This window comes from Hypanus sabinus, chromosome 14 (genome assembly GCF_030144855.1).
Source record: "Hypanus sabinus isolate sHypSab1 chromosome 14, sHypSab1.hap1, whole genome shotgun sequence".
In the NCBI taxonomy this organism is placed as follows: domain Eukaryota; kingdom Metazoa; phylum Chordata; class Chondrichthyes; order Myliobatiformes; family Dasyatidae; genus Hypanus; species Hypanus sabinus.
In genome coordinates this window covers 18725304-18869482 of record NC_082719.1, presented here as the reverse complement: position 1 = coordinate 18869482, position 144179 = coordinate 18725304, and the positions used below count along the sequence as shown (strand labels likewise).

General features: G+C 42.2%; 1 protein-coding gene across 1 annotated transcript; it reads right to left on the bottom strand.

The window, feature by feature from the left end:
* Positions 1 to 46714: 46714 nt before the first annotated feature.
* On the bottom strand, positions 46715 to 84436 carry LOC132404575 (N-acylethanolamine-hydrolyzing acid amidase-like). The gene is made up of 11 exons (XM_059988814.1): positions 84152 to 84436; positions 80902 to 81066; positions 79426 to 79552; positions 71915 to 72005; positions 69644 to 69720; positions 68102 to 68274; positions 67244 to 67306; positions 67087 to 67153; positions 60856 to 60884; positions 49646 to 49739; positions 46715 to 49563 (listed from the first exon to the last, which is right to left on the bottom strand). The coding sequence occupies exons 1-11, from the start codon at positions 84328 to 84330 to the stop codon at positions 49516 to 49518; spliced, it is 1113 nt and encodes a 370-aa protein (XP_059844797.1). The 5' UTR covers positions 84331 to 84436; the 3' UTR covers positions 46715 to 49515.
* Positions 84437 to 144179: the final 59743 nt, after the last annotated feature.

Genomic DNA, 144179 nt, shown 5'->3' with positions numbered 1-144179 from the left:
CAGGACATAATTACTGACAGAAGTAGTTACACCCAAGGAGCAGGACACAGGCAACTGGGTGTGAGTCAGGAAGGAGAAAGGGGTTAAGGAGCCAGTGCAGAGTACCCCTGTGTCCATCCCCTCAACATCACTTTGGATACTGTTGGGGGGGGGGAAATAACCTAACAGAGAAAAGTCACTATGGTCAGGTCTCTGACACTGACTCTAGCTCTGCAGCTCAGAAAGGAAGGGAGAGGGAAAAGAGGTAAGCTGTGGTGATAGGGGATTTGTTAGGTAGGGAAACAGAAAGGAGGTTCTGTGGATGAGAACGAGATTCCCAGATTGTATGTTGACTCCTGGTGCCAGGGTCTGGGACATCTCGGACCAAGTCCTCAGCACTCTTAACTGGGAGGGTGAGCAGCCAGAAGTCGTGGCCCATACAAGCACCAATTGTGCTCCAGACTTGCTGCGCCACCAGCCAAACTATTCCAGTACAGCTACAACACCGGCATCTACCCGGCAGTGTGGAAAATTGCCCAGCTATGTCCTGTACACAAGAAACAACCCAACCCAGCCAACTACCATCCTATCAGCCTGTTCTCAATCATCAGGAGAGTAATGGAAAGGGTCATCAACAGTCCTATCATGCAGCACTTACTCAGCAATAACCTGCTTACAGATGCCCAGTTTGAGTTTCATCAAAGCAACTCAGCTCCTGACCTCATCACCTCCTTGGTCCAGACGTGGACCAAAGAGCGAAATATCAGAGGCGAGGTGAGAGTGATAGCCCTCGACACCAAGGCAGCATTTGACCTACTATGGCATCAAGAAGGCCTAGCTAAAATGGAGTCAATGGGAATTAGGGGGAAACCCTCTGCTGGTTGGAATCATACATGACGCAAAGGAAGATGGTTGTGGTGCTTAGAAACATAGAAAATCTACAGCACAATACAGGCCCTTTGGCCCACAATGCTGTGCCAAACATGTCCTTACATTAGAAATTACCTAGATTACCCTTAGCCCTCTATTTTTCTAAGCTCCATGTACTTATCCAAGATTCTCTTAAAAGACCCTATTGAATCCACCTCCACCATCATTGCCAGCAGCCCATTCCACGCACTCACAGCTCTGAGCAAAAAAAAACTTACCCCTGTCATTTGGGTAGGTATATGGACAGGAAAGGAATGGAGGGTTATGGGCTGAGTGCAGGTAGGTGGGACTAGGTGGGAGTAAGCGTTTGGCATGGACTAGAAGGGCCAAGATGGCCTGTTTCCATGCTGTAATTGTTATATGGTTATATGGACATCTCCTCTGTACCTACTTCCAAGCACCTTAACACTCTGGCCTCTCATATTAGCTATTTCAGCCCTGTGAAAAAGCCTTTGACTATCCACATGATCAATGCCTCTCATCATCTTGTACATCTCTATCAGGTCACTTCTTATAGTCCATCACTCCAAGGACAAAAGGCCAAGTTCACATACCTATTCTCATAAGGTATGCTCCCCAATCCAGGTAAATCTCTTCTGTACCCTTTCTATAGTTTCCACATCCTTCCTGCAGTGAGATGACCAAAACTGAGTACAGTACTCCAGATGGGGTCTGATCAGGGTCCTAGATAGCTGCAACATTACCTCTTGGCTCTTAAGCTCATTCCCATGGTTAATGAAGGCCAATACACCGTATGCGTTCTTAATCACACATTCACCTGCACAGCAGCTTTGAGTGTCCTATGAACTCAGACCACAAGATCCCTCTGATCCTCCACACTGCCAAGAGTCTTACCATTAATACTATATCCTGCCATCATATTTGACCGACCAAAATGAACTACGATTGTGCAACCACCGACTGTGACTCCAGCCTTGAACTCCAGGCTGAATCTTCACATGCTGCGATTGTGTCTCCTGTCTCCCCTTCCCCCATCACCACTCTGCAATCCCCTCTCCCTCAGATCCCATCGTCAATTCCTGAGCCCTCAGAGGCTCCATTTTCCTCTCACTCCAACCCTTCCCTCTCCAGTGACACTACCAGCCTTCCTCCCCCCTCTGATCCCATCTCTCATTCGTACCAGGTCTTTACCATTCCCTCCGACCTTCAACTCTCTGAGGCAGAGCGCTCTGTCCTCAGTAAGGGCCTCAGCTTTGTCCCCCTTCGCCCACACCTCAGTGAGTTCTGTGTACGCCATGATGCTGAACTCTTCTTCCACCGACTTAATCTCTGAGCTTACTTCTTTGACAAGGACTCTCCTACCCCCACTGATGATCCCTTCTCCCCTCTTCAACCCTCCTCCTCTTCATGGACACCCCGCTCTGGTCTTCTGCCTGCTCTGGATCTCTTTATTGCTAATTGCCGATGGTGTGGTTACTGTCTTGACTTCACCACACCCTTTTCCAATTCCAACCTAACTCCTTTGAACACTCTGCTCTCTGCTCTCTCTGCACTACTCCCAACCTCACTATAAATCCTGCTGATAAGGGGGGAGCTGTTGTTGTCTGGCGTACTGACCTCTATCTAGCGGAGGCACAGCGACATCTCTCTGATACCTCCCTTGATCATGACCCCACTAAGGAGCACCAGGCCACTGTCTCCTATACCATCACCGACCTTATCAGCTCTGGGGATCTCCCATCCACTGCCACCAACCTCATAGTTCCCACACCCCGTACTTCCCATTTCTACCTCCTACCCAAGATCCAGAAACCTGCCTGTCCAGGTAGACCTATTGTCTCAGCTTGCTCCTGCCCCACCGAACTCATTTCTCCATACCTTAACACTGTCTTATCCCCCCCTTGTTCAATCTCTTCCCACCTATGTTCGTGACACTTCTCATGCTTTGAATTTTTTCAATGATTTTAAGTTCCCTGGCCCCCACCGCCTTATTTTCACCATGGACGTCCAGTCCCTATATACCACCATCCCTCACCTGGACGGTCTCAAAGCTCTTCACTTCTTTCTGGATTCCAGACCTAACCAATTCCCCTCTACCACCACTCTCCTCCTTCTAGCGGAATTAGTTCTTACTCTCAATAATTTCTCTTTTGGCTCCTCCCACTTCCTCCAAACCAAGGGTGTAGCAATGGGTCCCAATTATGTCTGCTTTTTTGTTGGCTTTGTGGAACAGTCCACGTTCCAAGTCTATACGGGTATCTGTCCCCCTCTTTTCCTTTGCTACATCAACGACTGCATTGGTGCTGCCTCCTGCATGGATGCTGAGCTCGTTGACTTCATTAACTTTGCCTCCAACTTTCACCCTGCCCTCAAATTTACCTAGTCCATTTCCAACACCTCCCTCCACTTTCTTGATCTTTCTGTCTCTATCTCTGGAGTCGCCTTATCTACTGATATCTACTATAAACCTACAGACTCTCACAGCTACCTGGACTATTCCTCTTCCCACCGTGTCTCTTGCAAAAATGCTATCCACTTCTCACAATTCCTCCATCTCCACCACATCTGCTCTCAGGATGAGGCTTTTCATTCCAGGACAAAGGAGATGTCTTCTTTTTTTAGACAAAGGGGCTTCTCTTCTTCCACCATCAACTCTGCTCTCAAACGCATCTCTCCCATTTCCTGCAAATCTGCCTTCACCCCATCTGCCCGCCACCCCATTTGGGATAGGGTTCCCCTTGTCCTCACCTACCACCCCACCAGCCTCCATGTCCAAAATATAATTCTCCGTAACTTCCACCGCCTCCAATGGGATCCCACTACCAAGCACATCATTCCCTCCCCCCCTTTCTGCTTTCCACAGGGTTCACTCCCAACGTGACTCCCTTGTCCACTCGTCCCCCCCATCCCTTCCCACCCATCTCCCTCCTGGTACTTATCCTTGTAAGCGGAACAAGTGCTACACCTGCCCTTACACTTCCTCCCTCACCACCATTCAGGGCCCCAGACAGTCCTTCCAGGTGAGGCAACACTTCACCTGTGAGTCGGCTGGTGTGGTGTACTGCGTACGGTGCTCCCGGTGTGGCCCTTTATATATTGGTGAGACCCGACGCAGACTGGGAGACCGTTTTGCTGAACACATACGCTCTGTCCGCCAGAGAAATCAGGATCTCCCAGTGGCCACACATTTTAATTCCATGTCCCATTCCCATTCTGATATGTCTATCCATGGGCTCCTCTACTGTCAAGATGAAGCCGCACTCAGGTTGGAGGAACAAAACCTTATATACCGGCTGGGTAGCCTCCACCCTGATGGCATGAACATTGACTTCTCTAACTTCTGTTAATGTCCCTTCTCCCCTTCTTACCCCATCCCTGACATATTTAGTTGTTTGTTTTTTTTCTCTCTCTCTGCCCATCACTCTGCCTGTTCTCCATCTTCCTCTGGTGCTTCCCCCCCTCCCCCTTTCTTTCTCCCAAGGCCTCCCGTCCCATGATCCTTTCCCTTCTCCACCTCTGTATCACTTTCGCCAATCACCTTTCCAGCTCTTATCTTCATCCCAACCCCTCCGGTCTTCTCCTATCATTTCGCATTTCACCCTCCCCCCATTACTTTCAAATCTCTTACTATCTTTCCTTTCAGTTAGTTCGGATGAAGGGTCTCGGCCCGAAACGTCGACAGTGCTTATAGATGCTGCCTGGCCTGCTGTGTTCTACCAGCATTTTGTGTGTGTTGTTACCTCACACTTATCTGGGTTGAACTCCATCTGTCACTTCTCAGCCCAGTTTTGCATCCTTTCAATGTCCCACTGTAACCTCTGACAGCCTCCACACTATCCACAACATCACCAACCTTTGTGTCGTCAGCAAATTTACTAACCCATCCCTCCACTTCCTCATCCAAGTCACTTATAAAAATCACGAAGAGAAGGGGGTCCCAGAACAGATCTCTGAGGCACACCACTGGCCTCCATGCAGAATATGACTCGTCCACAACCACTCTTTGCCTTCTGTGGGCAAGCCAGTTCTGGATCATGCCTCCTTTTTTTTTGTCAAAAAGCCTTGCATGGGGTACCTTATCAAATGCCTTGCTGAAATCCATATACATTATATCTACTGCTCTTCCTTTATCAATGTGTTCAGTCACATCCTCAAAAAATTACATCAGGCTCATAAGGCACGACCTGCTCTTTACAAAGCCATGCTGACTACTCCTAATCATATTATACCTCTCCAAATGCTCATAAATACTGCCTCTAGGGATCTCCTCCATCAACTCACCAACCACTGAAGTAAGACTCACTGGTCTATAATTTCCTGTGTTATCTTACTCCCTTTCTTGAATAAAGGAACAACATCCACAACCCTCCAATCCTCCGGAACCTCTCCCGTCCCCATTGATAATGTAAAGATCATTGCCAGAGGCTCAGTAATCTCCTTCCTTGCCTCCCACAGTAGCCTGGGGTACATTTTGTCCGGTCCCGGTGACCTATCCAACTTGATGCTTTCCAAAAGCTCCAGCACATCCTCTTTCTTAATATCTACATGCTCAAGCTTTTCAGTCTGCTGCAAGTCATCATTACAATCACTAAGATCCTTTTCCATAGTGAATACTGAAGTAAAGTATTCATTAATTACCTCTGCTATTTCCTCCTTATGTGATTAAATAAATCACTCATGTGATTTATTTATTTATTCATTTATGGGATGTGAGCATTGCCAGCATTTATTGCCCATCCCTAGTTGCCCTTGAGAAGGTGGTGATGAGCTGCCTTCTTGAATCACTACGGTCCCTAAGGTGTAAGTACACCCACAGAGCTATTAGGGAGGGAATTCCATGACTTTGACCCACCGACAATGAAGGACAGCGATATGTTCCCAAGTCAGGATGGTGAGAGACTTGGAGGGGGATTTCCATTGATTGTGTTCCTGGGTATCTGTTGTTCTTGTCCTTCTAGATGGTAGTGGCTGTGTGCCTGGAAGGTGCTGCCTTGGGAACTTTGGTGTGTTGTTGCAGTGCATCTTGTAGAAAGTACATACTGCTACAACTGCTCATCGATGGTGAAGGGATTGGATGCTTATGGAAGGGGTACCAATCAAGTAGGCTTCCTCGTACTGGATGGTGTCGAGCTTCTTGAGAGTTGCCACAAGAGGACAAAGGTTTAAGGTGCTGGAGAGTAGGTGCAGAGGAGATGTCAGGGGTAAGTTTTTTTACTCAGAGAGTGGTGAGTGCGTGGAATGGACTGCTGGCAACAGTGGTGGAGGTGGATATGATAGGGTCTTTTAAGAAGCTGTTAGAAAGGTACATGGAGCTTAGAAAAATAGAGGGCTATGGGTAAGCCTAGTAATTTCTAAGGTAGGGATGTGTTCGGCACAACTTTGTAGGCCAAAGGGCTTGTATTGTGCTGTAGGTTTTCTATGTTTCTAAGTAGGAAGAGGGATGAGATTCTGCAACGTGAGTTCAGGGAGTTAGTGTCAAGACTCTGGAGCAGGGATCCAATCACAGACCCAGTACTGTGCACACAGTGATATTAATTAAGTAACAAGTCCCGAGGTGAAAGCAAAGTCAGTGTCAAAGTTCAGGCAGAGATCAAAACATCCAGAGAAATTCAAAAACCAGAATCGGGAAACAGGCAGAGTCAATATTCAGATGGACAGAAAGCAGAAAGGCTCAGGAAAACTCACTGACACAATCTCTCTCCGTCTTGTTTTACGGCGGTTGGCACCCAGCTTAATGGTGCATTACCACCTCCTTCTGCTCCGGAGTATGCGATGGACTCACATTCTAAATCCCTTCATCCAATCGCACACATACACATACCCTAACCTACACTTTATCCTCCCCATCCTAGTATCCTATTTCTGTTTATCCATCATATCCTATAAAAAAAACCTTGTACTTCTTAAGAATGCTAAAAATACCCTGACCTGTGTTCTCTCACCCATGCCCAGCAACCTTTTTAATGTGAATTCCTGCACCCCCAATTCCCTTAGATTAATTCTCATCATCTCTCTCTGTATCCCGTACTTCCTGCAACATGTTCTCCTGGCTCCTCTTCCTGACATTCCGCACACAATCCTGTCTGGTGTTTCCCTATCAATTTCAATGTTTGGTTTAGTGCACAATGCCCCAGCCTTAACCTAGTCCACACAATTTCCTCTCTTCTGTATCTACTTCCTACCCTAGTACCTGCAACACTTTTTTGTATTTGATATAAATGCCTCCCTTTTCCCTCCCTGTCCCATCTTTCTTGCCACATTTGGTTAATTTGTTCCCAGATTACACACTTAACCTCTGCTTTACTGATACTAATGTGCATTTCTATATTTTCTTTCTTTATTAACCTCTTTGCCACCTCATCCACTCTTTCATTGCTCTTCACCCCTACATGAGCTGGAACCCATAGAAATTTAACCTGACCTCCCTGATTTGCAACTCTTGTGACTGACTGAAGGACTTCATGATGTACATCTTGCTGGCTGTTTGAGTGAGAAGACCTTAAACTTGCTAGTACTGAAGATGAATCTGAGCATATCAACGCTTTGACTAGTTTAGTTTTCTCCACCCAACGCAACGCAACCAACACTGCCATCATCTCCACTGTATAAACCGCTAACTTATCAGCTGTTCTTCTGCTGATTGCAATTGCTTTTGCTGGTATAGCCACCCCAAACCCTGTCACTCCTGTCTCAGGTTCCTTAGCACCATCTGCATAGACCTGAGTATAATCACTATACTTTTCCATCACATGACAGTTAAATGCACTTACCAAATCAGTTTTATACTTCCCTTTCCTTTTTACCTCTAACAAATGCCAGTCTACGTCAGGCCATACCAGCTTCCATGGAGCTACAACCGGATAAACTACTGAAGGACTTATCCTTAGATCAAACACTCCACATGATCTAGCAATATCATTCCCTACCCGACTAAAGTTTTCCCTCTGAAACCTCCCATTTTCCCAGGACTCCTGCAACACTCCTTTAGCAGAGTGAGAATCATTGTGTCCCTGCAAATTAACCCAGTAGTTTGCCATCAATTGCATCCTTCTTAATTCCAAAGGCATTATTCCCAGGGCTGATACTGGTGATGTTTTAAAAGCCCCACTGCACACTCTCAAAACCTGAGCCTGAATCACATCCAGTTTCCTTATAAGAGACCTAGCTGCTGATCCATATGCTACACTTCCATAGTCCAACACAGATCTTACTAAAGCCACATACATTCTCTTTAATGCTGAACAACTTGTTCCCCATTCCCTACCAGTCAAACATCTCATCACGTTTGTTACTTTTTTACATTTCTCCTCAACCTTCCTGATATGGTCTGCCCATGTTAATCGTGAATCAAATATAACTCCCAGAAATTTAAATAATCCAACCCTTTCTAATTCAATCCCATACATCCTTAACTTCTTCCCTACTTCAATTCTTTTCCTAGTGAAAACTACAGTTTGAGTTTTTTCCACTGAAAATCTACATCCCCAATCATAACCCCACTCTACCACTTCATCAATTGCTCCTTGTAGTTTCCTGATTATATGCTCCGTGTTCCTGCCTCTTTTCCACAAGGCCCCATCATCTGCAAACAGTGACCTACCTATATCCACTGGTACCTTTCTGAAGTCATCATTGATCATAATGATGAAAAGTAACGGGCTAATCACATGACCCTGAGGTGTGCCATTTTCCACTATGTACTGTTTTGATAATTCTGATCCAATCCGAACTTGAATTTTTCTACCAAACAAAAAATCTTTAATCCAATTAAAAATTCTCCCCCAACCCCCATCTTGTGCAGTTTAATTAATAATCCTTCCTTCCACATCATATCATAGGCTTTTTCAATGTCAAAAAACACTGCAGCTACTGATTCTTTATTTGCCTGGGCCTTTCTTATTTCAGTCTCTAACCTTATCACTGAGTCCATGGAATTCCTTCCCTTCCTAAAACCACTCTGATAACTTGCCAGCATTCCACTCTTCTCAAGATCATGTGATAACCTTTCAGTTATCATCCTTTCCATTACCTTACATATATTTGATGTTAGTGCTATTGGCCTGTAGCTAGTGGGTTTTGATGGATCCTTGCCAGGTTTCTTATTGGAATTACTACTGCTTCTTTCCATGCACTTAGTAATCTTCCCTCCTCCCACACTCTGTTATAAAAATGCAGTAACTTCAAGAGCGCTCCTTCTTCTAGATTTTTTAGCATAACATAGCATATTAGATCTTTCCCTGGGGAGGTTGGTCTCAATCTCTTTATTGCTCTCACCTTTTATGCCAAAGTAAATGGATCATCAATTATATCATTTGTTCCTTTCCTCCTGTTTAACACACCTGGGTATTGACTCATTGTTCTTTCTCTTCTCCTTCTCTCTTCTTCAGACAAATTTTCTGAACTTGGCCATGATCTCAGCCTTATCCCTGCTGGAGACTGCTGTTTCCTCCTCGTATATCATTACTGGATACTCCCAATCCCTTCTATCTCCCCCCATTCTCTTAATCATTCCCCATACCTCTCCCACAGGTGTTGTTCTTCCTATTTTGTTGCAAAAGCTCCTCCAACTTGCCCTTTTATCTTGACGTATAGTTCTTCTCACCACTGCCTGTGCCTTCTTATACTGAATCAAATGCTGCGTATTATGGGTTCTTTTAACTAGCCTGAATGCTCTATTTCTGTTTTTTACAGCCTGACAACATTCCTCTGTCCACCATGGCACTAGTTTTCTATTTATCCTAATTTTACTCCTGGGTATAGATCCTTCTGCTGCCATAATAATTGTTGACGTCACCTGACTGTTTAATTCATCTATATCTCCAGAAATGTCAATCTTTGTCAATGCTTCTTCACTTAACTCCTGGAACTTACCCCAATTTGCTTTTCCAAACACCCACTTTGGGACTCCCCCACCTAGTCTTATTTCAACTCTTTCACCCACTGAACATAAAACTGGGTAGTGATCACTGCCTACTGTTGAAGCAGTCCAAACTCCCCAGTTACTAATGCCAGCCAAGACATTAGACACTAACGTAATATCTAATACCGACTCAGTTCCTGTTGTTATGTTTATCCTTGTTCCTCTACCATCATTCATACATACCAAATCCCTTTCTTCCATCAAATCTTCAATTACAGTTCCATTTGAATCTGTAATCGGATCCCCCATATTGTGCTGTGAGCATTGAAATCTGCACACCACACTACTTTATGTCTATTTTGTCCTTGTATCCTTAGTAGGCTGTCCAAATCCAACCTTTTACATGGATTGTAGTAGTTAATTATGACCACTCCCTCCCCTCTCTCCCATATTTCCACCACTATGTATTCCTGATCATCTCCTTTTTCCAGTACCCTATACGGTATACCTTGCTTGATTAACATAGCACAACCTCCTCCTCCCCCTAGATATCTATCTTTCCTTATCATTGTATACCCATGTACCACAAAGTCTAAAGCTGGTTTCAACCAAGTTTCCTGAATACACACTACATCCGGTTTCACAACATTTCCTTAAAAAAGTCCTTAAATTCCTGTCCATTGGCCAGTAAACTCCTTGCATTCCATTGCAAAAGAATCACCATAATGAGTACTAACCAACCTATGACACTTCCTGGCTTGACTGATTAGTGAGGTTCTCCCTTACTTCTTCCCATGTCAGTCCTACTAACCCTAAATGGTTTACTGCTGCTTTGACCACCAGCTGAATTTTGTCACTTTTTGACTTTATCTCTGCCGTACTATTAAAGACTCCTGCAATGAATGTTACTAGAGCTTTTTTTTTTCCACATAAATCCTGTCATTTACTCTTCACTGCATCTCTTGCATCCCTATTGCTCTCTGGTCATTAGGAGCATTATTCTGTTCTCTTGACATTCTTACAGCTTCTGCATCAGTGATCTTTCTTTTCACTCTTATTTCTTGAATTTTATTCTCCCATCTCATAACCTCACACCCACTATACACCACATTATGAGCTCCTCCACAATTACAGCATTTTGGTTGCACTCCTGTTCCGCACTTTCCATATTTATGATCATCCCCACATCTAGCACATCTCCTCTGCCTTTTACAGTTTTTAGCTATGTGTCCAAACCTTTGACAATTTGACAACACCTCAATGGCTTTGGCACATATACCCTTACTGGGTAACTCATGAAACCCAGGAACACTTTCCTTGGAACTCTTTTCTTCTTCAGATTCAATCAATACTGTTTCACTTTCCTTTTTCATTCCCTCTTTTGTTGTTTTCAGTCTTAGAACATTAATTACTTTCCCCCTTTTGATATTCCTCTTCAACTCCTCCATGGTTATACTCATTGGTACACCCGTGATCACTCCTTTACAACCACCATTTCGTGCTCCCACCCTCCCTGTATATTCCACCTTGCATTTTCCTATCTCTTTTAGCTTGAGTGCTTTCTCAAGTTGTTCCTCATTCGCACATCTTACCAATAGATTGCCATCATTAAGGACTTTTTCAAATACTATTTCCCCTTTCTTATTTGCCAGAGTTGTTGTTAGCACAAACGGGTTAATTTTCTTCATGTGTCCTTGCGCCTTCTCATTAAACCTAATTATGACAACACCTCCTCTCTGAACTTGTTCATCTTCCTCACTTTCAGAACTCTCTCCATTGTCATTTCTTATTATTTTATTCCCTTTGTCTTGGTTTTCATTCATCCATCCTCTCACTATCTCCTCATTCCCTTTATTTCTCCCTTCACAATAATCCATTTCTTCCCAACTGCCTACCCCTGATCCCAAATCCCTATTCTGCTCCTTCTCCACTCTCTTTCCCTCAGCCCCTCCTCTCACCTTGTCTGCCATTACCAGACACAGGCAACCCCCTCCCAGCAATTCCCACTCTTTTTCCCTCAACAAGTTCCAAACCACTTTCACACAAGCACCAACTCCCTTGCTGGTCAGCAATCAATCTGGCAACAAATGGGTGAAATACACTGAGCAATAAACAGAGAGGCAGGTGATCGGTGGAGCACAATGAGATACAGGTGGCAGCAACATGGGTAATAATGGGAAACAGGTGAGCAGTGGAGTAATCAGTGATACAGGGGCCGGAGTAGAGCAGGAGTGGGGACAGGAGCACATCGGGCATGAAAACAAACAAGACCACATGACATTGCAAAGCCACAGACTGACGGCTAGGGAGAAAAGACACAAAAACACAAAGTTTAACTGGAGGTACCAACAGTAACCCCTTCCCCCTCTACAGACGACTCCTGGCATCACAACAGGTAGAGTTGGGTGCTGGCGATGAAAGTCCCTGATGAGAGAGGGGTCCAGGATGTTATGGGCTGGGACCCAGCACCTCTCCTCAGAACCGTAGCCCTCTCAGTCTACAAGGTACTGGAGGCCATGGCCCTGGTGACAAATGTCCTACAGTTGGCGCACCATGAAGGCCTCTGACCCATCGATGAGCTGTGGCAGAGGGGGGGTTTGGGGACAGGACATGGGGTGGCTCATGAAGGGCTTGATATGGGACACATGGAAGGTGGGATGAATGCGGTGGTGAGTGGAGGGGAGCTTGAGATGGATGGCAGCAGAGCTGGGAAAGGGGCCGATGAAGTGGGGGGCGAGCTTGTGGGAATCCACCTTGAAGGGTAGGTCTCAGGTTGAAAGCCACACACGCTGTCCCTGGCAGTAATGTGGGGTCTTGGAGCGATGGCAGTCAGCTTGACGCTTGATCCTAGCAGAGGCACGGAGAAGGGCAGACCGAGTGTGCCTCCATGTCTGCTGACAACTCCATGTCCTCCTCCTCCTGGGCAGGAAACAGTGGAGGTTGGTAGTGTTACGAAAGATGAACAACTCTGATGGGCAGAAGGGTGCAGAGTTGCCCATGCCCCCCACCCTTGGAGAATTGCAAGCTGTTACTATTTCGATGCTGCTAATGAGAGAGTAAGAGAGACAAAAGAAAACAGGCGGGGGACGTCACGTGATGACGTAGGATCGAGACGCTGGAACCCAGCCCTCCCGTAAAAAAGTTAATAAATTAATGTTTAAGTGAAGAAAAGTTAATTAATACTTTTTTAAGGTTACTTATAAATTACTCTGGATTGTTTTAAGCTATGCCTCATAAACAGAGGACGAAGAAAATTACTACCGCGAAGACCGCTCAAGTTGGAACAGAATCAAGGCCTACTTCTACTGAAGAACCATGGACTCAGGTACAACACACCACCGGTGAAACAGAAAAGGAGACCGTGGCAGCATCGGCCATTTCTAAAGGGAAAGATCAACGAGAACTGCGCAAGCGTAAAGGAACGAGCATGCGCAAAAGAGAGCAACTAGAACTACAAAACCCAGCAATGACTGAAACCGACAGTGAAAGTGAGTCTGAGAGAGAGCCGGACTCTCTGGAAAAATCAGACGAAGATGGAGAAGAAAATGAAAGTTCCTCTGAAATTACAAAAAAGACTTTGAGGCAAATAATGCATAAATTAGAAAAATTAAATGCATTAAAAGTAACCAAAAAGTAATTAAAGAAAAAATAACAAATATGGAGGCTATGTTTGATAAAATGACAAAGAAACAGGAAAAAATGGAAAAGAAAATTACAGATTTGGACGTCAAAATGGAAGAAATGGATGGAAGAATGAAGAAGATGGAAGATGATAATGATGCCTGGACATCAGAAAGAAAACAACTCGTGGGAAAAATTGATAAGCTTGAAAATTTTAGTAGACGCAACAATATTAAAATTGTTGGACTTAAAGAAGGTACCGAAGGAGAAGACCCAATAAATTTTTTTCAAAAATGGATTCCTGAAAAATTGGAAATGGGAGAAGAAACTTTAATTGAGATTGAAAGGGTGCACAGAGCCTTAAGACCAAGATCTCAAGATGATCAAAATCCGCGATCAATTTTGATAAGATGTTTAAGATACCAGGATAAAGAAAAGATTTTGAGGGCGGCTGCCCAGGGTGCTAAAAGAAGAAAAGGTCCGTTGATGATAGCAGAGAAACCAGTTCTTTTTTATCCTGATATAAGTTATAACCTTTTGAAGAGAAAGAAAGAATTTAATCTAGCTAAAAATGTTTTATGGGAAAAAGGTTATAAGTTTTTAATGCGTCACCCAGCAACATTGATAATTTTTTTGGAGGAGGGAAAAAGATTTTTTTCTGATTATCAAGATGTGGAGGTGTCCACACAAAAACTTCCATCTCTTCGCTAATTAAACGTAGAGATTTCTAAATGTAATGGTTAAAGACGAAGATAGAGAAAGCAAATGGAACTGATGGACATTTAAGGATGATATAAGGGAGAAAAGTAAAATTTTAGAAATATTAATTGAGAATAGTATGTTTTTTATATATATATACTTTTTAAGTTGTGGGGGGGCTGGGGAGCTTTGAATCGGTTACTACGGGATTCACGTGTGTAATCATGGCGATTGCCATGACCCGTACAATAGAGGGGGGTAATGTTGTGTTTTTTTTCTTTCACAACATTAGTAGGGGGGTATTTTGTTTTTTTCTTTATTTTCTATTTTTCTTCTATTCTTTTGCCTGGATGCTTGGTGGGGACACACATAGCAACATGGAGACTTCTAAAAAGATTTCCCAGGATACAATGAAAGTTGAAAGATTAGGTATTATTATAGATTGGAGTAACATAAATAAAAATAATGACTAATTTATTGAATTTTTTAGGTTTAATGTTAATGGGCTTAATGGACCAATAAAAAGAAAAAGAATTTTAACATATATTAAAAAAATGAAAATAGATATAGCTTTCTTACAAGAAACTCATTTAACGGATATAGAACATCAGAAATTAAAAAGAGACTGGGTTGGAAATGTTATTGCAGCTTCATTTAACTCAAAGGCAAGAGGAGTTGCAATTTTGGTTAATAAAAATTTACCAATTAAAATACAAAATGTATTAATTGATTTGGCAGGAAGATATTTAATTATACATTGTCAAATTTTTTCAGAACTATGGACTTATGAATATTTATGCACCAAATGAAAATGATGTAAAATTTATACAGGAGGTCTTTTTGAATTTGGCTAATGCACATGATAAAATATTAATAGGTGGAGATTTTAATTTTTGTTTAGATCCTGTTTTAGATAGATCAACAAAGGCTATTACAAAATCAAAAGTAGCAAAATTAACTCTATCATTGATGAAAGATTTAAATTTGATTGATATATGGAGAAGAATCAATCCAAAAGAAAGGGATTATTCATTTTATTCAAATAGACATAAAACATACTCAAGGATAGATTTTTTCCTATTATCAACAAATACTCAAGATAGAGTGAAAAATGTGGAATATAAAGCAAGAATATTGTCTGATCACTCTCCTTTAATAATGACAATGATAATGATAGATAAAGAGGAATCAATTTATAGATGGAGATTTAATTCAATTCTACTAAAACGTCAAGATTTTTGTGATTTTATGAAAAAGCAGATTCAGTTCTTTTTAGATACAAATTTACATTCAGTTGATGATAAATTTATATTGTGGGAAGCAATGAAAGCATATTTGAGAGGCCAGATAATAAGTTATACTTCTAAAATTAAGAAGGAATATATGATAGAAATAGATCAATTGGAAAAAGAGATCATAAAATTAGAAAAAGAATCTCAAAGAAATATGACAGAAGAAAAACAAAGACAACTTATTAATAAGAAGTTAAAATATAATACACTCCAGACATATCGAACAGAAAAAGCAATTATGAGAACTAAACAGAGATATTATGAACTAGGTGAAAGATCACATAAAGTTCTTGCATGGCAGTTAAAAACAGATCAGATTTCTAAAATAATAAATGCAATTCGAACAAAAGTGAATGAAATTACTTATAAGCCTCTAGAAATTAATGAGGCTTTTAAGAATTTTTATTCTGAGTTGTATAAATCAGAATCAAAGAATGATGTTCCTCTGGAAAGGTAAGATGTCAAGAATATCGTTGGAAAAATTGACATGGAAATTTGATCTGGGATGATTACAACTTCCAAATTTTAAGAATTATTATAAAGCAAATCAACTTAGATTTATTGCATCTTTTTTCGAGAAAGATAAACCGGCATGGATTAGAATAGAATTAGATAAAATAGGAGAAAACGTACCAGAAGATTTTATATACAAATGGGAATCTAAATGGATACGGGAAAAGAAAGAATCTCCTATATTAAAACATTTGATTGACTTATGGAATACGATAAATGTTGATGATGAGACAAAAAAATCTTTATTAGCAAAGAGATCTTTAATTCAAAATAGACTTATTCCTTTCACAATGGACAATCAACTTTTATATAATTGGATTCAAAAAGGGATTAGATATATAGGGAATTGTTTTGAAGGAGGTATATTAATGTCATTTGATCAATTAAAGAATAAATATAAAATATCAAATAACTCTTTATTTTGTTACTTTCAATTAAGGGCTTATTTAAGAGAAAAATTAGGTCAAACAATGTTATTGCCGAAATCTAATGAAATAGAAATTTTAATTCAAAAAGGAAATAATAAAAAATTTATATCTTGTATGTATAATTTGATTCAAAGACAGGCAATTAAACAAGGAGTCCATAAGTCAAGACAAAAATGGGAAAGTGATTTGAATATTAAAATTGAAGAAACAAATTGGTCAAGACTATGTCTTGATAGTATGACAAATACAATAAATGTTCGGTTAAGATTAGTGCAGTATAATTTTCTACATCAATTATATATTACACCACAAAAAATAAAAAAAATTAAATCCAAATTTATCGGATCAGTGTTTCCGATGTAACCAGGAAACTGGCACTTTTTTACATTCGACATGGTCTTGCTCTAAAATTCAACCTTTTTGGACAAATTTAAGACTTTTACTGGAACAAATTACAGGAACACAATTTCCTCATAATCCAATATTACTTTTACTAGGTGATATTGAAGGGATAAAACCAAAACGCAAACTAAATAAATATCAGAAAGAATTTATAAAAATTGCACTGGCAGTAGCCAAAAAAGCTATTGCAGTTACGTGGAAGTCGGATACATATTTAAGTATAGACTCTTGGAAGAAAGAAATCTATGGCTGTATTCCATTAGAAAAAATTACTTATAATTTGAGATAAATATGAAACATTTCTGAAAATTTGGAGCCCTTATTTACAAAAGACAGGTTTAAATATATAGATGCTCTGAAGATGAAACAATTGGTTATTAGGGGAAAGAAATAAATATACATATTAAAGTTATTACGAATTCCATGGAGCATGTGGAGTTCTTCCAACAACCAGGCATTCTTTCTTTCTTTCTTTTTTTTTCTTTCTTTCTCTTTTTTTTTCTATAGGGCAGTTGGGGGGAGGGGTTAAGGGGAGAGGGTAAGGGTTATATACATTTTTTTTCATACTTTACTTCGTAACTATTTAAAAATGCAATAAAAAAAGTTTTCAAAAAAAAAAAAAAGAAAACAGGCCAGGACATCTGTTACTGATAACAGCCTGAGAGAGAGTTATTATTCACCATGTTATGACTCCCGAAAGACTTATGGCTGCAGAGAGGGCTGTTTATGTGGTACCATCCTCCTCATTAAAATTCCTCAGTGGACAGCCAGAGTGGGCTGGTTTGATGGGTTAAGTTATTCAAACCTGATTGACACCTGAGACCCTGTGAGTGGGGATAAAAGTGAGGTCTGGGATGACACCCCTCAGACGCACCAGGAGACACACTAGTGAGCATCAAAAACCCACAAGAAAGTGTGGGGCATCGAGGACCGAACGGATTGGTCAATTTCACTCACAGTGGTTAAAGCAAGGCCGGTGGGGGCTTGTGTGTGTGTCCACCCTTGCCTGGGTGACGAGTCCACCATAGAAGAACGGTCTAGCTAAAGGACAGAGGGGTCATGCTTGAATGGCCACAACAACGACACATCGACGGATCAAGATCGTAAAGGAAGGTTTGCAAGACAATAGCTGTCACTGTTTGTTCGCCCTCTCTCTCTCTCCAACAATTACAACACATCGACCAACAACTACCTCAGCCTGTATGAACTGAACTGAACTTTATACTTTCCCATAATAATTCATTATCCCCTAGACAATGATAGAGCTTGTTTATCATTGATTATTATTATACCCACACTTTTAGGTTTAGTATTGATAACATGTATTATCTGTATATTTGCATTGTTGATATTGATTTGTATATTTTTACTAATAAACACTGTTTTGAAAATAGTACCAGACTCCAACAGATACTTCTATCTTTGCTGGTAAGACACCCAGTTATAGGGTATGTAACAGTAGCCAAGGCAGCACTTGAAGGGGACAGACCGGTGGATGAGGACAGATGAGAGTTTGTGGTGTACTCGACCCAGGGTGGCGGCTGACTCCACACGGAGAGGTTCTGGGTAACCAGACACTGCAATACTGTCTCTAGCGGTTAGTTGGCCTGCTCAGTCTGGCCATTGGTCTGTGGGTGGAATCCTGAAAACAGGCTCACAGAGGCACCCAGAAGATTACAGAATGCCCTCCAGAAGTTAGATGTGAATTGAGAGCCCCTATCTGACACATCTACTGGTAAACCAAGTAATTTAAAAACTTGCAGTAGTAGTAGTTTGGCTGATTCTTTGGCAGAGGGGAGTTTAAGTAAAGGAATGAAGTGTACAGACTTAGAGAAATGATCAACTATTGTGAGAATGGTGTTACCACCTGATGGGGGAAGACCGGGGACAAAATCCAGGGCAATGTGGGACCAGGGTCTCTTGGGGATAGACAGGGGTTGTAACAGACTAGTGTGTGACTGGTTGTGGCTCTTGCCTTGAGTGCAGATCGAGCAGGCTGAGAGGAGGTTGTGATGTCATCTCCCATGGAGGGCCACCAGAACCGCTTACTGAGTACGCTTGGTTCCAGGGTGACGGGATAACTGGGGAGAATAACCCCACTGCAATACCTGTGAGTGTACAGAGCTGGGAACATAAACACAGTTAGTGGGGCATTGACTAGGGGCTGCCCAGCTCTGTTTGAGCAGCTTGCACAATGGATTCAATGTCCTGTTGTGTTGCTCCCACGAGACAGTGAGCAGGGAGGATGACGTTGGAGACCTCGGATCTCAGAGGAGGGAAATCTTCGGGAGAAGGCATCAGGATTTCCATTCTTGGAATCGGGATGGAAGGACAGAGTAAAATTGAATCTTGAGAAAAACAGACCAACGAGCTTGATGGGAGTTGAGGCGCTTGGCTGTATGGATATATTCCAGATTCTCGTGATCAGTCCAGACTAAGAATGGTACCTTTGCTTCCTCTAGCTGATGCCTCCACCCCTCCAGACTTAGCTTCACAGCCAGCAGCTCCCGGTTTCAGATATCGTAATTCTGCTCCGTGGGAGTGAGGCAGTGAGAGAAAGCGCTGGAGTGTACCTTCTCATCCTTGGCCAAGCGCTGAGAGAGAACAACTCCTACACCAATGTCAGACGCATCCACCTCCACAATGAACTGTCGGGTTGGGCTGAATCAGGATGGGAGCAGAGGTGAAATGTTCCTTCAGGTCAGAGAATGCTTTTTCAGCAACAGGGGACCAGGAGAATCTGACAGCCAATGAGGTAAGAGCAGTGAGTGATGCAGCCAGTTTACTGTAATTTCTGATGAAGCAGCGACAGAAGTTAGCGAAGCCCAAGAAGTATTGCAACTCCTGACGAGTCGAAGGTTGGGGCCATTTGACCACTGCCTGGACCTTCTTCTGTTCAGATCGTACTGCCTGAAATTATATACCCCAGGAAGGAGACAGTATTGAGATGAAACTCATGTCTCAGAGAGTGGTTCTCTGGAAGGTGCTGGAGAACTCTGTGGACCTGTGTGTTCAGCAAGGGACTTAGAAATAAAATCAAAATGTTGTTGAAATACAAAAAAAAAATTGGTTCAGCATGTCCCTGACAGTGTCATTTACCAGGGCTTGGAAGACGGCAGGGGCATTTGTGAGACCGAATGGCATGACCAGATACTCGTAATGGCCTGAGGTGGTGTTGAAGGCCGTCTTCCACTCTTGGACGTACGTATTCACTGTTTCTCTTTCAGGTATGGACAGGGAATGCAGGCGGCCCCTTGGGGGAGATGTGCCAGGCAAGAGATCAATGGTACTATCATATGGATGATGAGGCAGCAGGGAAGTGGTCCGGGACTTGCTGAACATAGCCTTGAGGTCCATGTATTCAGGAGGGATGGCACTAAGTTCCAGAAATTCCTCAGGGGGATCTGGGCATTGAGACAAGGGGATCTGAGCATGGTGGAGACAGTGGGAGTGACAGACTGGGCTTCAGCCTACAATCTTGTGACTGAGCCAGTCAATGTGGGTGTTGTGTTTAACTAACCAGGGATGGCCCAGGACAATGGGAGCTTGAGGAGAGCCAATAATGTAAAGGGTTAACTGTTCATAATGGTTGCTGGATAAACTGAGACTCACGGGGGCTGTGACATGGGTGATACTATCCAGTGTCTGACCGTTCAAGCAGACGTGGGTAACCCCCACTGGGCAGCCAAGCTGGAATCAATAAGTCACTCCTCCGCACCAGAATCGACCAAGACGGAGACTGCTCGCTGTTGGACACCCCACTCCAGAGAAGCAGGTATGAGAGTGAGTGGTGTCGAAGAAGGCCAGACAGGGGTCATACTCACCAGTACTCCTTGTCCTACTGGCTTTTACTGGACAGATGCTGTTGAAGTGGCTTGGTTGGCCACAGTACAGACAGCAATGGGTGCCGATTCTCCTTTGTCTTTCAGTCGGGATCATGCGGGTACAGTGAACCTTCAAAGCTTCGGGCTTTGGAACAGGAATTGTAGATGGGGGCAAATGGCAGGGCAATGTAGACTGATGAGGAGCTTGGAACTCACCCAGTGTCCCCAAGGTTGCTGAAGGCAAACATCAATACAATGGCCAATTCCACACGGCTTCGAAGGTGGCAGGAAGATCCTGGGTGATCAGCTCATCTCTGATGTCTTTGGAGAGGCCATTCAGGAAGGTGTTGTACTGTGCCTTGGAGTTCCAGTAGTTACACATGCACCAGGCATCCTCTCTCCCATGTTTGGGGCGATAAAAAACTCTTCCCGTCTCCTCAGAAAATAACTGAAAACTGATGCAGAAAGGTGAGCCTGCCTCCCAGATGGCCGTTCCCCATTCTGTCGCCCGACTGGTCAGTTGGGTGATGACGTAGGCCACCTTGGCTCGATCAGTTGGAAATGCTATTGGTTGCAATTCAAAAATGCACTGGGAAAGAAAAGAATGGCAGGTACCAGGCTCACCCAAGTACTTTTCTGGAGGAGGCTCTTGGACGGGAAGTTACTAGTCAGGGAAAATGTCACGGCAGTGCTCTGTCAGAACAGACTGGAGAACCCATCCAGTGAGGCTTTATAGATGGACCAGCTGAGGAGTAGATTTGAAAAGTTGGGGGAGGAGAGAGTGAAACACCAGGTGATAGGTGAAACTTGCTGCATCCCTCCCCCTCCAAGTTTTGCCTATCGCCTGTCATTTCTCTCTCTCCTCCCCCCCACTTTTCAAATCTACTCCTTAGCATTTTTTCTCCAGTCCTGCTGAAGGGTTTTGGCCCAAAAAGTTGACTATGCTTTTTTCCATAGATGCTGCCTGAGTTCCACTAGCATTTTGTGTGTGTTGCTTGGATTTCCAGCATCTGCAGATTTTCTCTAGTTTATGATAGTAGGTGATTTTTAACTTTCCATGTATTGACTGGTACTCCCACACTGTATACGGACTAGATGAGATAAAGTTTATCAAATGTGTGCAGGAAAGTTTCCTTAATCAGTCGACAGAAGTCCCAATGAGAGAATGATCTCCTATTAGGGAATGAAACAGGGCCGGTGACAGAAGTTTGTGTGGGAGAACTTTCACGCCTAGTGATTGTAATGTCATTAGTTTTAAGGTAATTATGGAAAAGAATTTGTCTGGTTCTTGGGTTGAGGTTCTTAATTAGGGAAAGGCCAATTTTGATGGTATCAGAAAGGATCTGGTAAAATTGGATTGGGACAGGCTGTTTTCTAGCAAATTTGCACTTGGTGAGTGAGAAACCTTTAAAAGTGATATGCTGAGAGTACAAAGCTTGAGTGGTTGTCAGAATAAAAGTAAAAGATAACAGGTTTAGAGAACCTTGGCTTTTGAGAGATATTGAAGCCCTGGTTAAGAAAAAAAGAAGATGCATAGCAGTTTAAGGCAGGCAGGAACAAATGAGGTACTTGAGGAGTATAAGAAGTGCAAGAGATCACTTCAGAAAGAAATCAGGACTGCTCAAAGAAGGCATCAGGAAGCCCTAGCAGACATGGTGAAGGAGAATCCTAAAGGCTTCTACAGATAAGTTAAGAGCAAACAGAATGCAAGGTACAAAATTGGTCCTCTGGAAGAGCCGAATGGTAATCTGCGTGTGGAGCCAAAAGAGATGGGGGAGATCTTAAAAGAATTTTTTGCATCTGTATTTACTCAGGACATGGTCACAGAGACAATAGAAGAGAGGCAAAGCAGCAGTGAGGTTATGAACCCTATACAGAGTACAAAGGAGGAGGTGTTTGCTGTCTTAAGGCAAATTAAAGTGGAGGAATTCCCAGAGCCTGACAAGGTATTCACTTGGACCCTGTGGGAGGCAAGTGCAGAAATTGCAAGAGCCCTAGCAAAGATATTTAACTCATCCTTAGCAACAGGAAGATAGTTAGTGTTGTTCCGCTGATTAGTGAATTTCTAAGAATAAACAAGGAAATCATAAGCCAGTGACCCTGCCATCAGTAGTGGGAAAGTTATTGGAAAATATTCTAAGGGACCGGACTTATGAGTATTTGGATAGAGAGTGATTGATTAGGGATAATCAACATGGCTTTGAGTATAGTAGGTCATGTCTAACCAAACTCATAGTACTTTTCCAGGAAGTTACAGGAAAAGTTAATGAAGTCAAGGCAGGGAATGTTGTCTACATGGTCTTCAGCAAAGCATTTGACAAGATCCCAAATGGGACATTGGTCAAGAAGCTTCAGTCACTTGGCATTCAAGATGAGATAGTAAATTGGATTTGACATCTGCTTTGCAGATGAAGCCAAAGAGTGGCAGTAGATCATTGCCTCTCTGACTTGTGATCTGTCACTAATGGAATGCTGCAGGGATCGATGCTGAGTCCTATGTTGTTTGTAATCTATATCAACAATCTGGATGATAAGTGCTTAACTGATCAGCATATTAGCAGATGACACCAAGATTGAAGATGTAGTGGATAGTGAGGAAGACTATCAAAGCTTGCAGTGGTATCTGGTCCAGCTGGAAAAATGGGCTAAAGAAAGGCCAGTGGAATTTAATGCAGGTAAGAGTGAGGTGTTGCACTTTGGGAAGACCTAGCAGGACAGGTCTTACAAAGTGAGCAGTATAGTGCTGAAGACTGTGGTGTAACAAAAGGATCTTGGAATACGTGTCCATAATTCTTTGAAAGTGGCATCACAAGTCAATAGGGCCATAAAGAAAGCTTTTCGCACATTGACCTTCATAGATTGAAGTATTGAATAGAGGAGTTGGGATGTTATGTTGAAATTGTTAAAGACATTGGTGAAGCCTAATTTGGAGTATTGTATGCAGTTTTGGTCACCTATCTACAGGAAAGATGAAAATAAGATTGAAATAGTAGAGAGAAAATTTATAAAGATATTGTGGGACTGGAGGACCTGAGTTATAAGGAAAGATTGAATAGGTTAGGACTTATTAGAACATAGAAGATTAAAGATTTTATAGAGGCATACAAAATTATTTGAGGTATAGATAGGATAAATGAAATTTTTCCACTGAGTTTGGCTAAGATTCTAACTAGAGGTCATGGGTTAAGAGTGAAAGGTGAAATGTTTCAGGGGAACATGAGGAGGTACTTCTTCACTCAGAGGGTAGTGAGAATGTGGTATGAGCTGCCAGCATATGGTGATGATTGCAATTTTGATTTAAATATTTAAGAGCAGTTTGGATAGGTACATGATTGGGAAGGGTATGCAGGGCTATAGTCCAGGTGTAGGTCGATGGGACTAGACAGTTTAAATGTTTCAACATGGACTAGATGGGCTGAATGGCCTCTTTCTCTGCTGCAGTTTTCTATGACTGTATGACTAAGAAGTTCAATTGTTGTTCAGACTAAATATCAGAATGTGAAATAAATTGATCTGTGTGACGTTCACCGTGGAGTGATTGTTGATACCAGATGGGCTGGTTTCAGAACCTCAGAAACTGTTGACCTGGGATTTTCATGCACAAAAGTCTCTAGACTCTAGAATTTACAGAGAATGGTACAAAAGACATCCAGTTTAGCATTTCCCTTTTGGTATCATGTTCTATCTTCTGTTGCAATTTTTAGGCCACATCCTTACTACTGTTTGGAGGAGGGTATAGAAATTCTATCAGGGTCTTCTGACCCTTGCAGTTCCTTAGCTGTTTCCACAATGATTCAACACCTCCCATCTCTCCATCTCCTCTTTCTAATAATTTGATTTCATTTTTTACCAACAGAGCATCACCAGTCCCTCTGCCTTCCTGACTGTCCTTTTGCTACAATGAACATCCTTGGACATTAATCTCCCAGCTATAATCTTTCAGCCATGATTCCATGTTGCTTATAACATCATATCTGCCAATCTGCAACTGGGCCACAAGTTCATCTACCTTATTCCGTACAGTGTGCACATTCAGATACAACATCTTCAGTCCTGTATTCACCCTTTTTGATTCTGTCCATCTTTTACATTGCCACTCATTTTGTTGACTGCAATTTTGCCCTATCAACAGCTTCTCCTCACCACACATTGCCTCTATTTCAACACTATCATCCACCTTTTCTATAATACTTTTTGCACTGAAATATATAACCATATAACAATTACAGCACGGAAACAGGCCATCTCGGCCCTTTTAGTCCGTGCCGAACTATACGACACACCTAGACAACATCTGCCTGTACAACCTCTCCACTAACTGTTCTGGCTTGAGTTTTCTGAGTGAAGTCTCTCTTTAACATTTTTGAAAATTTGGCGCCCTTATTTACAAAAGACAGGATTAAATATATAGGTGCTGCGAAGATGAAATAATTGGTTATTTGGGGAAAGAAATAAATATATATACTAAAGTTATTACGAACTCCATGGAGCATGTGGGGATCTTCCGATATCCAGGCACTCTTTCTTTCTTTCTTTTTTTTCCTTTCTTTCTTTTTTATATAGGGATGTTAGGGGGGAGGGGTTAAGGGGAGGGGGGGTAGGGTATATATATTTTTTTTCATGTATTTTCTTTTATTTCTGTAATTATTTGAAAACTCAATAAAAAAAGTTTATTAAAAAAAAAGAGCTAAAGCCTTAAGATCACCACTCTGACAATGTCCACTTATACAACGGCTGCTGCACTTACCCCTTCCTTTAGTTTGTTCTTTCTAATGAATCTCAAGTGCTGAATGGTTGCTGATCAAAGCTCTAATACACTGCCACAACCTGCTGGTAAATGGAACTATTTGGGGCCTTTTATCCTCAGACAATGGATCTGATTGAAGCCCCCTCCTCTTCAAACTTCCGAGGTCAGGATTAACCGCTGGTCAAAACTCTGTTATGCTGCAGTGACCTGCTCCTGCCTTTTTCCCTCAGGCAGTGGACCTGATTAAAGTCCTCTCCTCTCCAAACTTCCAATGTCCGGATTGGCTGCTGATTAAAGCTCTACTGTAATTACCACAATGTATCACTATTAAACCACCATCAAGAATGCTTCTCCTACCATCCTGAATCCACTCTTTGGAATGTCCAGTTACCTGGCTGTAATTTCACACCTGGCATATGGGCAGAGACTGAGTGAGGACTGCAGCACTAGTGGTGATGACACTAAAATTATGGTCAAACACAAGAAAATCTGCACATTCTGGGAATCCAAGCAACACACTCAAAATGCTGGAGGAACTCAACATCAATGGAGAAGACTAACCGGTTGACATTTGGGGCCGAAATCCTTCATAAGGAGTGGGGAGAAAAAGGGCAAGAAATCAGGAAAAGAAGTTGGGGGAGGAGAGGAGGAAATGCAGGTGGTAGGTGATAGGTGAAACTGGGGGGGGGGTTGAAGTAAAAAATTGGGAAGTAGATTGGTGAAAGAGATAAAGAGATAAAGGGGGAATCTGATAGGAGAGGGTACAAAAACATGAAAGAAAGGGAAGGGGGAGGAGCACCAGAGGGAGGTGATTGGCAGGTAAGGGGATAAGGTCAAAGCGGGAAACGGGGATGGGGGGGCAATTACCAGAATTTCAACAAACCCCATGTTCATGCCATCAGGTTTGAAGCTACCTGGATAGAATATGATATGTTGCTCTTACAATCTGAGTGTGCCATCATCACAACAGAAGTGGAGGCCATGGACTGACATGTGGGAATGGGAATGGGAAGTAGAATTGAAATGGGTAGCCACTGGGAAATCCCACGTTTTCTGACAGATTAAGTGTAGGTGTTTGGTGAAGCAGTCTTCCAATCTATATCAGTTCTCATAGATATAAAGGAGGCCACACTGGGAGCACTGGATACACTCACAGGTGAAGTGTCGTCTTACCAGGAAACTATTTGGGGCCCTGAATTGTGGTGAGGGAGGAAGTGCAGGGGCAGGTGTATCACTTGTTCCATTTACAAGGATAAGTATCCAGGAGGGCGAACAGAGGGGAGGGGTGAATGGACAAGGGAGTCACATAGATCCCTGCAGAAAGTGGAGGGGAGGGAAGGGAAAAATATGCTTGGTGGTGGGATCCCATTTGAGATGGAGGAAGTTGCAGAGGACAATGTGCTGGACACGGATGCCATTAGGGTGGTACGTGAGGATAAGAGGAATCCTATCCCTGGCGGGGTTGTGTAAGGATGGAATAAGGGCAGACGTGTGCGAAATGGAAGAGATGCAGGTGAGGGCAGCGTTGATGGAAGCCCCTTTCTTTGAAAAAGAAGGACACCTTATTAATTCTGGAATGAAAAGCCTCATCCTGAGAGCAGATGAGGTGGAGATGGAGGAACTGAGAGAAGGGGATGGTATTTTTACATGACAGGGTGGAGTCTAAGTAAATGTAAGATTCAGTGGGTTTGTAAAAGATATCAATAGAAAAACTTGAGAGAGAGAGAGAGAGAGAGAGAGAGAGAGAGAGAGAGAGAGAGAGAGAGAGAGAGAGAGAGACGGGATGTATCGGAAATGGACCAGGTAAATTTGAGGGCAAGGTTGGAGGCAAAGTTGATGAAGTCAATGAGTTCTGCATGGGTGCAGGAAGCAGCACCAGTGCAGTTATTGATGTAGTATATGAAAAGTTGCAGAGCGATGTTGGTGTAGGCTTGGAACATAGACTGTTCCACGTAGTCTGGTATAGTCAAGTGAGGTGGAAGAATGTTTACAGGATTGCTTTGAATCAGTGGACTGGATTGTTTTTAGAGTTTCATCTTTGAATCTGAATATGCCATGACCATCACAGACTTCAGCAAAACCTATCTTCAAGCACATGGCAAGTCTTCCCAAACTGGAAGAATTGGATGAACAAGGAGGTTTAATATCTGCTGTGGCTAAATTTCTTGCATTCAATACCAATAAACCATAATCCTACAAGAAGTCCAGATATGGAAGGCCATTCTGAGAGTAAAAAGGAAATCCCATTTGTTAGAGACACAAATGGATGCATGACAGCTATGGCAGAGTTTGCATGCTCTAAAACTTGAAACCTTACAGAATAAATGGCAGTGACAATCTAGTCCTCAGTGAGCTGAATGCCTTTTATGCATGCATTGAAAGAGAGAAGAAAACTATACCTGTGCACATCCCCCCAGCATCCAGCAACCCTGTGACTTCTGTCTTGGAGGTCAACATCGGATCAAGAGATTGAGGACTCACAAGGCATCAAGCTCAGTGGTGTACCTGGCAGGGCACAGAAAATCTGTGCTGACCAAATGGCTCGAGATGTTCAACCGCTCACTACTGCAGAGGTTCCTACCTACTTCAAAAAGGCATTAATCATACCTGTGCCCAGGAAGAGAAGGGTGAGGTGCCTTAATGACTATCACCCAGTAGCCCTCTGATCCATCATGATGAAGTGCCTCTAGAGGTTGGTAATTGCTAGAATTAACTCCTATTCACTACAGTTTGCCTACTGCTGCAACAGTGGACATTATATCATTGGCTCTCCCCTTGGCTTGGGAGCATTGGACAACAGGAAAGCATATGTCAAGCTGTTTTTATTGATGGCAGGTTGGTGTTCAACATCATCATCTCCTCAGTACTAACCAGCAAGCTTCAAAACCTGGACCTCAGTACCTTCCTCTGAAACTGGGCCCTTGACTTCCTTATTTGGAGATCACAGTCGATTGCAGATCAATAATAACATCCCCTCGTTGACAATCAACACAGGCACACCTCAAGGATGTGTGTTTACTGCTCTGCTGTACTCTCTTTATATTCATGACCGTATGGAAAAGCACAACTCATACGCCATCCATATATTCTCAGATGACAACACTGTCATTGGCAGAATTCGGATGGTGATGCGGAAATGTACAAGAGTGAGATAGGTTGGCTGGGTGAGTGATATCACAACCACAATGCACACTCAACAACAGCAAGTCCAGTGGATTTCAAGAAGGGGAAGATAGGAGAACACACACCCATTGAAGGGTTATTGTATACTAAGTGAATTGAGTAGTATTCTGAAGCAAATGGAATGACCAGTGAAAAGTGAGTGCCAGTTTTGCTGAGAGCATTGGGTGGAAAGGCATACAGTTTGCTTAAAAGTTTGACTTCTCCAACCAAACCAACCAAAACCAGTTTGCTGGTACTGTGAAAGTAATGTAGGATCATTTAAAACTGAAACCATTGTTGATTGCATAGTGCTTTAGATTTCATAAGTGGAATCAAAAAGAAGGAAAGTCCATTCCAGCATACATTGCTGAATTGAAGAAGATGTCAGAGAATTGTCAGTTCAGTGATGGGCTTAATGTTGCACTAAGAGCTCGTTCAGTGACTTTACTTTACTTGCTTACTTTATTACTTTATTGTCACCAAATAATTGATACTAGTGCTCCCTGGAGTACAAATCAATAGTAAATATAATAAAAATTTAAATTATAAGTCATAAATTAAAAAAATAGAAAAGAGAAAGTAAGGTAGTGCAAAAAAAAATCCGAGAGACAGTTCTGGATATTTGGAAGGTATGGCCCAGATCCGGGTCAGGATCCGTTCAGCAGTCTTATCACAGTTGGAAAGAAGCTGTTCCCAAATCTGGCCGTACAAGTCTTCTAACTCCAGAGGGAAGAAGGACAAAAAGTGTTTGGCTGGGTGGGTCACGTCCTTGATTATCCTGGCAGCATGGCATGCAGTGTAAAGTAAGTTTGTGGAATTGTACAAGAAAGCATTTGTAAACAGCTCCTAACTGAAACATAACCGACATTTAAAAGAGCAGTTGAAATTGCTGTGTCAATAGAAACAGCAGACAGTGACATGATTGAGTTGTAGTCAGGAATAAAATTACAACATCTAAGCAGAAGCTTGCCTTGTCAAACAAATTGTGTTACCATACACATACACCACATACACCAGACCAATGCACATTTAAAGGTGAAACTTGCAGAAAACTTGTAGGGCACATGTGAAGAGCATGTCAGGCAGACAAAAATAAATGGACTGCACAGGAAAGAGGAAAAGCTAAAAAGTTATGTTGTAGTTCCAAAAAGAATACTAATCTGCATGCTGTTGATGAAAATCTGATTAGTAAGAGTGACACAGGACTGAGTAGCCTTGAGATTTACAATGTGAAAACCAATGAGAGACAAACAATATGGCTTACACCAGCAGCAAATGAACAATTAATTAAAATAGAATTGGACACTGGCTTGCCTGTTTAGTCATTCCACAAAATGAGCTTGAATGGCATTTCAAAGATACTGACCTGAAGCAGGCAGATATCGAACTAAGAACTGATACTAAAGAAAAGATGACTCCCGTGGGAATGATATTTGTAACAGTAAAACACAACAACCAGCAAGCAACATTGGGCTTGTATGTGGTGAAAACAGGAGGGCCAACATTGTGATGCTGTGATTGGCTGTGACAACCGCAACTTAATTGGAGATTCATCCACCATTCATCCATCATTTGCATGCCACATCCCCTGCAGGAGAGCCAACTGAAAGTGAATTAAGAAAGGTACTGGATGATGCAACAGCAGTGTTTGAGGATGGCATTGAAAAACTCAAACACATCAAGGGTAAAATAGTGATTCTTTATACAATCCGTGCTAAAGTAGTCAGTAAGATAGGTCAAATGGAGACTGAAGGAATTCTCTCCAAGTTTGTGAGAAGCCCATGGGCAATGCTAGTGGCCCCAGTAACCAAGAAGGATGGGTCAGGAGCTGTGGTGATTTTAAGGTCATTATCAACCTAGTACTGAAAGCAGATCAGTACTCATTGCCCAGAATAGAGGATATCTTTTCAAACCTTTCTGGAGGAAAACACTCCAACAGATGGAGCTGGGAGAAGAGTCCAAAGAGTTTCTCACCATAAACACTCACAAAGGGCTTTATTTCTATAATAGGCTTATGTTTCAAGTAGCATCTGCACCTGTACACCAGAAGAAGGCTATGCACCAGGTGCTGCAAAGCTGCCCAGGTACTCAGTGTTACCTGGATGACATCATTGTTACCAGTAACAATGACAAGGATCATCTCCAAAGTCTCAAAACAGTGTTAAAAAGATTAGAATATTATGGGTTCAGAGTGTGACACATGTGTGATTTCTTTAAGCTTACTGTGGTCACACCATTGATACACAAACATTACCCAAGCATGCTGAGAATATTCAAGCAGTGGTGGATGCCCCAAGTCTGAAGGATGTGTCACTGTTGTAGTCCTTTTTAGAATTTGTCAACAGCCTCCTGCTAAACTTAGCTACTGTGCTTGACCCCTTGAACTCATTACTACAAATTGAGAAGAAATGGCAATGGGCAAAGCAGTGTGAGGTGACTTTTCAAAAGGTAAAGGAAATTAAGTCAGGAACTGTACTCGCACATTATGACCCATGTCGTCTAGTGGAGCTTTACTGTGATGCCTGGCCTTATGGGAAAGGAGCAGTCATGTCACGTGTTATGAGTGATGGATGTGAATGCCCCATAGCCTTTGCATCATGTTCCACTGCAGAGAAAAATTATGCACGGATTGACAGAGAGCCCTTGACTCTGGCTTGGGGTGCAAAATGTTAAAATGTGTGGGAAAGAGTTTATTCTTATTGATGTTTATCAACCACTAGTGCCCATTTTCAGTCCACAGAAGAATGTTTCATTAACAGCAGCAGCACAAATGCAGAGGTGGGCTCTGCTTCTTGAAGGACACAATTACAAGATCAAATTCAAGAGGGCAGCTAATCATGGAAATGCTGATGAATTGTCCCACTTATCCTGGAAAAGGAAATGCCTGTAATGAGGACACATTGCATTCTCCCTAATGCTTATCAAAAGTCTCCTTATTTTATCAGAGATGATCCAAAGGGAAACCAGAAAAGTCCCCACAGTGTCACAAGTCTACATGCCAATCTGAAATGTTTATAATGTTCAGCAGAGATTCCAGTTTCCCCTTTTATCAGCACTGGGACGAAGTGGCCCTTGACAGGGGTGTTTCCTTATGTGCAAATTGAAAGCTGCTGTACCATCCGAGCTGAGAGTGAAAGTGTGGAGGAGCTACATGACAGTCATCTAAGTGTGGTCAAAATGAAGGCGCTGGCTTGAAGTTTTTTTCTGGTAGCCTGGGATAGAAGAGCAGATTGAGCAGCTTCTATGCACTGTTTGAGATGCCAACATGTCCAGAAGATGCCAGGAGCAGCACCTCTTCATCTCTGGGAATGGCCTGCATTGCCCTGGCAGAGGATTCATATAGACTTTGCTGGACCATTCATAGACACAAATTTCTTGATAATAGTGAATGGTTGAGAAGCCTCTTCTCAAGGACTGGTGTTCCAGGACACTTACATCAGTGACAATGAACCACAGTTTATTGTGGAACAGTTTCAGTCATTCTTGAAAATGAACGAAATAAGACATATTGCATCTGCACCACACCATCAGCTACAAACGTCTTGACAGAAACATTTGTCTGGTCTTAAGATCACACTGCAAGTAATGTCAGCAAAGCACACTATACTGACACTGAATCAGAAGTTCATCAATTTCACAATGCAGCACACTCCACAAACAATAACTCACCAGTTCTGCTGTTCCTGGCTTGTCCTTTGCACTCACACTTGAACCTCCTGAAACTCAATCTCAGAAGGAGCATGCAGGAGAAAAGCTCCTCAAACAAGGAGGTTCGATGTTTCACTCCTGGGCAAGCAGTCCTGGTGAGGGACTGCAAAGGTGCTCAAAAGAGGGTACTCGGAAATATTAAAGACAGAACTGAACCATTCTCCAGCACAGTTGAGATTGAGTACGAAGCCATCAGGAGATGACACATCAATCAGTTGCAGGGAGCAGAGACAATTGTTAGAGAAAGAAGTTGTCTAAAACCACTTCCTGCATTGCTAGTGTCAACTCCGACACCCACCACGGAGGAGGCCCCAGAACCTGAGATTGTTTCACAGCCACAAGTCTCACCTGCCAAGTAGTGACACCCCCTTGTCAGGAAAGACATTGACCTAAAGAATAAGACATCCTCCATAGACATTAATTCTTTAGGCCTGAATAGGACAATTTGACAATTTACTATGCTGTGCATGTCTATATGGTAGTTGTATTATACTGTGTAAAAGTCTTAGAGTGCTCAACCTAGCTAGCTCAGGTGCCTAAGACTTTGACACAGTACTGCATTTGTCAACGTGGAGTGGAGAGCAAGTTTGTAAATCTGGTGAGAGTAAAGGATGTTGGGATAGGCGTGGGTGGAGTGCCATGGGAGGCATGTGGGTTAAGTGGAAGGGAAGGAGTGCCAGAGTGGGGGGGGGGGGGGTGGTGGTGGCGCAGGTGTAGACAAACTGAGCTCTGAGACACCAGGCAAGGTCATTTGATTCTCAATAATCGATTTGTCATTACAGAATGTCTCTCTGGTGCATCCTCCCCTTTTCCCAACCATGATTCCCCTGTCTGTAACCCCATCCCACTCTCAATCCTTAATAGGGAGCTGCACTGAAGTAAAAATGAAGTAGACATGCAATATTTCTTTTGATTAATTTCTGGAGTTATTAAACATTAACAGTTGCAATCTTGAATGAGGTGCCTCATAAAGTTGTGGAGGTGAATACACTCATAACTTTTAAGAAGTATTTGGACTAGTACTTGAATCATTAGTACATAAGGACCAAAAGTTCAAGCGCAGGTAAGTCTTTCTTTTTACAATATTTTTATTCAGAAGAAAAAAAAAACAAGATTTACAGAGTGCAACACATAGATACATCTCAACATAACGTGTACATTCATATATTATAATAAAATTGATCAAAATGTTATGTTACACATAAAGGTATACCACTCTGTAATCAAAAATTTAAAGATAAGTCATACATCATAAAAGAAATTTTTTTATATATATAAAAAAGTCAACCCCCTACCAACTACCAAAGAAAAAAGCTGATGGATGACAATGGATAATTAGAAAAAAAAACATATTCACTTAAGAAGAGAAGATAAAAATATACATAAAAGTCTGTGCACTGTTAAACATTATAAATTGAAAAAGTAATTTAGGAAAGGTCCCCAAATATCATAAAAAGATTGTTTCGAATTTAAGACTGAGCAGTGGATCTTTTCTAAATTTAAATAAGACATAATATCACGTAGCCATTGAAGATGTGTAGGGGGGTAGACTCCTTCCATTTAAGCAAGATTGCTCTTCTTGCTAAAAGAGAGGTAAAAACTAAAACCTGTAAGTTAGGAGTATTTAAATTTATTTCTTCATTTGTAATAATACCAAACAAGGTAGTAAGGGGATTTGGGTCAAATTGGACCTTAAAAAGTTGAGAGAAGGTATGAAATACTTCCCACCAAAACTTTTCAATTGTAGGGAAAAACCAAAACATATGAATTAAAGAGGCATCAGCAGAGTTGCATTTATTACAAAGTTGAGAAACATTCGGGTAAAAAACTGGTGAGCTTCTGTTTAGAAATGTAAGCTCTATGAACCACTTTAAATTGTAGAAGAGAATGACGAGCACAGAAAAATGATTTATTAACCTGTTTAAGAATTTTATTCCATCATCAGAAATCTGACAATTTAGGTCATCCTCCCAGGCTTTTCTTATTTTATGTAAAAAGTCTTGTCTAGAATCAATCAACAAGTTATAGATACCGGTAATAGAACCATTAACAAAAGGTCTTAAATTTAAAAGATCATCCAGTAAGTTTTTATCAGGACCTATAGGAAAAGTAGCTAATTGGAAACGTAGAAAATCTCTAATTTGAAGGTATCTGTAAAAATGTGTTTTTGGGAGAAGCGCAGGTAAGTCAAATGAGTATAGGTAAGACTTCATGATGGGCATGGACATGTGAGCCGAAGGGCCTGTCTTTGTGCAGTATGGGACTCAATGATTCTACCTCTTGAATGCAAATCCCTTTCTAACCAAGGCCAACAAACCATTTGCCTGCTTTCCAACTTGCCTGTTTGATTTCTAAGACTAGTGCACTGAACATCGCTGGGTTACGAAGAAGTTCTTTTACTGCAGAAGTCAATTTTGTTCATAGACTTCAGTTCAGCATTCAACACAATCATCCCTCAGAAACTGATTGGAAATCTGAGCCTACTGGGCCTGAACCTCCTTCTGCAACTGGATCCTGGACTTCCTGACTAGGAGACCTCAGTCAGTCAGGATCGGGAGCAGCATCTCCAACACCGTCACACTGAGCACGGGGGTCCCCCAGGGCTGTGTGCTCAGTCCACTGCTGTTCATTCTGCTGACCCACAACTGTGCTGCAACACACAGCTCGAACCACATCATCAAGTTCGCCAATGACACGACTGTGGTGGGTCTCATCAGCAAGAATGATGAGTCAGCTTACAGAGAGGAGGTGCAGCGGCTAATGGACTGGTGCAGAGCCAACAAACTGTCTCTGAATGTGAACAAAACAAAAGAGATGGTTGTTGACTTCAGGAGGGCATGGAGCGAACTCTCCCTGCTGAACATCGATAGCTCCTTGGTAGAGATCGTTAAGAGCACCAAATTTCTTGGTGTTCACCTGGCGGAGAATCTCACCTGGTCCCTCAACACCAGCTCCATAGCAAAGAAAGCCCTATTGTCCTGTTATTATTTACTGTAATGCTTGCACTGTTTTGTGTACTTTATGCAGTCCTGGGCAGGTCTGTAGTCTAGTGTAGTTGTTGTGTGTTTTTTTTCTTTTTCTCTGTGTTGTTTTTTATGTAGTTCAGTCTGGTTTTTGTTCTGTGTCATATAACATCATGATCCTGAAAAATGTTGTCTCATTTTTATTATGTACTGTACAAGCAGTTATGGTCGAAATTGCAATAAAAGTGACTTGACTTGACTTGACTTGTAAGTCAGAAAATCCACAAAATCAAGATTACTATACATCCATACTATTATAAAGAGTGGGGTTAATGAGGGCCAATTAATTTATAAGCTTATTTATTGCCTTCCCCTGCTTAGTTATAGTAGTAGAGAATCAGGATGCCCCCACTCAGCAGTTGGTTTGACGTATCTGTGGCTCTTACTTTGTTTAATAGGGTGTCAGGAGTAATTGCTTGTCAATTTCCAAAGGAACTCTCTTAAGTGGCACCCAGAAAAGCTGTTCTTAACAGACTATATTACCTGATTACTGTGGGTAAAATATACATTTTTATCAAATCTCAAATTAATGATGACTGATTTTTTTCGAGGCTGATTTTTGATTGAATATAATAATATTTCTGGGAGCTAATTCATAACCCTGGGAAGACTTGTACCAAGCTGGGCCCCTTGGAAGATCAATATTACATAATCTTTCATATTCCTGGTTTGTGCAGCAAAATGGCAAGTGGGAGAAAGAATTGGTAGGAGAAAATAAATTAACCAGCTGGTATAAGAGTGGGAATGGAGAAGGGTTTCAATACAAGGATAAAGAAGAACATGGGATGGACACAGGCAGGAGTGAAAAGTACCATTTTGCATTGGCCAGGAATTGGACGCGTGCCTTCTACATTCTACCACTGAACCACGAATGCAACAGGCTGAAGATTTTTCGCAACCTCTCTTTTTCAATAGTTTTATTCAAGACCAACGCCATTTCTTTGCAACATGTTTTTCTAACAGAACCAATGGGAACAGCTAACTGTCATTCACTCTTTCTTTCCATACTGATCTGCTGTTCAATACCATGGCTTATCTTTAGTCACATTCAATGAACTATCCAATGAACACAGTGTTATATCAAACTTTGGTTGGACCACACTTAGAATATTGTATGAAGTCTGATCACCACACTAAAGGAAGAATGTTATTAATGTGGAGAGGGTGCAGAAAAGATTCATAAAGATGTTACCAGGACTGGATGGCTTGAGTGAAAAGATTTTTTTTCCCTTGAATGAAGGAGGTTAATGGGTGACTTTATGGAGCTTTGTAATCGTGCGGGGCATAGATAGGGTACATATTCATAATCTTTCTCCTCAAGTAGAGGTGTCTAAAGCTAGAGGGCATATACACCAGGAAAGCACTAGATTCTAGAGGGCATAGGTTTAAGGTGAGAGGAATAAGATTGAAAGGAGACCAAAGGGACAAATTCCACAAAACATGGGAAGTCCTTTATTAACATGACAGATTGGATAATGTTGCTTTTTAAAGGGACCCTGCTGCCTTTGTACACTAGTCCCGGAAAATCAACAGGCAAGTGCAGCAAATAGGAAAAGAGGTGAATTATGTGTTGGCCTTTATTAAGCGAGAATTTGAGTTCAGTTGCAGAGAGACAGAGTGGTAGAGTTATAAAGCCATACAGCTTAGAGACAAGCCCTTCAATATGTCATGTTCAAAGTCCTCTCTAGACTAATTTCATTTACTTTCACTTGTTCTGTAATCCTTGATTCTTGGTGCTCAGACAGACATCTTTTAAATGTTGTGAGGATTTCTGTATCCATCACGTTCTCAAGTGTTCCAGATTGCAACAACTTCTGGGTGAAAAAAAAAATCCTCAACTTCCCTCTAAACACCTTACTCCTCACTTTTAACCCAGGCCAAGTTGCAATCTTGAAAGTGGTGCCTGATAAAGTTGTGGAGGTGAATACTATCATAACATTTTAAGAAGTATTTGGACTAGTACTTGAATCATTAGTACATAAGGACAAAAAGTTCAAGTGCAGGTAAAACAAATGAGTCTAGGTAAGACTTCATGATGGGCATGGACGTGCGGGCCAAAGGGTATGGGACTCAAGGGTATGCAGTATGGGGCCCAATGATTCTACCTCTTGAATCCAAAACCCTTTCTAACAAAGGCCAACAAACCACTTGCCTGCTTTCCAACTTGCGATGCCTGCCTGTTTGATTTCTAAGACTAGTGCACAGACCATATCTGGGTTACGAGCGGGTTCTTTTACTACAGAAGTCAATTTTGTTCTTTAAGTCAGAAAATCCACAAAATCAAGATAACTATACATTCATACTATTATAAAGAGTGGGGTTAATGAGGGCCAATTAATTGATAAACTTACTTATTGCCTTCCCCTGCTTAGTTATAGTAGTAGAGAATCAGGATGTCCAACACTCAACAGTTGGTTTGATGTATCTGTGGCTCTTACTTTGTTTAATAGGGTGTCAGGAGTAATTGCTTGTCAATTTCCAAAGGAACTCTCTTAAGTGGCAACCAGCAAAGCTGTTCTTAACAGACTATAGTACCTGATCACTGCAGGTAAAATATACATTTTTGTCAAATCTCAAATTAATGATCTTTTTCAAGGCTGATTTTTGATTGAATATAATAATATTTATGAGAGCTCATTCATGTGTACCCAATCATCATAAGTCAGATGTTTGTAACCATGGGAGGACCTGTACAAAGCTGGATCCCTTGAAATATCAACATTATGCAATCTTTCATGTTCCTGGTTTGTTCAGCAAAATGGTAAGTGGGAGAAAGAATTTGTAGGAGAAAAATAAGTTGACCAGCTAGTATAAGAGTAGGAATGGAGAAGGTTTTCAATACAAGGACAAGGAAGAACATGGGATGGACACAGGCAGGAGTGAAAAGTATCATTTTGCATTGGCCAGGAATTGGACCCGTGCCTTACACATTCTACCACTGAACCATGAATGCAACAGGCTGAAAAGTTTTTGCAACCCCTCTTTTTCTATAGTTTTATTCAAGACCAATGCCATTTCTTTGCAACATGTTTTTCTAACAGAAGCAATGGGAACAGTTATCTGTCATTCACTCTTTCCATACTGATCTGCCGTTCAATATCATGGCTTATCTTCAGTCATGCAGCATGTTAACATCCTCTCTAGAAAGATGTTGAGTAGAAATGTGTATAGTCCAGCTCTCAACAGCCTCCTCGGAAAATACAGACATTAGTGAGTTTTCCTGATTGTGTGGGATGTATTCTGGGATCATGAGGGATTGTGAGAGATGTGCATTCCCAGGAGTTTGATTGCAGTTTTCTCTGCTGCTGATGTAAAGAGGGATGTGAGTGGTATGAGTTCTCCTGAAGTTGTTAACCATTTCCATTGTCCTGTTAACTTTGAGGAAGAGGTTATTTGCCTGGCAGCAGTCCTTGAGCTCTTCCATCTCCTCTCTGTAGACCGTCTCATCGTTGTTGGTGATGAGCATCACCACTATCGTGTCATTGGCGCAGTGCAGTCATGTGTGAGCAGAGTGTGCAGCAATGTGCTCAGCCCAGTCCTGAGGGGCACCCATGATGGAGAGGGAGGAGCCGTTGTGCATCCTGATTATCCAAGGTCTGTTCATTAGGAAGTCCTGTTGCCCTGTTGCACAGTGGTGTATTTAGACCGAAGAGCAGGAGCTTGTTCACCACGGTCTGTGGGACAATAGTGTTGAATGCCAAAATTAAATCCAGAAACAGCATTCTGACATAAGTGTCCTTGATTTTGAGGTGTGTCAGGGCTAGGTGCATGACAGATGTTTATGGCATCTATCGTAGATTGGTTCTGTCGGTAAGCATATACTGGTGAGTGTCCTGTATGGCAGGAATGGAGGTTTTGACATTTGCCATTGCCAGCTGTTCAAAGCACCTCATGATGACTGGTATCAGTCCCACCAGGCAGTAGATGTTCCATTCTGAAGATGTAGGGTTCTTTGGTGCAGGGATGATAGTGGCTGATTTGAAGCTTGTGGGTCAGCAGCCTGGATGAGTGAAGATATCAATGAGCTGGTGTGCACACTACCTGAGAACTTGGCCTGGGATGTTGTCTGCCCCAGCAGCTTATGGGGGTTAACTCTGCAGAATCTTTCTCATGTCTGCTGCTGTTACAGACAGTGGCTACTCATTTAGGAGGGGGCTTGCTTTTCTGGCTGATGTTGTAATGCATGCCTCAAAGTGTGCAGAAAATTTGTTTAGAACATCAGGGAGGGAGGTGTCACTGCTACAGTCGATGCTGTATTTCCTTGTCAAGTCTGTAACACCCTTGACGTCCAGTCACATTCGCCAGGGACTGTTATTGGACAGGTGTTCCTGAATTTTTGTGCATAGGCGATGTCTGCTCTCTTGATGACTAAGATGAGCTTTCCCCAGTCGCTCTGAGAGCTCTTCTGTCTCCAGACTTGAAAGCAGCATACCAGCTTTTACTAGGGAGCGCACCTCTGTGTTCAGCCAGCACCAGCTTTTACTAGGGAGCGCACCTCTGTGTTCAGCCAGCACCAGCTTTTACTAGGGAGCGCACCTGTGTGTTCAGCCAGCACCAGCTTTTACTAGGGAGCGCACCTGTGTGTTCAGCCAGCACCAGCTTTTACTAGGGAGCGCACCTGTGTGTTCAGCCAGCACCAGCTTTTACTAGGGAGCGCACCTGTGTGTTCAGCCAGCACCAGCTTTTACTAGGGAGCGCACCTCTGTGTTCAGCCAGCACCAGCTTTTACTAGGGAGCGCACCTCTGTGTTCAGCCAGCACCAGCTTTTACTAGGGAGCGCACCTGTGTGTTCAGCCAGCACCAGCTTTTACTAGGGAGCGCACCTGTGTGTTCAGCCAGCACCAGCTTTTACTAGGGAGCGCACCTGTGTGTTCAGCCAGCACCAGCTTTTACTAGGGAGCGCACCTCTGTGTTCAGCCAGCACCAGCTTTTACTAGGGAGCGCACCTCTGTGTTCAGCCAGCACCAGCTTTTACTAGGGAGCGCACCTCTGTGTTCAGCCAGCACCAGCTTTTACTAGGGAGCGCACCTCTGTGTTCAGCTAACACGTCTGGTTGGGCTGTGATATGACCATTCTTGAGGTACTAAGGTCATCTACACACTTAGAGATGCTGTCAGTGACAGATGAAGCATATTCCTATTCATGTCATTCTAGAATGGTCGCAGCAGAGAAGTAAACCATTCAGCCCATCATTTTGATGATGGCTCTATGCCAGAACTCCCCTCTGCTAACCAGCCAATTCTGCACAGTCTTGCAACTTTTCAGTATTACCTGCCACATGAGGTGCACTATGGTCCCTACTTCCATCACTCTGTGCTCTCAGAATGTAATCCATTCTAGATTCTAAACCCACTTCTCAAGACAGGAAGACTTGCTGCTCCAGTACTCAAATCCCCTTGTAATCAATATTGTGAGTGGCTGGAATCAAAACGCTGCCCTGTGGGGCACCCACCAGTTACTACCTGCCACCCAGAGAATGATCCTGCTGTTTTCTGGGTCAGCATGGTAGCATAGTGGTTAGCACAACACTTTACAGTACCAGCAACTGGGATTCAATTCCTGCTGCTGTCTGTAAGAAATTTGTACGTTCTCCCTGTAACTGTGTGGGTTTTCTCTGGGTGCTCCGGTTTCCTCCCACATTCCAAAGATGCACCGATTGGGAAGTTAATTGGTCATTGTAAATTGTCCCATGATTAGGCTAGGGTTAAATCGAGGTTGCTGGGTGGCGTGGCTCAAAGGGTCGGAAGGGCCTATTCTGCACTGTATTTCAATAAATAAACCAATTGTTTATCAATGACAATATAATACCTTTATATGCTTCATTTTACACACCGATTTCTTATGTGGAACCTTATCAAAAACCTCCAGAAAGTTCATTGTCTTGCCCTTGTGTACCTACAAGTTACATCCTCAATAAACTTACAGTAAATTTGTTAGCCCCAACTTTCTTTCATGAACTTATGATGACTTTGTCCAGTTACATTAACATTTTCCAATTGCCCTGTATTTACTTCTTTTAATTCCCTACAACTGATGTTAGACTTAATTTTCCATCCTCTCAGGGGTACTGCTACCTTGTCATGGTGGAGAGGCTCGTGTGATCCTGAGAACTTGAGAGCGATGCCTCCTGGAGTTTAGCTCTTAGTAGGGTCATCTATGGTAATTTCTGTGTCAAGGATTGTATGGTGGCTACTTGTGCATCAGCCTCCCTACATTAAAAGACCTCATGCGCAGACATTCGCCCTGGTTTGGTAATCCAATCAACCAACTTGGATAAAGCCCTGTGGTGATCAGGAAGTAGGAACAGGAGCAGGACAATGGAGTCTGGGAGCTCCCAGCCACAAGCTTCCACACAGACGATAGTGTTAGACACAGTCGTTTTGCTCGGACTGAGGCAGATAAGAATTTTTTGGCAGCTGCACCCATGACTGAGCAGCCCTACTCAGGACCCGCTGTGTTCACCCCACATGGGGAAGGGGCTAAAAAAGGTGCCCTAAAAATAGTCTGCCTCCTCACTCCTGACTGGATTACTACATCCAGTGGGATCACCAAACTGTGGTCTGAAACTAAAGCATGTGAATTTAGTGATTTGGAAAGTGCTGTCACTTATGGATAGCGAAACAAGAGTTCGTCCTGAAAGACATACTGCCATCATCTCAAGACAACTGAGAAGATTCCAAATTGACCTTGCCACCCTCATGAAATGTGATTTGCCAAGGAAGGGAAATTGAAGGAGAAGGGTGGATACATTTTTTCTGGAAGGGCAAATCAGCAGATGAATCCAGAATATACAGGATTGGATTTGCCTCTTTGAATTGCCAGTTGGCATCAATGAACACCTCATGACCATGCACCTTAAACTCCCTAACAACCAAATAACTACAGCTTGAGTGCCTACACTTCAACCTTAGACTCAGCAGACAATGTTAAGGAGACCTTCTATACCAAACTAGACCACATGCTATCAGATATTCCCAAGGAAGGTAAAGTCATTCTTCTTGGAAACTTCAATGCTAGAGTTGGCAGGGTCAGAGACTCCTGGAAAGGCCCAATTGGGAAGGAAGATGTTGGCAACATCAATTCCAGTGAAATGCTCTTACTCTCCAAGTGTGTTGAATATGACCTGACCATCACTAACACCCTGTTCTGCCAGAGAAATATGGTGAAAACTTTGTGGATGCATCCCTGTTTAAAGACTTGCATCTTATTGATTCTGACATTGTTTGGAGGAGGATTCGCAGAGACGTAAAGAATACAGGAGCCATGATCAGTGCTGATGATGGCTGGACAGACCATCAGCTTATTTGCTCACAAATGACCATCAAAATCATGTGGAAGAGTAGAGTCCAAAACAAGCTGAGCCATCGCAGCTTCAATGTTGAGAGCCTAAAAGCCTAAATCCCTGTTTTTTTTTTCTCTCCCTGCCTTTTAAATAGGGGGTTACAATCGCCACCTTGCAATCTGAAGGAAATGCTTTAGGGTCTTGGAAGATAGCCAGCAATGCATCTACTATTTCCAGGGCTATTTTCCATATAATTGTGGGGTGTAGATTATTAGGCTGAAAGATCAGACAAATTAATTTCTCAAACACTATTTCCAATCTAGTTCTCTTCATTTCCTTCTTCTTTCTGGACTCTCAGTTTCTTAATATTCCTGGGAGGCTATTGTTATCTTCCTTTCAGAAGACAGAACCAAAGTAAACATGTAATTGGTTTGCCCACTATAATTTCCCCTATTCCCGACTGTGCTGGACCTACACTCAGTCTCCTGAGCAGGCCATTCTAGATTGGGTATTGAGCAATGAGGAAGGGTTAGTTAGCGATCTTGTCGTGCGAGGCCCCTTGGGTAAGAGTGACTATAATATGGTGGAATTCTTCATTAAGATGGAGAGTGACGTAGTTAATTCAGAAACAAAGGTTCTGAACTTAAAGAAGGGTAACTTTGAAGGTATAGGACGTGAATTAGCTAAGATAGACTGGCAAATGATACTTAAAGGGTTGACGGTGGATATGCAATGGCAAGCATTTAAAGATCGCATGGATGAACTACAATTGTTCATCCCAGTTTGGGCAAAATAATAAACCAGGAAAGGTAGTGCACCCGTGGCTGATAAGGGAAATTAGGGATAGTATCAAGTTCAAAGAAGAAACATATAAATTAGCAAAAAAAAAGCGGCACACCAGAGGACTGGGAGAAATTCAGAGTCCAGCGGAGGAGGACAAAGGGCTTAATTAGGAAAGGGAAAAAAGATTCTCAGGGAAAGCTGGCAGGGAACATAAAAACTGACTGTAAAAGCTTTTATAGGTACGTGAAAAGAAGAAGATTGGTCAAGACAAATGTAGGTCCTTTATAGTCAGAAACAGATGAATTGATCATAGGGAACAAAGACATGGCAGACCAATTGAATAACTACTTTGGTTTTGTCTTCACTAAGGAGGACATAAATAATCTTCCAGAAATAGTAGGGGACCGAGGGTCTAGTGAGATGGAGGAACTGAGGGAAATACATGTTAGTAGGGAAGTGGTGTTAGGTAAATTGAAGGGATTAAAGGCACATAAATTCCCAGGGCCAGATGGTCTGCATCCCAGAGTGCTTAAGGAAGTAGCCCAAGAAATAGTGGATGCATTAGTGATAATTTTTCAAAACTCCTTAGATTCTGGATTAGTTCCTGAGGACTGGAGGGTGGCTAATGTAACCCCACTTTTTAAAAAAGGAGGGAGAGAGAAACCAGGGAATTATAAACTGGTTAGTCTGACATCGGTGATGGGGAAAATGCTAGAGTCGGTTATCAAAGGTGTGATAACAGCACATTTGAAAAGAGGTGAAATCATTGGACAAAGTCAGCATGGATTTGTGAAAGGAAAATCATGTCTGACGAATCTTATAGAATTTTTTGAAGATGTAACTAGTAGAGTGGATGGGGAGAGCCAGTGGATGTGGTATATTTAGATTTTCAAAAGGCTTTTGACAAGGTCCCACACAGGAGATTAGTGTGCAAACTCAAAGCACATGGTATTTGGGATATGGTATTGAGGTGGATAGAGAATTGGTTGGCAGACAGGAAGCAAAGAGTGGGAGTAAACGGGACCTTTTCAGAATGGCAGGCAGTGACTAGTGGGGTACTGCAAGGCTCAGTGCTGGGACCCCAGTTGTTTACAATATATATTAATGATTTAGACGAGGGAATTAAATGCAGCATCTCCAAGTTGGTGGATGACACGAAGCTGGGCGGCGGTGTTAGCTGTGAGGAGGATGCAGGGTGACTTGGATAGGTTAGGTGAGTGGGCAAGTTCATGGCAGCTACAATTTAATGTGGATAAATGTGAGGTTATCCACTTTGGTTGCAAGAACAGGAAAACAGATTATTATCTGAACGGTGGCCGATTAGGAAAAGGGGAGATGCAACGAGACCTGGGTGTCATTGTACACCAGTCATTGAAGGTGGGCATGCAGGTACAGCAGGCAGTGAAAAGGGCAAATGGTATGTTGGCATTCATAGCAAAAGGATTTGAGTACAGGAGCAGGGAGGTTCTACTGCAGTTGTACAAGGCCTTGGTGAGACCGCACCTAGAATATTCTGCGCAGTTTTGGTCCCCTAATCTGAGGAAAGACATTCTTGCCATAGAGGGAGTACAGAGAAGGTTCACCAGATTGATTCCTGGGATGGCAGGACTTTCATATGAAGAAAGATTGGATCAACTAGGCTTATACTCACTGGAATTTAGAAGATTAAGGGGGGATCTTATTGAAACGTATAAAATTCTAAAGGGATTGGACAGGCTAGATGCAGGAAGGTTGTTTCCGATGTTGGGGAAGTCCAGAATGAAAGGTCACAGTTTAAGGATAATGAGGAAGCCTTTTAGGACCGAGATGGGGAAAAACTTCACACAGAGAGTGGTGAATCTGTGGAATTCTCTGCCACAGGAAACAGTTGAGGTCGGTTCATTGGCTATATTTAAGAGGAAGTTAGATATGGCCCTTGTGGCTAAAGGGATCAGGGGGTATGGAGAGAAAGCAGGTGCAGGGTTCTGAGTTGGATGATGAGCCATGATCATACTGAATGGCGGTGCAGGCTCGAAGGGCTGAATGGCCTACTTTTGCACCTATTTCCTATGTTTCTATGTTTCAGTTGTTGTCAGACCAAACATCAGAATAGGGAACAAATATGATCTAAGTGACTTTAACTGTGGAATAATTGTTGGTGTCAGATGGGGTGGTTTTTGTATCTCAGAAACATCTGATCTTCTGGAATTTTCATGCACAACAATCTCTAGAGTTTATGGAGAATGGTGCAAAAAGCAGAAGCAAAAATCTAGTGAGTGAAAATGCTTTGTTAATGAGAGAGGTCAGAGGAAAATGGCCAGACTGGTTCAAGCTGGCAGGAAGGTGACAGTAAATCAAATAACCACGCTTGACAACAGTGGTGTGCAGAAGAGCATCTCTGAACATACAAATACAACCTTGAAGTGGGCCACAATAGCAAAAGACCACAAACATATGATCAGTGGCCACTTTATTAGGTGCCTCCTGTACTTAATTAAAGTGGCACTGAATATATATTTGTTTTCACTAACTTTTTCAGGTATATATAGAAGCTTTAGTGATCAGTAGGAGCCATGTATCTACTTATTACCTATATTGTATCTGGTGTTGTGCATTTATTATGTTTATTATGGTAGTCACATGGTTTGGGGGCAAGCTAGAAGGGAAGTGTTTAGTTACATATTTATGCTTTGTCTTTGGTGTGGGTAGACTGAGAGCGTGGGCCAGGGTGAGATTATTTTGTTAATCGCTTAAAAATACTCTTAAATTCACTTTAATTACATTTAACTATTCTTGAATACATTTAAGAATGCATGGCTTAAGTACATTTAATACGCTAAAGACTCTATTTTGTTATATTGCTAGTTTTAATTTCATTAGATTTTTTTATTGTTTCAAGATTGTTTTGCTAGTTTCTTAATAAAAGATCGAATGTTTTCCTTGACTTTTAAACTTTGTTATTGAATTGGATAGCACTCCTTGCAGGATTAAGCCCCCCCCCCCCCCCACACCCCACTCTCTGAGCGGTTTGGGTTTGTTCCTGTAACCGCTACAATCTGGAACTTACTCTCATTGTTCTTCTCTCTTTCTCAGTCTTTTTTGTCCTTCTTTCTGAATTCTAAACTGGTCTCAGTCATGAGGCCTACTGCTTTCCCTGGCAGTTTAATATTTCTTCTCTTTGTACCTACACTTTCTTCATCTCCTTTCTAAGCTGTAGTTGAAATTTCTATTCAAACTTATTTGTGTAGCAGAAGATAATTATTGTAATTCATAATATACATACTTTAAATGTTACCCATTGCCTATACACTATCAATCTATTTAGTCTAGTTCCCCAATTTATCAGTCAGATCATGACTCTTCCCTTGTTCATATTTTGGACCCTAGCTTCTGATTCTACAACTTCACACTTCCAAATCAGCTTTCAAATTGTCTAATTTTACTAAGGATGGAACATCTGCAATGGAAATTTCCAAAAGGTTTTGTAAAATAAATAAGTCACTCTTCCACCTTCAGTCATATGTTGCAGAAAAGTATGATTTATTTATGCATCAACAGTAAAATCAGACATAATGATAATGACAGAAAAGAAAAGAAAACATGATAACATCAGTAGTATAATTCCTCCTTGCCAAGAGAAAGTCTGGATCTAATGACTGGCTAATACAACACTGCAGATTGTTTCTTGTGTTTAATCTTTTTAGACTCTTTTTTTGAAAAAAAATTAAGAATTATTCAGATAATTAGTATTTCATATTGGAATTGATTTCTGCAGCTGTAAGAGCCCTTTTTCAGCTCAGCTTCTGCTGAAACCCTCATCTTTTTACTTAGTGCCTTTATTGTCCCGTTTAAATTGTTCAGCAAGTCCTGAAATTGTCTTCAAAATTTCATTCACGTTGCTATATCTCTGCTTTTTAAGATATTCCTTTAACCATACCTTTGCTATTTTACATGAATCAATGTACAAATTTTACATGAATCAATGTACAAAACTTGCAAAGAACTGTGTACAAATTTTATATAAGAAATCTATAACTAGACATGGACACTGTTGACTATTGGCTGACAAAAGGCTTACTTGTACTGGAACTTGCTATTTATGACATATTCAGATATAATGGTAATTATACTCTACAAACATACTACACAAGAATGGCACAGAATGGGCCATTCAGACAATGTTATGCTGAACCAGCTAAAAAGCAAATCAAAAACACCCAAACACTAATCCCTCCTAACTACACCATGTCCACATCCCTCCATCCTCTTTACATTCATGTGCCTATCCAAACAATTCTTAAAAACCTCTAATGTGTTTACCCCTACCACCATAACAGACAGTGCATTCCAGGCATCCACAACTTTCTGAGTGAAAAAAAAACATGCCCCTCACATTCCCCTGAAACCTACCCCCTCACCTTCAATGCATGCCCTCTGGTATTAGACATTTCAATCCAGGGAAACGGATACTCTCTGTTCACTCTATTTGTGCCTCACATAATCTTGTAAACCTCTATCATATGTCCCCTCAACTTCTGATGCTTCAGAGAAAACATGAACCTGGAAAACTGGGTGAGACCTGACAACTTCTATTTACCAACAAAATGTTACTGTCAACAGAGAAGTAGAAGAGACTCAGATCCTCCCTTAGCAAGGAGTGGTTAAATCTTCCTTTTACAACTGAGCGATGAATTCCCTGTCAGCACTTGTGTCTTTTTCAAAGATTGCCCAAATTATTGTTTTGTCAGCCAACATTCAACTGTGAGTCTAGTTGTGCCACAGGTTACTTCATTATAGAGTAAAATACTGTGTGAAGATTTACCTTCCATTGTACCCAATACCTCCCATTTGTTCTTTAACCCCTATTGATCCTAGCATTCTTCAGTGCCACAATTGGTCAAATGGCTCCTGATGCAGTGAGCAGGTGGTTTTGCCTTTGTTCTGTCATTTAGCTCCCATGTAGGAAATTGGGAATAGCTACTGGCTGGTTTGAAAATGTCACAATCCTGGGTGCTCATATTTGCAAGCAAATACCACGGTCCTTGAACAGGACCGCTAAGAAATGGATAATTCTGATGTTCCAGTCCGTTGCCTTTACAACTATGAAGCAATCATTGAGGAAAGGTTGTGCTGTGTTCACTGCATTCAATGGCATTTGAATCAAGTTGATCAGAAACAGAACACCACAATTGTGATTTGTTCAGGCAATAGTAGGTTAAAGCTGCTCACCTTACATGTCTTTCAAGTGCCATTGTTGTGCATGGTAAGTTCATGATCCTTTTGTCTAGTTGACCCCATTCTTGGTCATCAATAGTTACAAATGCACTGCCAAAGTATAGACTACACCTTAAAAGTGGTCTTTGGATCATAAATCATACAGATCAGCTAGGCTGAAAGAATTCTGACTGGTTTGTGTGATAAGCCTATGGCTGCCAGCAAATCATGTTCAGCATGTACATATCCCAGTAGTGCTATGGAATGTTTGTTCTTTCATGCAGTCAAATTTCAGTAACCAGCTATTCAGCCAGCTTTGGGCTGTTGGACAGATCAGAGGGATTACCTAAGCCAACACTGGGCAGTGTCATGGAAGCAACCAAGCCAGTGAAGAAATAACACTGAGGTGTTGAAGACAGGACACCTCCAAATGTGTGTCCCAATCCATGGAGCTTAAGGAATGGCAGGATATTGGCAAGGGAGTGGCTGGAACCTGGCACCTGTCCAAGTTACCACATGATGGATAATCAAACTTCTCTACAAAAAGATAGATATTTTAGAAAAAGTGACATTTTGTTTGCTATTATGTGTCTGCTACTTCTCTGTCAAACTTTTCAGTTTTACAGCTTGTTTTTAGTGAACTGAAAGTTATCACCTAAATATTACTGTGGACATTGCAGAAACTGAATTCTTTTCATAGTTTACTACACATCCTTTAGATGCTCACATTTAATAAAATTGTTCATTGAAACAATGTATCTTCCAGCTGATCTGGCTTTGGTAATTCTGTGAATTACTGTCAATACTAGTAATCTGGCAGTATTAATATTTTAATTCCAAATCTGCCTCTGTGAACATCTGTTAATTAGAGAAAAAATGTCATTTTAGAATACTTTGTTTACATAATTAAAGTGAGCAGAAATCTCTTAAAAATTAATAAGCAGATGAGCTGATTTCCAACTGATAAGCCTGGTTAAACATTTGGTACTGAGCAGGGTAATCCCAAAGGCATGGATATGGAATGCAAAAGCAACATTATCCAAAGAAAATCACATTAAGCAGACTTTTTGACAAAGACCATCTTGATATTCCTCGGCAGTCTTTTGTCCTAATTTGGGCCAGCAGTGCTATCTTCATTTTGTTCATTGATTGCAGTCTATCAATCAAATATGAATATTAATATGCAAAACATATACAAGAGAATATGCAAATTAACATTACACCTCAATTTTACTTACAAAATTCCAATTATTCTGCTCAGGTTGTTTCCAAATCACTGTCTTATAGTCCTTGGGCTGTGCAGCACATATTAAAGTTGTATAGATTGTACGCCTGGAATTTGAGTCATTTTTAAAAAGATTACCAGTGATATCATCATTATTTGAACTTACTAAATAATTACAATCTAGATTTCACAGATACAATAATCAGTTTATTGTGAAACACTAGTTGAATTCTTCATCTAAGAACAACCAAGAGAAAATCTGCGGATGCTGGATATCAAAGTGCTGGAGCAACATACAAAATGCTAGAGCAACTCAGCAGACCAGGCAGCATCTTTGGGGAAAAAAAAGTACAGTCCACATTTTGTGCCATCTCCAACAGGATCCCACCATCAAGCACATCTTTCCCTCCACCCACATGTTGCTTTCCACAGGGATCACTCCCTACGCGACTTGTCCATTTGTCCCTCCCCACTGATCTCCCTCCTAGCACTTATACTTGCAAGCGGAACAAGTGCTATACCTGTTCCTGTACCTCTTTCCTCACTACCATTCAGGACCCCAAATGGTCCTTCCAGGTGAGGCAACACTTCACCTGTGAGTCTAATAGAATCATATACTGCGTCCGGTGCTCCCGCTGTGGCCTCCTGTAGATCGGTGACGTAGATTGGGAGACTGCTTTGCCAAGCATCTACACTCCATCTGCCAGAAGCAGCGGGATCTCCCAGTGGCTATCCATTTTAATTCCATGTCATTTCATGGCTCCTCTACTGTCGTGATGAGGCCACATTCAAGTTGGAGGAACAACACCTTATATTCCATCTGGGTAGCCTCCAACCTGATGGCATAATCATCAATTTCTCGAACTTCTGGTAATGCCTCCCCTCCTCCATTTCCCTCTCTTGCCTTATCTCTGAATTGCCCATCACTTGCCCCTAGTGTTTCTCCCCCCTTTTCTTACTACCGTGGCCTCTGCCCTCTCCTATCTGTCTCCTCCACCCCTTCCTAATCAACCTCCCAGCTCTTTACTTCATCTCTCCCCCTCCCGGTTTCACCTATTTGTTTCTCTCTCCCCTCACTCTCCTACCACCCACCCTTTAAACCTACTCATCTGTTTTCCATCCTGTCCTGCCGAAGGGTCTTGGCCCGAACAACTCTTCTCCCAGAGAGTTGTGGGGGTCTGGAATGCACTGCCTCAGAAGGTAGTGGAGGCCAATTCTCTGGATGCTTTCAAGAAGGAGCTAGATAGGTATCTTATGGATAGGGGAATCAAGGGATATGGGGACAAGGCAGGAACAAGGGTATTGATAGTAATTGATCAGCCATGATCTCGAAATGGCGGTGCAGGCTCAAAGGGCCGAATGGTCTACTTCTGCACCTATTGTCTATTGTCTATTGAAATGTCAACTGTACTTGTTGTCCAAAGATGCTGCCTGGCCTGCTGAATTCCTCCAGCATTTTGTGTGTGTTACTCTTCATCTAAGAAATTATTCTAATTATTCTAAACATCAAGTTTGTACATAATTGAATTACTTTGTTTTGGAGGTTTGAAGACGCTACACCACAATGAATGGAAGTAATTGATTTTCCCAGGGTAAAAATGTCTAAGACCAGAGGGCATGCATTGGAGGTGAGAGAGGGTAGGTGTGGACCTTAGGAGGGATGATGGTGCCTAACGGCGACTCCTTTGCTTGCATCTTTGGAATCAGCTCTATTTCTACCTTCAATATCTTTTATTTTTTTCCTTTCAGGGTTCTTTTGAAGACCCTGACCTGGAATTACACATGGGTTTCGGTTCTTTGCGGGAATGGGACCTGTTCTCGGGGTGCCATGACTGGCCATTATTCAATATGCCAAGTGCTTGGCCTGAGAGCCTCAATCATGTTCAGAAGCCTAAGATCTCAGGGCTCTGGAGATGGGGGAATTGAGGGTCGGTGTCATGGCTGCAGACTTGTGTGTCGTTGGGGAGGCCGGAAAATGTTTCACTGTGGGCCTGAAGACCCGAGGTCTTTGCAACCTTTGGACAAAGAGCTCGAGAAAAACAATGAAACAGACTTCTAACATCATAAATGAGTGGGTTGTTGTTATGTCTCCCATTTGCTGCGAAAATGGGGGGGACCTCCCTCTCCCTTGCCAGGGAGAGAGAGACCCTGTGGGTTATCGAATTTCAGATGAAATGTGAAGCTTTTGGGGTAACTTCGGTCTGTGTCCTTGCTACTGCTTAGCACACAGTTGGGCTCAGTGATTGTACTGATGCGCATTTATTTTTGCTGGTGGGGGGGAGGGGGAATTGTTGCTCGCTGCCGCTTATGCACGGGGGAGGAGCTGGGGGGGGACTTATGGGGTTCTCATGTTTATTCACCACTGTTTTCATGGATGTTTTGCAAAGAAAAAGCATTTCAGGATGTATATTGTACATATTTCTCCGACATTAAACTTGATTTTGAACCTTTGAAAGGATGTGAGGAGTAAGTTTTTTACTCAGGATGTCTGGTATGGTGGTAGAGGCAAACACATTAGAGGCTTTTGAGAAACGTTTAGATAGATAAATATTATGGAGTTTAGAAAAATAGAGGGCTATGGGTAAGCCTAGGTAGTTCTAAGGCATTAGGCACATTAGGCATAGCTTTGTGGGCCGAAAAGCCTGTATTGTGTTGTCAATTTTCTATGTTTCTATAGGTACATGAATATGAGGTAGATGGGGGATATAGATATTGCATAGGTAAGATGGATTAGAATTATACAAAGATGTATACGGGGAGACGGAAGGATCTGAGACTGGAGATTTATTAGGCAAACACGAGGAAATCTGCAGATGCTAGAAATTCAAGCAACACACACAAAATGCTGGTGGAACGCAGCAGGCCGGGCAGCATCTATAGGGAGAAGCATTGTCGACGTTTCGGTCCTGACGAAGGGTCTCAGCCCAAACCGTCGACAGCGCTTCTCCCTATAGATGCTACCTGGCCTGCTGCGTTCCACCTGCATTTTGTGTGTGTTGCTGGAGATTTATTAGACTATTTTGCTAATCTGTTTCAATCTCTGTTTCCGGATATTTTATCTCAACCTCCTGACATTGAAAGGGTGCATAGAATTTTTACTGCAACACCTCGCCAAGACAGGCCAAGGTCAGCTTTGGTCTCTTTTCTTCATTTTAAAGTTAAAGACCGAATCATAAAATATGCAAGGAAACAAAAAGTTTTTAAATTTAAAGGATCCGAGCTTCGCCTTTAGGAAGATTATCCATGGGGGGGGGGGGGGGTTATGGCTTTGCAGTCTAATTTTGTTCCAACCATGAAGATAGCCAATGATAAGGGATTATTCCCATTACTTCAGTATCCAGCCTGATTAAAATTATTTCCCAAAGATTCGACTCCACGTGTTTTTCTGGACTCCAAAGAGGCGTTGGACTATGTTAAATCTATTCTGGTTGTAGCTGAGGTTTGAATGGTTTTAGGTCTGCTGAATAATCTTTCTTTTGAAAAGAAGATAAGCTTTGAATATTTTTGATTTGCTTAAGATGTCCTTTGATTGATCGACCATTTAAAGAAGATGTGAACCTTTGGATGTGAATGATGAATGACTTTTTGAAATCTGTTTGGTCTACTGAGTGAATTAAGACAATGGATAGACTGTTTGATTATCTGTTTTATTATTTGTTTTATTCTCCTTTTTTATTAATTAAGTGATAGTTTCCATAGTTCATAAGGTTTTTTTTCTTATATATATAGTTGGGAGGGCTTAGTCGATAGATAATTAGTTTTTACTAAAAAAAAGTTTTTCATTGGGCGTGTCAGTCAAATGACACTAGAGATTTTCTTCACTAGAGTTTACATAGGTACTTTTTCTTTGTTTAATGTTTAGCTTTGGCTTCCTTGGAGATTGTTTTGCATTCCCCAGTGTGTTTTTAAGGATTAAGTGTAAACACTTCTTTCTCTGAACTCTTATGTTGGATATGGGGAGCTGGATGTTGTAAAGAAAAATGGAACAGTGCTGGCCTTTTGGCCCATATTGTTCTGCTTACCTTTCAATTTATTTCATGATTAATTTAATGCTTCTGTCCTCTAGAGAATTCTATTTGTCTTTCACTATCAGGTCTATTTAGGAGCTTCTTGAATGTCCTTGTTGTGTCTGCCTCTATGACTACCCATGGTAAATCTCTCCACATACCCACTAGTCTATGAAAAAAATATTTCTGAGATCCCTATACTTTCTTTTGATCACTGCAAAATTGTATCCTCTTGAATTAACCATTTCAGCTGGGAATCTATTCCATGTTTTAATGATTACCTAGCATTACCAGTGTCCATTGTTTCAGTACAATAATACTCTGTAAAGTAATGGAAGGCATTAAAGTTGATAATTAAATTGCATATATATCAGTTAGAAGTAAGGCCTGTAAGTGGGCAGAAGAACCAGTTAACATGACTTGATATGGTGCTATGTTGCTTTGTAGTGTTAGGCTTTTTATATTTAGCAAAATGTTTTTTTTTCCTTTGTAGGGCTTTTCTATTTTAGGGCCGTATGTTGTCTTTTTTTGTAACTGGTGGGAGGAATTAAGGAAAGCTTTTTAAAACCACTATTATAAAATAGGCAGCTCGTGGTGTCTCTCTTTTTTTATTTTATGGGGAGGCATTTCGGCTTTTTGGGGTGGTGGGAGGATTGAGGTTAGTTTTGATTTACAGGATTAATTGTAAGATTAATTTTAGTTTTCTTTTTGGTATTTTTTTCCCATTACGGAGTTCCGGAGCTTGCATATTTTGTGTATGGTTGTACTTATCACCACCAGTTTTGGTTAGCCTGCACTAGTGTTCATTTATATATTAAGTAAATTTTTTTACGACAATTAAACAGACAAATGTTATAAGTTGGAATGTATGTGGTTGGAATCATCCTATTAAGTGAAAGAAGACCTTTAAAGTCATTAATAGATTCCAACCTGATTTAATTTTTGTTCAAGAAACACATATCAAAATGGGTGATCAAAATAGATGTTTTAAAATGTGGAAGGGCCTTTAATTCCATGCTACTTGTCAAAATAAAACAAAGGGAGCTCCTATTTTTATTAAATCTAATATTTTATTTATCCAAGAAGATATTGTGTCAGATATTAATGGCAGATTTTTAATTGTTAAGGGAATAATTTGTAATAGAAAAATTGTTCTGGTTAACAATATGGACCTAATATAGATGATCTTTCTTTTTTTTAAAAATGCACTTGCTTTATTGCCAGACTTAAATAAATATATGTTGTTAATGGGTGGTGATTTTAACTATTGTTTAAACCCTTTGATTGACAAGAGTTCAACCAATTAGTGATTTCTGAGTTCTTCTGCATCACATATTATCTCTTTTCTAATTGATTTTGGCCTGGTTGAAATTTGGAGACATTTACATCCTAATGATAGAGATTATTCTTTTTTTCACACGTTCACAAAAAATATTCGAGAATCGATTACTTTATAGTTGATCCCCGATTTTTGCCCAAAGTCCAGAAATGTGAATATGATGCTATAGCTTTTTCGGATCATGCAACTTTAAGTTTAGCTTTTGAATTGAATGATGTTGCAATTGCAAATTTGCCCTGGCGTTTTCCAGAAAATTTATTACAAAGCCTGGACTTTGTCAAATTTATTGAGACTCAGATAAATGATTTTTTCCTTTTTAACCATATGGGAGATGTATCGAAATTGATTATATGGGACACATTTAAAGAATATCTGTGCGGTCAGATAATTTCCTATTCAGCTAAGCTTAAGAAACAGACAAAAACAAGAGTTAGATAAGATTTCCAAACAAATTAAAGACTGGGATAATATTTATGCAGTCTCTCCTAACATTGATTTATTTAAACAAAGAGTTGAACTCCAATCACAATATAACTTATTTTTAACTTATCCTATTGAAAGTAATTTGCTTAAATTGAAAAGTCAATTTTATGTGTTTGGAGATAAAAATAATAAGCTATTAGTACCTCAATTAAAAGCAGCTAGAGCTAAAAGACAAATTTTTAAAAATTGTAGGGGAGGTGGTAGTTTAGCATGCAATTATGAAGATATTAATAAAATTTTTCAAGACTTTTATATGGAACTTTATAAATCTCAGTTTCCAGATGATTCTTCAAAATGAATGCCTTTTTGCAAAAGATTGATTTTCCTCAAATTTCTGTTGAAGATCAACAAACTCTTGATGCTCCTATTACTGAAAGCAAAATTCAGAAAGCTATTTTTTCAATGCAGTCTGGTAAAGCTCCTGGACTGGATGGTTATTCTGTAGAATTTAATAAAAAATTTGAAAAATTACTCTCTTCATATATGTTGGAAATACTTAAAGATTCTTTTTTGATAGGAGAGTTACTGCCCACATTTTATGAAACTTCTATTTCTTTAATTCTTAAGAAAGATAAAGATTCTAATGACAGCGCTTCATACAGACCTATTTCATTATTAAACGTGGATGCTAAAATTCTCTCAAAAATAATGACTAATTGGTTGGAGAATATTTTTGCTGAAATTATTTCTCAAGATCAAACAGGTTTTGTAAAGAGCCGTTACTCCTTTTCTAATGTTCAGAGACTGTTAAATGTTATATATTCATCCTTTTCTAAAGCTCCTCAATGTGTTGTCTCTCTTGATGTTGAAAAGGCATTTGATAGAGTTGAATGGAAATACTTAATATTTTAGAGAAATTCAGCTTTGGTATTAATTTTAATAAGTGAATTAGAATGATATATAAAAGCCCTATTGCTACAGTTATTAATAACAATTGCAGATCTTTTTTCAGCTTTCACGGGGTACAAGACAAGGATGTCCGTTAAGTCCTTTGTTATTTAATTTGGTGCTGGAACCCTTGGCTATTGCACTTCGTTAAGCTAAAGATAGTCATGGAATTCTTATAAATGGGACTGTTCATAAGATCTCCCTTTATGCTGATGATCTTTTAGTTTATATTTCGAATCCTGAAGAATCTATTCCTAGTTTATTGAAACTATTAAATGATTTTGGGAAGTTTTCCGGATATAAACTAAACCTTCATAAAAGTGAATTATTTCCCCTAAATGATTCTGCTTCTATATATGATGACATTCCTTTTAGAGTTACGGACTCATTTAAATATTTAGGTATTATTATCACTAAAATCATGAAGATTTTGAAAAAGCTAATTTGGTTCCTTTAGTGGATTTTATGAAGCAATTATTTTGTAGATGGAATCCACTTACACTTTCGTTAGTTGGCCAAATTCATGCAGTTAAAATGATAATTGTACCAGAATTTTTATATGTATTTCAAAATATTCTTTTTTTCAACTAAGAAGTTCCTCGATCAGATTGACTCCATTATTTCATCTTTTGTTTGGAATAATTAAAGACCAAGAATTGCTAAATATCATTTACAAAAATTTTAAAAAAGATGGAGGTCTTGCTTTGCCTAATTTGAGAATGTATTATTGGGTTGTTAATAAACATTATATGTGTTTTTGGTTAGATTGGGCTGATAGAGGTGAACGAGCTCCGTGGAATTGAATGCTGTGAAACAGTTTCACTTAACCTCATTATTAGGAGCTTCTCTGCCTGTACAACTGGCCAAAATTACTAATTTCAATTTATATCCTGTGATTAAGCAGTCAATACAAATTTGGTTCCAGTTTTGTAATTTTTTTAATCTTAAAAAATTTAAACTTTTTAGTTTAATTTATCAAAATTATTTATTTAAACCTTCATTAAGTGATCCTACTTTTCTTCTTTGGAGGAATAAAGGGGTTTATTCCTTCACCAATTTGTTCCAAGATAGCTGACTGATGTCTTTTGAGAAGTTAGTAACAAAATACTCTCTCTCATATTCACATTTCCTGCAATATCTTCAGGTCAGACACTTCTTACAAATATACTTAAGTAATTTTCCATATATATAAGATTCTGACCTGTTAGATATCATTATAAAAATGAATCCTTTAGTGAAGTGTTTTATTGGGAAAATTTATAATTTATTGTTACAACAGCAGAATTATCCTTCACTTAAGATTAAGCAAGATTGGGAGGGTAAGCTTAACATGACCCTGATAACAAAAGATTGGTTGCAGATTTTGAAGTTGGTCAATTCTTCTTCAATTTGTGCCAATCACTCTTTAATTCAATTTAAAATTGTACATTGTTACCTATCTGACAAAGGAGAGATGGCCTAAAATGTTTCCTAATGTTGATATGTAAAACTGGGATGTAAAACTGAGACAGCCACATTGACACGTATGTTTTGGTCGTGTTCTGTATTGAAACATTTTTGGAAGTCTATTTTCTCTACAATTTCTAAAGCTTTAAAAATTAATTTACAACCTAATAAATTGATAGTTTTATTTGGTATAATTCCTCAATATATTCATGGTATTTCTCCATCAGACCAACATGCAATTGCATTTATTACATTATTGGCCAGAAGGGCTATTTTGTTGAAATGAAAAGATGCTTCTGCTCCTACTTTGATACAATGGTTCTCTCAGGTGATGTTATATCTTAGTTTGGAGAAAATCAGAAATCGATCTTTTGATCTTCGATTCGATTTTGAGAAAAGGTGGGGTTAATTTTCCCGCTATTATCATCTGATTTGAGTTAATTAATATGGTTTCCTTCCGATTTTTCTTTAAGTGGATTTGAGTTGGCGGTTTGATTTTTTTTGGAAGCTTGTATGATGTATAACGCTGACAGCTCTGGGGTTGTGCTCCCAATGGGTTTTTTTTTTGTTTTTGTTTTATTTTTCAGTTAGTAGGGGCTTTTTTTAGTTAGTAGGGGTACTTTTTTTCCCTTCTTTTCCTTTCAAAAAAATCTTCTCAACACTTTATTTTTTCTTATTATTATTGATATATTGCTTTGCTTTGTTAATTAGTTATTTTCAAATTTAATTCTTTATTTACATAATGACATAGACTTAATGTATCTTTTTTCTTACTCTTCAATAATAATTAATAAAAAAGATTTTAAATGAAAATTAAAAGTACACAAATAAAACAAAAAAATCCTATTGTAAACAATAGACAATAGGTACAGGTGTAGGTCATTTGGCCCTTCTAGCCAGCACCGCCATTCACTGTGATCATGGCTGATCATACACAATCAGTACCCCGTTCCTGCCCTCTCCCCATATCCCTTGACTCCGCTATCTATAAGAGCTCTATCTAACTCTCTCTTGAAAGCATCTGGAGACTTGGCTTCCACTGCCTTCTGGGGCAGAGAATTCCACATATCCACCACTCTCTGGGTGAAAAAGTTTTTCCGCATCTCTGCTTTAAATGGCCTACCCCTTATTCTTAAACTGCGGCCTCTTGTTCTGGACTCACCCATCAGCCGGAACATGCTTCTTGCCTCCAATGTGTCCAATCCCTTAATAATCTTATATGTTTCAATCAGATCCCCTCTTATCCTTCTAAATTCCAGTGTATACAAGCCCAGTCGTTCCAATCTTTCAATATATGACAGTCCCTCCATTCCGGGAAATAACCTGGTGAACCTACGCTGCACTCCTTCAATAGCAAGAATGTCCTTCCTCAAATTTGGAGACCAAAACTGCACACAATACTCCAGGTGGGGTCTCACCAGGGCCCTGTACAGCTGCAAAAGGACCTATACTCAATTCCTCTTGTTATAAAGGCCAGCATGCCATTAGCTTTCTTTACTGCCTGCTGTACCTGCATGCTTGCTTTCATTGACTGATGTACAAGAACACCTTTTGTAAAATCTTTTGTAAATGTTTTTTGTAAAATGGTCATAGTGTTGACAAGCTGGCTATGACAAACTTAACACTAAGATCGAATGTTTTTGTTTTATTTGTATACCTTTCTGTATAATTTTATGCTTAATTTTTGTGAATATTGTGTATCTGATGCTGTGTGTCTGTGATGCTGCTGCAATTAAGTTTTTACATTGCACCTGTGCACACATGCACTTGTATGTATGACAATAAATGCAACTTTCGATCTCTTCTGTTAAGAGGTCTCCAGTTAGATTAGCCATAAAGATGCAGGTTTAAGTACCTCTGCTTATAACTTTATCTTTACTCCAACTGAATATCTTACTGAATATCTTGTTCGAGGTTGAGACCTTTCTCCGGATGGGTTGCTCTGGTGGTAAATCCAAGTACTCAAGACAGGCAACCTTGAAATCACTGTCAGCTCACTGCTAGCAGCTTGGTGGACTGCCATACGGATGGTCAGAATGGGATATTGTTGCCTATGTGCAAGTCAGGCAGTAACTCATCACAACACTTTGTTATTTATTTATTTATTTATTTATTCAGATACAGTACAGAGTTGGCCATTCCTGCCATTTGAACCACACCAGCAAGCAGTCCCCAAAGTTAATCCTAGCCTACCGCGGGACAATTTACAATGACCTATTAACCTACCAACCAGAATGTCTTTGGACTGTGGGAAGAAACCGGAGCACCCGCGGTCACGGGGAGAATGTGACCACACCAGCAAGCGGTAGCAGGAATAGAACCCCGGTTCCTCATACTGTAAAGCATTGTGCTAACCACTACGCTATCATGCCTCCCAATGCACAGCACAAAGGCTCAAAGGCAGAGAGCTTTGGGGAAGGACAACAGCCGTGTGACAGCAGGAGCGGCAGGGGATAAAGGAGAGAGGAGCAGCAGCATGTGAACAGCAGGAACCTGGCATGTGGCAAGGGACAGGAGTAGAAGGAAAGAAGATGGAATGAGAAGCAGAAGTGGTGTGACTGAGAAAATGAATGTGTTGTAAGAACAGATTCTGGCAGAGAAAGAGAGAGGCAGGGCGTCACAGTACACAGTGGTTACAATGCTCTACAGTATAGGTGATCCAGATTCAATTCCCACTGTTGCTTGTAAGGGGTTTCTACGTTCTCCCTGTGATCACTTGGGCTTCCTCCAGACACTCTGGTTTCCTCTCACAGTCTGAAGACGTACCAGTTGGTAGGTTAATTGGTCACTGTAAGTTGTCCCATGATTAGGCTAGGACTAAATCAGAGGATTGCTGGGTGGCACAGCTCGAAGGGCTGGAAGGGTCTATTCCATGCAGTATACCAATAAATAAATAATTTGAGAGGACTCACCTTAACCAATTTTGAGAGCTTATTACATTTTCTGTTACATTTTTCAGCAATGTGGATAGCACAAGTCTGTCACAAAGTTGTAAATGTCATTCAGCAACATCTCTTTCAACATTTTCCAAGTCAAGTGTAGTTAAAGAACAAAACTCACTTATTTAACACCGGATGGATTGAAAGAACCTGCAATAAAAATATACACTATTATAAAACACAAAATCAATATAACACACACAAAATCCTGGAGGAAATCAACAGGTCAGATGGCATCTATAGAAATGAACAAACAGTCAAGGTTCCAGGCTGAGATCTTTCTGGAGGACTGGGAAGGAAGGGGGAAGGAGAAGGAGGATAGCTAGAAGGTGACCGATGAAGCCAGGTGGATAGGAAAGGTAAAGGGCTGGAGAAGGAATCTGATAGGAGAGGAGAGTGGGCCATGGTAGAAAGGGAAGGAGGAGGGAACCCAAGGAAAGGTGATAGGCAGGTTAGAAGAGATGAGAGACCAGAGTGGAGAATGAAAGAAGAGGGAAAGAAGGAATTTTTTTTAGCCAGATTGAGAAATCGATATTCATGCCATCAGGTTGGTTGCTACCCAAATGTTAAGGTGTTGCTCCTCCACCCTGAAGAAGACCTCATTGTGCCACAACAGGTCTTGGACTGACACATCAACCCACACCTTCTAAAAATCTACCGATTTTCACACTTATTTTGACTATATCTCTTCCAACCCTATTGCCTGTAAAAATACTATTCCCATTTCTCAGTACCTTTGTCTCCACCACATCTGTTCCCAGGATGTGGCTTTCCATTCCAGGACTTCAGAGATGTTCTCCTTCTTCAAAGGACAGGGTTTCCCTTCCTCCACCATTGATACTGCCCTCATGCGCAACTCCTCCAATTCCCGAACATCCGCGCTCACCCCTTCTTCCAACTGACTTAAGTGATAGAGTTCCTCTGGTCCTTACCTACCATCCCACGAGCCTCCACATCAAACACATCTTCTGCTGCAACTTCAAGTGGATCCTACCACCAAACATATCTTTACCTGTGCCTCTCTCTCCGCTTTCCACAGGGATTGCTCTGTCTGTGATTCCCTTGTCCATTCGTTTCTCCCCACTAAAGTTTGGATTTACAGCATCTGCAGAATTTCTCATGCTTATGAAATTAATGTTACAGATGCTGTAACCTTGATACAAAGTATGAAGCTGGTGGTATATTTCATCTATAAATGAACCAAAATGGGAGTAATACTCAGCAGTTCAGGCAGCATCCGTGGAGAAAAAAGCATTTTTCATTTCAGGTCAAAGAGCCATCATGAATGGCTTCCCTGAAGAAAGGTCATATATCTGAAATGTTAACTCTGTTTCTCATTCCACAGATCCTTTCTGATCTGTTAAGTCTTTCTAGTTTTTTTTGTTTTTATTTCAGATGGAAAAACAAAGAAAGAGATTGCATATCAAATTTTCTGAGTCCAGCAATTGACTGAATCATGACAGCAAAGAAACAAAGGATGTGGAAATTAGTAGTGAAATTGCTTGCCAATGGTTTGGTTGTTCTTGATTCCAGGAAAAACTACTGGAAGCTCAGGCTTGTGAAACATTCAATGAATGTCTACTTACTTTTTCTGTACATCCTTGATCATATATTGTAGGTGTTGTTTCCTGCACTACTGCTGAACTCGAAAATGTCATAGTTTTTGTTCATAGTTTCCACACACCACTCTCACTTTTACATGATCACTTCTGGCTTTTCCTCTCACTTTCTAGATTTCTATGACTCTTTCTCAAACAATAAGCAAGTGACTAATATCTGACAGACTCTCTCAGCTATCTCAAACAAGGTTCCTCCCTGCCTGCCTCTTGTGAAGATCCACTTAATTCTCGCAGTTCCTCAGTCTCCATTGGATCTTCTCTGAACATGAAACTTTCCACACCTCTGCTTTTCGGTATCAGAATCAGGTTTAATATCACTGGCATATGTCGTGAAATTTGTTATCTTTGCGGTAGCAGTATAACGCAATACATAACAAAAAAAAACATGAACTACCATAAGTCTATAAGATCAAAAGATATAAGAGCAGAATTAGGCCATTTGGCCCATTTCATCATGGCTGATCCAATTTTCCTCTCAGCCCCAATCTCCTGCATTCTTGTTCCCCGTATCCCTTCATGCTCTGATCAATCAAGAATCTATTACCCCTCACCTTAAATGCAATAAAGACTTGGCCTCCACAGCTTCCTGTGGGAAAGAATTCCACAGATTCACTACTCTCTGGGTTAAAAAAAAAATTCCTCCTCATTTCCTTTCTAAAAGGACATCACTATTTTGAGGTTGTGTCGCCTGGTCTTGGGAAATATCCTTTCCACATCCGCTTTTTCAAGGCCTTTCACCATTCGATAGGCTTCAATTCGGTCCCACCTCATTCTTCAGAACTGTAGTGAATATAGGCCCAGAGCCATCAAATGCTCTTCATATGACAAGTCATTCAATCCTGGAATCATTTGAATCCTCTCCAGATTAAGCACACCCTATCTAAGATAAGGGACCCAAGGCCTGCTCACAACACTCCGTGAGGCCTCACCTCTAAGATTCCCAAATCCTTTTGTACCTCTGTTTTCTCTCAATTTAGAAGGTAGTCAACCCTTTCATTTCTTCTACCAAAGTGCATGACCATACACATCCTGACTCTGTACTCCATTGGCCATTTCTCCTTCTTCTTCCTTGAGTTTTTATGGCAGTGGCATCCACACCGTTGCATTACTGCAATTGGCCATTTCTTTGCCCATTCTCCTAATCTATCTAAGTTCTTCTGTCGCCTCTCTACTTCCTCAAAACTGCCTTGCAGACTGCATCAGGTTTCCCTCCAGGATTTCCCTGTATTTTGCTGCATTCATTTTACCTTCTTCCATGGCCTGAGGTAATGTAGCGTCCCCACAGCATGATGCAGCCACCACCTTGCTTCACGGTAGGGATGATGTGTTTTTGATGATGTGCATAAAGTTTAGTCTGATGTCCAAAATGCTCAATTTTGGTTTCATCAGACCATAGCACCTTCTTCCAGCTGACTTCAGTCACTCACATGCTTCTGGCAAACTAGCTGAGTTTTCGTGTGAGTTTTTTTCAACAGTGGCTTTCTCTTTGCCACTCACCCACAAAGCTGTGACTGGTGAAGCACCTGGGTAACATCTGTTGTATGTGCAGTCTCTCCCATCTCAGCCACTGAAGCTTGTAACTCCAGGGTTGTCATGGGTCTCTTGGTGGCCTCCCTCACTAGTCCACTTCTTGCATGGTCACTCAGTTTTTGAGGATGGCCTGCTCTAGGCAGACTTACAACTGTGCCATATTCTTTCCATTTTTTGATGACTGACTTAACTGTACTCCAAGGGATATTCAGTGACTTGGAAATGTTCCTGTATCCATTTCCTGACTAGTGTTTTTCAATGAACTTTCCCCCTGAGTTGCCTGGTATGTTTTTTGTCTTCATGATGTAGTTTTTGCCAGGATACTAACTCACCAGCAGTTGGATCTTCCAGATACAGGTGTTTGTTTACTATAATCAATTGAAACACCTTGGCTGCCCACAGGTCTAAAAAAACAGAGCTCCATTTAACTAATTACATGAATTGTTAAACAAATTGGCTGTACCAGTGATGATTGGTGTGTCATATTGGGGGGGGGGGGGTGGTGAATACTTCTGCAATCAATTACTTTACTTTTTATACTTGTAATTAACTTAGATCACTTTGTAGATATCTGTTTTCAGTTTGACAGAGAAGCGTCTTTCTCTGTTGTTCAGTGTAAACAAAGAACAAATTAAACCCACTGTGATTTAATGTTGTAAAATAATAAAACACAAAAACTTCCTGGGGGGAGAATATGTTTTGTAGGCTCTGTAACTCCCTATGCAACACCTCGTTACTTGTCCTATCTATGTCATTGGTACCTACATGGACCATTACATCTGGCTGTACACCTTCCCACCTAAGAATCCTGAGGACTTGATCTGAGATATCCCAGACCCTAAAACCCGGGAGGCAATATACCAACCAGGAATCCTCTTCTAACCACAGAACCTCCTGTCTGTTCCCCTAATGAATCCCCTATCACCACAGCATACCTCTTCTCCCCCGCCCCTTCCCTTCTGAGACACAGAGGCATACTCAGTGCCTGAGATCTAACCACTGTGATTTTTCTCTGTTAGGCCTACAACCCCCCCTCTAACATATTCCAAAGCAATAAACCTGTTGTTGATGGGGATGGCCACAGTGTTACTTTGCACTGGCTCCTTAACCATACTTCCCCTTTCTGACTGTCACACAGTGTCCTGTCTTCTACACAGTGGGTATAACTACCTCTTATATGTCTTATCTGTCACCCCTTCAGCATCCTGAATGATCCAGAGTTCATCCAGTTCCAGCTGCAACTTGTGAATGCAGATTGTTAGAAGCTGCAGCTGGATAGTCGTCAGGGATTCTGGATGTCTCCCTGTCCTCCCACATTCCACGAGAACAGCAGTCCTCTATCCTGCCTGGCATCTCTTCTTTCCTAACTGCGCAGATATAAAGAAGGGAGGGAGAAAAATATTAACCTCAAGCTTTTCTTTTCTCTGACTTAAGCCTCAAAGAGCTAAAGCATCATGATCTCTGCTGCGCTTGCCCCTGCCTTTCATTAACTTGTTCTTGTTAATCAATCACAAATGCAGATTAGTCACTGTCCAAAGCTCTACTACACTGCTGTGACCCACTTGCTGCTGCCCTTTCTACTCGGGCAGTCAACCTGATCGAAATCCCCGCCTTTCAATCTTCCAAAGTCCAGATTGGTCACTGGACAATGCTGTATGATGCATATAATATATTTTTATATATGTATGTTAATATATACTATAACAATTCCACCCCACTTGACTTCCTATTCAACAACCAAGAAATATTAAAAACTTACATCAAAATTCCACCACCAGACATGCCTTCCCTCTCTGTTCCTTGCAGAATTCTGAAGGGATTGTTCACTTTCTGACTCCCTAATCTATTTTTCCATCTTGAACAGCCACTCATTGTTCTTCCTATGCAACCTTAGAAGATACAGCACCTGCTTCCTATCATCCTGGGACCCAACAGTCCTTGAAAGTGAAGCAGTGTTTGAATTACACTGGTGCTCACTACATGGTCTGCTCCACACTGGAGAAACCCAACACAGTTCAGTTCCCATCACTCTATGGGTTTCCTCCAGATGCTCTGCTTTCCTTCCACATCAAAAACACTGGTTTCAATTGCCACTATAAGTTGACCCTTGTATATAGGTAAGTGTCAAAATCTGGGAGGGATCTGATAGGAATTTGAGGGGAATAAAATTGGATTAATGTAGGATTGATATAAACAGATCCCTGATTGGTGGTGGGGTGGAGATACGTCTCTACCAAAGAAGGTGTTCCAACCCTCCACTAACTTGCAGGTCACCCTTGGGTAAGGTGAAGCACCTGATTAGTCCTTCGATCAGGGTCACAGGATTTCATGGGAGCAGCTGGTGGACGGCTGTATGAGCACATGGTTCAGATCACGGGTGCTAGTTATGTGATCGGTAGCACCAGGCAGATGATCTCAGAATCTATCGACCATGGCTGGGGTCACCTTTCTTGTAAAGCCACTGCCCAGAAGAAGGCAATGGCAAGCGACTTCTGTAGAAAAATTTGCCAAGAACAATCATGGTCACCATGGTCACCATGATCGCCTACATCATACAACAGGCCACATAATGATGATGATGAATCCTAGTCCATCTAAGAATATGAGACAATGATCCAGAGGTGTGGCAGTTTGAGAATTTGAGTTCAGTTTAAAAGAAATTGAAGTAAAAAGCAGGAAGCAGCAAAAATGACAATGGAACTTTCAAACCCAAACTGGTTCACCAAATCAGGTTAGGGCAGCTAATCCACTGTCCTTATCTGCTCTGGCCAATTTCATCACTGCCTTCAAAAATGGCCAAAAAAAAACCAGTCAACAAATACTGCTTCAAGGGGGAAACTTAACACTTTTTCAGATGGACAATAATTGCTTGTCTTGACAGAGGCATCCACATATCAAATACAACTAAAGTTGGTCTCTGTCTTGAACAACATCATAAATAATAATGCCAGAGGAAGGTATCAGAGAACTTTCTGTACCTGGGGGGGGGGGGGTCAAAAACAAAAAGGTAAAAGTAATAAAAAGTTCACAAAGAGAAAATGATCTAAATAGTACAATTTATACAAGTACTCCTTTTGGTAGTCACCACCCCAGCCTATGCTTTAATTTCCTTTCACCTTTGATTGATATATATGTTTACAATTAACATTCATACCTCATCTTGGACTCCAATAATAAATAGAGTTGGAACCACTGGGACTCACCTTGAAAATTGTATTTAGATTGATGTTCTTTTGTGTTGTAGCATTTAGAACACAAATGGCTGGTGTCCTTGAGAAAACAAAACAAATATGTAAATGCAAAAGCTGTATAAGACAGCTGTGCAATGATTTAAAGGTTTGAAAACATGGGAACATTCACCTTCTGTCATCCCATGGAGGTGGAGGTCTCCAATGATCATAGTTCGTCGCTACCCTGTACCATCTATGTAAATGAGGGAAAAAAAATAACTTCACCAGGAGATGCTTTCAGAGTTAGATGAATCTAAATAAAAACAACTTATTCACTAATCTGCTGGGAAACAGAATCTGGGTATTAAATTCTCTAAATGCAAACCATTAATACAATTCTTATGGAACAATTGAGTGTGCTGCCTTGATAGACTCCTAACTGTAGCCTGAGCAGCATACTAGGAGATATGGCAAAGATCAACAGCAGATTGGTGTGAGCCCAAGCTGAAATACCATGATCACCATAATGTTAGAACAGTGAAAATGCACACGTGGGACTCTATCTGAACGAGGTTAGAGGTCTCATGGAGGACAAAGAATGCAGTTTGGTTGGTGATGTTTTAAATAGCAAGCTGTCAGTCAAAATGAGGACAAATAAATTTGGTAGATCTGTGAGAAATAATACTTTTTTTCTGATCAGTGAACTTGGAAAATCTAACTGCATGCTAATTTTGTATCTTATGCTAGTGGTTGCTGTGGAGAGTTTTACAGTGGATAGCAGGTGTTAAGATAAATAAAATTCTCACCAAAGGGTCAGGAATTAATTCTTATCTGGAAATATGTGCAAAATTCCTCTAAGCTTTGCCAGTTTTCAATTGCACAGGCCCTATTTCTTTTGGACTTTTGTGAAAGAATTTCTAGGGAAGAATCACAAACAGCTACTTCTAGTAAATATTGTACTTTGCCGGCGGTTCAGCTGAATAAACCACCTAAAAGGAGAATCTCCCCACACATTGCCTGAATCTTAGTATTTTCGTTTTTTACTTACTGTCCTTTAGTAGACTTCAAAGGCCAGATATCAATAGGCCTTTCAGGTTCCCTTGTAATAATGACACCTTCATTCAGCTTGACACCACCTAATATGAAGTACACATTTGCAGTAATGGGAGAATAGGACAACTTCTGTAATGCAGCTTGAAAGTCCACAGCTTCTCTAAGAGTCTGAAGAAACAAGAAAAACAGACATCTTTTATTATTAGTTTAGAGATTGTCAATTTCACTCATTGTCAGTTCAATTCCCTCTCCTCACTCCACCTTGCTGACTGTGTGTGACTTCATTAAGAACACATCCAGACATCAGAAATACTTTATTGAGCCCATGGGAAATTGGGTTTTGTTACAGCCACACCACCCAAGAATAGTGTAGAAATATAGCAATATAAAACCATAAATAATTAAATAGTAATAAGTTAATCATGCCAAGTGGAAATAAGTCCAGGACCAGCCTATTGGCTCAGAGTGTCTGACACTCCAAGGGAGAAGTTGTAAAGTTTGATGGCCACAGGCAGGAATGACTTCCTATGATGCTCAGTGTTACATCTCGGTGGAATGAGACTCTGGCTGAATGTACTCCTGTGCCTGACCAGTACATTATGGAGTGGATGGGAGTCATTGTCAAAGATGGCATGCAACTTGGACAGAATCCTCTTTTCAGACACCACCGTCAGAGAGTCTAGTTCCACCCCCACAACATCACTGGCCTTACGAATGAGTTTGTTGATTCTGTTGGTGTCTGCTACTCTCAGCCCTGTTCGTTTATTGGCCCTGTCCACACTGCCTTCAGCTCCTCTGTTGCTAGCTTGCTGGAACCCAGTGATGGTCCTCATCCCACTCCAGACCTCTCTCATGTTGTTCTGCTGGAGGATTCACTCAAGCTTCCTTCTATACCTGTCTTTAGCTTCCCTGAGCTTGGCTTTCAGGTCCCTCTGTATTGTCCTCAGCTCCTCCCTATTTCCATCTCTAAATGCCACCTTTTTAATGTTCAGGATGGCCTTAATGTCCTTTGTTACCTATGGCACGTTATTTGAATAACAAAGGACAGTTCTTGCCGGAACATTGCAGTGCACACAGAAGTTGATGTAACCAGTGATGCACTCTGTGAGCCCATCAATATCCTCTCCATATGGCTCACAGAGTGCCTGCCAGTCTGTCGCCTCATAACAACCGTGGAGTGCCTCATAAGCCTCCCCCGACTGTTTCCTCATTGTCCTTGAGGTTGCAGGTCCAATGGTTGCAAATACTCATGGTATCATTATCAATGTTCTTAGCAGGTTTGAGTGTATAATCCTGGCTGAAGCTTCAGAGTATTACCAAGGGAGTGTATCACCCAGGGACTGTTGAACTGTCAATGGTACCATCTTTCTAATGAAATGGTAAGCTAAGACCCTCAAATTAGTTTCAAACAATATGTCAGTGTTATTCACAGAAGAGTATCTGTCAACCAACATCAGGAAAGAACTTGCCTTATTGTAAATATATGATGTTGTTCATGAGGGCTTTTTTGTTAATAAAGTCAATGAAAATTACTTACATCTCTAATCACCCAGCTGGGAGAACGATTTCTCTTCAGAAAACTAGCAATTGCAATATTCCACCCCATACCTTTAGCTGAAATGAAATAATAATTACATAGAACTGACTCCAATGTCATGTAAAGGAGGCTTGTTTGACTATTCAACCTGACATATTAAAATATAAACAGCAAAAACATAACAGTAGAACCACTGAAGTACTGCATTACTGTTCCTTGGTTCTGTAAAATATTGTACTTACTCAAAACCAAGAACTGAAATATAATTCAAATAGATGGAAAAAGCAGATATCATACAGTAAATGGCAGGACCTATGGAAGCACTGATGTACAGAGGGATCTTGGAGTGCAAGTCCAGAATGCCATAGAAGTGGCAACATGTATGATAGGTTAGTGAAGAAGGTATTTGGCATGTTTGCCTTCATTAATAAGGACACCAAGTGTAAAAATCTGTAAGTTATGTTGCATCTGTGCAAAAGTTTAGTCAGGCCACATTTGAGGTATCATAAACATGAGCATCCACATCCAATTCTCTGCAACTTCTGCCATCTCTAAAGGGATTCTATCACTAAACATATCTTTGTCTCCTCGCCCACCCTGCTTTCCACAGGGATCAATTGCTCCCTCCATGATTCCCTTGTCCATTCATCCTTCCATGCTAATCTCCCTCCTGTCACTTATCCCTGCCAGCTGCCTCTCCCACATTATAAATTAGGGGACCATTTCTTTGAGCACCCCCTCTCCATTGACCTAAAGCAGAACTACCTGATGGTCAAACATTTTAATTTGATTCCTATTCTTGTTCCAACATGTCAATCCATGGCCTCTCTTGTGCCAAGATGAGGCCACCCTCAGGGTGGAGCAGCAACACCTTCTATTCCATCTGTGTAGCCTCCGATCTGATGGCATAAATATTGATATCTGCATCCAGTAAAAAAAACACCCTCCCCCTCCCCTCTTCTTCTATTTCCCACTCTGGCCTTTTATCCCTTCTCACCTAGCTATCATTTTCCCTGGATCATTCCTTTCTTTCATTTCTCCAATGGTCCACTCTCTTCTCCTATCAGATTCCTACCAGTCCAGCTCTTTATCTTTCCTACCCACCCCAGTTTCACCTATCAATTTCTAGCTGGTCCACCTTCCCTTCTCCCTGCCTTTTTATTCTGGCATCGTCTCCCTTCCTTTCAGTCCTGAAGAAGGGTGCCAGACCAAAATGTCGACTGTATATTTGTTTCCAAAGATGCTGCCTGATCTGCTGAGTTCTTTCTGGAGATTGTGTGTGTTGCTTTGAAGTATCATATATAGTTCTAATCAACACATTATAGGAAGGATGTGAAGGATTAGGTATTGAAGATGTACATAGGATATTGCCTGGATTGGTGTGTGTTGGCTATAAGGAGAGATGGGACAAACTTGTGTTGCTTTTGATGGAGCACTAGAAGCTGAGGGGTGACCTAATAGAAGCAAATAAAATTAAGATAAGCAGAGATGAAATAGATAGTCAGAGTCCTTTTTCCAGGGAGAAATGTTCAATATTGGAGATCATATTTTATAGGTGAAGGGGGAAAGTTTATACAAAGAATGGTGGGGATATGGTGGAAACGGATATGATGGTAATGTTTAAGAGGCATTTAAACACATAAATAAGCTGGGAAAAGAGAGCTATAAGACAGTGAAGGCAATGGGATTTGATTAGCTGGGATTAAGATTCGCTTTGTAGGCCAACAAGCTTGTTCCTGCACTGTACTACTTTCTGGTCTATTTTGGTCTCAAAGTTCTCAAGACACACAAAGCAGAATTCACTTAACATTTAACAAAACCTTTTGGAACCGTGGTAAATCAGGACATATCCACCGAGAGAGAATTGGCAGTTGCCTGCTACAAATAAGTGCAGTTGGTTGGAAAAATATCTACTATACACATGTAATTGTTTTGATGCTTTTGGCATGACTACATTTAAAAGACAACTGCGACCTGAATTGAAATGTGTAGACCTAGCATTGTTAGTAGCAACTGGAAATAATGCCATCTTTATATTTTGACCAATTCTATTAGTTACAACTAATGAAAATCCTCCCACACTGAGAGGAGTGGAAATCCTTTTAGAGCATAATGGAATGAAATCTACTTGGCAATTGAGGCTAATTCATATAACTCTAAACAACTTGTCAAATTTATCAAATACTAGATGAAACTTATGGTATTGGGTTTACATAGCACTAATTCTAATGAGTAGGTTTATCAAGACAAGAGTAACAAAGTTCAACACACCTCTTTCGTTTGCTGTAATGGAAAACTTATTTGGTTTTTGCCCAGTCCATAAACCTACAAAACCAAGGAATGTTGTCCCTGTGTAAACAATCTGAATTTAAAAAAGGGACACAGTTAAGACTTTGGCAGCAAGGAAAACAGCATTAAATTGTAGGATATAAGCAATCAGAAAATATAATCAAAACCAGCTCAACAGCATGTCGGAAAATATTCCAGTATACAGGTGTCCCCTGCTTTACGAATGTTCACTTTACACCACTTCGTTTTTACAAGAGACCTATATTAGTATCCTGCTTTCGCATTACAAAGAGCATTTTTGCTTTTACAAATAATTTTCCCATATAAATTAATGGTTCTTTGCTTTACGCCATTTCGGCTTAAGAAAAGTTTCATAGGAACGCTCTACCTCTGTAAAACGGGTGGGGGGCACCTGTAGATTAAAGTAATTATCACAAGAGATGGTCTCAATTAAAAGGAGGGTTGGCAAAAATGGACAAGAGTTGTATTACATCTAAGTACACTTTATTCCTCTAGCAAACAAATGGTGACATTGTTTATAAGACCATAAGACATAAGAGCAGAATTAGGCCATTTGGCCCATTGAGTCTGCTCTGCTATTCAATACAGCTGATCCTTTTTTTCTCCTTCTCAACATCATTTCCCAGCCTTCTCCCTGTAACCGTTGATGCCATGTCCAATCAAGAACCTATCAATCTCTGCCTTAAATACACCCAACAACCTGGCCACTACAGTGGCTCATGGCAACAAATTCACCACCCTCTTGCTAAAGCAATTTCTCTGCATCTGTTTTGAATGAACACCCTTCTATCCTGAGGATGTGCCCTATTCTCCTAGACTCTCCCACCATGGGAAACATCCTTTCCACATCTACTCTGTCTGGACCTTTCAACATGCAAAAGGCTTCAATGAGATCCTCCCTCATACTTCTAATTTCCAGTGAGTACAGACCCAGAGCCATCAAATATTCCTTGTCTGATAACCCTTTCCTTCCTGTAATCATTGTTGTGAACCTCCTCTGGATCCTCCCCAATGCCAGCACATCTCTTCTAGGATGAAGAGCCCAAAACTGTGCGCAATACTCAAGGTGAGACCTCACCAGTGCCTAATAAAGCCTCAGCACCAAATCCCTGCTCTCATATATATAAAATCTCACGGGCAGGTGCCTGGGAAGAACAACCATGTCAGAAGGTCCGGAGGTGGGAGGCCGGTCCCTCCGCGCGGGCTGTGCCACTTCCATTAGAGAATCCAGGTAAAATGGACAAGCTTGAGACGATCCACATAAAAACTATCCGGAATATCTCCAGAGTCCAGTGTAAAAAAACTTAACCCCCATTTCCACAAGTGGAACGCGCTGCAGAGGACCCGTAACTCATAAACACATATTTCACCTCCTAGAGACCTGGCAAGAGGCGCGACCGTGGCTGGCCATATTGCGTTGTGGGCACCGGAGCGAAAGTTCTGGCGCTGTCCAGAGAAGCCGCCCACCGCTGTGAAGCGTACCGTGGATGTTGGGAGAAACTCTCCCGGCACCCGCAGGGATTGCTCGAAAACGACCTCTGCAGAAGAGGGCTGAAGGGCCGCCTTCAGGTCCAACATGACCCACAGCAGTCTGTCCATGCATGGAGAGCGGCTGTCACTGAACGGTGCAACCGCTCACACAGGCCATCAGCCTGAGGGTGATAAGCCATGGTCCGGTGCAGTTTGACCCCAGATCACGGACAACCACCCACCAAAGCCCGGACATAAGCTGTGTCCCTCGGTCTGAAGAGACATCCGACGTTACGCGGTACCAAACCGAGCGAACCGCCGTGGCCGAGATGGACGACAGAGGCACTGCCTCCAGCCCAGCCAACGTGTCGTCCTACCAACGATTGCGAGGAGGTGAGTAAATCTGCGGAGACGGGACAGGGGTTAATGGGCCAACCAAATCCCCATTCCCCTGGTCGAAACGCCGCGCAGGGACCGCGAAAGGAGCCTTGGCGCGTCAATGCACCTTCCCGCGTTAACATGGCCAAACAAGCAGTCAGTCCCTACCACCCTTCTTTAGCCTGCGCGGTGGTGAGAAAGCCCGTGGATCACGTCAAAAATGCACCACTGCGGTCGCCCCCTGTCGAACCTGCACGGTCAGGTCCAAAATCTGATCTGTCACCATCGGAGCGTAGTCCACGCCCAAATGGACAGCACCAGTGAAGGGCCAGGAAAGGCAGACAGTCAGCCACGAGGTTTCACTTCGCCGCGAAGTACTGGATCACCATGGTGAACTCTGAAATAAAAGAACGATGGTGCTGCTGTCGACCAGACCAAGAGTCAGAGACCTTAGTCATGGCAAATGTCTTTTGATCCACAAATGGCTTTTGATCCACAAAAGTCGTAAATGGATGGCCCTCTAGGAGCAAACAAAAATGCTGCTCTGACAAGTACAGGTTGAGAAGCTCATGGTCAAATGTGCTGTAATTGTGCTCCTAGGGGCAAAGCTGACAGCTAAAAAAGCTTGCCAAATGGCGTTGATCAACTGTTCATGCACCATCCAATCTGACACATCAGTGGTGAGAGCAACCAGTGTGTCTGGGAGAAGTTACACCAGCAGTGTTGCATTACACAATGCCTGCTTAGTATCTGAGAACACCTTGGAACTTTCTTATGTCCAGTCCATGACATGCTTGGCCACTCTGCCCTTAAGGGCCTTGTAGAGGGGGCACAAGAGCTGAGCCACTTTGGGGACAAAACTGTGATAAAACTTCACCATGCCCAAAAATTCCTGCAGGGCCTTAACAGTGACTGGCCAAGGGAAGCGCTTTATGGCCTCAACTTTAGCCGACAGGAGTACTGCCTCTGCTACATTGATGTGGTGTCCGAGGAAATTGACCGTGAACAGCCCAAACTGGCTCTTTGTCGGGTTGATGATAAGACCGTGTTGACTAAGGCGTTCAAAAAGGGTTCTCAAGTGTTAGAGATGTTCACCCCTAGAAGAGCTGGCTATCAAAATGCCATCTAGGTTTACAAACAGGAATGGCAAATCCCTGAGAACATTGCCCATGGGATGCTGAAAGGTCTGGTCTGCATTCTTCAGCCCAAATGGCATTCAAAGGAACTCAAACAAATCAAACGGTGTAATAACGCTGGTTTTAGGAATGTCACTCAGGTGGACCTGGTTAAAACCATGAACGAGGTCCACCTTTGAGAAAAAAACTTTCCCTTCCAGGTGGGCAGAGATATGCTGGATGTGCAGGTTTGGTTATTGGTCAGGGGTTGTGACGTTGTTGAGGTGTTGGTAATTGCCACATGGACATGGCTTTCACATGACATGGAGAGGGGAAGCCCATAGACTGCTGGACTGCCTGATGATGCCAGGTGCACCATGCCGTCAAACTCAGCTTTGGCGACAGATACCCTTTCTGGATTGTGGTGCCTAGGTGAAAAGGTGGCCGGTGGTGAGGATGTGGTGCTCTACCCTATATTTAGCAGTGGAGGAGGAAAATGTGTACTCAGTCAGGTCCTGGAACTCAGCAAGGAGGTGGAGGAAATCATCAGGGGTGGAAAGGATGCTGGACTTTGAAGTGCCGGTGGGGTTGAGTGTGCCAGAGAGGGAGTGGAAAGTCTCTGCTTTGATGAGGCGCTGGTTCTGGATGAAAACAAGAAGGCTGTTGCCACAGAGGAAGTCGGCCCCCAGCTGGGGTGTAGACACCACTTCTAACACAAAATTCCAGCATGACTTCTACCCTCTGAAGCCCAATGCCACATTCACCAAAAGTCCGGATGGCACTGCTGTTCGCAGCCTCGAGAGACGGTCCATATTCCCCAGCTTGTATGTCCAATTTCGACATGGGCAGGATGCTCACCTGAACACCTGTGTCACAGAGGAAATGGTGCTCAGAAACAGAGTCTGATCTGCTGACACCCATGGCAGCTAACAGGCACTGGCTGTTCTGTTTCTCAACTCCTTGAAGCTGCAGGGTGCTTAGCATTTCTTAACTCTTGTCCCAAACCACGCATTTTAGAAACCGGGTAGGAGCCACGGTGAATGTCTCGTGTTCAAGTGGAGACATCTGTCTCCATTGTCGCACAGGCCCTCTTGGTGACAGAAAACACCTTGTTAGTCTCTCTCACTAGAGCCCAGAGGTTTTTGAGGGGAGAGCCACCCAGAGCCAATTGGACCTCACCTGTTATTTGTTGCAGGAAAAACTCTCTGAAGATGAAACACAGCTGATGTCCACAAAGGAGGGACAACATGTGGTCCATCAACTTCGATGGCTTGGAGTCACCTCAGCCAGGCAGTGAGAGGAGCCGACAGGCACACTCAGACTTGGAAAGTTTAAAGGTCTCCAGAAGGAGTTGCTTAAGAGTCTCGTACCTGCTGACGTCTGGTGGTTGCTGCAGGATGCTCATCACTCTGGTCACCATAGAGTTATCTAACACTGCAACGTCGTCGTAATATTTTGTGCTGTCTTGTGAGATTCCCTGCACTGTAAACTGGGCCTTTGCCTGAATGAACCAGATGACAGCATGTTCCTGCCAGAACCCAGGAACCTTGAGAGCAACTGCGTTTGTGGTCATGATTGTAAAATGAGTGAAATCACTCCGGAATCGTCCGGAGGAGCATTGGGGTCACCAATGTGATAAGAAAAACCCACCCCCAAAACATAATAATATACAACATAACATGTAACATACACAGCAAACTTAACCCTCAACAGTCTGGGTGAATTCTGCCTGATGAAATTAAGGAGTCTCTACAATATCATATTAACATTAAGTTTTGTAATATCTTGGTATTTATCTATTTCCATCTCTGCAACTATGAAGCTGTAAATGTAACAATTTCCAGCTTAACAAAGACATGCATATAAGCATTTTCTCTTTCAATATTTTTATTAATTTTCTGTATAGAAGAATACAGAGTACAGTAACATATATAAAAATAGATTAAATATTATCAAATACATTATATTTGAATCACACTTGGAATCTCATTAGCCTGTATTCATGTAAGTTAATTTAAATTGTAATATTGAAATGTGGTAATTTTATTGTACAAACAAAATAATCTAATCTCACTACCAAGATTGAAGCTGTTTGGTAAAGAAAGAAAAAAGGAAAAAAAAAACCCTTATCGTATAGTGAAATATGTTATTAGCCAATATCTGTACTTTAAGAGCAAATCAAAGGTTTGTTAAAAAGCATTTTAACAACAAAAAGATTATCTTAGTTCTATATATGATGGTGTTAACCATGCTAAACAAATAAACCTGTGATGAAATTGAGATTTGCAAGAAAGGATTCTACAGAAATGTCAAGACCAGGATTGCAAGGGACAAAATTGGTCAGAATGGTAACCTATACGTGAAGGCAAAAGGGATTGGGGAGATCTTAAATGGATTTTTTGCATCTGTATTTACTCAGGATATCGATACAGAGTCTTCAGGAGTGAGGTCATGGACGTGATACTGATTACAGAGGAGGAGATCTCCAGGGCCTGACAAGATATTCACTCGGACCTTGTGGGAGGCAAGTGCAGGAATTGCAGGGGCCTTAGCAGAGATATTTAAGTTATCCTTAGTGATGGGCGAGGTGCTGGAAGATTCGAGGATAGTTAATGTTATCTATCCCGCTGTTTAAGAAAGGCTCTAAAACTAAACCAGGAAGTTATAGACCAATAAGCCGTACATCAGTATGGGAAAGTTATCGGAAGGTATTCTAAGGGACTGGATATATGAGTATTTGGATAGACAGACTGATTAAGGATAGTCTGCATGGCTTTGTGTGGTAGATCCTGTCTAAACAATCTTTTAGAGTTTTTCGAGGAAGTTACCTGGAAAGTTGATGAAGGCAAGGCAGTGGATGTTGTCTAAATGGACTTTAACAAGGCATTTTACAAGGTCCTGCATGGGAGGTTGATCAGGAAAGTTCAGTCACTTGGCATTCAGGATGAGGTAGTAAATTGGATTAGACATTGGCTTTCGGCAGAAGCCAGAGAGTGGTAGTAGATGGTTGCCCCGGACTGGAGGCCTGTGACAAGTGGAGTGCGGCAGGGATTGGTGCTGGGTCCATTGTTGTTTGTCATCTATTTCAAAAACCTGGATGGTAATGTGGCTAATGGGATCAGAAATTTGCAGATGACACCAGTATTGGGGGTGTAGTGGACACCAAGAAAGACTATCAGAGCTTGCAGCAAGATCTGATCCAGCTGGCAGATGGAATTTAATGCAGACAAGTGCGAGGTTTTGCTCTTTGGCAGGACCAGTTAGGGTAGATCTTACACAGTGAATGGTAAGGCACTGAGGAATGTGGTAACACAAGGAGATCTAGAAATACAGGTCAATAATTCATTGGAAGTGGTGGCACAGGTAAATATGTTCGTAAAGAAAGTTAATGGCGCATTGGCCTTCATAAATCAAAGTACTGAGTACAGGAGATGGGATGTTATGTTGAAGTTGTATAAGACACTGGTGAGGCCTAACTTAGAGTATTGTGTGTAGTTTTGGTCACTTACCTACAGGAACGATGTAAGTAAGTTTGAAAGAGTACAGAGAAAACTTACAAAGATCTTGCTGGGTCTGGAGGACCTGAGTTATAAGGAAAGATTGAATAGGTTAGGACTTTATTCCTTGGAGTGCAAAATACAGAGAGGAAATTTGTTGGAGGTATACAGAATTATGAGGGGTATAGATAGGGTAAATGCAAGTAGTTTTTTTTCCACTGAGGATGGGACTACAACTAGAGGTCATGGGTTAAGTGTGAATGGTCAAAAGTTTAAGGAGAACACGAAGGGAAACCTCTTCACTCAGAGGGTCATGAGAGTGTGTAATGAGCTGTCAGTACAAGCACATGTGAGCTCAATTTCAATGTTTAAGAGAATTTGGATAGGTACATGAATGAGAGGGGTGTGGAGGGTTATGGTTTTAGTGCAGCTTGATGTGATTAGGCAGTTTAAATGGTTTGGCAGGCACTAGATGGGCACAAGGACCTCTTTCAGTGCTGCACTTTTCTATGATTTACAGATCAATTCATCAAATTAAATAACTACAATGTATCAGTGTGGTATTAACAGTGCAATATTTTCAGACTGCTCAAATTTAGGTTGATTTATATTTATATTTTATTATGTGCAACACACACAAAATGCTGGAGGAACTCAGCAGGTCAGGCAGTATACAGGAAAAGAGTACAGTCACCATTTCAGGCCGAAACGTCAACCCTACTCTTTTCCTAGATGCATTTTGTGTGTGTTGCTCGGATTTCCAGCATCTGCAGATTTTCTCTTGTTTATATTTTATTACTTGGTTTAACATCACAAAATAAATTCTTATTGTTTCAAATGTCTTATCACTGGAAACAGAGCTAGCTTTTCTACAGATAAGCACAGAAATATTCAAAATATTAGAAAACTGTAAACACAGATTTTATCCCAATACGTCAAATCTGGATATTCCAGCAATTTAAAAGGTTACATTTCTTTTCTATTTATTGTTTTAATTAATGTATACACCTACCTGACCACTGCTTACAAATTGCACGTCAATTGTGATGGCCGTTAAAATATCAGTAAATGCGTAGTCCATATTTCTACCGTGGTAAATCTTTCCTGTTGAGTCTTGTGCGACAATACTGGTGCAATATCTGTGAGCAATGACATAAGTTACACATCAGCTCAAAGACACATCTGCTGGTATTGTCCAAAAATTGGGTTTGCAGCTTCACTTATTGTCTGCATTCCAGCTGTATATTGGTGGAATCCTGGAGAGTGATTACAAGACATCAGTTCATCATATCAGGTCACAGCTGACATGCAATTGAAGCTGCTCCCCCAGAGCTCTGAACTTTGAAATGCTTTGACAGAAGACAAGGATGAGAATTACCTCGTAACCTGTCAGAGCTGTTAAAGAATTTAAGTTGTTTTTGTTTCTGATAGTCAGAGACATTCCAAATCTACCAAGCTATTAATTAATAACAGCAAAACAGTGCACTAAAAACACAAAAGAAATCCACAAGTCATTGCAAACAGAACTTCCTTATTTTGCAGGCCAAGCTCAAGACAGGCTAGGAGGTGAGGGCAGTATACTGTTACTCAGTAGATGAGACTCCAAGCCGGAGACACAAAGCCAGGCATAAGCTTGGAGAAGAATGTATCTCCAGGGAATCCAACTAAAATTAGGGTTCACCACTGGACTCCAGGTGGAAACAATTGATGGAGCTTAGTGACTGATGTGGCAATATCTGTTGCTCAGTAAGCTCTGGATAGTTTCAGGATTTACTTCACTGTGAATGGCCATAGTCTGGTGGTTCATTTTGGAACTCTGGTCGGAGCCAGCAAGATTTGCCTCAGTCACCAAGGTTATACCTTAAACTCTTCACTGGGAGGCATGAACTGAAGGAGATATTAGGATGACTAGTCAGAAGCCAGTCCAAAGAAGCGGGTTTAATAAAAAGATCTTAAAGGAGGTGAGGACGCTGAAATGTCTGGGTAGAATATGCAACTAATGCTGGGGTTGGAGAGAAAATTGCACACCAGGATTCCAATATAGTGTCTATTTTACTCACTGTTCCAGATCCCATTTTGCTTTGGGAGCACAGAACTACTTTTCTGTAAGCTTGCCAATAAAAGGATGATATATATGTAATAGTTGCTTATTGTTTGATTCAGTTTTATTGCTGTTAATCCATTTACTGTATATGAAATAGTTTAATGCTGGTGTTAACATAATACTATTTGGAGATTATGTCAGCTAGAACTCATAATATACCTTTCTTAAATATTACGTTGTTGTGTATATTCTCTCAGGCCATTATTTTATAATGTGATAGCTTACCTTTTTATATGATGTCAACAAAAAAAAACAGTGACCTGAAATAAATTGTGTCTCAATGTATATTGGTACAAATTGTGATCTACTTGGATTGCAGTATTTAACTATATGACTATCCTCATAAAATAAAATAAAGAAGCTAATACCTCAAGGAGCACATACCCAGAAGCTTCATAGGCAAGATTGATAAGAAGTCCTTCTCCAAGATTTACACCAAGGAATTTACAGATTCCTTCGATTTCTCCTCGATAGGGCTCTGGTAATAAATACTTCAGTATGGGTGCTAGCCAGTTAATAACATTAGTCACCCATTTTGGAACAACAGAGCTGTAAGTTAAAAGTACATTTGATTTGAGCATATTTTCATTATTTTTACTAAAACAGCTAAGAAATAAGCCTAACAAATGAATAATCATATGAATGAAACAGAACAGCTTTCTCATTTTTCAGTTTTCTCTATGCTACCAATAGTAATCACAATGAAATGTTGCTCACATTCATACTAAAGTTTTCTCTTTGCTCTGGTCTAACATTAGGAAAGGTTCACAGCATCGATGGTGATGATGCTTCTTGCAGTGTTATGTGTTTAACATATTTAAGTTGTCTATGTTCTCCCAAATTCTCCTCAAAACAACATAAAATATGGACTAAAGTAATATCTATGTGCCAATTGTCTAATAAAGACAAGTGTAAAGTACATTTAGCATAAATGTCCTAGAGTGAAGCAAGAGATAAAAAAAGTATGAATAATCTGGTCTTCAAAAGTAGATTAGTGGTGACAGCCAATAAAAAGTGAAAATGCAATTATGAAATTTAAATATGGGCACTGAACATAAAAGCAAGTGGATGATAATGGATCTGTGTAAAGGTTGAAGACACTCTTGAAAGGTGGAAGGTGGACCAGCTAGAAATTGATGGTGCTGGAATTTGGAAGGATCTCACTTGAAATTTCAACTGTCCATTTCCCAATGTTGATGCCATCTGACCCACTGAGTTCCTCTTTATGTGTAATTAAGCATGCATTTTGGGTGTGGTGCAAAAATTAGTGGAATATAGTGTGCAGTCACAAGTGATGATTAGAGCTAATAAAGATGAATTAGAATTTTTCAAGACAAAATAATACCAAATATAAATAAGAACAGGTTAACTGAAACAGCAATATTGTGCCTTTATATCTTCTTTTCACCATGAAATCAAACTGAAGCTGACCATGAATCAACTATCTTACAGAAGAATTCAATTCAATGTAGATAAATTATTCTATTTCTAATCCTAAATTTATGCTCCCTTACAATAAATTCACTAATTAATGTAAATAAGAGTTCACTGTTTACCTTCTCACTTTTTCATTATTTTAATTACAATTATCATTGCTTCAGTAATCATTAGACTGCCAAAGTCTACTGGAGGCAGGGTCAGGCAACATTTGTGGAGGAAATGGATAGTAAGCATTTGTGGATGAGATCCTCCATCACCTTCTCCAGCAATTTGATACTTGCTCTAGATTCCAGCATCTCTGTAATCACCTGTTTCAGCAATAGAAAGGTGGATGCTTCTGATAAACTCTCACAATACTCCACTGGCCAATACTATCGGGCTGTGACCTGTAGCACATTCAGCAGAAAGGTGGCTCCCCACACAAGCACCCTGTGTTCCTGTTCTGCCCCTGTGCTTGCTGATACAGGCTGGTCCCTTCCTTTTGTTTTGTTTCCCTTATTACTTCATACAGCACAGAAACAGATGTTTTCATGCCAACCATTTATACTAGTCCAATTTTCCAGCACTTCACCTGTAGCCATATGAGCCCTTACAATTCAATACTCATCTGGGATTGAGAAGATCATTTGAATTCTTAAGGCTTAAAAGAGCACTGCCATGTACTCTGCCTTCGTTGTCCCCTTGAGCAGAGTGTACCAGATTCCAAGCACCTTCTGGATGAAAAAAATTCTTCTTCCAATCTTCTCTAAGTCTCTACCACCTCATCTTAAACTCGAGTCCTCTGGTTTTGTACGCCTCTGCTATGGGGAACACTTTCTGACCATCCACTGTGTAAGACCATAAGGCATGGAAGCAAATTAAGCCATTCAGCCCATCCAGTGCTCTTCGGCATTCGATCATGGCTGAATTATTATCCCTCTCAACACCATTCTTCTGCCTTCTCTCTGTAACATTTGATGCCCTAACTAATCAAGGACTTGTCAAACTCCACTTCAAATATATTCAATGACAGCTTCCATAGCTGTCTGTAGCAATTAATTCCACAGACTCCTCCGTCATTTTTCTGAACTCTAGCGAGTACAGGCCCTGAGCCACCAACAACTCCCATGTTTCATTCCGAGAATCATTCTGGTGAATCGCCTTTGGACCGTCTCCAATGCAGGCACATCTCTTCTTAGATAAGGGGGCAAAAACTGCTCACAATACTCACTATGGTCTGACCATTGTTTTAAAAAACCTCAGCATCACATCCTTGCTTTTATAAAGGCTTGAACAGATTATATATGGCAAAGTTATTTCCCATTTACTTATTTACTTATTGAGATACAGTAGGGGATTCTAGGACAAGACGGGATGACTTCAGGATTGAAGGATGTCCATTTGGAACTAAGATGCGGAGAAATTACTTTAGTCAGAGGGTGGTAAATCTGTGGAATTTGTTGCCATGAGCGGCTGCGTATGCCAAGTCACTAGGGGTATTTAAGGCAGATATAGATAGGTTCTTGATTAGCCAGGGCATCAAAAGGTATGGGGTGAAGGCAGGGGAGTGGGGACGACTGGAAGAATTGGATCAGCCTATGGGATCAGACTCAATGGGCCGAATGGCCTACTTCTGCTCCAATGTCTTATGGTCTTCGTTTCTAGTCCTCCTGAAATGAATGCTAAGATCGCACCTGTTAAATGCGCTGGAATCCACCCTCATACTTCTGGTAAACTCCAGGGACCCAGTCCTCACGCTCTAGTGAAACTATTTCCGACGCTCCCTTTAAACTTGTGAGGAAAATTTAAATTCTGCTCTGTAATATCTTAAAGTGCAGAGTTAAAATTGTGTTGGCGTGTTTAATAAGAACATTCACATTAGCTCCCAGAATGCTGGGTTAACGGAGTTTTAACAATGTTAAAGTTTTAACATACCCTCTCTGCTCTTCTCTGCCCCAGTAAAAAGGTATCGGGATTATCTTCCTAACCACTTTATCTACCTGTGCTGCTGCCTTCCAGAGATCCTTGGACTTTGTCCCTTATTACTTACTATTTCTTGAGTTGCTGTCATTCATTGCCAGTGCCCTAATTTCCCTCCAAAGTGCGTCACCTCATCACTTTTCTATATATTTTACTTGCCGTTGCAAAGAGGGGCAAGGGGAGGTGGGAGGAGGGAGTTTTTGCCTTTGCCAGTGGTCGTGCTAAGCTTACCCACCTGACGATTTGTTGCGTGTAATTCCTCAGCTGGGCAGCGTCGTATTTTCGGAGCACCGGTTCCCAGCGCTGGCTGGGCGTCACGTCCAGGCTCACGTTAAAACGCGGGGCTAACGAATCGCCCCTCACTGCAGCCAACAAGCCCAACAGTAGTAACAGCAACTGCACGGACACATGCATCTCGCTTAGCAGTCGTTGGAGCGAAGAAGAGCGGTGGAAACTTAAATAGGGAACAGCTACTCAGTGCCCACAACAGGAAGTCCAGCCTCCTCCTGATAAACTCAGAAATAGCTGAACCATCACCCCGGAGCAAGAACTATGCACCAATCTTCATGTGTTACCCCAGCAGATCATCGCCGGCTCCGCGCAGAGTGCACTCTGCTAACGAGGTACCTCTCTCGTAAATTCCCCTCGACAGGCTTCCTTGGCCCATTTAGATCTGCACAGTATACATACACCCTGGAAGGTAGGGGAATGAGATGTTCTACAACTAGACCAGAGCTGAGAGTGTATGTTCAGTTTATTTGATGACTCCAAAATTACATAAGAAACAGGAACTGAAAGCCATGGATCTCGGAAGCCAGTTCTGCTATTCTGTAATTTCACAGCTGGTACAGTCTTGGCCTCAGAAACACAATACTCCTCTCCCCAGTCTCTTTGACTCCCTTATAACTCAAATATAGTTTTGATTATTTAGTCCCGCACCAGGATTGCTAGTCCAGGAGTGAAACATTAAGCCTCCTTGGTTGAGGAGACCTCAATTTGTCTCAGCTGTTTGTTCTAAGTACTCCTTCTGAGATTGGGCTTGAGGAGATCCAAGTGTGACAGCAAGGGACAACACATGAACAGTATAGCTGATGAATTTTTGGTTGTGGAGTGTGCTGAATTGCAATATGCAAGGAGGAAATTGATGAGTTTCTGATTCAGTGTGAGTATAGTGTGTTCTGCTGACATCGCTTGCAGTGCCTTCTTTAGACTAACTTTCCACCAGCCCATTTGTAGCTGAGTGGTACAGTGCAGGTGTAATATATCTCATTCTACTCATCTTCAGGAATTGCTGGAACTGTTTCCGCAACAAACCATGGACCATTGTCACTAACTAAGTGTCCTTGAGAAGAGGCTTCCCAAAACATCAACAGTGTGTGAAGCTATAGTGGAGCAGAGCCCATCTTTGCATTCATGCTGCTGTTGTTAATGGAACACACTTCGATGAATTGAAAATGGACCCCAGTGGTTGTGTCGTGGTTTCTCGTGCCCCACAAATGACCAGGAGACGCAGAAGATTCTTCAAGAAGGGTTAAACTTTAATTTGCAAATCAAAGCTGAGACAGTCATTGAGCTAGTCACTGATTGTCCACCGATCCTTGGACATAGCATGTTTTATAGCAATCTCCTGGTTTAGTTGCGTTAGCATATGCAATCGGTCTATAGTTGCGTACCACACACACATCCGCCACTATTGTTTCTACCCATTGACTTAATCATGTTCTAATCTACATCTCTTAGCTACCTTTCATTAACCCACCATTGTCTTCTACATTCTTAATATTTCATTGTCCTACTAAATTGGGTACATGCATAGCAAATAGCAAACTCAGACTACATAATTTACATCTCTTAGCTTCCTCTTATTAACACACCATTGTCTTCTACATTCTTAGGATTTCATGACTTAATCATGTTCTAATCTACATCTCTTAGCTACCTTTCATTAACCCACCATTGTCTTCTACATTCTTAATATTTCATTGTCCTACTAAATTGGGTACATGCATAGCAAATAGCAAACTCAGACTACATAATTTACATCTCTTAGCTACCTCTCATTAACACACCATTGTCTTCTACATTCCTAAGATTTCATTCTCTAGCAAATAGCAAGTTGCAACTTTTATACTCCGATATATCCCCCCTTTGAGACCCAGAGGGTCTCACACAGAGAAAAAAGACTAAGAGTGTGCACAAAAGCCCCAATAAACTCAAGCACTTATTCCCAAATCTCGGGTTAAACTATAATTTCCTGTGCCAAGACCTCAAAGTATTCTCTCCCTGTTACCCTGGGCCACTGAGCCAAAAACCTGTCCCTCTGTACCTGAGACAGGGAAAAAGGCTCAGAAGCCCTTACAATCTACTCCCACACTGTCATTTTGCTCTTGTTCATCCTGCAGGTGTTGTAGGCTGTAACGATAAAGTTTTGGTGTTTCTTTCTCCACTAAGCTTGCTTCAGTAATTGCCACGAGCATTGCAAATTGTTTGGTTGCAGCACGCATTACAAGAGATTTGAGACAAGGAAGAAAACAGCACAGCACAAGCGCACAGCTCAACAATACAATACTGACAGTTACTGCTATTTTAGTCAGCCATGCTCCCCATCCTACGAGTCTACTTTCTAACCAATCAAAGAACTGATGTTCAAATCCTGCATTCTGTTTGACCTCGGTCTGCAGATTCTTTAATTTATTCATTGCTCTGGTGAAAGACCCTTCTGGGCTAGAATTGTTTGGTGTGAAAGTGCAGCATTGTTCTCCAAACATTATACACACACCCACTTTTTCTGCTAATAGCCAATCCAGTACCTGTCTGTTTTGCCATGCCATCCTGCTAGTTGCATCCAGCTGTTGCCCTAAGGCCTCCAGTGCAGTTCTTCGGTGTAGTTAATGAATCTCTATTGATTGTATTATATATAGTTTATCCATTCAACATTTTTGCTTACCCCTATCACAGGTATGATAGCTTCCCAGTGAGCATCTCATGCGGTATCAGGCATGTCATTTGATTAGTTTGCATGCGGTAACTCATCAATGCTAACAGTAAAGCATCGACCCAATTATGTTTAGTGTCTGCACAAATTTTGTTTAGTTTGGTTCCATTAATTCTGTCTACCATGCCCTGTGACTGAGGGTGGTGTACACATCCAAATCTTTGCTTTATCCTCAGCACCTGTAGTACCAGTTTGACCACTTTCTGGATAAAAGCTGAACCATTGTCTGAGCTAACTTCTGTAGGTATTCCAAACCTTGGGATCACTTCATTTGTCAGAAATTTTACCACCGTCTTTGCCCCTTGATCATTTGAAGGTACTGCATCCACCCATCTGCTAAATCGATCAATTACTACCAGCATGTATCTTTTCCCTCTCACTGTCTTTATCATGTCTACATAATCGATCACTAGATGTTGAAATGGTCCTTCAGGTACAGGAATGTGACCTATTGGGGTTGTAATTCCTTTCCAAACATTATTCTGTGCGCATACCTCGCACTGTGACAAGACAAAGTCCACTGAAGCCTGTAAATAAGGTGACCAAAAGCCATCCTTCTTTATTTTCTTTATCACTCCCCCCTTGCACAATGGTCCATCCCATGCACTTCTGAAATCAGAAACATCAGTAGAGGGGTTGGCGCTACCAACAAACCGTCGTCCGTGCTCCACAAGCCTTCCGGGTTCTGCTTGGCCCCCCTTTTTCTCCACATTGTCTGTTCTGCCAAAGTTGCCTTACCTTGTATTTCAATTAGGTCCTCTACCTCAGGTTCTGGAGTTAGGCTTACCTGGGGGGCAATGACAGCTGATGAACACCCAGACACTTTTCTGGCTGCCTCGTCTGCAGCTTGATTTCCCTTTGTTATTACATCATTTCCATTTTTATGTTGCTGACATTTTACTATAGCCAATGCTTTAGGTTTCATTATGGCTTTTACTAAGTCTAGAATTTGCTGACAATGTTGTATGGGATCTCCATTACTTTTTTAAAACCTCTCTGCTTCCACACTGCCCCGAACAAATGGCATACTCTATGAACATATGCCGAATCAGTATAGATGTCTACTTTCTCACCTTCCATCATTTCACACGCAGCTGTCAGGGCTTTGATTTCTGCTGGTTGGGCAGAACACGGTTGGGGACAGGACTCCATCCTAATAATCTTATAGCTCGACTGATCCTGCTACACTACTGAGAACCCTGCATGATTTCCATCATAATCCCTATAACAAGAGCCATCTACAAACAGCACCTTTTTATCTGCATCCTCTAGTGGTTCTGACCATAAATCTGCTCTCAATTTGGCAAATGTCATCGTCCTCCCTACACAATCATTGGGTTCTCCTTCATAGTCTAAAGGGACAAAATCGGCTATATTACTGGTAGTGCATCTCTGTATAGTTATGTCTGGAAATGTCACTAGCATCTGATACGCTGCTATCCTGGCTGGCGTCAGCACAAATTTCCCTCTTTCCAGCAATTCTGCTACTTTGTGGTGTGTGTACAGAGTCACAGGATAGCCCAGGGTTACAGATGATGCCTTTCCATATGCATAGCACAGCGCCGCCAATCCCTGATAACAGGGTGGATACCCCTGAGCCACCTCATCTAGTCTCGTACTGTAATATGCTAACAGCTGCTTTGTGCCTGTCTCCTGTGTTAGAACTGCAGTGACATAACCCTCCTGTCGGCTAGATACATACAAATGAAAAACCTTCTCGTAGTCAGGCAAAGCTAATGCTGGTGCTGACTGCAATTCCTGCTTAATAGTATTGAACGCTATCTCCGCCTCTCCATTCCACTGTAAGCCGTTCTTCAAATTTGTATGTCCTGCTTCTTCCATTATCTTTCTCAAAGGTGCCACAATCTCAGCATATTCTCCTATCCAATCTGAGCTCTACCCTGCCATTCCCAAAAACTTCATCATCTGCCCTACAGTCTGGGGTTTTGGGGCCTTAGTTATTGCCTCAATCTGATCTGGTGCTATTGCCTTCACTCCCTTGGATATTACCCTGCCTAAGTATTCCACTTGCTGCGTGCAAAATTGCAGTTTCTTTTTGGATACTTTATGTCCTCCGTGCGCCAGCTTCTGTAACAAAGTTATAGTGTCCTGCTCACACTGTTCCTTACTGTGGGAGCAAATCAACAGGTCATCCACATACTGTAACAATGTACTTTCCAATGGTATGCCCTCTAGGTCTGCCTTCAACACCTGATTAAAAACGTGTGGTGAATGTTTAAATCCTTGCCGCATTCTGGTATAGGTATACTGAGCACCTCTGTAAGTAAATGCAAACAGATACTGACACTGATCGGCTGGAGGAATGCTGAAGAAAACCGAACACAAATCAATCACTGAAAAGTAACTTGCATCTGGTGGAACATTAGTCAAAAGCGTGTGTGGGTTGGGGACTACCGCTGGCCAGTCCTCTACCACATCATTTACCGCTCGCAAATCATGCACCAATCTCCACTTAGATTTATCTGCTTTTAAGACCGGCAGCAACGGGGTATTGCATGGACTGTTTGTTCTTTTAAGCACTCCTATTTCAAGCAACCCCTGCACTGTCGATGCTATTCCCTCTTCTTCTTCTGGTCTTAGAGGGTATTGTGGTCTCCTAGGTGGAATTGCTCCTTTATTCAGCCTTATTTCCACCGGACTCGCTGTTTTTATTTTCCCTACGTCCGTGTCATGCTGTGACCACAGAATAGACGGCAACACATCTAACCTTCTATCTTTCTGCTGGCCTCTTTCCTTTCCCAGCAAGGGCAGGTGTGGTTGGGGAGTTATTTCGACCTCTCTCACTGTCCCTACCATATCTACACTTACCATTATTTTAATGCAATTGTTGTCTTCTGATATCCACACCTCTGGCGTGATTTTCCTCCACACTGTTACGGTTTCTGCACTCTTAACTAAGGGTCCTAAGTCTTTAGACTGATATCCCTTGTTTACCAACAATGTTACGTGGGGCGCAGGTGTTCCACTTAACTTGTAAAGCTGCCCCTTGCTTTCCAATTATCACAGCCAGGTGCTGTTGGGTACATGACTCCAGGTGCCATCTCTCCTCTAACTCCCTGTTCTGAGTCTCATCAAAAATCACTGTACAATGTAGCTCAGATTTGGGCATTACAGCCCCCTTTTCCATTTTTCCCAGGTTTCCTGAATCTGATCTGCGATGTCTCCTATCCAAAAGACATTAGCCTTCTTGTCTTCTCGCACTATCAATTGAGCCCCTGCTCTTTCCACACTCAGCCCATTTCTGGTGCATTCTAATTTTAATTCCAGTTTCAATAAGGCATCTCTGCCTAACAAATTAATCGGAGTTCCTTTAAATACCAGCACCGGCAAAACAATTCCTTTTAGCACCGGCAAAACAATTCCTTTATTTCCCATTCTCAACTGCACTGGAGCCGTGCACTGTGTCATCTGTGTTTTCCCCAAGAACCCTACCGTCTTAATAAACTTTCCTGATATGGGAAGGTGAAGGGCATACTGTGGCTGTACACAAGTGTACGTGGCTCCAGTATCTATCATCATTGGTGTCAGTTGCCCTTCTAACATAACCTGAACAATAGGTTCCTCGTCTGCCTCCCTTGTTATCATTGGGTAATGTCCCTTCCCACTCAAGTTCTTGGGGCACCCCTAATACCTCGCATAGGGGTTCACAGGTCCGCTTGGGCCTGTGGGAGCTGGTCCTTGGCTAAACTTTAGTTCCCTTCTTATCGGTTCCTGCTGGTGTGTGACAGGCCATGGTGTAAACAGACAATCTCTTCTCATGTGACCTGGCTGATTACATCCCCAGCACAATCTCTCTACCTCTCTTTCCCCCTGTCTCCTCACTGGTCCCCTCTGCCCATATCTCTCTGTCCCCCTCCTTCGGACTTCCAGTCCTGTCTGGGCTGTTTGAATTTAGTCTGTTCCTGATAGGGCATTTGTGGGAATGTTCCTCCAAAGACGATTATTGGCATGGGGTTTTCCAGCCCTTATCTTACAGTATGATCGGTTCCTCCATATAGCAGTGCTTTGTCCAGTTCGATGGCTGTACTCGGACTGGTGGTTGCTGGCAGCATCTTTTTGTTTTTCTCTTTTTCCTTCTTTTTGAGCTCTTCGAGCTGCATTTGTATTAACTTTCTTTGCACCTCTTCCTGCTGCTCAGTCAACCTTTGTTTGTCTTTCCGGTATTTCTCAAACGCATGGACTACGTGGTCTCTAACTTCTTGTGGGGTCTTTGACGTTAGCCCAACCACTTCCTCCAGTTTGGATTTTACTTATGGAGGCATTGCATCCAAAATGCTATGTCGGAACAGTGAGGTCATAAATAAGCTATTCTCCACCTCTTGCTCAGTCTCCAGTCTCCACCTTTTCAACTGGTTTTCTACGTAGGCTGCTGGGTTTTCAGGGTCTCCCAGTGGATCCCCTTTTAAGGCTTTGAGGTCCACTTTGGGTGGATAAATCTTTCTGAGGGCCTGCCATACCCTCTGCCTCACTCTGTCAAACCCGTCTCCATCAGTTCTTGGGCCGTTCGAGTTTACTATGCCAGCCAATTCCATCAGTTCGTTAAATTTGGAGGTTCCCATCAACCTTATCAATAGTGCTTTCAAATCTCCCATAGCCAATAATTGTCCCACCATTTCTTCTTCAAAGGCTCTAATCCATTTCCCTGCTCCTTCATGTAGATTGGGCAGAGTGTTTTTCAGCCCTTCTAGGTCCTGGGATCCCCAAGGGATATACTGCACTTGTCCTGATCCTTTAACTAACAACGGCAACATTCTTCCTCCTTCTTCCCACCTGCCCTGGCTCTCCTCCTCACCTGACTCCCCATCTGTCTCAGGGTATGTCTTTACTGCCTCCCACACAAATGTTTCCGGGGTCCTCTTCTTCCCTCAGTCTCCTTGTGGAGTCCTTCTTTTCTGTCTTGATTCAATACTTGGTTGGCCCCTGGAGTATATTTCGCATCTCTTCTGGTAATCTCCTCTCAGTAACTTATCTGGCTCTCTCTCTACTTCCGCAAGTCGCTCCCCTACCGCCTCCTTCTGCTCTTCTGGGCTTCTGCCTCCTACCTCTTCCCCACAAATTCTCGCATCCTCTCTCTCTCCACTTAACTCTTGCTCCTCCAATGAGTCACCTTCTTTTCTAGTCTGTTTATTTCTATAGTATAACCGATACTCCTCATACTCCTTTTCCTCTCTCAAGTATTTCATCCATTCAATCCCTTCTTCCATTTCTCTCTGTGCCTGTTCCACCTTTATCCTTTCTGCCTGTATCTCCTTCCATATCGCCGCTTTTTCCTTCTCGTATTGTTTTTTTTTTCCTCTTCATTATCCCAAACTTGTACTTCTCCCTGCATGTTTACTGTCCCCGTCAGCAGGGGGCACTGCTTAGGGGTTCCTTCCTCATTATAGGGAGGGGACTTTTCTGTTTCTTTCGCATCCGGGTATGGAGCTGAAGCCAGTTTCTCACTGTACCTTCCTCTCTCTCTAACAGGCTGTTTCTCCAGCACCTTAGTGTCTTCCTTGCTTGTAATCAATATTTCTTCCTGTCCTCCTCAGTCTTTCTCCCTCCGTTCTGAAGAGTTTTAGCACTTCCATTTCTCGTTCTCTTTTTTGCCCTCTTTTCTTAGATTTATCTTTTGGTTTGTAATTTTTAATTAGAGCCTCCATTACTTTGCACAAGCTTACATCAAACGTTCCTTCTCCTGGCCATTTTGTGACCAGGTTTTTGGTTCTTTTTTCCCATTTTTCTGAAGTTTTTGTGATCTCATTTTTATTTATTGGGAATTTTTTTGCTCAGAATCTCTACTGCCGTTCCTTTACCTGTCATGCTATTCTCTCTTTTTAAGGTATTTCAGAGATTCACAGTTTGTTTACTGGATAATATTATTTACTTTAATTCTATGCCTAGTCTATCATCTATCTACCAGCACTTTAAACTATATATTGGACTGTCATTGTTTCCTATTCTGTTCTGCCTGTACAGATCTCTATTCAGAGTGGTACCCACAGAACTTTCTCTTTGCACCTCATCTATTCAGACCCTTATCTCTTAAGGTGGTATCCACGAGGATTTTCTCTATTTTTCCTTTCCCTGCCCATTCAGACCTTTGTTTTATATGAAGCGGTATCCACAGGGACTTACCAACACCACGTTGAATTTTTCTTAACTTTTTATTAACTTATTTGTACTTACCCTCACTGCAATGTGGGTAATCAATCCCCTGAGCCTCCTGTTAACTCCCAATTCTGCCAGATTCTTTGGACCGGAGAGACACTTCGGCAGTGGTTCCACACTTCTGAGACTCCAAGACCTCTCCAAAGCCAACAGAATTCTTAGTCCAAATTGTCGCAAAAAGCGCTTACCTTTGGTTTGGGTGCACCCTTAATTCCTTAGCCTTAGCCTTGTGGGGTCCCTAGAGGACTGGGAGGAGTCCCCAATCTGCTGTTTCCTTTCCACGGGTCTCTTTCCGGTCCTGCCGCGGTCGCCAATTTTGTCATGGTTTCTTGTGCCCCACAAATGACCAGGAGACGCAGAAGATTCTTCAAGAAGGGTTAAACTTTAATTTGCAAATCAAAGCTGAGACAGTCATTGAGCTAGTCGTTGATTGCCCACCGATCCTTGGACATAGCATGTTTTATAGCAATCTCCTGGTTTAGTTGCGTTAGCATATGCAATCGGTCTATAGTTGCGTACCACACGTACATCTGCCACTATTGTTTCTACCCATTGACTTAATCATGTTCTAATCTACATCTCTTAGCTACCTCTCATTAACCCACCATTGTCTTCTACATTCTTAATATTTCATTCTCCTACTAAATTGGGTACATGCATAGCAAATAGCAAACTCAGACTACATAATTTACATCTCTTAGCTTCCTCTTATTAACACACCATTGTCTTCTACATTCTTAGGATTTCGTGACTTAATCATGTTCTAATCTACATCTTTTAGCTACCTCTCATTAACACGCCATTGTCTTCTACATTCCTAAGATTTCATTCTCTAGCAAATAGCAAGTTGCAACTTTTATACTCCAATAGTTGATGATCAATAATGACAGTAAACTCTCTCTCATACAGGTAATGGTTGAAGTGTTTTACACCCCAAACCAGATTCAAGGCCTCTGTCAATATGTGCAAAATATTTCTCTGCTATGATATAGGGACGTAATGCAAAGACTGTGGGGCATTCACTTCCATCACTCATAGCATGTGATGTGACTGCACCTATACCATAAGAAGAGCTATCACTGGCAAGCTTCACTGGACATTGTGGATCATAATGTGTGAGTACAATGTCTGAAGTCACCAGTTCATTTCCCTTTTGGAAAGCCTCCTCTGGATGCTTTCAAGAAGGAGCTAGATAGATATCTGATGGATAGGGGAATCAAGGGATATGGGGACATGGCAGGGACTGGGTATTGATAGTGAATGATCAGCCATGATCTCAGAATGGCGGTGCAGACTTGAGGGGCCGAATGGTCTACTTCTGCACCTATTGTCTATTGTCTATTGCTTTAACCATTGCCATTTCTTCCTAATAAGTTCCTAATAAGTTCAAAGGGTGGAGCACAGTAGTAGGTTTGACAAGAACCTATTATAATAATTGAATTCTAAAAAGGACCAAGACTCTGACACGTCCTTTGGCCTTGGGGCTTCCACTACTGCTTGAATTTTTTCAGTGCACTTAAGTAATTCTGGTGCGTTGATGGTGTAAACACAGTAAGTGATGTTTAATTTATGTTTAATTTAAGGTGTTCACACTTGTATTGTGCTCTGAGTCAATAATCTTATAATCCTTTTAGCACTGTTTTGAGATTTTGGAGATAGTCCTTGTCATTCTCACCAGTAACAATGATGTCATCCAGGTAACACTGAGTGCCGGGTTGCAGCACCTGGCGCATAACTTCTGCCTGAGTGAAGATGAAGATGTTACTCCAAAAAGAAGCCTATTATAGTCAAAAATCCCTTTGTGAATGTTTTTGGGGAGCAACGCCTTTGTCTCTTCTTCCATCTCGATTTGTAGGTAGGCCTCAGCTAATTGAAAACTTGGCTCCTCTATCCTGGGCAGAGGGTACTGATTTACTTTCAGTACTGGGTGGATGGTGACCTTAAAATTACCACAGATTCTGACAGACCCATTCTTCTTGGCTATTAGGACAACTGGTCTTGCCCATGGGCTCCACTCAAACTTGGAAAGAATTCTTTCAGCCTCCATGCAATCTAGCTCACTGCCTATTTTATCACAGATTCTATAAGGAACCAGATGGGCTTTGTAAAACTTTGGTGTGTCATTTTCATTTAACACTATATTACCCTTGATATGTTTGAGTTTTCCAATGCCATCCTTGAACACCGTTGCGGCGTCATCCACTACCTTTCCTAATTTGCTTTCAGTTGACTCTATTGCAGGGGATATGGCATGCAAATAGTAGATGGATCTCCAATCAAAATATAGTTGTCTCAGTAAATCGTGGGTTCACAACGTTGGCCCTCTTGCTTTTATTATATACAAGTCCAATGTGGCTTGTTGGTTGGTCTATTTGACTACTCTCATTCCCACAAGAGTAATCTTTACTGCAGTATAACTTCTTATTTGGATATCTGCAGGCTTCAGTGCAGTATCTTTAAAATGCCTCTCAAACTCATTTTGTTGAGTAACTAAAACAGTGTCGAATTCCATTTTAATTAATTTGTTGTTTACTTCTGCAGTCATTGAGTATGACCTGTGCACTTCCATGACTGTGTGGTTTGGAGCCACCACCAAGCAGGATAGAACCAGACTACAGCGCACAGTGAGGACTGCTGAGTGCATCATTGGAGCCTCCCTGCCCTCTATTGTGGACCTGTACTCTTCCAGGTTGAGGAAGAGGGTGGGGAACATCATAAAGGACTCCTTCCATCCTGCGCACGGACTGTTTGAACTGCTTCCGTCTGGTAGGCGCTTCAGATCCCTCCAGACTAAGACTAATAGGCATTGGAGAAGTTTTTTCCCTACTGCGGTCACTTTGCTGAACAGTTAACTGCCGGTTAACTGTCAGCTAACTATTACTTGGATTGCACTACTTATATGTATAATCTATATTTTCATTTATATTTATCATTATTATTGCTATGAGCAGAGAGACAACATCTGCCGGAAGTAAATTCCTTGTATGTGCACAGGTACTTGGCGATTAAAGTCTGATTCTGATTCTGGTTAAGCCATATTGCTGGTATCACCTAAGTTTTTGCATTATAAGCCTTAAGACTACTCAATCCGTGTCACTTCCATCACTATCAGATTTTTCATCTGCAGCATGCAGATTAGAGCTCCTAATGGAACTATAACTGAACTTATCATTTTTTCTCCTCCTTTGTGCAGTCCTTTAGTTTTGTCTCCCAACATGCTCTTTGTATGTGACCTACTTTGTTGCATTTTCTGTGAGAGTTTTGCCTTTAAACCTGGATTGATCTGTTGTATGTGAGCTCCTGCCACAACAGTAACACAATTTGTTCAGCCAGGCAGGTTTCTATTTTAGACATTGCAATTCTTTTCACGCTCACTTTCATTCCTGGCTGCAATTCATTTGCATCTGTCTTGGTGATGCACCATCAATAACTCTCTCTGAGACATAAAGGCGAGATATTGGCTTTTATTGACTGGAAGAAGGAACAATTGGGGTTGACCACCATACTACATCCTGGAGACTGAGAGGCCAGGCTCAGGCCTCAATCGCCTTTATCGTCTGTGGGAGGAGCCACAGGAGCAGTCAGCATCCAGACAGGTATATGTAGTTCACCACACTTGGCTCGAGATATTAGCCATTGATTGCTATCCACAGACACTGTCTGACCCGCTGAGTTTCTCCAGCACTTTGTGTGTGAGGTTAAGGTTTTACTGGTGGGTTCAAGAACTGAATGGTTGAATAAAAGTAGCTGTTTGTGAACCTTTCAGTCATCACACCATATTGCTTATTTTCTGGAGCGCAAAACAAAACTGTTGAAAGAGCTCAGCATGTCAAGCAGCCTCAGTGGAAGCAAAAGCATGGTTGACATGATGAAGGATCTTGACCCATAACATCAGCCATTCCTTTTTCTCCACAGAAGCTGCTTGGCCTGCTGCATTCTTCCAGCTGTTTGTTTTTGCTCTGGATTCCATCCACAGCAGTTGCCTGTTTCTTCTCCTCTATATTTTCTAAATATATTCTGCCCTGAAATATTCAGTGTGCAGTCTGCCATCTTTTGAAGCATGCTTCAGTTATTTAATTCTAATGCCTTTCTTTATTATCTTTAATACTTCCAGCTCACACTTAATGGGTTACTGACATGCAGTGTAAACAAACTGTTGTGTTGCTTGTAATTCCTTTTAATCTGCAGTGCTACATTCTTCTCTAATCACATGTTTATTCCTTTATGCAATTTAGTTGGCTGTCCTGTCAGGCCAAGTAAGTGCACCAGTGACCCTACTTCACCAGGAAACTAAAGAAATTTATCCCTTATTAATATTTATCAATGCACCATAGAAAGCATTGCGGATGACTTGTGGTTTAATATAGTGACCGTCCTGTCCATAACTGCAAGAAACTGCAGAGAGTTGTGGACACAGTTTAGCACATCATAGAAAGAGCCACCATGCTGTAGAGTCAGAGAGGGACTCTCGTGTCAGCTCTTACATGAAGGTTGCTATAATCTCTCAATATGAGATGAAGTCATTTCATTATAGAATAAGGCACTCTAATTTGTTATGATTACAGTACTTGTCCACGAACAACAGTAATCAAATTACCAATTCATTGTAAATGTAGAAGACTTAAAAGGATATGCAAGTTTATGACAAGAATAAAGTTGTATCCCAAATTGGTATGGCACCTGATCTACCAATGAACTCCAGAAACTGCAGAGCATGAATACAGCTTAGCAAATTTAGGAAACCAGCCACCCCTTCACTGACTTTGTCCACAATTGCTGCTGCCTCAGTGAAGCAGCCAACATAATCAAAGACACCCCCCCAACACCCCAGATATTCTGTATTCTGTCCTCCTCCCTCCCATTAGGAAGAAGGTACAAAAGCCTGAAAGGTTAAATCAGGTGTTCCCAACCTGCGATCTACGGACCCCTTGGTTAATGGTATCAGTCCATGCCATAAAAAAAGGTTGAGAACACCTGGTGTGAAGGACCAGGGTAAGCATAAAACTGGGAGAGCAGGTAAAGGTGAAAAAAAATAGGGCTTTTATTTACCCAAAATGTTTAGTATCTCAGGAGGATGGTCGGCTACAGGACGCTTTAATATGCCCGGTTGATGGTGTGGCAAGTAATTGCAGCCACCACACACTCCTTCCCCTTCTGTTATCATGCCCTAAGAGCGTGATAAAAAGCCTGCAGTGGTGCTATTTCCCCCGGGAAGGTGCTGGATGGTGAAATGATACGGCTGCAAATACCAGCGGGTGATACGGCTATTAGCATCCTTCATCCCTTCCATCCACCTTGGGGCTTTATGGTCAGTTTCCAGGATTAACTCTCTTCCCAGGAGATAATACTTGAGGAAGTCCAAAGCCCATTTCACTACCAAGCATTCTTTCTCCACAGTGGAATAACAAGTCTCCCTCGGGAACAACTTCCCGCTGACGTAAGTCACTGGGTGACGATCATTGGGCTCTCCCTGCAAAAGCACCGCTCCCAAACCTCGCTGTGAGGCATCTGTCTGCAACACAAAATCTTTAGTAAAGTCAGGACTACACAACACAGGGTTCTCACTCAGCACATCCTTGAGGTCCTTGAAAGCACATTCCGCCTCCTCACTCCACTGCAGCTGAGTAGGGCTCACCCACCGAGTCACATCTGTGAGAACGCAGCTCGAGAGGAATAGTTAGGCACAGATCGTCTGCACCAACCTGACATTCCAAGGAATGACTTCAGCCGGGTCTTTATCTGTGAACGTGGACGGGACTGACTGGCTTGAAGTTTGTGGGTCTGAGGTTTGATAACTCCGTTGCCAGTACTATAGCCAAGATATTCAGTCTCAGTCTTGGCAAACTGACACTTTGAGAGGTGGACAGTCAACCCGGCTTCCTGGAGACATCCGATGACCGCCTTCGGGTGATCTTTATGCTCCTCCCAGGTAGCACTGTGAACAACAATATCGTCCAAGTAGGCTGCAGCGAACTCAGCAAATCGCAACAATCCCTGATCCATTAATCTTTGGAACATAGCTGGAGCACCATGCAGTCCAAAAAGCATTACAGTAAACTGATACAGACCCCATGGCGTACGGAAGGCTGTCAGTTCACGGGATTGTAGAGTCAATGGCACCTGCCAGTAACCTTTGCAGAGATCAATGGTGGTTAGAAATTTTGATTTGCCATCTGGTCAATAAGTTCATCAATGTGAGGAACTGGATAGGAATCAAGTTCAGAGATTGCATTCAGATGACGAAAATCTATACAGAATCTTAAAGTAGCATCTTTCTTTGGAACCAAGACAATGGGATTACACCACTCCTTGATACCTCAGTGATGCCCAGGGAAAGTATCAGTTCTATCTCCTTTTTTAGGGGCACCAGGAGGCGCTCCAGGATTCTGTAGCTCCTTCTTCTTGCAGCAGCATTCTTTTTAAGTGCAATGCTATGTTCAATTACTTCTGTATGACCAGGAATTTCTTTAAAAACTTCTGGGAGACAGAAGGCACTGAACTGGGTCTGCTGATCAGCCGTGATGTGGACGAGTCCGGGCAAGGCAGGGGCAGGTACCGGAAGGTACCGCTCTTCATCGTCGTCCTGTTCTTCCACACGTCTGATCAACAACACCTCCTTCTGGTCAGACCTGAGAAACCATTCTTTCAGTAAGTTCACATGCAAAATTCTCTGTGGCCATGCCTTGCCAGGAGTTGCAATTTCCTAAGTAGTTGGACCCACTTTCCATATTATGTCATAAGGCCCTTGCCACTTAGCTAAAAGCTTGTTTCAAACTGTACCAGGTTTTTTTGGTTCTGTTGTGCCTCCATCGCATTCTGCAAAGCCAATGCAGCCATCTTCTCCAATTTCTCCCTCATATGGACAGGATAGGTTACGACATTCTGTGGCTCAGCTATTTTGTGACTCTTTACCCAGTGAGTTTTAAGTAAAGTAAGTGGGCCTCTTACCTCTTGTCCATACAATAATTCAAAAGGTGAAAAACCAGTTGATGCCTGAGGTACTTTCCTATAAGCAAAAAGCAAATAGGGTAACCATTGGTCCCAATCAGATCCTGTATCATTTATGAACTTTCTGAGCATTTGTTTAAGGGTTTGGTTGAACCTCTCTGTCAACCCATCAGACTGGGGATGATATGGGGTAGTACGGATGCCTTTAATCCCCAGCAGTTTGTACACATCCCTCAGTAACTTGGACATGAAGTTAGTCCCCTGATCAGTAAGAGTTTCCTTAGGAAACCCCACCTTTGCAAAGAATTGCACCAAACAAAAACCAATTGACATAACCTTGACAGTTTTAAGTGGAAAAACTTCTGGCTATCTAGTAGCATAGTCAGTAATTACCAACATAAAGTGATTTCCTGACTTGCTTCTTTCTACTGGGCCCACAACATTCATACCCAACCGTTCAAATGGAGTGGCAATGACTGCAAAGACTAAAGGGGAACTTTTGAGTGAAACCTGGCTGAGGTTTGTTGACATTGAAGACAGCTTCTGCAATACTGGGCCACATCAGCACATAGACTCAGCCAGTGAAAATGTTTCTTAATATGGTCAAAACTTCTGTGTTTCCCCAGGTGGCCTGTGCAGGGAATAAAGTGACCCAACTCAAGTACAATTTCTCTAGCAGATTTAGTTGCCATTAGCTGCTTGGAGTACTGCGCTCAGTTCTGGTCACCTCACTACAGGAAGGATGTGGAAACTACAGAAAGGGTGCCGAGGAGATTTACAAGGATGTTGCTTGGATTGGGGAGCATGGCTTATGAGAATAGGTTGAGTGAACATTGATTGTGTGGATAGTCAAAGGCTTTTTCCCAGGGCTGAAATGGCTAGCACGAAAAGGCACAGTTTTAAGGCGCTTGGAAGCAGGTACAGAGGAGATGTCAGAGGTAAGTTTTTTACACAGAAAGTGTTGAATGCATGGAATGGGCTGCTGGCGACATTGGTGGAGGTGGATACAGTAGGGTCTTTTAAGAGACTCCTAGATGGGTACATGGAACTTAGGAAAATAGAGGGCTATGGGTAAGCCTAGATAATTTCTAAAGTTTGGCCTAGCTCTGTGGGCTGAAGGTCCATGAGCCAGTAATCTTCGAAGGATCAGAGATGGAGCTGCTCAGTAACTTTAAATTCCCGGGTGTCACTATCTCAGAAGACCTGTCCTGGACCTATCATACAAATACAATTGTAAAGAAAACACCACAGCACCTCTATTTCTTTGGAAGACTGTGGAGATTCGGCATGTCTTCAAAAGCCTTGGCAAACTTCTACAAATGTGTGTAGGAAAGTGTGCTGACTGGCTGCATTTCAGCCTGGTATGGGAACACCAGTGCCTTTGAGCAGAAAATCCTAAGAAGGTAATGGATTCAGCTCAGTAAATCATGGGTAAAACCCTCCCAACCATTGAGCACATCTACATGAAACAGTGCCGTAGGAAAGCAGCATCCATTATCAAAGACCCTCACCACCCAGGCCGTGCTCTTTTCTCACTGCTGCTATCAGGTAGAAGGTACAGGTGCATCAGAACTCGCATCAGTTACTACCCCTCAACCATCAGGCTCATTTAAGGACTCTTATCTAGTTATTTCATGCTTGTTATTTATTGGTATTTATATTTACACTTGTGCAGTTTGTCCATTGATCCTGTTTACAGTTACTGTAGATTGGCTAAGTATGCCCACAGAAAATGAATCTCATGGTTGTTTGTGGTGACATGTTTGATCTCTGATAATAAATTTTAATTTGAACTTTGAACTTTCTCCCTGTGTAACACTCCACAAGCTTTCACCTGGAGTGAAACTAATCTATAGGACTAATAGGAAACTGTTCAACCAATACTGCACTCCAAAACCAAAATCATTCCAACCTCAACAGCTGAGCTGCAGCATGAGGACTACTTTTGTTTTTGTAAACATTCAGAAGCCAATTTCAAATTGTTCTTGATTTGTTTACTGAAAAATAAGAGAGAACAACCCTTGCAGTCAGCATCCACCAAACAAAGGTAATCTACCTTCATTGTTTAATGCTGCCTATAATAAGCATCCATTGTGAGATCTTGAAAAACAGACTGGTTTCTCTATCTGAGGTCATAGGTGGGAATTAATGATAAGAGTCACCGTTCAGGGCACCAGCATCTTGTTTGTCCCAAAGAGCAAAATGGTATTTGAAGAATGAGTCCTTAAGCTTAGGACAGAAGTCATGGTCTAAATAGTGCTGCTCCCTCTATCTGCTTTTGACACTTGGACTAGCTGCAGTGGATTGCTCATTGAAAAGTGCCTATCTGCAAGATTCTCCAAATCCACCCTGATAGACAGACTGATACTGGCATCTTCTTCCATGCCAAGTCCTAGTTGTATTCAGTTAGCTCTGAGACAGGCTGCATCTTTTGCATGTCCAATGACAGACACCCTGTTCCAAGAGGAGATTGCTGAATGGATAGAGAAAAAGGTTTGAGGATTTCACAAAACCTGGTTGAAAAATACAAACAAAAATGCCCTCAGATTCCTGACTCATGACATGCCAGTATGAGGAGGTGTTTGGAGATCCATTGAGGACCTTGAGTCTATGCTTTGGGGGCACAAAGAAAACCAGTAAAACAGCAGGAGGAGTGTGAGTTCTATTAAGATACCCATCACCTGGACTGTCAGACACCATCTTGTCATCTACATCAGAGTCTGCAGGCCCATATCAGCTGTATCATTCACCTCTGGAACCAAAATGGTTCTTAGGTCTGAGGAAATGCCAAGAAAGGTTTCAGCCTGAAACGTTGATTCTTTCTTCCTTTCCATAGTATGCATGACCTGCTGAGGTCCTCCAGCATTTTCTGTGTGTTATGCAAGGGAGAGGAGGATTATCAATAGTACAGTCAAATCAGTAAATTTAATTTTGTAATATGTGCCCAATAGAATTCTGAATTTTCTTTGTGTGTGTCAACCACAATTGATGAGCTTATTTGATAACATCATCTGTTTTGATATCTTGGTCGAGCTTTTTTCTGGATATAATGTTTGTTGCGTATTGATTGAAAGATTAATAAAAGTACTATTTTTCACAAAAGTATTTCTTTAATTTGTTGACAGGTTGAATGTCATCATAATACAAATGGAGCCGTTCATGGCCAATTTCAAAGTGAAATTTATTATCAACGTTTTAAATTTTCAGCCAATATATTTTGTAAACAGCAAAATTGAGCTCCAGTTAACTATTTTAACAAACATTTTAATTCTGTGAACTTCAAATTTTGTTGATACTACAGTGTACAGATTTGAACTTCTGTTTAAAAATATTTGTATCATTTGACATTATTGTTAATCTCATTTTTATTGTTTCAAGCTTAACCTTGATTATTTTTAATCATAATAGTAATTTTAAACACAAAATTGTAGGCACCTTCCAAAAATGATAATTGATTATGTTGTTGTTCTGTATCTACCTAATCTTGTGCAGACTTCCACAAATCATCCCTTAAGTGTGATCTTCAGGGTTGTCAGGTTATGTATGTTGATTACCTGTACAGTCAAAATATTTTGTAACCATCTTCACTCATTTTGGTTATTGGCTGAAAATACAGAGTAGAAAGGAGAATTAAAACTTACTTATCCTCTTGGGTTTGATTTAAAAGTGTTAACAAAATCAGGCATTTTATTAAAATATAAGTTCTAAACTCCTGCTTTACTTGCAATGGAAAAAAAATTCCTTCAGATTGATTTTTATTCATGAAGTTAATGTTTTTGTAACAGTTTCATTCAAATTCCTTTTTATTTAGGCTTTTTATTTTTATTGAGATAAGCATGGAACAGGCCCTTTCAGCCCAATGAACCACACACCAAGCAACCCACCAATTTAACCCTCATCTAATCACAGGACAATTTACAATGACCATTTAACCTTCTATCTAACTGGTACGTCTTTGGACTCTGGGAGGAAACTGGAGCACCCGGAGTAATCCCAACCGGTCATGGGGAGAACGTGCAAGCTCCTTACAGGCAGTGGCGGGAATTGAACCCAGGTTGCTGGTATTGTAAAGTGTTGTGCTAACCACTATGCTATCATGCTGCCCCAAGATTTCTGAAGATGAAATTTAAATATCATACTACATTTCAGAATGTTTCTTACAACACTTCTTTTCTTCACAATGTACATTATGAATGAACCTCAAGAGCAATACCCAGGCAAATTCGTGAGGTACAGAATCCTTGGTGCTAATCTTGATATAAATGTGCTGTCAGTTCAATATGCTGTCTTCCCTGGGTTGTCTTGTAATATTTTCGGAATGAATGCCACTTACCAGCTGTTTCTGTCTACCCTTTAAGGTATACGCATGTTATTTGGAGGATCAGACTGATAACAGTATCCTCCACATACCCCACTGATCTGGAACTGGGCAGCTGAGCACGTTCCTGCACATCTACTGACACAGTTCTCAGCAAGTTCTGCTGAATTCCAATGTTCTTGCAATGGTTTCAATTCTGTTTCTGTCTGTAAGTCCATCCATTCCCACACCCATCTTAGTCTTCTCAAGCCATATGTCTAATCCTGTCAGAAAGAATGCAAATATCATTATTGATTACATCTTTCACTGTTTTGACTGGCAAAGAGCTTTACAGTCAATTAAGTATTTTTAGTGTAGACAATTACTGGAGCAATTTTATTCCACCCAAATACCAGGAAAGTGGAAGTGATTGTATTAGGTCCCTAGCATAAACCCCAGCCTCCAACTACTGATATTCTTCTCTCCAGGCAATACTCTGAGGCTAAAATCTAAAATCTTATTTTATGTCGTGATAAGCTTCTCATTACATATCCAAAATATCACTAACAGACCTCTTTAACACAACATTACTCCATCCCTGTCTGAACTCAGGAATGATGCAATGTTCGTCCAGACCTTGGATCAGGACTTGATTACTCAAATGCTATTAGTACTGGATTTCTATCTTCTATATTACTTAAACACGACTTGGACTTGACTAATGTGCTTCCAATTTACATTGCCCCTTTTGCCTACCACCTTTTTGCTTGTCGGCCTACTTTGATTTCTGGTCCTGCAGTGATAAGTTTTATCACCTTCAAAATCCTCCATGTACCTCTTTCTGCAACCTCATCCAGACACATTTTCTATCAGAACTCTGCCCTTGGTCCAGCGCTGGCTTCCTATGCATCACCAATTGCTTTGTCTCTGCCAATAGCTACTATGTTTTTAGCAGTCTAGAACCTGTATTTTCTCTCAAAAATTCTGACCACTCTCTCTTACTTTAAAACAGTCCACAGAGTATACCTTTGTAAAGATTTTGTTTGTGTATTAAAATCCCCTTTGTCTCAGTGACAACCTTCATTTTGTCATACTTCAGTTTTGCTACATCCAAAGAATGACAAAGGAATCCAAATAGAACATAGAACATAGAAATCTGCAGCATATGACAGGTCCTTTGGCCCACAATGTTGTGCTGACCATGTAACCTACTCTAGAAACTGCCTAGAATTTCTCTAGCGCATAGCCTTCTATTTTTCTAAGCTCCATGTACCTATCTAAAACACTCTTAAAAGACCCTATTGTATCCACTTCCACCACCGCCGCCACTGGCAGAGCATTCCACGCACCCACCACTTGCTGTATGAAAAGCTTACCCCTGACATCCCCTCTGTATCTATTTCCAAGCACCTTAAAATTATGCCCACTCATGTTAGCTATTTCAGCCCTGGGGAAAAAGCCTCTGGCTATCTACATTATTTTGGTTATTGTAGAACTCCACAATTTTTTTTACACACTTCCCCTAAAGGTGAGATAAATCAGGGCAATGGCAGAATTTTTCCTGCTCTTTTTCAAATATCACCATGAGAGTCTGATGGACATCTGTGGTTAACCTTTGGCAATATTGACGAGACAGGATTCCATCAATACTTCACAGAAGGGTCAACATAGATTAACATAGGGTCAACATAGATCAACATAGGGTCAACATCAAATATTTGATGCAAAACTTCCTGACTCTGAGAAAGCTGGCACCGAAACAGACCTGACACTTAAATATATCTTCAGTTTTGTTTTTTTTTACTGTATTCCTGCTTAGTTCCCACCTATTCCAAGAGCTTTTCCAATACTGCTGCAGTTTACTCGTTCACTCTCTGCCTTAAAGTCTTCTCTCTCTGTCTCTGATACAATTTCTTGGCTTTTGCTTGATACCTATAATTGTGCTTTTTTTCCAGACTTTTGTATATGCATTTTATTTTGTTAAATACCAACTATGGTAATACTTCATGATATCCAAAAAGTCTCCTGGAATAACATTTAAAAAAAATGGAACTTGGGAGTTGGGGGAAAAAAATCCTTCTCTGCTTTCTGTCTAGGTGTACCAGAGTGCAAGATGGTTTTTGGTGAAGTTATTTGAATAATATGCTATGTAATTAAAACCCTCTTTAATCCCAGTAAAACACGCCCAATTTAAGTAAAAGTGAAATAGTCCAGCTTGTCTGTCTACCAATTTCCCAATTTCAAATCTTTTTTTTGTAATGCATGTACTTAATCTATTTCTGATGTCAAAATTAATACTATAACATTTTTAAACCAGTGTTAGAAATTGAGTTCTTGATTGGTAAAGCAGTAACCCATCAACATTTTGTTCATTGCAAGAATTCCTTTCTTGTGGAAAGCAATGCCATGCCTTTTCTCATTGATCGATAAGCGAGTGTGTGGTTTCTACTTTTTCCTTTGCCTTAATCTTTTAAATATGTGTAATCGTAAAAAGTAACCCATAAAGTAAACCTGGTTCAGTTATTTATTTTTTACTTGAGCTGGTTTCCAACTGTACTCTAAAATAAGATAAGAGAATTTGGTTGGGGAAGTTTTTATCAAGGATGGAATGTTATTTTATCAATTGGGTTCATCTCAAAATCTCTCCTTTCATTCTAGAGTTTCTTCTTACATCTGCTAATAGCAAAAACCACATCCTAAAGTTGCTGTTGTTCAAGTTGTTCTCCCTTGTGGCATTAGTGGAATGCTTATACACATTGAAAAAATATATTTGCTTTACAAGGTAGCAGGGGGAGCAGTAATCTCTGCATAGTGTGCTGATGAGGTTCAGATGTGGTGTCCTGAAAATATTTGAGATTGCAAGTTCACATGACTTCACAGTGAAAATGTTTGAGCTACTCAACAATAGGCAGCCTCAAATCAACAAATACCTCATAATTCCATCAAAAATTTTATCCCTTCAGGGCATCCTAAGGCTGAAGTGTTTAGTTTAAGATTAACAAGCGAGACTGGTACAAGCCTCTTTATAACATAGAGTACCATATAACTAATTATATTTAATTTGAACTTGCACTGAAGATATGGATAATGCCTTAAATGAATACTTTTATTACTAACGAAATGAAGTTGCATTTACAGATTTTAGGGAGGTGGACAGGCATATTCTAAAACATGTTAATATTACACCCGTATTCTTTATCATATATCTTAATGACTTGGATGTTAGAAGGTGTTATTAGTAAGGTGGCCAATTATGTTAATAATGAGGAAGGTAGTTTTAAGTTACCAAAAGCAATATTGATTAGCTGGTAAGTTAGGCAGAGTGGGAAAATAGGCAGTTGGTGGAGGAGAGGGAGAGTGAGAATGGTGGAAGAAACGGGAAGGTGATAGGTGAAAGGGCTGAAGAAGATGGAATCGAATATGAGAAGATAGTGGATTGTTGATTAAAGGGAATGTTAGGGAGAAATGTGTGGGTGATGGAGAGAATGAGAGGGTGTGGGAGGGTGATGAAGCTGGTGAGATGGGGGGATACACAGGGGAGTGGTAACTGGAAGTTGGAGAAATCAGTCTTCATGTCATCAGGTTGGAGATTGCGAAGGCTGAATATGAGATGTGAATCCTGTAATCTGAGAACTGCTACATTTACCTCAGCTACGGCTCTTCCCACCCTGCCACTTGCATGGATGCTATTTCTTTCTCTCCGCTCTGCAACTCTCTTCACATGACAAGACTTTCTATTCCTGGACATTTGTGTTTTTTGAGAAAACGCGTTTTTCTCCCCCACCCCCATTCCACTGCTATTGATGCAGTCTTCACCCACATCTCTTCTATTTTCTACCATCTCCAGTAGGATCCAGTCACCAGACATGTCTTCCCCTCCACTCTTCACTTTCCACATGGATCCCTCTCTCCATGACACCTTTGTCCGTTCCTCCACACTGAACATTCCAGCCACTTAATCCATGTTACATCCCCGCTCCCCATGACATCTTCCTCACCACCATAGAGAGCCCTTAAAAGTTCTTCCAGATGAAGCAGTACTTCACATGTGAATGCATTGGTGCCATTTATTGTCTTTATGGCAACCTTCTCTGCACTGGTGAGACCTGATGCAGATTGGGAAACTGCTTCATTCAGCACCTTTGCTCTATGCATTGGGACAGCCACTGGCCCACAGTTTTAATTTTGCTTCTTGTCCACCAGCCCTACCACAGCCTGCCCTTTAGGTTTGCTTCTCCCCTCTTTCTTTCCAGTCCAGAAGAGAGTATAGACTCGAAATGGTGACAGTCCATTTCCCTCCATAGATGCTCCCTGACCTGCTGAGTTCTTCCAGCATTTTGTGGGTATTTGATAGTTAGTGTGAATGTGCTAGGCTGAAGGGTGTGTTTCTGTGCTGTGTGACTCTTAAATTGTGGATAGAATTGAGATTTGGAAGGAAACCCCTAACTCACCACAACCAATTTAGTGTCCTATCTGAGGGATTGTAGAAGCAGTTCAAAATATGGAGGCAATACATTAGCTAGAAGAACTGGAATCACTAATGGGGTTAGTGTGACTGAGGAATATTGCCTACAGTGAGTCCACTCCTGAAGTAGCATCATCCAAACCTCCATAGTTGAGTTGCAGTATGCAGGCATTGGTTGTATTTGTTGGCATTTGGAAGCCAAGCTTCAAAATATTGTTGACACTTTCACTGAATGGGCTTTGCACTCAATGTCACTCAACTAAAAACTTGCCAGAGGTCCTCAGACAGCCTACTGTCTACAATGATGTTGTTTGACAATAAACATAAAGGGCGAGGCCCCATTAAATGTGGACCACGTGTCTTGGGAGCCAACTGTCAGTGAAAGTAGGCATTGCTGAAATGCACCATTATTGTCAATATGCCCAGCACAGCCTTTAGTTAATTGAGGCAGAGGATGATGGAGATCAAGACAGCAGACCATAAGACATAGGAGAAGAATTAGGCCATCTGGCCCATTGAGTCTGCTCCACCATTCAATCATGGCTGACCCTTTTTTTTTCTCCTCCTCGACCCCAGTTCCCAGCCTTCGCATAACCGTTGATGCCATGTCCAATCAAGAACCTATCAATCTCTGCCTTAAATACACCCAATGACCTGGCCTCCACTGCAGCATGTGGCAACAAATTCCATAAGTTCACACCCTTTGGCTAAAGAAATATCTCAGAAGCTCTATTTTGAAAGGGTGCCCCTCTATCCTGAGGCTGTGCCCTCCTGTCGTAGACTTTCCCAGCATGGGAAACTTCCTTTCCACATCTACTCTGTCTAGGCCTTTCAATGTTTGAAAGGTTTCAATGAGATTCCCCCTCATTAGTGAATTCTGAATTCCAGTGAGTACAGACCCAGAGCCATCAAACATTCCTCATATAATAACCCTTTCATTCCTGGAATCATTCCTTATGAATCACCTCTGGACCCTCTCCAAAGCCAACATATCTTTTTGAAGATGAGGGGCCCAAAACTGTTCACAATACTCAAGGTGAAGCTTCACTAGTGCCTTAAAGCCTCAGCATCACATCCTTGCTCTTGTATTCTAGACCTCTTGAAATGAATGCTAACTTAGCCTTACTCACTGCCGACTCAACCTGCAAGTTAATCTATAGGGTGTTCTGCACAAGGACTCCTAAGTCCTTTTGCAGCTCAGTTTTTTGGATTTTCTCCCCATTTGGAAAATAGTCCGCACATTTATTTTTACTACCAAAGTGCATGACCATGCATTCTCCAATATTGTATTTCATTTACCACTTTCTTGCCCACTCCTAATCTGTCTATGTCCTTCTGCATCCTACCTGTTTCCTCAATACTACCTGCCCATCCACCAATCTTTGTATCATCTACAAACTTGGTTACAAAGCCATCTATTCTTTCATCTATTCCATCATTGATATACAGCATGAAAAGAAGGGTCCCAACTCTGACCCCTGTGGAACACCACTAGTCACTGACAGCCAACGAGAAAAGGATACTTTTATTCCCACTCGCTGCCTCCTACCAATCAGCCAATGCTCTAACCATGTTAGCAACTTATAATACCATGGGCTCTTAACTGGATACGCAGCCTCATATGTGGCATCTTGTCAAAGGCCTTCTAAAAGTCTAAATATATAACTTCCACTGCATCCCCTTTATCTATCCTACTTGTAATCTCCTCAAAGAATTCTAACGGGTTTGTCAGGCAGGATTTTCCCTGAAGAAAACCATGCTGACTTTGCGCTGTCTTGTCCTGTGTCACCAAGTACTCCATCATCTCATCCTTAACAATTGACACCAACATCCTCCCAACCTCTGAGGTCAGGCTAACTACCATATAATAATTACAGTATGGAAACAGGTGATCTCAGCCCTTCTAGTCTGTGCTGAACGCTTACTTTCACCTGGTCCCACCGACCTGCACTCAGCCCATAACCCTCCATTCCTTTCCTGTCCATATACCTATCCAATTTTTTTAAAATGACAATATCATACCTGCCTTTACCACTTCTACTGGAAGCTCATTCCACACAGCTACCACTCTCTGAGTAAAGAATTTCCCCCTTGTGTTACCCCTAAACTTTTGCCCCTTAACTCTCAACTCATCTCCTCTTGTTTGAATCTCCCCTACTCTCAATGGAAATAGCCTATCCATGTCAACTCTACCTATTCCCCTCATAATTTTAAATACCTCTATCAAGTTCCCCCTCAACCTTCTATGCTCCAAAGAATAAAGACCTAACTTGTTCAACCTTTCTCTGTAATTTAGGTGCTGAAATCCAGGTAACATTCTAGCAAATCTCCTCTGTACTCTCTCTATTTTGTTGACATCTTTCCTATAATTTGGTGACCAGAACTGTACACATTACTCCAAATTTGGCCTCACCAATGCCTTGTACAATTTAAACATTACATCCCAGCTCCTATATTCAATGCTTTAATTTATAAAGGCCAATATACCAAAAGCTTTCTTCACCACCCTATCCACATGAGATTCCACCTTCTATAATGGATCTATAATTTCCTTTCTCCTGCCTTCCTACTTTCTTAAAGTGCAGACTGACGTGCAATTTTCCAGTCCTCTGGCACCATGCCAGAGTCCAGACCTGGCACAAAATTTGCAGTGTACTGAACAGTATTGATCCCTGTCCTCCTATGTGCCTCTGTGGCCTTGACAAGCTACAGCTGGCACTTAAACCACTTTGGGGAAAGATATCACAAACACTTTCCAAAAAGGCACCAGCTCTCTATCCTCTCAGTCACAAGCTGTGGAGAAGTTTGTAGTTTCTATTCCGGCCTCAGAAAAAATGGAATGGATACAAGTTCTCCTCAGTGCCAAGGTACTGCCTAGGAAAGTTGGTCCAGCTCACTGCTGAAACAGGAAACTTAACTTTGTTGGTATAAAACCAGTTAATATTGCATTGACACAGGTGACTGTCAGCTAACTTTGAGATTATTAAACACAAGGTACACTGCAGATGCTGTGGTCAAATCAACATGTACGAACAAGCTGGATGAACTCAGCAGGTTGGGCAGCATCCGTTGAAATGAGCAGTCAACGTTTCGGGCCGAGACCCTTCATCAGGACTGGCGAAGGGTCTTGGCCCGAAATGTTGACTGCTCATTTCAATGGATGCTGCCCTACCTGCTGAGTTCATCCAGCTTGTTTATACATGTTAACTTTGAGATAATGCCTGAAGTTGCAATCAGTTGTTTGGTGCTTCAGCAACTGCATTCAGATGCTGAACTTGTCCTGGAGTCAAGCATGGGGGCAGAGAATTGCAAAGTTTGCCATCATTTTATAGAGGAACATTTCCACAAAGATCCTAAACCAGGACCTTGTACAGATAGTGGTCAGGAACCAATGAGTTTTGGTTAAGAAAGATTTGTTTTACATTGTGCACCTTTTAAATGACTTGGTTTATTTAAACGTTGGATGTTTGCCCACTTTTCAAAGCGATTGCGCAACCACAGACTGCGACTCCAGCCTTGAACTCCAGGCTGGATCTTCACATGCTGCGATTGTGACTCCCGTCTTCTCTTCCCCCACCACCACTCTGCAATCCCCTCTCCCTCAGATCCCAACGTCAGCTCCTGGGCCCTCAGTGGCTCCATCTTCCTCTCACCCCAGCCCTTCCCTCTCCAGTGACACTACCAGCCTCTTTCCCCCCTCAGATCCCAGCTCTCATCCGTGCTGGGTCTTTACCATTCCCTCCAACCTTCAACTCTCTGAGGCAGAGCGCTCTGTCCTCATTAAGGGCCTCACCTTTGTCCCCCTTTGCCCACACCTCAGTGAGTTCTGTGTACACCATGACGCTGAACTTTTCTTCCGCCGGCTCTGTCTCCAAGCTTACTTCTTTGACAAGGACTCTCCTACACCCACCGATGACCCCTTCTCCCGTCTTCAACCCTCCTCCTCTTCATGGACACCCCATTCTGGTCTTCTACCTGCTCTGGATCTCTTTATTGCTAATTGCCGATGGGACATCAACCATCTTGACTTCGCCACACCCTGTTCCAATTCCAACCTCACTCCTTCCGAACGCTCTGCTCTCCGCTCCCTCCGCACCAATCCCAAACTCACTATAAAACCTGCTGATAAGGGGAGAGTTGTTGTTGTCTGGCCTACTGACCTCTTCCCAGCCGAGGCGCGGTGGCAGCTCTCTGATACCTCCTCTTATTTACCCCTTGATCATGACCCCACTAAGGAGCACCAGACCATTGTCTCCTATACCATCACCAACCTTATTAGCTCTGGGGATCTCCCATCCACTGCCACCAATCTCATAGTTCCCACACCCCCCACTTCCCATTTCTACCTCCTACCCAAGATCCAGAAACCTGCCTGTCCAGGTAGACCTATTGTCTCAGCTTGCTCCTGCCCCACTGAACTCATTTCTGCATACCTTGACACTGTCTTATCCCCCCCTTGTTCAATCTCTTCCCATCTATGTTCATGACACTTCTCATGCTTTGAATTTTTTCAATGATTTTAAGTTCCCTGGCCCCCACCATCTTATTTTTACCATGGACGTTCAGTCCCTATATACCTCCATCCCCCACCAAGATGGTCTCGCAGCTCTTCGGTTTTTTTTGGATTCCAGTCCTAACCAATTCCCCTCTACCACGACTCTCCTCCGTCTAGCGGAATTAGTTCTTACTCTCAATTATTTCTCCTTTGGCTCCTCCCACTTCCTCCAAACCAAGGGTGTAGCCATGGGCACCTGCATGGGTCCCAGTTATGCCTGCCTTTTTGTTGGCTTTGTGGAACAGTCCATGTTCCAAGGCTATACCGGTATCCATCCCCCTCTTTTCCTTCGCTACATCGACGACTGCATTGGCACTGCCCCTTGCATGCGTGCTGAGCTCGTCAACTTCATTAACTTTGCCTCCAACTTTCACCCTGCCCTCAAATTTACCTGGTCCATTTCAGACACCTCCCTCCCCTTTCTTGATCTTTCTGTCTCCATCTCTGGAGACGGCCTATCTACTGATATCTACTATAAGCCTACAGACTCTCACAGCGACCTGGACGATTCCTCTTCCCACCCTGTCTTTTGCAAAAAGGCTATCCCCTTCTCACAATTCCTCCATCTCTGCCGCATCTGCTCTCAGGATGAGGCTTTTCATTCCAGGATGAAGGGGATGTCTTCCTTTTTTAAACAAAGGGGCTTCCCTTCGTCCACCATCAACTCTGCTCTCAAACGCATCTCTCCCATTTCCTGCACATCTGCCCTCACTCCATCCACCCACCACCCCACTCGGGATAGGGTTCCCCTTGTCCTCACCTACCACCCCACCAGCCTTCTGGTCCAACATATAATTCTCCGTAACTTCCGCCACCTCCAACACTTTTCCTTCCCCCCTCTTTCTGCTTTTCGCGGGGATCACTCCCTACACGACTCCCTTGTCCACTCGTCCCCCTCATCCCTTCCCACCAATCTCCCTCCTGGCACTTATCCTTGTAAACGGAACAAGTGCTCCACCTGCCCTTACACTTCCTCCCTCACCACCATCCAGGGCCCCAGACAGTCCTTCCAGGTGAGGCGACACTTCACCTGTGAGTCAGCTGGTGTGGTATACTGCGTCTGGTGCTCCCGGTGTGGCCTTTTATATATTGGTGAGACCCGAAGCAGACTGGGAGACCGTTTCACTGAACACGTATGCTCGGTCCGCCAGAAAAAGCAGCATCTCCCAGTAGCCACACATTTTAATTCCACATCTCATTCCCATTCTGATATGTCTGTCCATGGCCTCCTCTGCTGTCAAAATGAATCCAAACTCAGGTTGGAGGAACAACACCTTAAATACCGGCTGGGTGGCCTCCAATCTGATGGCATGAACATTGACTTCTCTCGCTTCCGTTAATGCCCCTCCTCCACTTCTTACCCCATCCCTGACATATTTAGTTGTTTGCCTGTTCTCCATCTCCCTCTGGTGCTCCCCACCCCTTTCTTTCTCCTGAGGTCTCCCGTCCCATGATCCTTTCCCTTCTCCAGCTCTGTATCACTTTCACCAAACACCTTTCCAGCTTTTAGCTTCAACCCACCACCTCCGGTCTTCTCCCATCATTTCGCATTTCCACCTCCCCCACTACTTTCAAATCTCTTACTATCTTTCCTTTCGGTTAGTCCTGACGAAGGGTCTCGGCCCGAAACGTCGACAGCGCTTCTCCCTATCGATGCTGCCTGGCCTGCTGTGTTCCACCAGCATTTTGTGTGTGTTGATGTTTGCCCACTGTTGTTTTTTATTGCATATAAATCATTTTTGTAAAGAATGGTGTTCTGCTGCTGCAAGATACGGTTAAAATAACAAATTATATTTATGTAGAATAGCAATTAAAAAAAAAATTGACACCAAGTCAGATAATGCCTGGTTAAAGATGTTATGTTTTAAGAAAAAAGTCAAGAAATGTGTGATAGCCTTCAGTGTGGACCAGTTGTGTGTGAAGATGACTAAGAAATCAGAAATACATGGGAGAGGTTACAAGGTCTGCAAGGCTGGAGGAGATGGCTGTGACAGCGATGGGCCAAGGCAGGGTTAGGTGATAGGGGAATGTGGAATTTAAAAGCAAAAAATGACTTTTGTCATGTCCAGATGTTGAAGATTAACAACACGAAATTGGCTGACAAGTATGTGGCTGAGAATAGGTAAGTTCATTTTGAGTAGAGCAATGGAATCAATGGCCTTGTTGAGCAGTCTCATGTGTGGCACCTTGTCAAAGGCCTTCCAAAAATCCAAGTACACATCATCAACTGATTCTCCTTTGTCTATCCTGCTTGGGCTGTTTATAGCATCAAAAACAAAAAAAATAACAGGACCATTAGTGTCACCCACTCTGAACTCTACATTTGTATTTTGAACATTTTTGAGAGGTTTATTACCTTTGTACTAACTGAATATATAACTATATATGTTATCTATTAAAAATATAATCCCAATAATTGTGTAACAATACTATGTATATCCATTATTTTGATATTAATAAAAAGATTGAAAAAGAAAAAAAGAAAGAAAGTATATCTTCATTTATGGACTTGTCTGGTCACCTCTTCTGGCACTCCTGTTCACTGATTAGGCACACTTCAAACTCTGAAAATGCCGTGAAGTGCTGTTTTACCATCTTAAATTGCAGACGATGTGAAGTCACCTCTTCTTCTGAAATAGTTTCCTACATTGAATTGCTGCCATATGATTGGCCGATTAGATAATTGCATTAATGAGGGGGTGTACCTAATAGAGTGACCACTAGGTGTGTTTGGCCAAGGGATCTGAGTTTTGTTGGCCGAGCCAGCACTTCATCCGTACTTGCCCTCAAAGGTGGAGGTGCTGTTTTCTTGAACTATTTAACTCCTTGAGTTGCTGTTAAGGAGAGTTAGAGGGTTTTGTCCCACTAATGGTAAAGGAACAGTGATAAATTTCCAAGTCAGGATGGTGTGTGGCTTTAAAGGCAACTTCCAAATGGTGGTGTTCAGTGCTTTTGCTGACCTTGTCCTTCTTGGTTAACCTCCAACCAAAACAACCTTTGTGTTAGGTATGATTCCAGCCAGTGGAGGCTATGTGTATGATTAAAAAAAACAATTAACAAATGATCGAGTTATAAAAGGAAACCTGAGCCAAAAATAGGACAGATTGACGGGTTCACAATACACCACCAAGATAGGACTGCTGAGTCTTTCAAAGGCAGGGAAAGAGGGATGTGTTGCATGATCAACTCCTCGTGGCGGTGCTCTAGACCCAGAACACCTTGTGATCAAGTGCTGTCCAATTTACCTGTTGTGGGAGATTTCAGTGATTATTTTGGTAGCAGCGTATATCCCACCACAGGCCAATGTCAAGCAGGCTCCGGATGAATTGAGTGATGCAATCCACAGGCATGAAACAGTACCTCCCGATGCCTTCCCATGGGTTCTCCACATTGCATTGAATCACTTGGACAATACAAACACCTATGTCAGGATGCTGTACATTGACTACAGCTCAGCATTTAACACCATCATTCCTACAATTCTGATCAAGAAGCTCTGGAACCTGGACCTCTGTTCCCCTCTCTGCAAGTGGATCTATGACTTCCTAACTGGAAGACCACAATCTGTGTGGATATGAAATAACATCTCCACCTTGCTAACAATCAGCACCGGCGCACCTTAGGGATGTATGCTTTGCCCACTGCTCTACTCTCTCTACACCCAAGACTGTGTGGCCAGACACAGCTCAAATGACTCCCATAAATATGCCCACTATACAACCATTGTTGGCAGAATCTCAGATGTTGACAAGAGGCGTACAGGAGCTGGTTGAGTGGTGTCACAGCAACCACCTTAATGTCATTAAGACCAAAGAAATGATTGTGTACTTCAAAAAGGGTAAGATGAGGGAACACACACCAGTCCTCAAAGAGGGACACCGAAGTGACCAATTTCAATTTCCTGGGAGTCAGTATGTCTGAAGATCTAACCTGGACCTGACATATCAATGCAGCTATAAAGAAGGCAGAACAGCAGCTATATTTCATTTGGAGTTTGAGGAGATATGGTATGTGACCAAAACTCTATCACAGATTTCTACAGATGTACGGTGGAGTGTATTCTAACCGGTTGCATCATTGTCTGGTGGTGGATGCGGGGTGGGGGGGGGGGGTGCACTGTACAGGATGGACATAAGCTGTGGAAAGTTGTAAACTCAGTCGGCTCTACCATGGGCACTACCCTCCCCTGCATCCCGGACATCTTCAAGGAGCACTGCCTCAGAAAGGTGGCTTTAATGGGAACAGCTCTCTGTCTATTCTGTCTGCACAGTTTTATGACTTTAATTAATTCATCAGATCCTCTCTCAGAATCTATTCCTGAGAGAACAATTTTAGCTTTAAAAATTTATCCACTTAACTGAAGTTCTGATAAGTCAATTAGCCAATACATCTTTATGTGCGGTGCAATTATGAAGCTCTCTTTTTCCCTACCATGCACCCAGTGCTCAGGATCCTGCGTGCTTTACCCTTGTTCTCAAGTATCTTACTCGTCAAATGAAAAGCTCTTTCTCACGTCACCATTTAGAGTTGCACTCTGTGGTTTATACACCAAAATTTCTCAGGTATCTACGGTTTACAAAAAGCTGAATAAATTCAAACTGACTCCCTACTAGCTAATCAATTTCCTTTCAAGGGCCTGTAAAGTGTTGGAAATAATGTTAGAGGCTCAAGAGGCCCTTAATAATAATCTAATGATTTGTCAGCATCTCTTAGCACCAAAGCAGATTACAACTGCAGGTGTCAGCCTTTGTCATCCAACATTTGGCTAGATTTGATATCCAGGGGTTCTAGTGAAATTGAAGTAATTGGAAACTGGGGTGCGGGGGGGGGGGTACAATTTTGGTCCTTCCCTATTTGAAGGATGATGATTGTGCTTGACTCCAGTCAGTTTGCCTAGGAACCACTTCTTGACTTCTTAAAGTGGAAGACTACTAATTCGTTCAATGAGTATGGTCCTATAACATTCAAGAAACTAGAAGCCATGACACCAAAATACTTCATATTACACTTTGACACTTTAAGCATTGACTGCTTCCACCACCAGTGCTCCACATCTGCAGCACTTTTCATTCACAAGTATCAACTCACTTGGGTGATGTTGATCTCACATTCTATATATAAACAACTATTACATACCTTAAAGAACAAGAGTACAAAATGCTTATGGATACAACCAAATCTCCAAAGCATCTTGCATCCGATTTTGGAAAAATATTGCTACACTTTAATATCACGAGGTGTCTCCGCCTAACAACATGGTTCCTTGACTAGGTAGATTTCACTATTTTGTGAAGTGGTTTACTAACACCACCTCATGGGCCCTGCAATGAAAGTTGTACCCCATAAATGAACTAACGAGATACCTGTCTCCCAATTGGTCAGGGTGTGTGTGTGTCCGTCTGTCCCAATTGTTGTGTGGGCGCGTGCACATGTGCACATTCACTTTATACTGAATAAAGCCCTAGAATAATAATTTGCTTTGAACTTGTCAGAAAAGACTGTGACAGTAACTGGAGGAAATGTGTGAGCTGAGCAGGGCATTAAATGGGGTGAAACCATGTTAGGAATTGAAAGTATTTAGACAGAGCAGAAGTGAGCAATGATTCCTAAATTCTAATGGTTGTGAAGGTATGTATGTATGCAGGTTTGTTCTGTGAAGAAAGACTTTGATTGCTTTAAGGAGTTGCAGTTATGTTTCCTAACATTTTTCTTGACATCTATCTTGTACCTTTTCCAAGAGAAAAGGTTTGGGATAAGTGGGGTACATCAGTGGTTGTATTATCTAATGCAAACTTGTATTATTTTTCTCCAATTCCGTTTTATATGTAGTCTGATTTAATCCCAGCCTAATCATGGAACAATTTATGATGAGCAATTATCCTACCAGCCGGTACATCTTTGGACTGTGGGAGGAAGCCCGAGCACCCAGAGGAAAGCTACCTTAATTAGCTGTTGTGCATTCGGTCAGAAATGCAGTCAGTAGGACATGGGGAAAGAGTGTTGGATAGACCCTAATGCAAAATATACTCCAACCCATTTGTGCGAGCCTTTATATTGCAGTCTGTTGCTACAAAGCTAAATAAATTCCTTTTAAAAAATTGTTATAAACTGCTTCAAATGCAGTCACAGTTCCCGAACAGCACAACAGGTTATGCAATAAAATAAATTTAAACAAATAACTGAGGAATTCAGTGGGATGATGATGTCTTGTTGTTTTTTGAAATTACACTTTGTAAGTGGGGTGTTGTCCTGATTTAGGAAATAACTTATCTGACTGGCATGGAGCCATACAGCATTACTGGATAAGATGCTGTACATGCCTCAGGTCCCATGAGGCCTGCTTTCCCACAGTGTAATATCTCTTACTAAAAGTGTCACCCAATTTGAAGTCAAGGAATTAAAAATTGTTCCAGCATATTCTAGTCTAACAACTGGTGTTTGATGCCAAATGAATATTAATTGTGTCCATCTGTTAAAATTTATTTTTCAAATTATTTTGAAATTGTGTATATTAAATAGAAAAGAGTGGTTCAGGAAATGCTCTTTGAATTTTCCTGTTTTCAGTTCAATCATTTAGGTACATCAGAATTACGATAGACTGCAAGGCTTTTGGGAAAAGATCCATGTCAATCCTTCCATAGAATGGCACTGTTTGAAAGATGCCTATGAGATCTGAGTAATTCTAACTCGTTTACATCCTGCTTATCTTTGATTTCCTTGAGTTCTTTGGTGGGATTGTTTACACAGTAATGTTCTATATTTACCATTCTGCATAGTAACTTTTGCTTTTGTTTGGAACCCTTGGTGCTTATGATAATTTTATTAATACTTCAGCTCAATGTGGTCATGCTGTCTTATGGAAACTTTGAAAAATGACTTTTTTGTCCCCTATTATTCTAACATTTTGATCTTCATTTGAGAAAGATGCTATTATTTGTTGATAATGAGACTTCTTAACCCAAAAGCAACCACCCATGGGGATTCAGCAGGTCAGACAGCATCAGTAGATGGGAATAAACAGTAGACATTATGCAAGGTTTGTTTGTGTAAAGAAAGTGACTCTGTTGCAAAAATAACTAATTAGCTTTGGAAACCTGAAGGATGCGAAAGTACTTTGTGAGTACGTTTGCTCAGTTGTTTTCGCCCCATGTATTTGGTTTTGGTGCAAATTCACATGTGCCTGCTGCCTACCTTAATGTTCAAGGAGCTGGATAATTTTCTTAATACTGCATGTCTCCAAGGTATTATAAAAGTATATTGGTATATTAAATTGTCATTTTCTTCTATTTTTCCTCATCTACAGAAAGGTCACCCAATCTTAGCCGCTTTCATTGTGTTAGTAATTGCAACTTTGTCATCCGTCCCATCCCCATCTCCTCCAGGTCTCAACTCCCATCCCCAATTTACTTGTAATCATTATCACAGGATGAATCAGAATCATAATAAGGTTTATTATCACTGTCTTGCAAGATGTGAAATATATTGTTTTGCAGCAGCAGTACAGTGCAAAGGCAATTACTATACATTTTAAAAACAGTGCAAAAGGAGAGTAATAAAGTAGTAATGGGTTTGGCGTTGGGACCGGTTCTTTTCACATTATGCATCAATGACCTGGATGACAGAATTAATGGCTTTGTGGCCAAGTTTGTAGGTGAGGGGCAAAGATAGGTGAAAGGGCAGGCCATGTTGAAGAAGCAGGGTGTCTTCAGAAAAATAGAGGGCAATGGGTAACCCTAGGTAATTTCTAAGTACATGTTCAGCACAGCATTTTGGGCTGAGGGGCCTGTATTGTGCTGTAGGTTTTCTATGTTCTATGTCTTCAGGAGTTGGGACAGATTAAGAGAATGGGAAAAGTGGCAGATGGAATATAGCGTAGGGAACTGTATGGTCATGCACTTTGGTAGAAGATCTACAGATGAGGACAGTTTTCTAAATGGAGAGAAAATTCAGAAATCGGAGGTGGAAGCTTGGGAGCCCATGTGCAGTATTCCTTAAGAGTTATCTTACAGGCTGAGTCGGTGGTTTGGAAGGCAAATGTAAGCATTCATTTTAAGAGGACTAGAATATAAAAGCAAGGATGTAATTCTGAAGACTTATAAAGCATTGAACAGACTGCATTTGGAACATTGTGAGCTGTTTTGGGTTCCTTATCCTAAGAATGGAGGTGCTGGCGTTGGAGAGGGTCCAGGAGGTTCATGAGAATAATCTTGGAAATGAAAGGGTTAATGTATGAGTAGTGTTTTGCTCTAGGCCTGTACTCTCTGAAGTTGATAAGAATGAGGGGGATTTCATTGAAATCTGTAGAGCATTGAAAGGTTTAGAGTGGACATTGAGAGGATGTTTCCTATAGTGGGGGAACCTAAGACCAGAGGCCACCGACTCAAAAGACAAGAACATCCCTTTAGAACAAAGATAAGGAGCAATTTCTTCAGCCAGAGGGTGGTGAATTTGTGGAAGTTACTGCCATAGATTGCAGTAAAATGTGAGTGTTACCACTCGATAGTCATTGAGGCAGTTCACCCGCCTCCTCTTAGGCACTGGTATGATTACTGCCCTTTTTAAGCTCAGCTTTGAACAATTAGACTATAATGAACCTGCATGAGATAAAGATTCTTTTGAGGTTCAGGCCTGCTTCAAAAGGATGATTATTTCATGACGGTTTATCACAGGTCTAATTGTTCAAAGTCAGACTTCGACAAAACAGAAATGTACACAATCACAATCTGTCAACTTAAGGTCCAGCATATCTATCACTTCCCCCATTGCTGCCCCAGCCAGGGGATCAATCTTTGTTCAAAGAATGTCAAAGGGCATGTTGGCATTAGCATCCAGCACACCTAATGAAACTGTTTGGTGAAGCTTCAAGGCAAGATGTTAGACAGCATGCTGTAGGCACGACTAAGCAATACCATAACTAGAGCAAAGGATCAAGGCACTGCAGCTTTACCACACCTGGCAGGAATGGTTTTGGCAGTAATGGGGATTGAAAGCTTCACGAATGTCCCCAGCTTTGGCATGAGAGCATTTACAGCTGTGTTCAGCCACAGGTGCTGAGTAGATGATCCATCTTGGCTTCCTCCAAAGTTACTGCCCTCATGGAAGTTATTCTTCCAACAATTCAATTCATACCACATGATATTCACATAATGCTGTGGGACTGCCGACAAATGCTAAGGGTGGGCTACCTCACCTCTGCACCTCAACACAGGTGCTCCCCAGGGTTGTGTCCAGAGTCCTGTCCTCTACTCCTTTTACATCCACGACTGTCTTGTCACACAAAGCTCCAATCTACTGATCAATTTTGTAGATGACATGACTTTGATCAGCCTTATTTCTAGCAGTGATGAGACAGCCTGCAGAGGAGAGGTTGACAGCCTGACACAGCCTCTCCCTGAATGCCCAAAAAACAAGAGCTGATCGTGCATTACAGGAGGAACAGAGACAGGCTCGGCTCGATCAATGGGACTGCAGTTGAGAGAATGAGTAGTTTCAAGTTCCTTGGCATATACATCAATGAAGATCTCACCTGGACTGTACACACTGGCTTTGTGGCAAGAGAAGCACAGCGTCTCTTCCACCTCTGGCGACTGAAGTTCAGAATGAGTCCCCAAATCCTTATCTCCTGTTGGGGCACCACAGAGCATCCTGACTAACTGTATCATCGCCTGGTGCTGAACTGCTCCAACCTTGATCGCTGGGCACTGCAGAGAGTGGTATGGACAGCCCAGTGCATCTGTGGACATGAACCTCCCTCCATTGAGGGTTTTTACAGCTGCAGGTGCATAAAGGAGGCCTGGAAGGGCATCGGGATCACCAGTCACCCCAACCAGAAACTATCAGCTGCTTCCATCTGGCAAACGGTAACACAGCATTGAAGCCAGGACCAATAGGTTATGGGACAGCTTCTTTCTACAAGCCATTAGTCTTTTAAATTCACATGTCTGTACATTGCAATGCAGTAATAATGCAAAAATTTTTACTCCCTCACATTCTGGGATGGATGCAAGATTTAAATAAATTCAAATGCAAATATTGAGTAATATCCCTGGATACAGCAAGAGCTGTGGGATCAGACAACACTGAGCCTGCACTGAATACTGTGTGTGTCATTGAGCGAGCCTCTTCCAATCATTGTCACTATTGACAACCTTGAATCCATGTGTTAGGAGCACAGCATCCTAGTAAAGAACAAAAGGGGTATGTCACCTCACATACTAACCATCAGCCTGCATTGTCTGGCACCTTCTGCGGCAGAGTTTGTATATTCCATATTGACCTCACCTCGGACTCCTGAGAAATAGAGTGGCAGAAAGCCATTCTGAATCCCCGTGCCCTCCATAAGAGGACAGAGCACTGGCAGAGTGCAGAACTGGTCAGATATAAATGGTTTATGATCAGCAAGGCAGATCGAGTCTGGCTAATTAAAACCCAGTGGTCTAATCTTAATTGTAAGCAGTGTTTTGGAGGGTGTCATTGATGACCCTATCAGGCAGAAATTATTCTCCAACATTCTTCTTACCAGTGCCCAGTTTACATTTCACTTCAACTGCACAGCTCCAGACTTCTTCAGGAGAGCTGACTCATGGAGATGAGGTGTGAGTGACCTTCCTTCCAGCACCTCTACTTCCTTAGGAGCATGTGAAGATTTGGTGTGACATCTAAAAGCTTTGACAAACTAAAACAGATGTGCAACGGAGAGTATATTGACTGGCTGCATCACAGCCTGGAATGGAAACACCAATGCCCTTGGGAAAATCCTACAAGTAGTAGGTATAGCCCAGCCATTGAGCATATCTACATGAAACATTGTTGTAGGAAAGCAGCATCCTCCGTCAGGAATATCCTCCACCTAACACAGGGGTGGCCAATCTTTTACATTCCATGCGTCAGTTTTTTCACGCACGAGTTCAGATGCTACATACAACTCTTGTACCCCCATTCAATTCCTGTAAAAATGTTAATAGAGACATATTTAGCATTTTTACATGATATATTGATTTAATATAAAAACAAGATAAACTTTACTTACCTTAATGAGACTTTCAACAAATATATTGCCTTTTTTGATTTCTTCCTTTCTCATAATCACATATTCTTTCCGTAACTCAGACCCAAACACTAGCTTCAGTTTTCCTTCTATTTCAGTCTGATGTTGTGTTTTATTGTGTCTATTAAGATCATGTCTTCTATTATGTGAGCAAGTGTTTTCATAAACAATGCACAATGGTTTTCCTGACTAACCCGCTATAAGAACTCTTTTCCACTGTTCATTGAATTCACGTTTACTATTACTTTCTGCTTTTCTTTTGCTCATTTTCTTTTGCACTGTGATGGGTAACTGAATGTAAAAAACAAGGCTTAATTTTGAAAAAAGTACAAAACTGCAAATGTTCACAAAGGAGGAACAAAGTACAACTCTGGTGTACAAGTGTCAATTGTAAACTGACTGGCAAAAACCTGCGACGCACCACTGGTACAGACACCTGGCATCTCAGGATCAAACAAGTACTGAACAGTTATGGAACGACTGCAGAACAAAAGTCCTTCTTCCCTAGTTTGACTCATTGAACATTTTTAAAAATTGAAAACAGATTAATGTGAAAGATGACATTTGCCAAAAGATGTGTATGAAATAATAAAATCACTAAAAATAATTGCTAAGTTTTAGATTTATTCTCAGTAAAACCCATTTCTAGCTCTAAGCTACTTGAATTCCTGTTATAGCTTATATTTTTCGACAAATCAGTTTTTGGTTAATACTTTTTGCATGAGTAGACTTTCTTTTTAAAGTCATTATCATGGGGTGCAATACACCACTTCTGATCATCCAATGTGCCAGCACATGCACCATAGGTTGGCCATTCCTGACCGAGGTCATGCTCTCTTCTCACTGCTGCTGTCAGGAAGGTACAGGAGCCTCAGGGCTCACACCACCAGGTTCAGGAACAGTTATTACCCCTCAACCATCAGGCTCTTGAACCAAAGGGGATAAATTCACTCAACACTTGCTCCATCATTGAAATGCTCCCACACTGTTTTCAAAGACTTTTCATCTCATGTTCTTGAGAAGAATTGTTTATTTACTTACTATTATTTATTTCTTTTTGTATTTGCACAGATACCTGTTTCACACTGGTTGGTGTGGTTTTACATTGATTCTTTTAGGGTTATTATTCTATGGATTTATTAAGAATGCCCACAAGAAGATGAATCTCAGGGTTGTACATGCTGACATTTATATACTTTGATGATAAATCTGAGCTTTGACTGAATTGACGTCAGGGTACTGGTGAAGTATTCCAATAGATGGTTGTGTTTGGTGGATGTCAGTCACCTTGGCTGTTAGACACAGCCACAAGAGTTCCTCAGGGCAATACCCTCGGCCCAACCATATTTAGCTGCTTATCAGTTAATTACCTTCCTTCACATTTGAATGGAGAGTGATTCTGCAGTTCTCAATTGTGAATCTTTAACAAGCAATACACAGGATCTTAACATTGACAGGAAAATCAGTTGGATCATTCATATACATACTGAGGCTACAATAACTGGTAAGAAATTGGGTATCTTGTGGCAAGTGACTCACCTTTCAACACCACTAAGCCTTGACACCATCCATAGGTGGTTGTCCTCTTGCCTAGTAGAGTACAACTGTCAAACTCTGCACCACCGACGATAAACAAACATCTGCGAGGTTTGCACGCCGTGCATCACACTAAATGTCCATTTTCGTCACCTCTGACACCCAGCAACTGCCATCTACAAAGTGTGCAAGAGTTACTTACCAAGACCACACCTCTGAAACCTGAGATCTGTACCACAGAGAGCGAGGGCTGCAGGGTCAGGGCAACACCACCATCTACAGCTTCCCTTCACAAACCTGATCTGGACATGTACTGCCATTCCTTTATTGTCACTGGGTCTGAATCCCGGAACATCCTTTCAACAGAACCTGGAGGACTGCAGCAGTACAGAAAAAATTTACAAGGATGTTGCTGGTTCTGGGGGATCTGGGTTTTAAGGAGAGATTGAATAGGACTGTTTTCCTTGGAACGTAGAACATTGAGAGTAGATTTGAAAGTGGTATACAAAATCATGAGGGGTATATAGACAATAGGTGCAGAAGTAGACCATTCGGCCCTTTGACCCTGCACCACCATGAATAATCATGGCTGATCATCTACTATCAATGCCTGGTTAGGATATAGGTATAGTTAGAATAAATCCAAGCAGACCTTTTCTACTGAGGTTGGGTTAGAGATCATGGGCTAAGGATGAAAGGTAAAAAGTTTAAGGGGAACATGAGGGGAGACTTATTCATTCAGAGGGTCACAAGAGCACTAAGAGGAAATAAGTGGCGTGACTGTGCAGGCAATTAAAGAAAGCTGCAGCATTCTGTGATTATTTAGACAATGACTGAAGTTCAGTGGTTATAATACAAAGGTAAGTGTTACACGGGGGGGGGGGGGGGGGGGCGATGGAGGAGAACCCTGGCACCTCGACTCAGTTGGGGAGGCTGGCGTAAACCTGAACGTAGAGTAGGAAACCAGAGGGATCTTGATAAGTAGACGGGATTCACAAGGACTCTCTAGAGACTAGAGCGGAACTTAGAACTACCGGTTCTAATCGGAACAGGGAACGAAGTATCACACGAGAATTGACCGACAAACTGACAACCTGTGATAGAGTCACCATCGTATTTATTTCCCAGTCTCTGATGAAAGTCAGATCTACGGTAATTGGGTAACTAGCAGCAATTGACTGAAATTGGGGCATAATCAGGGAGAAAGTGTTAAAGAGGATTGGCCAACCGGAAGCACGATAGTACCCCCTCCCCCCAAATGGGGGGCCCCCGGCGTTCCTCCAGGCCTGTCTGGATGGTCCCGATGGAAGTCCTGGATGAGGGAAGGGTCTAGGATAAAGGAGAGGGGGACCCAGGAACGCTCTTCAGGACCGTACCCCTCACAGTCCACCAGGTAGTGGAGGCCCCTGCCCCGAAGGCGCACATCTAGCAATCGTCTGACGGTGTATGCCGGATGGTTGTAGATGAGCCGGGCAGGGGGAGGAGTCTCAGCTGGGGGACACAAAAGGCTGACGGAGACTGGTTTCAACTGAGAAACATGGAAGGTTGGGTGAATACGCATGGACTTTAGCAGCGTGAGGGAAACCGCTGTGGGATTGATAATCCAATCGACCTTGAATGGCCCCAGGAAGCGGGGCGCAAGTTTCCTATGCTCGCATTTGAGTGGGATGTCCCTGGACGAAAGCCACACCATCTGCCCCGGTTGGTACTCCGGCGCTGGTGTCCGGTGTCGGTCGGCCGGTTTCTTATTTCGATTTGTTGATTTGAGTAGGGCCGTGCGAGTCTCCTTCCAAATCTTCCGGCACAGATCAACACGTTCCCGAACCGACGGTACCGCGATCTCTTCTTCCTGTGCGGGGAATAGCGGGGGTTGGTACCCAAGCGAGAACTCGAACGGGGACCTCCCAATGGCAGAGTTCACCAGGGAGTTGTGGGCCTACTTAACCCACGGGAGATGGTCGCTCCAGGTTGACGGGTGGTTTGCCATTACACAACGTAATGTCGCCTCCAGGTCTTGGTTGACCCGTTCCGTCTGCCCGTTGCACCCAAGGCTTGACAGAAGTCCTTCCATACCTGTGAGACGAATAAGGGATCTCGATCGGAGATATCCGCGGGGAGTCTGTGGAGGCGGAAGACGGAGCGGACGAGAAGATCTGAGGTCTCCTGCGTGGAAGGTAGTTTAGAGGGCCACAAAATGCACTGACTTGGAGAAACGATCCACTACAGTGAGTACGGCAGTGTTTCCATGAAAAGAGGGTAGACCGGTGATGAAATCTAAAGTGATGTGGGACCAGGGACGCCCAGGTACAGGTAGGGGACGGAGAATCCCGCAGGTGGCCGATGGGAGGCTTTTCCACGGGCGCAGACGAACATGCGGAAACATAGGGACGGGTGTCAGCGTCCATGGAGGGCCACCAGAAATGCCTCTTCAGGAGGGTCAGAGTCCGATCGACTCCGGGATGGCAGGCGAAACGAGAAGTGTGCCCCCACTGTAGGACCTGTGATCGAACAGCATCGGATACAAAGAGCCGATTAGGAGGTCCAGTGCCTGGGTCGGGTTGCGTCCTTTGGGCCTCTGACTTTGGACTCGATCTCCTAGGTTAGCGCAGCCACTACACAGGATGGTGGAAGAATGGTCTCGGGGTTGGGAAGATCCTTTTCGGAAACGTATTGGCGGGAGAGGGCATCGGGCTTCCCGTTCTTGGACCCCAGACGATAGGTGAGGGAGAACCTGAACCGGCCAAAAAATAATACCCAACAGGCCTGCCGGGAATTCAGGCGTTTGGCGGTCTTGTGGTCTGTCCAGACAATGAATGGGTGTTCCGCTCCCTCCAGTTTGACTGCTAGTAGCTCCCGGTTCCCCACGTCGTAGTTTCGTTCAGCGGGAGACAGTTGGCGAGAGAAGAAAGCACAGGGATGTAGTTTCTGATCCGGGCCCGAATGTTGGGACAGTACCGCTCCCACCCCGGAGTCAGAGGCGTCAACCTCCACAATGAACTGACAGGAGGGGTCCAGTTGAATCAGAACCGGGGCAGGCGTGAAACGCCTCTTCAGTTCGGCGAATGCCGAGTCCGCCTCGGAAATCCAAAGGAAAGGTGTGACAGGCCAGTCAAGTCGAGCAAGGGGAGCCGCCACCTGACTGTAGTTTCTGATGAACGGGCGATAGAAGTTCGCAAACCCCAGGAACCGTTGGAATTGCTTGCGGTCCGTGGGTTTGGGCCACTCCGCCGCAGCCCGGATCAGCTCTCACCTGTCCCCTCTCGATGATATAACCTAGGAAGCTGACCGAGGGAACGTGGAATTCGCATTTCTCCGCCTTTACGAATAATTTATTCTCCCCCAGCCTCCGCAGGACTTGACAGACGTGGTGCACGTGTTGCTGGGGACTGCTGGAAAAGATCAGAATGTCATCCGGGTAGACAAACAGAAAGCGGTTAATGAAGTCTCTTAGTGTATCGTTAATCAAGGCTTGAAAAACTGCGGGGGCATTGGCGAGGCCGAAAGCACTCGGAGTGGCCTAACGGGGTATTGAAAGCCGTCTTCCACCCGTCCCCCTCCCTTATCCGGACCCAATAGTAGGCGTTTCCGATGTCCCACTTCGAGAAGATGGTGGCTCCAGAACTTAGAGGCAGTGGGTACTTGTTCTTGATGGTCATATGATGCAGGGACGGAGAGAGCCATCCTTCTTCCCCAGATAGAATCCAGCGCCCACCGGGGTGGATGAGGGTCGAATAACGTCCGCCACGAGTGACTCACTAATATATTTCTCTATGGCTTATTTCTCAGGCCGGGACAAGTTATACAGGCGACTGGTAGGTAACGAGGCCCCGGGTAGAAGGTCGATCGCACAGTCATGCGGGCGGTGTGGAGGCAGGGAAAGCACGTTGCTTGCTGAATACCTGTCCCAGGTCGTGGTATTCAGTCAAGGGTTTCAAAGACAGGCAAGGTGGCTGTATCCTTCCTAGGGGATAGGGCCGACTGCAGACAGGTGGCGTGGCAAAACGGGCTCCAGCCGGCTATCCTCCCGGTAGACCAATCGATGCAAGGATTATGGCGGCGTAACCACGGGTATCCAAGTACTATCTGGGCTTGAGGAGCGGAGATTAGGTTAAATTGTACCTGCTCCCGATGATTCCCAGAGGATCAAAGATAGTGGTGGAGTACAGTGAGTGACTCGAACCAGAAGTCTTCCGTCCAGTGCCCGGGCTTAAATAGGGGTAGACAACGGCTCCTGAGGAATTCCGGCCTTGGCAGCTATGTCTTCATACAACAGATTCCCCTCAGCACCGGAGTCTATCAAGGTAGACAAGGACAGGGACTGTTGGTTGTAGGTTACAGTAGCTTGGATCCGCATCCGGGTTTGGGGAACTGAAGGGAGTGTCATCTGATTCACCAGAACAGTTGGGGCGGGGGCTACACTAGGAGCGGACGGGGCAGAGAAGCTGGCCGAAGATGGGAAGGTGGGCCGTAGGATGACCCGAGGAGCGCGGTGACCGGTCTTTTTCTCAGACGTGTTACGTACTCGTGATACATGACAGTGGAGCCCTTGTCATGTGACTGGGGTTGAAGCTGTACTGGACTTGAGGTGATGGTGGAATGACGTCATTTTCCCGCCAGTAGAGATCATGTGACGGTTTTTTTTTACAGGCGGTAAAAGGTAGACCCCGCCCTGTGAGGAAGGGCAGTTCGTGGCTGGATTTGCCAGGTTGGCTTCATGCCACTGCGTGTTTGAAGTGATGACGCAGTTTAGTTGAAGGATGAAGTTTTTATTTAATGCCTAAAGTTTAAAAGGTTATTGCCAGCAGGTTCTTTATGATTCTGTTAGTTTGAGAATTAGAGGAGAGTGAAGATTCGAAGTTCGGAAGTTAAAGATCGAGGAGAATCGCTTTCTACGGTGAAACAGGGGCGACCTTTGTTTGATCCTTATTTGGAAGGATTTCGTTGACTATCTTCGTGTTAATCCCTAGGTTTACCTAGAAAGGATTGAAGGTAGTGGAGAAGGAAAGGTCAGTGCCTTTAAGCCGTTCTGTTTCGTAAATTCTTCGTGGGAAGTTCGACGTCGGGGATCGAAGCAAGCGACGTGAGAGAGAACCTAAATCGTCTTTTAAAGTCTCTCCTTTTAAATGGACTGTGAGCATATCGAACTTTTGGCAATACCACTTTAAAGAACTGTTTTGGAATATCACTTTACGAACTGTTTGAACAGCCGCTCAGCAGCTGTTTCCGGTTACGATAGTGTTTGTTTACTTTTGGGGGGTTTGTTTTCTGCGTTTAATAAACATGTTGTTTGTTATAAGAAACCCTTGCTGATCTCATATATTTATTGTTGCCTGAATACGTAACAGACGTTCTCAAAGTCGATTATCTACGCTGGTGGCCAGAGACACCAAAGAGTCCAGGCTGTTCGTGTCATCCCTGGCCGCTAATTCATCTTTTATCTTGTCAGAGAGACGCCGTTGAAGCACTTCCTGTAGTGCTTCATCATTCCACCCAGAGTCGGCCGCTAATGTTCAGAACTCTACGGAGTATTTCGCTACGCTTCGCGAGCCCTGACAGGGAGTCAGAAGGCGCCTAGCAGCGTCCTTCCCGCGAATGGGCTGTTCAGAAACCCTCCTAATTTCAGAGACGAGGGTGGAGAAGGAGGAACAGACCTCTGACCGGTTGTCCCAGATCGCGGTGGCCCATGAGAAGGCATCCCCTCATAACAGCCCCATGATGTACGCAATTTTTAACCTGTGCGAGCTGTACCTATGTGGCTGTTGCTCAAAAACCTGAGAACACTGCAATAAGAAAGCCAGGCACTTCCCTAGGTCCCCAACGTAGGGTTCTGGTTCGGGTATGTAGGGCTCTTGAAGTGATTGTGTTGCCGAGCCAAGGGGCGTAGCCATCCTAGGTTGTACGGTTTGGTCAGACTGGGTTCTTGGAAAGGACGGAGTAAGGGGAGCGGATACCCGGTCAACCTACTCACTGATCTTCTTTACATCCTCGGATAGGGCACGAAGATCTTTCATGATTTCTCTGAGTAGTTGCTCATGTATGCCCAGTAGGGAGTCCTGGGAGGGAAGGAGAAAACTGAGAACTATCACCCTGTTAGCCTAACGTCAGTCGTGGGGAAGATGCTTGAGTCCATTATTAAGGACGAAATAGTGGCACATCTAGATGGCAGAAACAGGATTAGGCCAAGCCAGCATGGATTTACCAAGGGCAAATCATGCTTGACTAATCTGTTGGAGTTTTTTGAGGGTGTAACAAGGATGTTAGATGAGGGTAAGCCAGTAGATGTTGTGTACCTAGGTTTTCAGAAGGCATTCGATAAGGTGCCACATAGGAGATTGGTGAGTAAAATCAGAGCTCATGGCATTGGGGGCAGGGTTTCAACATGGATAGAAAACTGGTTGGCAGATAGAAAGCAAAGGGTAGCAGTGAATGGGTGTTTCTCGGACTGGCTGGAGGTGACTAGTGGGGTACCACAGTGCTCTGTATTGGGACCACAGCTCTTTACGATTTATGTCAATGATTTAGATGAGGGCATTGAAAACTATATCAGCAAGTTTGCTGACGATACTAAACTGGGTGGCAGTGTGACATGCGAAGAGGACGTTAGGAGAATACAGGGAGACTTGGATAGGCTGAGTGAGTGGGCAGATACTTGGCAGATGTCATTCAATGTGAATAAATGTGAAGTTATCCACTTTGGAAGCTGGAACAAGAGGGCAGAGTATTGTCTGAACGGTGTCGAGTTGGGTAAGGGAGAAATGCAAAGAGACCTAGGAGTCCTAGTTCACCAGTCAATGAAGGTGAATGAGCAAGTGCAACAGGCAGTGAAGAGGGCAAATGGAATGTTGGCCTTTGTTACAAGGGGAATTGAATACAAGAGCAAGGATGTTCTTTTGCATTTGTACAGGGCCCTGGTGAGACCACACCTGGAATATTGTGTACAGTTTTGGTCTCCAGGTTTAAGGAAGGACATTCTGGCAATTGAGGAAGTGCAGCGTAGATTCACTAGGTTGATTCCTGGGATGGCAGGGCTGTCTTACGCAGAGAGATTGGAGAGATTGGGCCTGTACACGCTGGAATTGAGGAGATTGAGAGGGGATCTGATTGAAACGTTTAAGATAATTAAAGGATTTGATAGGATTGAGGCAGGAAATATGTTCCAGATGTTGGGAGAGTCCAGTACCAGAGGGCATGGATTGAGAATAAGAGGTCAGTTATTTAAAACAGAGTTGAGGAAGAGCTTCTTCTCCCAGAGAGTTGTGGAGGTGTGGAATGCACTGCCTCGGAAGACGGTGGAGGCCAATTCTCTGGATGCTTTCAAGAAGGAGCTGGATAGATATCTGATGGATAGGGGAATCAAGGGATATGGGGACAAGGCAGGGGCTGGGTATTGATAGTGAATGATCAGCCATGATCTCAGAATGGCGGTGCAGACTCGAGGGGCCGAATGGTCTACTTCTGCACCTATTGTCTATTGTCTATTGAGGGCCTGTTGCACCGGGTCCGTGTCCGCTGGGTTCATTCTGGCCAGTTCGTTCTGTTACACGGGGGCGACGGAGGAGAACCCAAGTGCAGAACACTGGCTCGTCGACTCAGTTGGGGAGGCTGGCGTAAACCTGAACGTAGAGCAGGAAACCAGAGGGATCTTGACAAGGAGATGGGATTCACAGGGACTCTCTAGAAACTAGAGTGGAACTTAGAACTACTGGTTCTAATCGGAACAGGGAACGAAGTATCACACGAGAATTGACTGACAACCTGTGATAGAGTCGCCATCGTATTTATTTCCCAGTCTCTGATGAAAGCCAGTTGTACGGTAATTGGGTAACTAGCAGCAACTGACTGAAATTGGGGCATAATCAGGGAGAAAGAAGTGTTAAGGGGGAATGGCCAACCGGAACCATGACAGTAGGTGTGATATTGGGGAATTAGTGAGCTATTATTTACATGTATTATCTGGATATAGCTATTGTTCTGAAATATTCAGGATATAGTCTGTTTTGTTAAAGTGGCTGCTATATAATCTATTGTAAATATAATTCTCAGAAATGAATAATTTGGTAAAGACGGAACATTAGAGTCCTGTTGCCTGTTGTGTTATTCACAAGATCTTTCACTTCTCCCAGTCTATATATCCCCTGATTTGTCATAACATCTGTCCCATTCTACTCTTGGTACCTGTACAAAATATTACTTCCAGTGGCGCCATTAAGAAAATGACTCGTGTGAACAGCGATGGAAATCTCCAGATATTCCTGTTTTAGATGCTACAGCTGAAATCCACAGCTACAGCCTTGGACAATACAACAAGCAACATCATTTTAAGGCATTTAATAAAACTTTCATTACTCAAAGTCAATGGATCTTGGACGATAGTCTCCAGTTGTAAGTGTGGTTTCCCTTTAAGACAGCGGAAGAGAGATTGCGGCACTGAATTAAAAGTTTGTTTAAGAAGAAGAGGGTTCCGCCTTCCACTAAGTGTGTTCCACTGGCAAACGTACAATCTCTGCAAAATAAAACTAAAGACCTTAGAGCAAAATTGCTGTACCAGAGGGACATCAGAGACCGTTGTGTTTTTTTGTTTCAAGGAACCCCCTGCTGTTCTAAACTCAGCGATACATCTCGCTGGCTTCACGATTCACAGCCAAGATAGGACTGCTGAGTCTTTCAAAGACAAAGGAGGGGAGTACGCTTTGTGATTAACTATTCCTGATGCACAAATGTGACAGTTCTAGCCCAGTCCTGGAACATCTAGTTATCAAGTGTCATCCATTTTCAGCCATCATTTCGGCAGCAGTGTATGTTCCACCTCAGGCCCATGTCAAACAGGCTCTTGACAAACTGAGTAACGTAATCAACAGGCATGAAACAGTGCACCATGATGTTTGACCCATCATTGTGTCGGATTTTAACCAGGTCAGCTTGAAAAAGTCCCTAAATAATAATCAGCAACATATTACTTGTGGAACCAGAGGGACCAACATCTTGGTGTGGTACCACCTTCAAGAACACTTACCACCCGTACTTTGGGAAGTCTGACCACCTGGCTGTACTTCTGCTCCCTGAGTACAGGCAGAGACTGAAGACTGCAGTACCAGTAGTAAGGACCAGGAAGGTTTGGACAAAGGAAGCACAGGAGCACCTACAGGACTGCTTTGAGATGGTGAACTGGACTGTATTCAGGGATTGAAATCTCAGTCTGACTCAATACGCCACAATTGTCACTGACTTCATTAAAATCTGTGTGGATGAGTTTGTGTCTATGAGAACATACCGTAGAGACCCAAATCAGAAGCCATGGATGAATCTGTTGAGGGTCAGATCTGTGGCATTCAAGCCTGGTGATCCAGGACAGTTCCAGAAGACCAGGTACAACATACAGAAGGCTACTTCAAGAGCAAAAGAATAATTCCGATTGAGGTTAGAGCTGGAATTGGATGCACATCAACTCTGACAGCGTTTGCAGGCCATTACTTATTACAAAGCGAAACCTAACATCCTGAATGGCAGTGATACTTCACTCCCAGATGAGCTCAATGCCCTTTATGCACACAGTGAAAGGGAAAATAAAACTATAGCTATGAGGATCCAGTGACCCGGTGAACTCTGTCAGAACGTCTTTCAAGAGGGTGAACCCTTGCAACGTGTAAGGCCCCGATGGTGTACCTGGTAGGGCTCTAAATAGCTGTGCCAACTAACTGGGAGGCATGTACAAGGACATTTTCAGTCTCTCACTGCTACAGTCAGATGTTCCCATCTGCTTCAAAAGGGCAACAATCATACCAGTGCCTAAGAAGAGCAGGGTGAACTGCTTCATTGACTGTCTCCCAGTTGCACTCACACCTTCGGTGATGAAGTACTCTGAGGTTATCGTGGTCAGAAACAACTTCCATGAAAGCAAGGACCTAGACCCACTGCAATCTGCCTGTTGCCACAATAGGTCTACAGCAGATGCAATCTCAATGGTTCCTTGTGTGGTCTTGAATCACCTGGATAATATTAATACTTGCATCAGGCAGCTGTTTATTGACTCCAGCTCAGCATTAAACACAATCATTCCTATAGTTCTGATCAAAAAGCTCCAAAGACCTGGGCCTCTGTCCCTCACTCTGCAACTGGATCCTCGACTTCCTCACCAGAAGACTATAGTCTGTGCGGACTGGCAATAAAATCTCCAATTCGTTAATAATCAATACTGGTGTACCTCAAGGATGTGTGCTTAGCCTCTGCTCTACTCTCTACACCCACGATTGTGTGTCTCGGAAGAGCTCAAACGCCATCTATGAATATGCTGACAACACAACTATTGTTGGCAGAGTATCAGATGGTGACAAGAAGGCACATAGGAGTGTGATATATCACTCTTGAGTTACGTCACAGCAACAGCCTTGCACTCAACATCAGTAAGACCAAAGAGTAGATTGTGGATGTCATGAAGGGTAAGACGAGGGAACACGCACCAGTCCTCATAGCAGGATCAGAAATGGAAAGGGTGAGCAATTTCGAATTCCTTGGTGTCAACATCTCTGAGGATCTAACCTGGGCCCAGCATATCGAATGCACAATAGCGGCTATATTTCATTAAGAGTTTGAGGAGATTTGGTATGTCACCAAAAACTCTCAAATTTCTAGATGGTACCGTAGGGAGCGTTCTAACTGGCTGCATCACAGTCTAGTAAAGGGGGGAGGGGAGGGCACTGTGCAGGATCGAAATAAGCTGAAAAACGTTGTGAACTCAGTCAGCTCCATCATGGACATTTACCTCTCCAACTTCCAGAACATCTTCAAGGAGCGAAGCCTCAAAAAGGCAGTGTAACTGTCTCAGAGACAGGTTTCATTGAGGTGTTTACCTGTTTTTGTCACAAATTCATGATTATTTTATCATCTTAAAATATTTTATGTAAGGTTTTATTTAAGGAACAGAGTTTAATGGGTCACATGACCAGAGTTAAATGGGTCACATTACCACAGTTTAATAAAGGTGTGACTGTGGTATTATGGGTCAGAACCAACATGGAAGCAGAGTAAGACACATGGTTCTAAAATAACCTTATTCTGCACATGGTCCAAGAGGCACACACAGTAATTGTTTTACTTAATTATATATTCTGTACAATGTTGTTGATGTGCCTGTATATGGACAGTGTGATATGGTTTTGAGTTGGGGACTGGGCTGATTGATTAAGATCGCTCAGTAGAAGCACAGTGGCCTCTGAATTCGGGATTGTCTTACCCCGTATTGAAGCTGTGAGAAACTAAAACTCAAATCAACTGAAGAAGTGGTCCTGTGTTGGAAGGAAACTATTTTCTGACACTACAGGAAAATGCATGAAAAATCACAATTTTAATGGTTTGTTGATGTAACAGATGTTTTCAGGGTCAAATGTAGCTTTTTCATGGTTCAGGTGATTGCCAATATTTAGTTTGTGCCCTGTTAACGTATTTGTAAAGTATATTTGTAATATGGGGTAGATGTTGAAATGTGATGTGTTTTGAATGGCGTAATGTAATTGATGCACTGTAGCCACTTGTAAATGTTAAAGGATTTGTTTGCATGTTTTTCTTGCAAGTGTTCATGTCCATATTTAACTATACTTGAACCAAAATGTCCAATTTTGCATCCAGATCCTGCTTGTAGCATAGCGGTTATTGTAATGCTTCACAGTGCCGGCAACCTGATTTCAGTTTCCATCGCTGTCTATAACGAGCTTGTACACTCTCCCCATGACTTTGTGGGTTTCCTCTGGGTGTTCTAGTTTCCTCAGCCCTATGGGTTCGGGTTAGCACGATGCTCTGTTTGCACCAGAAATGTGGCAATACCCAGAACACATCCTCAGATTGTGATGCTTTTCATTGTATGATTCAACTTACATGTGACAAATAAAGCTAATCTTCATCTTTTGTAAAATTGGAATGGAGCATTAAGTGTTTCCAAATAGCAAAGCTCTGTGTTTGTGGCCAACCTTCACATTGGACATGGAGTCAAATTTTCAATGGTTCACAAAACGATGGAGTCCTCACTTAATTGCATAATTGGAGGGAATTTTGTACCACACCAAGATACTGCATTATTCTCAACAACAATGTGCACTTGGTGTCAAGCCAAAGTACAAACATAGCGGGATGCAGCAGTTGTGCCATTTACTGAAACCTCTGGAATGTGACTACCCTGATGAGTTTGCTTGTCATGTAAACAGGATGGCGTCTCACTTATAATGCCATTAGTAAAAAAGAGAGTTTGATTATGTTTCATCTCATAAGCAAAGATAACAGAAATAACTTACATCGTTTTCTGTGTTTCCAACTCCTCTTATTGCAAATTGCTCTCTTGTTAGGAAGTATTTTGTAGCGAAGGTTCCTCTTCCTGATTTGATCAACACAGACTGAGCTTGTAGCAAGTACTGGACAGGCTTATAAATATCTGACTTGGTAAATGTTCCAGCAATAATTGTGATGGCCTTGGAATTACTGTCCAACTGAATAACATGGACATGGTGGGAAACAGTATCATCATCCCTAAAGAGGATCAAGATTATAATTGACATTTTGAAATCTCCAGTTGACATTTATTCCTTTTAAACAATATATTTTTAAATGTTCATTGAAAATATAAAACGTTATCACTGTTTGACTTTGCATTTGCTTCACAGAACGTTACCGTTGTCTCTTATGCCTAATACGCCATGGATTTTCTTGAATGTGCCCAAAATCCTTTGTGCCAGATGTGTGCATGTATTACCATTTTAGTAAGTTTCTAGTTCTGCTTATTTTTCCAACAATTTTTGTGACTAGGCCCCTTTTGTTCCCATTTTATTTAATCATGGAGATATGTGGCACAGTGGATTTTGGCCATGTTCAAGAAAATATGAGCCAAGTTATACGTAAGTGCCCAGCAGTAAAATTTTCTGAAATAAACACAAGTGATAATATTCTGAACTTCAAAGGAAAAACATTAATAATACATGTACAAAAGCTTAAAATGAAAAGATGAGAGATTACAGACTAGGGTTCCAAAAATGCCAATTAATCTTTTGGCCCTCATAAAATCGAAATGATTTAGTTCTCTTGCAGAGGAGTCCTTTTGTCATTATACTTCAATCCAACAATATGCCTGTAATTTAAGAAATTCTGATGGATTTTGTAGGGTATTATGATGCTGAGATACAGTCTAGGATGAGCTGGGACACATCATCAGTGATATAACCAGGGGTTATCGGGTGATTCAGGTTTTTCAACATCAGACACACTGGTCTGGGAGACCCCAGCTTGTGTCCCAGGAGCAATGGTCTACGGGTCACACCTCTTGATTCATAGCCATCTGGAGATGTGGTTAGCAGCCTCTGTGAAGTCTTGATGACTCTTCACTTTGGAGGCCCCTTCTCTCCCCCGTAATGCCAAAGAGGGAGTAGGTACTGCAGAGCAAGCAGCCAGCAAAACCCCTACACCCCACCTCTATAGGCTCAGAATGTGCCCTCCACCCCTGACTGTGGCACTGCTTTACCAGTTCTTAGTATTTGGCCTTCTTGCACTCAGACACCTGCTCAATACAGTTTTCTCAAGGTACTGTCAGTTCTGTCAGGCCTCAGGGATGGTGACATGATGAAGTCAGGGAACTTTAATTGCCTATTAAGATCAACCTTCAGTTGCCAGTCAGATGCCGTGGCGAGCAAACCTGCTGGTGATCTGGGCTGAGGCCATGGCTGGCCTCCAGTTTGACAAAGGCTATTGGCCTTCTGGGTTGTCAGAGTTGCCTACAGTTGTTGTTAATGACTGAGGAGATAATTTCTGCCACTGCCTTCAGCACCTGGTCATGGTGCCAGAGGCCGCATCCTCTTCCCAGGGCTTTTGGCTAGTTGCTGAGGATGTGCTCCAGGGTCTCTCTGCCATGGCAGAGAGACTATAATGGCATCTTGCTTTTGCCCCAAGCAAAGAGTTTGCTAGAGTAGGTAGGATATTGTACACACCCTGGATCATGAACTTGTTGTGCTGGTGTTCTGCATGCCAGTTGTTGGACCAGGAGGTCTTCAGCGCACTCCCACACCTTGTCCAAGCTCTCTGTCTCCTCATTCCTACCATCTCCCTCAACAGCTGTTCACAACTCTTCCTGGATCAGTTTGTGTGTGTGTCTCCCTGCCCTGGGCCCTGTCAAACAAGGTCGGAGGGAAGCTGCCCAGGCCTGCCTGACTGGATACCACTGTCCCCACCAGTTCCCTGAGCCTCAGACTTGACTCAGCCATCTCCATTGCATCCACTTCCTGCCCGTCTGGACCTCAGTGCCTGCTGTCAAGATCTTGGGATTGTTGGAATCTCAGTACAACAGCAATTCTCTTGTACGGGAAACTTTGAACTCTTTGTTCAGGCAGCTGAGGGAGAAGCTGCAGTTTATTTCTCTTCCCATACAGTGCAATGCAGGTCAGGCTATGCAGGAGACCCAGCCATCTTCGAAGGTAGACATTGATCTTTCTTACATCATGTGCCCCAGGTACCTTGGCACTCTGGGAATCCCTTCTTTCTGTACAGATGTACCCATGTAGCCAATTTTGAGGAGAAACTCAAGTCAGGGAATGGGAAATGATTCTGAAAAGTATTTTCCCTTCCACACTGAGCTGCAAAATAGATCTAAGCTGCTTTGGGGATCCAGATGCACTCTGCATGTAGTTGGAGCTTTTAGTTAAGCAGGGAGGGGTGTTGTGTATTTAATATTTGAATTATATTGTAAATATATTGTTTGATTGAGCATTCTTTGTTTACATAATTCATTATGGGTTACATGTTCATGCCACCAAGTTATAAGAGCATGCCTCACTAAAAGTAAACTTTGGAGTACGTGCTCCAAGATATTGGTGAATTCTCAATGATTATATTCTGCATAGTATTTCTTCAAATTGGTTTAACCTTTTCATTCATGAATTTGGATTCAAATTATAACAAATCCATATGCTCCACATAAACACCTTTTCCCATCCCGCTTACTGACTCCATTTCTATACCTGTCTCTCGTTTATGTAGCCAAAGATTAAATAAATGAACTATAGTTTTTTAAAAAAATATATCATTTGCAAAGGCAATTTAAATTGAATTATTTCAGTGTATAAATGAATATTAAAACATTTTCATTGTTAAATGACTTTGCTCTTGGAGGCAAGTGGAAAAGAGAATGTTTCTGAGCTGATAGTGTTCTGAAGCTTTGATTGGGAAACTCTTCCTCTACACATTCCAATATGTATGCTTTAAGCTTAACCTGAATCCCAGTGCTATTTTGAAATATAGTAGTCCTATTGTTCCCTGGACGGCTATCTGAACTGGAGTGCACTTTACATTTTTAGTAGCTTCTTAGTTGTAATTACTTTTTTAACAATTTTGGCTTGAGTTGAAATGAAGAGAGATGTTGAGTATATAAAGATAAAGTTAAAATAGTATTCTGGCACTACGATTGTCAGCTTGAAGTCTTCGGTGGTTTACCTATTGAGCACCAGAGCCATTCTACAACTGTTGCTCTTATGCTATAATGGTAGACCTTTGGTATATGGTCTTTACTGAAGATTTATTTTCTGAGAAAATAAACCAGGAAAAGAGAAATTTGGTGTATGGTCTGAAGTGAAAATGGTTAGGGAAGAAACTCCAGGGATTGCAATAGAAATGTAAGGTTCAGTGTGTGCTGCAGATTGATCTCTTGTGAGCTTCCGTGGCACAGTAAGCATTGGATAGGAGAACAGAGCAGGATTCCTTCTAATTATTATCCTGCATGGATGTCAAGATTTCATAATATTCACTACCAAGGCCAGCTTGAAAACTGGCTTATTTTTCAAGGTAACAAAGGATCACAGTTTCTACTGAACGGGACCTCAGCAGGGAAGAGATGAAGGAAGCAAAGATAATCAATAATAGACAATAGATAGTATGTACAGGAGTAGGCCATTCGGCCCTTCTAGCCAGCACCGCCATTCACTGTGATCATGGCTGATCATACACAGTCAGTACCCCGTTCCTGCCATCTCCCTATATCCCTTGACCCCGCTATCTATAAGAGCTCTATCTAACTCTCTCTTGAAAGCATCTGGAGACTTGGCCTCCACTGCCTTCTGAGGCAGAGCATTCCACATATCCACCACTCTCTGGGTGAAAAAGTTTTTCTGCATCTCTGTTCTAAATGGCCTAACCCTTATTCTTAAACTGTAACCTGTAGTTCTGGACTCACCCATCAGCGGGAACATGCTTCCTGCCTCCAGCGTGTCCAATCCCTTAATAATCTTATATGTTTCAATCAGATCCCCTCTCATCCTTCTAAATTCCAGTGTATATAAGCCCAGTCGCTCCAAATTTTCAACATAACACAGTCCCACCATTCGGGAATTAACCTTGTGAACCTACACTGCACTCCCTCAATAGCAAGAATGTTCTTCCTCAAATTTGGAGACCAAAACTGCACACAATACTCCAGGTGGGGTCCCATCAGGGCCCTGTACAGCTGCAGAAGGACCTCTTTACTCCTATACTTAATTCCTCTTGTTATAAAGGCCAGCATGCCATTAGCTTTCTTCACTGCCTGCTGTACTTGCACGCTTGCTTTCATTGACTGATGTACAAGAAACCTCGATCTTGTTGTACTTCCCCTTTTCCTAACAACACCATTCAGATAGTAATCTGCCTTCCTGTTCTTGCCACCAAAGTGGATAACCTCACATTTATCCACATTAAACTGCATCTGCCATACATTTGCCCACTCACCTAGCCTGTCCAAGTCACCCTGCATTCTCATAACATCCTCCTGACATTTCACACTGCCACCCAGCTTTGTGTCATTGGCAAATTTGCTAATGTTACTTTTAATCCCTTCATCTAAATCATTACTGTATATTGTAAACAGCTGCGGTCCCAGCATCAAACCTTGCAGTACCCCATTGATCACAGCCTGCCACTCTGAAAGGGACCCATTAATCGCTACTCTTTGTTTCCTGTCAGCTAGCCAATTTTCAATCCATGTCAGTACTCTGCCCCCAATACCATGTGCCCTAATTTTGCCCACTATCTCCTATGTGGGACTTTATCAAAAGCTTTCTGGAAGTCCCGGTATACTACATCCACTGGCTCTCCCTTGTCCATTTTCATAGTTACATCCTCAAAAAACTCCAGAAGATTAGTCAAGCATGATTTTCCCTTTGTAAATCCATGCTGACTCGGACTGATCCTTTTACTGCTATCCAAATGTATCATAATTTCCTCTTTTGTAATTGACTCCAGCATCTTTCCCACCACTGACGTCAGGCTAACCCTATTTTCTCTCTCCCTCCTTTCTGGAAAAGTGGGACAACATTAGCCACCCTCCAATCCACAGGAACTGATCCTGAATCTATAGAACATTGGAAAATGATTATCAATGCATTCACAATTTCTAGAGCCACCTCCCTAAGTACCCTGGGATGCAGACCATCAGGTCCCGGGGACTTATCAGCCTTCAGACTTAACAGTCTATCCAACACCGTTTCTTGCCTAATATAAATTTCCTTCAGTTCATCCATTACCCTAGTTCCTTTGGCCATTATTACATCTGGGAGATTGTTTGTGCCTTCACTAGTGAAGAAGACAGAGAAGTTTGGCAGAGGAGAGAAATGTCTTAAAATAATTAGGTTTTAAAACCGTAAGAGGAAATGTTAGTTGAAATCATTTTTTGATAGTAATGTTTTGTAAGCCATTATCACCTTTGATTATAGAAGAGACACAAAATGATAAAATCTGCAATAGGAAGGCGTCATTGCATCGTTGATTATCCTGATCTTGTAAACTTCATTGTTCAGATTGTAGTTCAAAGAAAGAATTACATCAGAAAACAACATCCAATTTAATCCTGATCTAGATGTAAACATTCAGCGGAAATACTTTGCAGTGGATAGTTATGGAACCTTTTCAATTAAAGCTTTTGGATCACACTCATTTTAAAGAGTTTTGTTTTCATTTGTGGGGTGTTGGTGTCTCTGGCAGGTCTGTCATTTATTGCCCATCATAAATGCTTACCACCTTCTTGTAAAAAGCTACTTGTGTGATTATATAACCATATAACAATCACAGCACGGAAACAGGCCATCTTGGCTCTCCTAGTCCGTGCCGAACCCTTAATCTCACCTAGTCCCACCTACCCGCACAGTTGCACAGTGCTGCTGGATAGCAAGTTCTAGAATTTGGACTCAGCAAATACAGGAACACTGAAGTTTTTCCATTCCCTCCTCCTCATTTTCTCTCTCATGCAATCAATTC

Coding starts and splice junctions, on each gene's coding strand:
- LOC132404575 (XM_059988814.1), bottom strand. CDS start 84,330: ATGCATGTGTCCGTGCAGTTGCTGTTACTACTGTTGGGCTTGTTGGCT. Junction 68,275..69,643: donor CCAGCTGGGTGATTAGAGAT/GTAAGTAATTTT, acceptor TTGTTTCTTCAG/ACTCTTAGAGAAGCTGTGGA. Junction 67,307..68,101: donor TTGAAGTCTACTAAAGGACA/GTAAGTAAAAAA, acceptor TCATTTACATAG/ATGGTACAGGGTAGCGACGA.